This window comes from Lissotriton vulgaris, chromosome 5 (genome assembly GCF_964263255.1).
Source record: "Lissotriton vulgaris chromosome 5, aLisVul1.2, whole genome shotgun sequence".
Taxonomy (NCBI): Eukaryota; Metazoa; Chordata; class Amphibia; order Caudata; family Salamandridae; genus Lissotriton; species Lissotriton vulgaris.
The window spans coordinates 59,995,515-60,139,693 of record NC_141693.1 but is presented as its reverse complement, the minus strand read 5'-3'; the positions used below and the strand labels follow the sequence as shown (position 1 = coordinate 60,139,693).

At 46.6% G+C, this 144,179-nt stretch overlaps 1 protein-coding gene across 3 annotated transcripts; it reads left to right on the top strand.

Moving 5' to 3' along the window:
• The first annotated feature begins 44,931 nt into the window (after positions 1–44,931).
• On the top strand, positions 44,932–143,969 carry LOC147710155 (E3 ubiquitin-protein ligase TRIM39-like). Of its 3 annotated transcripts, XM_086920848.1 has the most exons (6): positions 44,932–45,348; positions 60,900–60,995; positions 98,444–98,674; positions 107,109–107,131; positions 129,473–129,525; positions 143,201–143,969. In XM_086920848.1, the coding sequence occupies exons 1-6, from the start codon at positions 44,932–44,934 to the stop codon at positions 143,716–143,718; spliced, it is 1,338 nt and encodes a 445-aa protein (XP_086776974.1). In that variant the 3' UTR covers positions 143,719–143,969. The 3 variants fall into 3 exon arrangements, with proteins under 3 accessions (XP_086776974.1, XP_086776976.1, XP_086776975.1); XM_086920850.1 differs by lacking the exon at positions 60,900–60,995; XM_086920849.1 differs by lacking the exons at positions 107,109–107,131; positions 129,473–129,525 and having other exon boundaries at positions 98,444–98,729; positions 143,201–143,718.
• The last annotated feature ends 210 nt before the right edge of the window (positions 143,970–144,179 follow it).

Here is a 144,179-nt window from a genome sequence, read left to right as displayed (position 1 = left end):
TCTACCATGATAGCAGCGTAAATGGCGAATCCTGTAATCCAGTTCTTTATAGACCACTCAACCCATGCTTTCTTCTGTTTGTACTCGCCTTCTTTACCAACTCTCGTCTTACCTGGAACAACCCCTGCATTGATGAGGTCGAATACGCCAATAAATTCGCCCTTTACTATCTTTTCTTTGATGTCAGAGGGTACATGCCAAGTTATCCCGGAAAATGGCGATAAGGTCATGGACGAGGAACCGTAAATTAAAGGGCTGTAAGCTAATGATGGCTGACTTATCTGCACCGGTCCTCCTTGAATCTGATCACCTGCTGGCCCTGACACATTTGCACCGTCATTTGTTGTTTGCACTTGTGGGGACAAGGTTAGTACGTTTGGGGGTGCACCCATTGCAATCGGCCCTACGAATCCAGGGTAGGCTGTAGAGAAAACCATTGCGCTGGCCGGACAATTACTAACAGCCTGCCCCTGTGAAGTTGACGCTAGCACGCCTGGGGATTGCGCTACCCCTCCCGACTGCACCCAAACTTGTGCTATTCCGCTACCCGGCTGAGCGACCACTGGGAGTAAGGATGTTTGCACCACGGGCACCTCCGCATTTGCGGCAGGCGCCACCCCCGATTGCGTAATATTCGTCTGATTGTGGCTTCCCCCACCTGCGCCTGCCTGAGGGATACTGTTTTCCTTCATAGAGTTCGGTATCAAGTCTATTGTTTCGAGCACCTCCTTCTCACCTGAGGCTGCTGAATGGGTCTCGACTGCCCCCGGCCGCTTCAAGGACTCTTTGAACCTTTCCGGTGTGCGTCGCGCTCGCTTGCCTCGTCCTCTCTTCTTAAGAATCTGCTTTTGCCCCTTCTCTCATAGCCTTTAAAGCCCAATCGACGCCTTTTCTTTTGTAAACTCAAGCAGCTCCGTCAACGCCTGGTAGTCGTCACCTTTGACCGTTGTCCCTTTGCCCTTTGTTGGCCTTTTCGGCGGCATTCTGCACTTAATAGAATAGAAAATATGTTAGACCTTCATTTTGACAAAAAACGCTTTCTGGTTATCCACCCATATATTACCTGGTCAAGAACCCATAATTTTTTATGATAACCATTCATCTACCAGCCTATGCTATGAAATGTTTGCAATCACGATGTATATTAGGATGTGCTTATAGGAATAGGTAACAGGGAGGCCATGCAACTCAACCCCTCCTTAAAATATCAATGTGTGTGTACTTTTATACCATTTCATATCTCCTTTACCATCTTTGCTACTCCAAATATTTGAATTAGTCTCAGAACTAAGAATAGGTGCACACTTTTGCAGCCATTATATGGTATTTTATCAAACACTAATTAATATGCTAGCAGATCAATCATAAGATTGCTACTTATGTTCATATACACGCTTGAAAAACGAAAAAGGGGGCCACACCTTTGGCACGATCGTCTGTGAGAAAGTCTTAATTCTTTCTTAAATCATGAGCACGTATTACGTTTCACAATACCAGATTCATGTTAAGAGACGTGACCCCGAGGCTCGAACCCTGGTCTCTGGCGCCAAAGTCGACAATCTAGCCGTCCGACCACATCCGCCCCACATTTCGCGCTAGCATATTTCTTTGTATAATCTCGAGAATCTGTCAGCTGTGCTCAACTGAGAAAAAATGCAGCGCCTCGCGATCGCGCACACAGAGAGTTCATAAGCCCCATTCAGCCAAGGCCCCGACACGTCTTTGAATCGCTCGCATCCGCCCCCATACACGGATCCGATTCCTTCGTGTCCTCGCCCGCCCGCCTGCACTCAGTTCGCTCTCCTTCCGAACACGCTCGCTGCAATCTTTTTACCGAGCCATTCGCAACGCATACTCAACCGCCACAAACAGTAACCGCACCAGGCATTACAAGGAGAGCTATATACACGCTTGCAAACATGCATAAAATTTGCGCACGCATCAAACGTACCCTTTCACAACTTAGGACACTGCGAGGCCCACTCACCTGCCACTGAAGCCGGATGGCTCGACTCTCCACACGCTCTGACTGCCGCGACACGATATCTTCGCGGCGACTTCTTCTGCGACGTCCGACCCCCGGGAGGTGAAGTGAACAAAAGAGGGGGCGTGTACTGAGGCGCTGGCTTTTCAAGCCTCGCGCCCTTGAACAGGTTCCGGGTCCCTCAGACCCCTCTCCTGACGCGCTTCCTGTTTACATGCCCTTATCCCTTCCGGGTAGGGTGACCCGGAAAAGGACCCCCTGTACTAACTGGGTGGCCCTTTGATTGCCACTAACGGAGCCACGCCCCTTATGTGGGGTGGCCCCTTGCAATTGTGGAGTTAGATCACCCTACAAGGATTCTGGCAGATTCACCCACCCTAGGTCCACGAGGATATGCAGTGCTAGGTAGGAGCACAAAATAGAATTGTATTTGCATGCAAACTTATAAATGCTGTAATAGTACAATACAATGGTTGAACTATATATCTTTCACCACTCGCAATGTTTCATTGATAGTTGATGCATACACGTTTTAAAAAAGAATCTCAATGCTTCAATAAATATTGAAATGCCAATTTGAGTATTTCTCGTGTTTTCCTTTGGGCATGCGTGAGCTACCAAACAAAAAGGTGCTAGGTCTGTTTCCACAATTTCCTTGGGGACTCAGGGTTCTCATGTACTGGGGTTGCACATTCCACCTGTCACCTGCTTGGGTTAGGGTACAGATGGTACACCGTGAGCTAGCCTGGACTAAGGACAACATATCCCGATGGTGTTCGTGGAATCAGTCTCACACAGTTTTAATGTTTATGATGCCCAACAAATGCACAGTAAGTAAAAACCATACGAAAGTTGTGTAACTCGCAAGAACCAAGATATTCTGCAAAACACAGCAACGTTTCATTCTAGTTGCCAAACCCAAAAACATCACCCTTTGTGAAAAGCAGATGTAGCTAGATGGATTGGTAAGTGTATCCAAACCTGCTACATTAAAGCCAAGAGAACCGTGCCAGATAGACCGGACCACATTCTAACTACAAAATAGAATCTGGTATGGCTTTCATGGGTAACATTCCTATAGCTGACATTTGCAAGACAGCTACGTAGTCCACTCCACATACATTCACTAAACACCATTGTGTGTATGTCTTAGCTCGCCAACAAACTAAAGCTGGTCAAACTGTCCTAAGGATGTTGTTTCAAGCATCTGTACCATTCACTGGCAGACCACCACTTAAGGGAGTACTGCTTTACAGTCTATACAGAGCAAACATTCACACATGCTAGTAACAGGCAGGATAATGTTACTTACCCAGTAAGCATCTGTTCTTGGCATGTAGAGCTGTAGATTCACATGCTTTGCATACTCCTGCCATCTAGTGTTGGGTCCGGATGTTTGCAAGTTGTTTTTCTTCGAAGACGTCTTTCCAGTCACAAGGTAGGGTACTCCTCCTTTTGGTGATAGGGGGCATGGGCATCGACTCCATTGTTAGATTGTTTTCCCGCAGAGGGTGAGAATGGAGTTATGAAAGGTAGAATAGAGATATTCATGCGTGTGTATATAAGAAAATAAGAGAACTTCAACAGGTATAGGCAGTGTTACCAGGAACGTGCGCGCCCACGTCTGATCCCCCGAGCGCGCAGTGCTGCGGGTGGAGCGCCCATCCACAGCACATCTCAGAAGAGCATTCGCGCCGCCGCTTTTAGAACAGCAGCAGCGCGAAAAATGTTAATTTCTGGCTTGATGTGGCTCCTGCACTTGCTGCTGTTTTTCCTTCTTAAAGGAGCGCAGCTGGGGGCTGTTTATGGACCATTGTGAAAATATTCCTGTTAATTGCAGCACTGTCATGCGCTGCAATTAACATAAATATTTTCACAATGGCCCACAATCAGCCCGCAGCCGCACTCCTTTAAGAGAAGAAATGCATCAAGTCCAAAAGCACGACGTGTGCTTTACACGTCATTCTTTTGGGCTTGATGCATGTCTTCTCTTAATGGAGCACGGCTGCGGGCTGATTGTGGGCCTTTGACCCTGCTTGCAGGCAGGTCGCCCCCACACCACCACTCGTCACCTGTTGACCCACTCGCTTTGCAGATTCCTGTGCCCTTCTGCCACCGTCTTCCCCCACCGCTCCCTACCCGGCCTTCCCGCGGCTGCCTCCCTGCAGCCCCTCCCCCAGCGCACCCACTGGACTCCCCACTCCCGTCTCCCAACTGCTCCTTCCTCCAAAGCCTCCTCATATGCAGGCCGAGAAGCGGGCAGGCGCAGCGGGCGCGCCACTGGCGTGCCAAAGGCACGCCTAAGTCAAGCCCGTCTGCGCCCGTCCGCGCCTGGACCGCACCCAGCACCAGAAACCCTAGACCCCGCGCACGCCACGACACCAGAATCCACTACGACGCCAGCACCCTCCACGCGCTCAATGCCAGCCAAAACCACACCTGCTTCCAGGCCACCCCGAAACGGACACACGGACCCTTCTCCTGCCACACCTGCAGCTTCACCTGCGACAGAACCACCAAACCTCCAAGGACTAGACCCAACCACCTCCGCTGCATACTCCTCAACACCCACTCCCCACGCAAACACGCCGTCGACCTCTGGGATCTGCTCGACAGATCCACCCCAGACGTGGCCTTCCTGACCAAGACATGGTGGAACGACTCATCGGCGCCCGACATCGCCATAGCCATCCCAGATGGCTACAAGATCACCCGCAGGGACCGCGCCAACGGAATCGGAGGAGGAATAGCCATCATCCACAAGTCAACTCTCAAAGTCACCACCCACGCAGATGACACCCTCAAAACCGTCGAACACCTGCACTTCCGGATACACACCGACCCCAACACCACCCTCAGAGGAACACTCATCTACAGACCCCCGGACTCCGGGCTCAGTTCAGCGACTCCATCGTCGACCTCGCCAGCACCCACGCGCTCGCCTCCACGGACTACATCCTCCACGGGGACCTGAACTTCCACCTCGAGACAACGATGCCAACTCCGTCACCCTGATCGACAACCTCGCCAACCTCGGCCTCAGACAACTCGTCACCACACCCACCCACACCGCCGGCCACACGCTTGACCCATCTTCTCCACAGGCTCCCACGTCGCCTTCAATCACACCACTAAACTCCACTGGACCGACCACCGCTGCATCCACTTCACCTTCAAGAAACCAACCACGCACCATCGCACCCAACAGCTGCCTCGCCGCTACTGGAGCAAAGTCACCGAAGACCAGCTGCTCACCTCCCTCGCCAAGAACCCACCCACCGACCCCACCAACTCTGACGCCGCAGCCCTCAACCTCAGACAGTCGATCGAATAACTGCGTCAACACCCTCGCCCCGCTCAAGAAACCCTCCAACAGCTACACCAGCAAAAGAGCCACAAGGTTCACCAACGAGCTCCAGGCCTCCAAACGTGCATGCCGAAAACTGGAGAAGACATGGCTCCACGAACGCACACCAGACAACCACGCAGCTCACAAGGACGCTACCCGCAGACATCACCACTTCATCAGATTAGCCAAGAGATCCTCCTTCAAAGACCGCATGGATAACAACGCACACAACAGCAAAGAGCTCTTCAGCATCGTAAATGAACTCTCCAAACTCAGCGCCAACGACATCCCGCCCTCACAAGAACTATGCGACTCACTAGCCATCTTCTTCCACCGCAAGATCACCGACATCCACGACAGCTTCAACACCACGACCGCCCCAACTACGCCAGACTCCACCTCCCCTGTGAACACCACCGCCTGACCTCCTGGTCCAACGTCAACGACGACGAGACACGCAAGGTCATGAACTCCATCCACTCAGGATCTCTGTCTGACCCGTGATCACACCACGTATTCAACCAAGCAGACGCAGCCATCGCACCCCAACTTCGGAAGGTCATCAACATCTCCTTCAAAACAGCGACATTCCCAGAAAGCTGGAAGCGCGCCGAAATCAACGCCCTCCTCAAGAAGCCCAAAGCAGACCCCAAGGAACTCAAGAACTTCCGGCCCATCTCCCTGCTCCCATTCCCGGCTAACGTCATCGAGAAAATTGGCAACATGCAACTGACCCGCCACCTGGAAGACAACAACATCTTGGACCCGTCCCAGTCCGGATTCAGACGTAACCACAGCACCGAGACCGCCCTCCTCGCCGCCACAGACGACATCAGGCGGCAACTAGACAATGGCGAAACATCAGCCCTCATCCTTCTGGACCGGTCAGCCTCCTTCGACACAGTCTGCCATCGCACTCTAAAGACACGACTCCTAGAAACCAGAATCCAAGAGAAGGCCCTTGACTGGACCACGTCCTTCCTCTCCGGCAGAACCCAGAGCGTCCGCCTCCCACCCTTCCGATCCGAAGCCACCGAGATCATCTGTGGAGTCCCCCAGGGCTCATCCTTCAGCCCGATGCTGTTCAACATCTACATGGCCCCCCTCGCACAAGTGGCCTGCCAGCACGACCTCAACATCATCTCCTATGCCGACGACACCCAGCTCATCCTCTCCCTCACCAAGGACCCACACACTGCCAAAACCAACCTCCACAAGGGAATGAAGGCAGTCGCCGACTTGATGAGGAGCAGCCGTCTGAAGCTGAACTCGGACAAGACGGAGGTCCTCATCCTCGGACCCACCCCCCCAGCCTTTGACGACTCCTGGTGGCCGACCACACTGGGAACAGCACCAACACCCACCGACCAACACGCAAACTAGGATTCATCCTCAACTCCTCCCTCTCCATGTCCAAGCAGGTCAACGCTGTCTCCTCCTCCTGCTACAACACCCTCGGCATGCTCCGCAGGATCTACAAGTGGATCCCGACCGAAACAAGAAGAACGGTGACACAGGCCCTCGTCTGCAGCAGACTGGACTAGGGCAACGCACTCTACGCAGGAATACCAGCCAAACACCTACGAAGACTACAACACATTCAAATCGCCTCCGCCCGACTGATCGCCAACGTCCCCCGCCGCAGCCACATCACCCCCCACCTGCGAGACCTACACTGGCTCCACGTCGACAAGAGGATCACCTTCAAACTCCTCACCCACGCACACAAAGCACTCCACAACACCGGACCAGCCTACCTGAACAGCAGACTCCGCTTCCACACCCCCACCCGCCAGCTCCGCTCCGCCAGCCTCGCCCTCGCCGCTGTCCTATGTATCCAACGAACGACCTCCGGCGGCAGATCCTTCTCCTACCTCGCCGCCAAGACCTGGAACACCCTCCCAACCCATATTCGGCAGACCCAAGACCTACTCACCTTCAGAAGACTCCTCAAGACCTGGCTTTTCGAGCTGTAGCAGCACCCCCCCCCCTCTCCCCCTCAGCGCCTTGGGACCCTCACGGATAAGTAGCGCGCTCTACAAGTACTTTGATTGATTGATTCATTCATTCATTGTGAGAATATTTATGTTAATTGCAGACACACCTTTTGTTAATAGAGCGCGGCAGATTGTGTGCTTTTAAAAAAGTTTTCATGTTAAATGCGGCCCAGTGCATTAGTATATCGGGCTCTGCAATTAACATGAAAACTTTCCAAAAGGCACGTAATCTGCCGCTCTCTATTAACAAAAGGCATGCAGCAAGCCTAAAAACATAACGTGTGCTTTTACAATCACTAATGTATGATTCTGAAAGCACACGTCCTGCTTCTGGACTTGCTGCATGCTTTTTGTCAATAGAGCGTGGCTGTGGGAAGATTGTGTACATTTTTTAAAGTATTCATGTTAATTGCTGCAATTAACATGTATACTTACAAAAAAACACACAATCTGTCCGCAGCCACGCTCTATTAACAAAAAGCATGCAGCAAGCCCAGGGCTTTAAGTGGGCTGGGTCCTGCTGATGCTGAGTTTTTAAGACAGGTCCCTATCAGGCTCTTCATTTTTGCCCTCACCCTTAGGGTAAACAAAATCTCAACTGCTGAAAGCCTTTGGTGTAACCTCAGAGGACTTTCTATAGTTTTTTCACAGTCTGATCATTTCAGAACTGATGCATTTTCAATATATTCAACGAAGCTGTAGCTGTTGCTTATTTATCCTATGCAACTAACAATCATTGACAAAGTCAATAGTCCTGGGTTGTTGAAGGTATAATGTTACTTATCTATACTGATACAATAAAGAGAGAACCCAAACCTTTGAGGCGGGTAATCTCAGGAACCACAGCACCAATCACAACACCCAATACAGCGTTGGAAAGGGCAGTTGCAGCAGAAGGACATAGGCTATGCAGACGCCCACCATATACATTTAAAAGGTAAAAGAACTGTGCCAGCAAAGTAGTCCCTTTTGGGCATGTCTGCGTTGTGCTGTGGGCGTGTGCTGGGGGTGTGACAAACCCTGGGGGCGTGTGGTACGTTCCGCCCTTCATGCCATGTCTCATATTGTGTGCTGTGGGCGTGTGCTGGGGGCGTGTGCGGGGCGCGGGATTACAGGAAGAAAAACCGATCGTTGTGCCCAATAAATCATTGTTTTTTCTTCCCAGGTTCTGTACATTCCAGCTCCGGGTGTCCACCCTGCTCCCTTTAAATACCCCTGCACCCCATAATCATAACCCACCCTTACTCCTTAAAATATCCCAACACCCTTAACCCCTTTGATGCTGATGACGAGCTCAACTCGTCATCAGCCACGGGGGGCGTGTGCGGATGACGAGCTGAGCTCGTCATCTAACGCGGCTTTTAGAAAAAAGCTGCGTAGCGCAAAAATAACCGCCTCAGCGATGCAGTTAAACACTAACCCATCTTAACCCTATAACTATACCCTGTACCCCAAAACCATCCCTAAACCGTATAAATACCACTGTACCCCAAAACCCAAACCTAGCCCTGAACCATAAAAATAACCCTGTACCCCAAAACCCAAACTTACCCCTGAACCCTAAAATACCCCTGTACCCCAAAACCCAAACCTAGCCCTGAACCCTAAAAATACCCCTGTACCGCAAAACCCAAACCTAGCCCTGAACCCTTAAAATACCCCTGTACCCCAAAACCCAAACCTACCCCTGAACCCTAAAAATACCCCTATACCCCAAAACCCAAACCTAGCCCTGAACCCTAAAAATACTCCTGTACCCCAAAACCCATAACTATCCCTAAAACCTTAAACTACCCCTGTACCCCATAACCCAAAACTATATCTAAACCCTTAAAATACCCAAACACCCCAAAACATATACCTCATTAAAAAAAAAAACATGCTTTTACCATTCATGCATTTACAACGAATTTCGTTGTAAATGTATGCGTGGTAAAGCATATAAAATGTAATGCCATGCGTTATAATGTCATTGCGGAGTCATGGTACTTTCGTAATGAAAGTATGCGGAGTGATGGTATGTGGAAAGAAAGTTGCGGAATAATGGGTGTTTACCCTCCCCCGGTAAGTATTGGTGGCACGGCAGCCCACATCTCCAGCAACATACTCATATTTTTTCACCACCGATTTGAAAAATGCACAGGTCTCTCTCATTGATGGCCAGCACCGACATACACTTTTAGACACACCTCCCGCCACAAGTTCTAGAATTGCGAACTTTAGAGCTGGGTAGCTACCTTTGAATCTCGGCATCAGCTCAACATCCTGTGATTCCAGGCAAATCGCTTTGTCTCCCTGTGCCTACCACAAATGAATGTGTTCTTCTGTAATGTAAATTGTGCTCATGCCGTGTTGTCGAGTTCGCGCTATATAATATTGCAAGGAAAAACAAAGTAGGGAAACTCGAGTTCACACACTACTGAACGCGCACTCTTAAGTGCATCTGCAAAAACAACAGTTGATGGACAGAATGCAGAACAATGTCATACATTCACCCCAGTACAGAGATCTGGGCCTAAATCCATTGTTTATTTGCACTTCACACCACCCCAGTTCAGACATGGCCATATGCAAATCAGCCTTGACCCTGTGCCTCATGGGAACAGTCCAGCCCGAACTGCCAAGCCATGTCTTTACTGGACCGGAATAAAGCATCCTAGGACCGGTTTCTAGCTATCAGCCGTCTTCAGCCAGGATAGCTTGACTCCAGTGGTGTGGAGAGCATGGGACTCACGTCTGAGCATACCCATCCCACTCGGGGTGACAAATGCAAAAACAACAGTTGATAGACAGAATGCAGAACAATGTCATACATTCACCCCAGTACAGAGATCTTGGTTCAGATGCTCCATCCATCACCACCCCCTTTTGTACCGCTTTGTTCGCCATAAGTTCGCAGGGTATGCTCAGATGTGAGTCCCTTGCTCACTTTGCCACTGGGTTCAAGCAAGCCTGGCTGAAGACGGCTGAAATGCCAGAAACCTGAAGCTTGTTTCCGGTCCAGGGAAGGCATGGCTTGGCAGTTTGGGCTGGACTGTTCCCATGAGGCAGAGGGTCAGACTGATTTGCATATAGCCATCTCTGAACTGGGGTGGCAGAGTGGGCTAAAGAACGGTGATGGATTAAACCCAGATCTGTTGACTGGGTGTGAGTGTTTGATTGGTTCAGATGCTCCGTCGATCACCACCCCCTTTTGTGCCGCTTTGTTCGCCATAAGTTGGCAGGGTATGCTCAGACGTGAGTCCCTTGCTCACTTTGCCACTGGATTCAAGCAAGCCTGGCTGAAGACGGCTGAAATGCCAGAAACCGGTCCTAGGAAGCTTGTTTCCGGTCCATGGAAGGCATGGCTTGGCAGTTTGGGCTGGACTGTTCCCATGAGGCACAGGGTCAGACTGATTTGCATATGGCCATGTCTGAACTGGGGTGGCAGAGTGGGCTAAAGAACGGTGATGTATTAAACCCAGATCTCTTCACTGGGTGTGAGTGTTTGATTGGTTCAGATGCTCCGTCCATCACCACCCCCTTTTGTACCTCTTAAGTGCATCAGCAGTGCACTGTGAATCAGAGCGTTTCACAGGCCTGTCACAGATAAGAAATGCTATCAAAACAAAATCCTACAAAACAATATACTACTGGCCGGCAGCAATTCATACCTGGACAACGTCGGGACAGGCTGCTAGTTGTATTATATATCTGGATGCAATAACAGAGGCAGCACAATAACGGTCGTGGGGCACACTATGCTAAGCACAGACTTTTAGCATATGTGTTTTACACCACGCCCTTAAGTACATCAGGTACGCCCCTTAGAGAGACCCCCCAGTTTTTTCATCCTATTTGAAGTCCTGAGCAGGCCTAAAAGCACCCTTATGTGCTTTTAGAATCACTAACATATATTAGTGACTCTGAATGCACACACAGTGGACTTCTATGTACATTCCCCCCTGCCTATCCAAGAAACCATCTACAGAGCGGATAAGTGAACTCATGATTATCAGTTTTAAAAGTGCAGTAACCCCCGCCTTGGTAGAGCCAGCTCTGTAATGCAGAGTCTTGCCCTGATGACCTTGAGTAATTCTTAAACAGATTATTGCAAATAGAAATCTACTTTCATTTATTTTTAATCTGGGTAATGTGTGAGATTGTATTATAGACATTTTGTGACAAATGTGCTTTTGTTTCATGCAACATCCATACAAAATGTTTATTTTAGATCCAAACAGGATCTTAGCTATGAGAAATGGTAGGATGTCACAGTGATTATTTGCAGTAGTATTAGTGGGTTTCTACTGTGTTGCAATATTGGAAAAATACATCACTATCCCTGAATATTAACTATAAACACATTTGGAATATGAACCAGTGTGTCTGTGCACTGTTTGTGATTTGGCCAAAAGGACACGCGAAAGCTGAAACTGGATCATAAATTCAAAGCTGGTCGGCACAGAGGCCCCCAAAATATGTTTGGCAGAGGGTGCTCAAAGTCCTTAAGATGTCCCTGCGCCGCCGCTGTGTAGTTAGTTAGGAAAGAAGAGGTTCACTGGCACTGTGGAATGAGGCCGGTTGCCCCGTTTTCCTAATATATATATATTAGTGTAGCTTTGTCGTGGTTGCAGATGCTCTGCACTGCACTTTCTCATTTCAAAAATGACACAACCATTGTATGCCAGTCACCAATACGAAGGCCACCCCCCTGGCTGAATTGGCCTTAGCAGGCATCAGGCGTTTTCCTGGAAGGTTGGGGGTCAGTTTTGGAGCAGTGGGGGCCAGTTGTGTTACTGGGGGTAGTTTTGCAGTGATGCTGCAATATGGGCCCTCAGTAACAAAAGCACCAGTGCTGGGGACCGGGTTTAAGCAGTAGTGCTTGACACTTGGCCCCCTCCCCAACCCACTGCACCTCGGGTGGGTAGGAGCCCGTGCGGCAAAATTGCCAGCGCTACTTTGGATTCCCAGTCCGGCCCTGCCCGCACCATCAAACAGGCCTCCTCCGTTCCAATACCTAGGTCATTTATGTGCACAAACAAGCAGGAACTCCAGTGCCAGAACCCCTGTCACTGCACCCACACGCACGGTTGGGTACTTGGCGCACATTACCGTGGCTGGTGCGCACAGAGACCTCACACTGCCGCACACAGAGGAAAAAAATTAGAGGGAACATTGGGTATAGGTACCCGGGGAGGCGGGTGGGTGCATGTGAATCTACAGCTCTACATGCCATGAACAGATGCTTACTGGGTAAGTAACATTATCCGTTTGAGGCATGTGAGCTGTAGATCACATGCTTTGCATAGACTAGAAAGCAGTAAACGCTCAAGGCGGTGGCTAACCTGTAGCTGTTGCAGTTGTCTGAAAGAGTGTTCTAAGTACTGCCTGGCCTACATTAGCTTGCTCTCTTGCTAACACATCTACACAATAGTGCTTGGTGAATGTGTGTGGTGTAGACCAAGTTGCAGGTTTACAGATGTCAACTATGGGGATGTTTCCTAAGAAAGCCATAGTAGCCCCTATTTTGTTATTGGAATGCGGTCTAAGGGGTATTATTAAAGTTCATTTTGCTTTCGCATAACATGTTTGAGTACATTTAACAATCCATCTAGCAATACCTGATTTGGATATAGGATTGCCTTTGCACGGTGGAGCAAAAGCAACAAAAAGTAGTTTTTTCTTACGAAATGGTTTAGATTTTTCTATGTAGTATAACAAAGCTCTTCTAACGTCCAAAGTGTGCAGAGCTCGTTCTGCCACTGAATCTGGTTGAGTGAAGATCACAGGTAATATCAACCGATTGATTGATGTGAAAGGCAGAAACTACTTTAGGTAGAAACTTAGGGTTAGTACGAAGGACTACTTTGTCCTTGTGAAGCTGAAGAAAAGCTTCTTCAATGGTTAGTGCCTGCAGCTCACCTACTCTGCATAGTGAAGTAATTGCAATAAGGAAAGCGATTTTCCATGAGAAATTGTAGTTCATATCTATGCATTGGTTCAAAAGGTGGACCCATTATTCGTGTAAGGAATATGTTAAGATTCCACACTGGGGCAGGCGGAAGTCTTCTTGGAATAACCTTTTTGAGTCCTTGCATAAATGCATTGATAACTGGTACTCTAAACAAAGACAAGTGCTGTCTATTTTGTAGTTACACAGCTATCGCAGCGAGATGTAAGCGAATAGATGTGGAAGCTAATTAAGACCGTGCACGTGTAATAAATAACAGATGATATGTTGCATGGAAGCATCCAAAGGATTGATATTGTTATTATTACAATATATAACAAATCATTTCCATTTCGCTGCATAACAAGCTCTTGTAGTAGGCCGTCTGGCCTCTTTAATAATGTTCACACAGTCTGGTGGAAGATTGAGATAACCAATCTCTATGACTTCAGGAGCCAGACAGCCAGGTCCAGTTCTTTGGGATCTGGGTGCCTGATTCCTCCAGGGCTCTGTGTGAGGAGACTGGATGTGAGATGCAGCTTTTGATGTAGAACTATTGACAGCTCCAGCAGGGTTGTGAACGAAGGTTGACAGGCCCATTTGGGAGCTACTAGGATTAGTGTGAGGGATGTTTGCCTGAGTTTCCGAACCACTAGTGATAGGAGTGGGAGAGGCGGAAAAGCATAGGCAAATATCCCTGACCAGTTCATCCATAGTGCATTGCGCCTTTGGAGAGCGGGTGTGGAAACCTAAAGGCGAACCTCGGGCATTTTGCGTTTTGCTGCATGGCAAAAAGAACTTGAGGGTGAAGTTCCCACTCATGGATTTGCTGCCTCTGGCTGCTGAGAAGGTCGGCAATCTGAGTGTTCACTCCTTGAAGGTGTTCTGCCAGGAGATACTTTTTGTGGTGTGTGGCCCATTTCCAAATGGCTTGAGCCAGGCGTGACAGTTGGAGAGAGTGTGTCCCCCCCTGTTTTTGTATATAGTACATAGCTGTAATGTTGTCGGTGTGGACTAGGACAGCTTTGTCTAGAAGGTGAACCTGAAAAGCTTTGAGAGCTAGAAACACTTCAAGAAGCTCTAGATGATTTATGTGGAGAGCCTTTTGCTGGTGACTCCACAAGCCTTGAATTGTGTGATTTTGTAGATGAGCTCCCCAACCCGTGAGCGGCGCGCCTGCTGTTAAAATACTGTCTGTGGAACAAGGTCTATGAAGGGCTGCGACTTTGATACATCTTGTGGGTTCCACCACTGCAGAAAGCAATGTGTGCGGCCGTTCACCAACACTATTCGGTTAAATGACCCTGCGACTGATTCCCCTGACTCGCTAAGCATTTGAAGCCTTGCATGGGGGACAATCATAATTCACGAGGCCATCATTCCCAGCAGTTGCATATACACTCGAGCTGGTAGTGAGTGAGTGGGCTGAAACTGAGCGATTAGAGCCTGAATATTGCGAATTCTGGCTGCCTTGGGAAAAGCCAAAGCTTTTTGGGTATCTAAAGTGGCTCCTGGATAGGTTTGTGTGTTGGAAGGTTGGAGATGAGACTTTAACACATTGACTGTAAACCCCAGTTGGTGCAGTAACTGTGAGGGTGTTGGAGACACTTGAGGTAACCATTGGCTTTGATGAGCCAATGGTCCAAGTACGGGAAGACATGAATGTGTTGTCTTCGCAGGTGAGCAGCGACTACTGTCAGGCATTTGATAAATACTCTGGGAGCAGTGTTGACTCCAAATGGAAGCACTTTGAACTGGTGATGCGCCCGCTATCACAAATCGGAGGTATTTGCGATGAGCGGGATGTATTGGAATGTGAAAATATGCGTCCTTTAAGTCTAGAGTAGACATAAAGTCGCCTTGCTGTAGAAGTGGGAGAACTTGTTGAAGTATCACCATGTGAAATTTATCTGATTGTATGTAATGAGTTAAGTCTCTGAGGTCTAAAATGGGTCTGAGAGAGCCGTCCTTTTTGGGTATTAGAAAGCACAGGGAGTATACGCCCGACGCTTGATATTGTAGTGGTACTGGCTGTATAGCTCCTTTTAAAAGAAGAGACTGAACATCTTGTTTGAGGAGGTGTAGATGGTCTGGTGACATTTTGTGTGAACGTGGGGGTATCTTTGGAGGATGGGCGGTAAGCTCCAGGCAATTACCAGATTGGATCATTCCTAGCATCCATTTGTCTGTGGTTTTGATTGCCAGACAGGGAGGAATTGTGAAAGACGTCCCCCGACAGGTGTTGAATGATCGGGGGAAGTATGGGCTAGTCACTGTTTATTATTTGAGGGAGGGGTGTGTGTTGTGGAACCTCTACCTTTGCCATTGTTGCCTCTGTACCCTCCTCTAAAGAAGCTTTTTGAGAAAGAGGACTGATTGTTGCCCGTATATGGATATTCTTGGACCCCCCACGATAGAAGGTGCGCCGAAAGGAACCAATTTGTAAGGGGACTGTAGGGCTCCCATAGACTTTGATGCGTCTGTGTCCTTTTTCATTTTCTCTAGGGACGTGTCTACCTCAGGACCAAAGAGATGGTGTTGTTCGAACGGTGTGTGGGGAATGGAAGCCTGGACTTCGGGTTTGAATCTAGAAATCCTTAACCAGGCATGCCTTCTTAGTAAAACACTGCAGCGTCAGCGGCATCTAAAGCACACCTAGTTGAAGAATTAGAGGTGAGCTTCACCTCTTGTATCAAGTCTTGATCTTTGAATTTATGCTCATTTGGCGGGAACTGGAGTAATTGCTCCATTCCTTCCCAATGCGCTCTATCGTACCTGGCTAAAAGGGCCTGGGTGTTAGTAATACACCAGAAATTTGCACCTTGGGAGACTACTCTTTTGCCAGAAGCGTCCATGAGTTTAGACTCTTTGTCTGGAGGGGGGCATCTCCTGACTTTTGTGAATTGGCCCGTTTATGGGCATTAGAAACCACTAGAGAGTCTAAAGTGCAGGTTTATATTTTGTATCTATCCTTGGGGGTGAGAATGCGTGCACAAACAGGGTCTTTAAATATGTCGTACACATGTCTTAATAGGCCTTTGAGCATAGGAAGTGTGTGATTCCTTTGTAATTGTACCCCATGGTATTCAGCAGTTCTACTTAACAGCTCTATATAAACTACATTGTCATCTGGTGGGGAAGGCTTAGTAGGGTAAAGGTCAGGATCATTATCTGTGGATGTGTCAGCATTATAATCCTCCCAAGGGTCTGTAGGTAACGGATCATTGTCCCCATCCCCATCATCTTGATCATCAGGTGTTTGTGGTTGTGGCAAATTAGCAGGTGAAATTAGTAAAGGCTGAGGATGTGGGGAAGGAGGTGATGGAGGGGGAGGAGGAGGGTCAGCTCCAACATGTTTCCTTTTCAAAGGAATACAATAAGTATCCTCCGACTCAGATTTCCGTTTATGTGAAAATTTGGTTGAGATATGTCTAGTTTTAGGGTTAATATAGAGTCTTTTTGTTTTGGGTCTGGTTTTGAAGTTGGGACGTCGAAACGGGGCTCCTGTGGTGGTAGCAGAGCATCTTTGTTTCGGTGCAGGGTTTTTCGGTGCTGGTGTCTTTGGTGCCAGAGATTTTGGATCTGAAGACTGTTTCGGTGTTGACGGAGTTGGATCTGAGACAGGTTTCAGTTTCAAACCCAAAGGTTTTGGCTCGGTGTCTGAGTGTGGCCGACTCGGTCCCAAGCCGGTAGGCTTTATTGTGTGTTCCGGTGCCGAGCGGAAGGCGAGGCATTGGAAACATTTTCTCGGTGTCGACCATGGCCCGAAGGCAGAGGTGGGACTGGAGCCTTTTTCTTGGGCTGAATAGAATTAGGACTTTGGGAAAAGGGAGGATCAGTACTCACGATATGCTGACCTTGCGGAATCGCTTTGTCCAATTTGGAGCCGGAATCTGAGAAGGATATAGGATCTTCCTCAGCCCCTAATGCATCACCGGTCTCTTGCTCGAAATCTTCTCCGAAGAGGTCAGGAATGGATCCAATGTTTTGGCTATGCGTGTCGCGACTTCGAGCCTGACGGTCGTAGAGTGTTTTCTTCGAGCGGAAAGATTTACTCGCGTCGCAGTCTTATTCATTGTGCTCCGGAGATAAGCACAAGTTGCACACTTCATGTGAGTCGGTGCGCAGAAACTTCGTGTGGCACTGAGGGCAGAATTTAAATGGAGTCTGTTCCATTGACTGTGAGGTGGACCCATGCGGGTAGGTCCGATGGCCTTTCACAAATTTCCCAATCGAAATAGAGGTTTTTAATGTATCCGACACAATATGCGAAATGGGATATGCTATCGAAAACAATACGGTTGAGGGTAAGTGGATTGCGCACCGAAGGTAACCCGAGAAACGGCTCTGACTGGAGCGCAGCAATTCACGTCTGATCCCGATGGTGAAAAAAAACAATCTTGCAATGGAGTCAATGCCCATGCGCACTATCACCGAAAGGAGAAGTCACCTACCTCGTGACTGGAAAGACTTCTTCGAAGAAAAACAGCTTGCAAACATCCGGACCCAACACTAGATGGCAGGAGTATGCAAAGCATGTGATCTACAGCTCACATGCCTCGAACATGTAACTTACTCTGTAAGCATCTGCTCATAGCATGTAGTGCTGTAGATTCAAATGTGCCCACCCTACTCCCCAGGAGCCAGTGGCTACTGCAGAATTAGCCTTCTTTATACATTTTCACCATGGTCATCAAAATGTCCTACACACTGCTCCATCAGTATGCTCACCAGCTAGAAGAAAACAATTTAACAATAGGACTGATGCACATGCACATTACAAACTAGGTCACCATAACACGTAACTTGACTTAAAAAAAAACAAGTAGCAAATGTCTGAGCCCAACACTAGATGGCAGGACTATGCAACTGTGTAAAAGTAAGGTGAGCAATCCATCGTATCCACTTCAGGACTATGCACAGCACATGTATCTACAGCCACATGTGCTACGAATATTAATTTCCTGATGTTTTTCACAGAGATGTTACATTTAACTGAAGGGCTTTTGCCACAATATTATTGTGAAAGATGAAGTAACACAGGTGATGCATAAGCTAAAGAATGTTCCATTCTCAATAAGATCACTGCATGAATAATTAAGTCGGAAAAACTAGGCATAATAGAACAGGTTGAGTCTGCCCAATGGGCGAGTCCCATTGTCCTGGTCAAGAAACCGAATGGAACGATCCCAGAGTGCATTAACCTAAGGGATAAATTAATACAGTAATTTGGGTGGCACAGCAACTGAACATCTGAGAAATGTTATTCACCATTGGAGAAGGGAGTGTGTTTACGATATTCGATTTGTCGGTAGCTTACCATCAGATCAAGTTGCATTCCTCACAGGCATGGCTTGGTACACTCTCAGAGCTTAGCCGAGGAATGTGTAGTATTCTTGCATGATGTTTTATTCCATATGTTTCTCTGTCCTAGCTGTTCTAGCTGCTCAGCCTGTGTGTGTGTCTTCTGTATGGAATGTCGGTGAGTGGACCTTGAGTAGAATGCCTGGGTGACTGGATGAGGAGTGACAGGTGGATGGGGCTGAGCAGCTAGCAGGCTGCTCCTGGTGGGGCTGTTATTTATCACCTACAGACTGCCCTACAGGACATATATACCTGTTAATGATGACCTACTGGTTTATAAGGACTTGCTTAAACTACCTGTGAATAAACCTACTTGGATTACAACTCACCAGCATGTCATCCTTTTTACATTAATTTTGCGACAAGTTGGAGACCTCCCCACGCTCTACAGTTGGTAATAATGCCTTCTACAACATGTTGGGAAAAAGCTACAACAGGGAGAAGACAGACACTAACTACAGGAACAAGATGTAAAAAGGAGGTGCAACAAGATGAAAGAAAGGAACTTAAAGAGTCACAAAAGGAGCACAAGAAACTGGTACAGCACACTCTGCAGCCCCACCAGTGTCAATCAGATCGGACAGCTCCAAACCAAGCGTGCTGTACCCTGTGGCAACAGCAACAAGATCAGCCTTTAAAGTAAAGTATGTCTCTACACCTATTTTATTGACGTTGCACGCATTGACAGACAAAGGGAACAGCTTCTCAACATGTGTGTGCTGGGAATGTGGTGTCTATGAGCTGATTTGTTTTTCTGCATTGGAGCTGAAATGGAGAGTTACCACGTAGAAAAGATTTTCATCTGGCATTTGTCTGTGCGCTACATGGAAGTACCTGTTAAATGTGCTTTTATGTCTCTGGAAAACTGCATCTAAAGCCAGGAAATGGACTTTTGGAATCTTTTTCACAGGCTACAGGGTGTGTTTCCTAGCTGTGCCTGGCTGATTGCAAGTTGGACTGAAGATTTTGAGGATTACATAAAGCTCTGGTGTGTTTTGGTGTTTAAATAAGACACATGAGGTGAAGAGTATCGGCGTTTCTGTGTATAAAAGGTCAGAGACTTGCTATTTAATGCGGATGCATCTGATTTAAAATCTAAACCGCCACTGTCTAATTTAATATTCATGGCACAAGACCAATTTATTTGGAAATGTCTGCTCTCTGGATGGTGATATTTTCAAACACTGTCACAGGGAGCCTCGCGCAGATTTTGCCCAGGGTCTGGGTCACAGTGCGGGTCTTTCACGGTGAACATTTCAAGCTCTTTTTGTCAACTTGGGAGTGTCTTTGATGAGTTGCCTTGGCACGTTTTGCCACATGGAGCTTGAAAAAAAAACCATTTACCCTGTGCCGGCGCATCTATTGGGACACAAGTGGTGAGACATTATTTGTCTGTTATTGTTGGGTGTTACTTGAGCCATGGTACTGGATGAGCCCACTATGTGTGTGTGAATACTTGTTGTCACTGTTAGTGGCATGAGTTGAGACCCATTGGGTGTTTAAAAGACCCCTCACACACCAACCTGGTTGATGTCATGCTTCATCATCGGGGTCCCAACCAGGTGGCCGAATGTGCTACGAAGCCTGATTACAGCGGAGCGGGTGTTGGTGCTTTAATGTGATGTGAAGTTCTACTGTTAAAAGATATCTCTGAGAATCCTTGCCTGGACTTTATTATTGGAGGCTCAGGATATGGATTAAAATCTGTGTATGCAACTAGTAAGGATTAATTACCTATCAGTTGGCTATGTGTGATGGTCTACATGTTTCAGCCCCTCTGCGTGGTTAAATGGGGCTTTTTTCAGGACCGGGCAAGTGAATAGTGTGTGGCGAAAGTGATTAAAGCCACGTGGTGAGAACAATGCGGTACCTACACACTCGCTAAGGTGTGTGGTTAAAAAAGTGAAAATAGTGTTGGCGTACTTACTGACACTTCAAAATGGCAAAAAAATTCAATGCCATTGTAGTTGCAGCATGAATCGGGGCTCGGGGGGAGAGGCTCGCCTGAGTCCAATTTGGAGATGATGAGTTCTCTGCCTGTTAACCTGCATCTGGTCCCCGTGGCTCGCATTGTTCTCAACACGTGGCTTTAATCACTTTCGCCACTCACTATTCACTATTTTGTGTTTTTTTTCCTTACAATAAAGTTAATAGGATGTAGGATGTTTCACCTGACTGGGAACGTCGCTTTGTGGACATCAGCTTCATTTCATTTCTTCATTTCTTCATGCCTGCTGGTGAATGGTCTTATGAGCAGCGGTATATTACAGGTACTTTCTCTTTTACTTGGTGCACAGTTGAGGAGCAGGTACTGGTTTTCTTTGGGACACACAGGGGTAAGTTTATGGGTACATTTCCCATTTACACAAGTTTGGTTTGTATGGGTTTTGTTCCACTACATCTGTTGCAAGGATACATTTTCCTTGCATGCGTAGGACACCTTGTGCCGCATGATCAATTTTATTGCAGGGGTGGGGTTCCGTGTGTGCGTAGGACACCTTGTGCCGCATGGTTTTTTTTGTTATTGCAGGGTTTTGTCCTTGGTTGCCTCCTCACAAGGAGAGCATATATATTAAAGGTTGTCCCTTATTAATGGTGGGGGCAGGATATTGGGTTTCAGTCCCTTTAGTCCACATGACATTTTGATTTATATTTATTTTCCGTATTTGAGGAGGGAGATGCGTATTGTATTCTGTATCCATCTTTCTTTCTTGTCTTTGTTTCTTTCCCTCTTGTGATGTGGTGTTCCCTTCATCCCTGGGTCTGGGCTTTTGACTCTGTTTTAAGAGTTAATTTCCACTTTATGATGTGGGTGTTTTTTCCTTCATCTTTGGGTTATGGACAATGTATTATTGCTGTATTTTTATGTTTATAGTTTAATGCAATTGTTTCGTTAATTCGTCTGTCCAATATGGAAGAGATATGTAGTATTCTTGCATGATGTTTTGTTCTATGTTCTAGCTGCTCAGCCTGTGTGTGTGTCTTCAGTATTGGAGGTTGGTGAGTGGACCTTGAGTGGAATGCCTGGGTGACTGGATGAGGAAGGACAGTTGGTGGATGGGGCTGAGCAGCTAGCAGGCTTCTCCTGGTGGGGTTGTTATTTATCACCTACAGACTGCCATACAGGACTTATATACCTGTTAATGATGACCTACCTGTTTATAAGGACTTACTTATACTACCTGTGAATAAACCTACTTGGATTACAACTCACCAGTGTGCCATCATTATTACAGAATGCAAGGGAAAAGATCTGGCATACCTGGACATGCAATGACAAGTGTCACCCAAAGGCAAGTGATGCCAGGCACCAGCAAGTGGTGACAACCACCGGCAAGGCACAACAAGCAGCAACACGCAGTAAAGAGCGACTGACTACAAGCGAGAGCAAGTAGGGACTAGTGACAAGCACTGGGAAACATTGACAAGCATTAAGCACTGACAAGGGACAACAAGCAACAGCAAGAAGTGAACAAGCAACGTTGAGGAGCGATGAGAGGCTAATGAGGTCAAGTGATGACGTGACAAGCATGGCGAAATGATGAAAAGTGACAGCCACTGTGATCTCGGGTGCACCCTAAGGTGCTGCGCAGCATCCCGCCCCTCTCGCTGCTCTTCATCGGCGTGATCACCTTCAACAACCTCTGCCTCATGCACCTGGGGGTCGCCTACTACACCGTGGGCCGCTGCCTCAGCACCGTCTTCAACGTCCGCCTGTCCCACCTGGTCTTCAAGCAGACCATGTCCGCCTACGTCAGAGGTCTTCAAACTTTTGGATGCCGAGACCCCCCTGTCAACATTTTCAAGCGTAAGGACCCCCTCCTGACAAATATTTCTATACCTCTTAGGTTATGAGGAAGGTGAGGACCAAATTATGCGACAAGCTTGACTAAATTGTGTGAGTAGAAAATGTAAATAATGTTCTGTGATGCTGCGTATTTTGGGGGAGCATTGCTTTATTATTTATAATTTTTTTAAACACAGTGATACTGAGGAAAGATTTCACCCCATCAGTACCAGTTTATAACCAAAATACAGCAATTAACATCAGAAAGATGTCTAGTCAACCTCTGTGAAGGGCCTCCCAATCCGCAGGAATACGCGCTGCCACATTAGAAGCTCACCTGGCCATGGCCAGGAGCAGCAAGGGTGAGTGCATGGTGATTGGTGTGAGTGCATGGTGATTGGTGTGAGTGCATGGTGATTGGTGTGAGTGCATTGTGATCAGTGTGCGTGCATTGTGATCAGTGTGCGTGCATTGTGATCAGTGTGCGTGCATTGTGATCAGTGTGAGTGAATTGTGATCAGTGTGAGTGCATTGTGATCGCTGGGAGTGCAGGGTGAACGTGAAAGTGAAGGCGAGAATGAGAAGTGAGTAGTCTGAAAGCAGGGTGCATTCCCAAAAACTTTAATTTTAGGGTTTCAGATATAGTTAAATTATTGCTATAATGGCATTAATCAGGGTTCGAGGGTGGAGGAAATAAATAATGTGCTGATCCTGCAACAAACTTCCAGTCTAATGATTAGGGTTACCAGCTCATTATTTTGATGGCCCAGAAATAAGCAGTCACCTACAGCTGTATTTTTTGCACTTATCTGTGAATACTTAGAACAGCAAATATAAATAGAAAGCACTTTTAATTGTGTTCTAGGGATGCCTTAATGATCCATGACTAATAATTAAAGAGAATAAAGACAGAAAAGTCACATACCTAATTAATACATACTTTTTATTTATAACTAAATTTAGTGTCAAGAGCAGGCCTCTGCAGGATCTTTAAACAACACATAGCAGGGATGTTTCTTTTGGCAACCCAACTTTATATTTATTTTCATTAAATGCATTCTCACACTACAGCAGTAAGTGTAAAAATACAAATGTAAGGAATAGGCAGAGTGGGGGCCCAGGGGGTACTGGAACCATAAAAAAACGAATCTTTGGTAATCGGTGAACAAAGGCATGTTAATATGCTAATGGTCTTCAAAGACCTGTGAAAACTCGGGCCGGAGATAAGACTCCAGACACTGCCCAGCCGGGGACCCAGGAGCGCGAGCTGCACTGCAGCAGCCCGGGCGGAGAGAAAGGAAGGGGAAGGAGGGGGGCTGAAGCCCTGGAGGCAGAAGTGACACTGTGAAGGCGCGACCCCCTGTGCATCGTTCCACGGCCCCCCTGGGGGTCGCGCCCCACAGTTTGAAGACCCCTGGCCTACGTGCTCCTGGCCTGCGGGGTTATTCTAGGTAAGTCCAGTGCTTTAAGTGAGGTGAAAAAAATGGGGGGGGCTCTCAAAGGGGCGTTGCCAATGTAATTAAGGGCATGGCTTAAACACACGTAAGCCAAAAATCTGTGCTCAGCATAGTTGTTCTTTGTTAATTTTATTTACTGTCCAAGAAATGCATGTCATGTTGTATTAATTATTAAAACAGATCGCTGTGGCTTTCTGTTGGGCTTTATCTCTCTAAAGTCTTGATGTCTCTTCTTGTCCATGTTTTGCATTAGCGATCACTGCTTTCTTAACAAGCATTGAAAATGTAATAGGTCTTGCCTTTGATTAAGTTAAAGCCATTTGCTTTGCTAATGGTATTGTATAGCAAAGCAAATGGCTTTAACTTTATGAAAAATTAGGATGGGTGTCCAGTACATGACAGTCAAGCGTCACGTCACTCTTTCGGGTGCTAAGATTCCGTTTAAAAACGAAAGAGTGAGAGACTGTGTGAGCAAATGTACCTTCTTTGTGTGTTTTTCATTCCGCAAGCATAGCTCTGCAGACACTGTCACACTGCTAGCCACTCACTACCTACCTGCGGGAGGTGTCCTAAAGCATGATACACAAGGGTCCGGCTGAAAACTGTGGCCCATGTACAAATTGAAAGGCACTGGGTGAGAGGTGGTACACCACTGGGCAAATGGTGCATGGAATGAGGCAGCGAGCGGTCACAGAGTGCTGAACCTGGACGCTCAAGAGGCACTGGCGGCGGCGCCTCCTCCTCCCGACTCTCTTTCACCAGCTTCAGTGGCGCAGCGAGGTCGCCCAAAGGCACAGAACATCAAAATGTGCAACAGAGATCCAGACATACTGACGGTGAACACACTCGCCAAAGCACACACACGCTTTCCAAAGCGTTTTAAACAAGCAATGAAGTGCGTGCGAACAAGCAACAGAGATGTGCGTGCATCAGCTACATTGCTTCATTCACCTAAAGGCACAATCTCTACTGAGTGTCGGAGCCAGGTCTCTGTGCTTTCCTGTTGGAAATGGCCCTTTTTGCAGGGTTATCCTCAAGCTTTTTGCTTCTTCCTCCTATTTTTCCCTGACCTGTTTGTGTTGGTTTTAGGACTCTGGGCACTTTACCACTGCTAATCAGTGCTAAAGTGCATATGGTCTATGAGTAAATTGTGTTATGGATTGGTGTTTCCATGATTGGATATTTGATTTACTTGTTAGTCCCTAGTAAAGAGCACTTTGGGCTAGATGTAGGTAAAATAAATTTACCGATTTTAAATTACCGAATTTTACCGATTCGGTAATTAAAAATCGGTAAATCTAAGCTGTGGACATGTAGGTATTCCAGATGTGCTGGAATACCGATTCGGAAGTATTCGGTATTTACCGATTTGGTAAATACCGAATCGGTAATGCCCATTCATTCCTATGGGCTTTGAAGCCCATAGGAATGAATGGGCATTACCGATTCAGTATTTACCGAATCGGTAAATACCGATTTTCACAAGGGTGCAGGGGGTGTCACTTTGACACCCTCTGGCACCCCCAAAACAGGCTCGGGTGCCATGTGGCAGGCATACATGCCCTAAGGGCAGGTCTGCCTGTCACATGGCATAGGTGTGCATGCACACATGTGCATGCACACTCGAATCGGTATTTTACCATCAAATTGGATTTGATGGTAAAATACCGATTCTGTAAGGCCTCTGGGACTCAGAAGAGTCCCACCTACATATGGGAGCCTCAGATTCGGTAAATTTACCGAATTTTTATTTTACCGATTCGGTAAAATTACCGATTCGGTAATTTTACCGAATCGGTAAAAAAATGCCCCCTACATACCTGTCACCCATTTACCGATCGGTAACGGCGAAAATCGGCCGTTACCGATCGGTAAATGGCCTGAAACGGCCACCTACATCTGGCCCTAGGTGTGCCAGGGCCTGTAAATCAATGCTACTAGTGGGCCTGCAGCACTGATTGTGCCACCCATGTGAGTAGCCTTAAAAAGGTAAATCAGACCTACCATTGCAGAGTCTGCACTTCCAAAAATAAAATGCAGCTATATGCGGGTTAAAGAAATAAAGTAATACAATGGTGAGCATGTTTGGAAACCGGAGCCTGTGTAAGGGGAGGGATGCATGGATTGGAGAGAGGCAGGCTGTACCGTGCAGAGTTTAGCAGCCATGTTGGGAAAGAGACTACCAAGAGATCTGTAGCACGAGCAGCGGGAGGAGCCGAGAGGTGGGGCACAAGCGTACACGAAGGAGGATGTGGTTTCAGATTTATCTTCTGCGAGGGAGGGCTATATTTTAATTGAAGCATTTGCTTTCGTGATGACCTCATGCCGTAGTGAGATGTGAGGAGAGAGACGTTTGAACAGGATTCCACTCGGGAAACAGTACCTCTTGTTTGCTTTCTGGTTAAACAGCAATACAAACTAGGTGAGAATAAAAATATTTGAATTTATTGCCCAGTCCGCACCTAACCGAAAAAAAAAACTGGGATCACGTCAAGGTGCGTGAACGCCATACACCCTTTCTTTCTCCAGATAAAGGGCCTCGTTCATGTGATGTCTCTCGACTGCTCCTCTGCAGCTTGCTGTCAGGAGAGGGAGCTAGCAGAAGAGCAGAGTGTGGGGAGATTTAAGGGTGCGGAGAGTCCAAGGTTACTGAAACATAAAAAATAAAAAAACATAAAACCAGGGGCGGCACCCGAACACATTAATTAAACAAGAAACGGCTCAGTGCCGCTCGATGTAAACAAGATGGGAAGAGAGAAGACAGGCAAAGGCAACATTTGCTTATATTTGCATCGCATTTTCACTTTAAGTGAAAGCGCGATGCAAAAATAAACATGCGGCTAACTTTGCCAAAGCAGAATGAGAAGAAAAAAGTGCGTACCGAGTAATAAAGTGGAGAGTGTCATGCTGCCAGTAAAGCATCCAGTTCAGGTTGACGTAAATAATTAATTTACTCTCTTAATTTCTATGCAGGTAAGTACTTAATCAATAATAACTCAAATCGGAAAGAAAGAACCAGAGTCCGTGGTGTTAGAGTTCTTAGGGGTTTTATTCCTCAAAAAGGAATGGTCAGGACCATAATATCATGTTCTTCCCACCGCAGGGGTGGAAGAAGGGATAGAGCGCTACATTTTATTGACAGTACATAGCTTATATACTTAATTCATGTCATAGGAAACAGTATAGTAGGCGTAACAGCTGAGAGAAGACAAGATAACAGTATACACGTGTTACTAGTACGTAATCAGAAGGCGTGGACTAGGCGTGAACTGGAGGTGTGTGCTAGAAACGTCACAGATGGGTGTCACAAAGGGGTGGCACTAACAGAAATGTTGCTATGTCAGCAGAAATCGGAAGCTTGGATGCGCGCGCAGCTGCATGACGTGTGATAGACGTGAAACTGGAGGGGTGCAGGGGACTTGACATTTACACTGACTGAAAGAGACAGAAGTCTGGCATGTCAGATCAACTTGTACTTCTATCATATCTGATATCCGATGTTTAGGGACCATATTATCTGGACGGAAAGGTCTCTAGGGCAGAAGCCATTCTATACTAACTGTGGATGCGTGTATAAGCGCCTAAGTGTCTGCATGAGAAGCGTGGGGCACGGGGCCTTCCATGGAAGCATGGTAACAGAAGCTATGAATTACTTGCACTGAGACAGGTCGGCCCTTTGGCTCTGCAGCTGGGGAGGATGTTTACTGAAACTAGTAGGCAAGAATGCATTTTCGAGGAGCGGAACAGATAACTCGAAGGTTATAGTCAGTCTTGGCAGAAAGCAGGCTGAGCTGAGCGCGAGGGGCCGCGCTGGAAGTAAGTCAGAGTTCACGGGTACAGAGGCAGCCTGGGCTGAGGCTGTCAGAGTCAGAAGCCAGAAAAGAGGCTCGATGGCAGAAATTCAGGGCCTACTTTGCCAGAGCAGGAAAACATGTAAAGTACACTACAAAAAGACGTTGGCATAGCATACTTAGGAACGGGTTATTTAATCCATTCAGGGTGGATCTGAAAGAGGACAAGTTAACGTTGGACGCAAATGTATTTGCGTCTTCATAACTGACACAGGAGGGAAGTTACATGCACTTTAAGCTGGTACATGGAGTCGGTGGGGCACGCGCTAGGGAACACAACTTGACCATAAAATTTATATTTCCTCATTCCCTCCTTGTTCCCTACGGACCCTTCATGATATATCGATCCTCATGAATCGATCAGTTTGTTCTTGTAACATCATTTGTTCTTCTTTCTTTCTTTTACGTTTTGAGAGAAAACTGGAATGTTCAATACAAGAGGTGGCACACAGTCTACAAATCGCTGGCCCGCACTGCAGGCACAGGCAGCAACTGAATACTAGGACTAGGCCAATGCCTAGGAAGGATAGGATCTTCCATCCCCAAGCGGTTAACGTTGTCCAGAACCAATCGGACCAAGTCCAGGTGCCTGGATTCTGATGTATCTGATTTGCAATTTTATGGAGACGTGTAATAGCTTGATATACAGATGGTGCGTTTTGTGGTATGAAAACACAGCAACTTGACCCGATGACCTTACAAGCTCCACCTCTATCTGCCAAGATGACGTCAATAACAAGACGATTCTGAAGGACAACAACCCGCATGGCGGACTGCTCTTCTGTTAAGTTACCTAGGGCGGAGGCAGTTTCATTCACTACTGCTTCAAGTGTTCTAGTTAATCTGCGTATTAATTTACTATTCTGAACAGGTCCCAAGAAGAAAAAGAATCCTTTATTAAAATCGGTGTACTGTTCCCATGCCGTTTCTGTGTAGTCGACAAGTGAGATATCTCTTCTGGGTCTATTCTTTACTAGATTTGTGTTTCTGTGGTAATCAGGAGGAGCTAGGAAAACAGGTGGCAGAAGGAATGCAATGTAACAGGTACCATCCCAATCTGGAGGTAGGCGTATGTATGCGGTATGACCACAAACAAAGTAAGAATGACGAATAGCTTTAAAGGACGATTTTCCATGATCACTGAATTCGATCACAGTAGTGCATTTACTATGACCTAAGTGTACTGAACCTTTCTTCCTGATACATAATTCGCCAGTGACTGGCAATACTGACATAGTGGGTATAACAGGTGCGGCTTCGGATTCAACAGTAAGAATCATAAGGCTAATTGTATAATTACCTAATCCATACACTTCATTTTCTAGATCAGTTCCTATTCTAGTGGGGAGTCCCTCCTTATCAGGGTAACAGACGTCGAGCAGGACCAAGTTCAGGTTTCCCCAAACCCAGCCCCCGTCGAAAACAGCAATATCAGGATCTAAGGAATTATTTTAAACCATGCACCGCAGGAGCCATTGTGAGTGAACGGGTACGGAAAGAGGGGCAGAGCTCCCTTGTAATTCTGGTAGGGAGGGAGTCGGCCACATATCCAGCAATCTGTAGCATTGTTAGTTTGATGGGAATGGTGTAGCATACTAATGAATGTGTTGTTGCGCAGCGCAAATCTGTAGGAGAGTTCATGAGGAGGCAACTCACTAAAAGTGTGTTCAGCAGATACATTGTAAACAGATTGTTCACGCTTGAAAATAGGACAATAGATAGGTAGAAGGATGCTAGCAACAATAATTAAAATACTCAGAATAAACATGATTAATAGTGTCACTATACAGTGACTACGAAGTGATTTATAATATGCATGTTTCTTAATTCGTCTCTCTCTCTCTCTATCTCGATCTAGGGGATACATGTCAGAAACTATTTAACCGATTCACCTAGGGGAGGACTTAAACAATTAAACTGTCTGACTTGCTAGATCGGAGTTTCGATCGGTACTCCTCTTGGGGAGTCTTTTCTTGTTCAGATACTGTAAAGTCTTTTGGCTCAACACAGTCTTTGGTGGGGGTGGACGAGTCTCGGTCTGGTTTCAGTTCATGGAATTTTTTCACATGACTCGTATGGACCCACCCCTTTCTCCCTTCGATCTTCACGGCGGTCCTTGTGGTGAGAAGGACGGTCTTCGGCGATTTCCAGCGGGGCTCCAGCGGGCTCTTCCTATCAAAGTTTCGCACCAATACTAGGTCCCCAGGACGGACATCATGTGGCTTTACATCAGTGTTGTCAGGGAAGGCTGCGGCAACCTGTGAACGACATGATTGGAGTGCAGACATCAAGGAGGCAAGGTAATCTGTCAACATATTGCAATCAACATCAGTAATTTTTTTCGGAATGGGCGTCCCCCACATATTCGGTGGTCTGCCAAAAACCACTTCGTACGGAGATAGCCCTGATCTCGAATGGGCAACCATTCTCATATAGAATAGTGCCACTGGCAGGGCGACTATCCAGTCGACCCCTTTCTCCTGACATATTTTTGCGAGGCAGATCTTTAGTGTCTGGTTATGCCTTTCTACAAGGCCTGCGGCTTCAGGATGTCGGACACAATGGAATTTCCACTGGTATCCTAGCAATAAAGAAACTTCTTTCATTAATGCGGATGAGAATGGCTGACCGTTATCTGAGTACACGACACGAGGCAAGCCGTACCGTGGGAAGAATTCACAAACCAACTGCCTGGCAGTGGTCGGAGCAGTGTAATCTGGGACTGGGTATGCTTCGGTCCAGCGGGACAGAGCACAAACAACTACGAGAACATATTTAAATCCTCGACAACGGTCCATCTGGATATAATCCATCTGGAGGACTTCAAAAGGGTGATCGGGAGGATGAAATCCACCTTGCTCTACAGGGACGCTTTTACCTGGATTGAACTGACAACAGATCATGCAAGTACGCACTTTCTGTTTTGCTGCTGCTCGTAAGTGTTTATTGTTCCAAAGATTTTGTAAACTGTCTAACATCGCTTTCTCTCCTAGATGTGCTGGACTATGTGCTGTATTAATCATGACTTGAACCATAGAGTCAGGGAGAAACCATGTAGATTTTCCCTTCGTCATCCAACCTTGATCTGTCTGGATCCCTCCTAGTTCAATCCATTTCTTTATTTCTTCTGGGGTAGCATGTGTCTGAATATCGATAACATCTAGTGTGGGATCTCTGACTGTCATACAATGTGTCGGTCCGGTTGTCTTTGTCATGTCAGTTGTCTGAGTGTGAGTCAATGCTGTATGTTTTGCTGTCTGGTCTGCCAGGTCGTTACCCTGGGAAACAGAATCTGTAACTTTAGTATGTGCTTTACACTTCATGACGGATATGCCTGAAGGCAGATGTATTGCTTCTAGCAGTGCTTGAATGAGGGGACCATGTTGGATCTTGGCACCGTGAGAGGTCAGAAAACCTCGTTCTTGCCATAACATACCGTAGTCGTGTACAACTCCGAACGCATAACGGGAATCAGTATATATGTTGACATTTCTGTTCTTGGCTAGAATACAGGCTCGGGTCAGAGCAATAAGCTCTGCCGCTTGAGCGGACAGTGTATCGATACGATGTGTTTCTTTAACTTCGGTTTCAGTGGTCACGGCATACGCGGCCACTAATTCTCCTGTATTTGTTCTCAGGCATGAACCGTCCACATAAAGTGTCAGGTCTGGATTTGTCAATGGAACATCTGTTAAGTCTCGTCGGGGCTTTGTTACTGCATTAATGATCTCTATGCAATCATGCAGGGCTGGATCTGTCATAATTGTAGGTAACAGTGTTGCGGGGTTCAGAATGCTGCAGCGCCTGATTTCTATGAGTGGCTGGAATAGCGTTAATTCGTAACCTGTCAGTCGTGCTATAGTCAAGTGCTGAGTCTGGGTTCTGTTTAACAGAACCTCTACAGCGTGTGGAACTTGTACTGTTAATTGATGGCCTAGAACAATTGAATCGCTCTGTCTTATTGCTAACGCGGTGGCTGCTACTGACTTTAAGCATGCAGGGAGTGCCTGGGCTACGGAATCCAATGTACTTGAAAAATAAGCGCAAGGCTTATGTGAACCTGCTTGATCTTGAGTGAGGACAGACAATGCTGTACCATCACGTTCTGTAACAAAAAGTGTAAACGGTTTGCTGTAACATGGTGTCGCTAAAACTGGTGCTTGGCATAATGCTTTCTTTAATTCCTCAAAGGCTTGTGTATGTTCCTGAGTCCAAGGGAGGGCAGTCGAAGTTGCTGCCTCCTGCGTCGTTAACTGGATGAGTGGTTTAGCTAGAAATGCATATTGAGGAATCCATTGTCTGCAGTACGAGGTGAGGCCTATGAAGGCCCGCACTTCCTTTTGTGTCTGGGGTCGTGGCATATTTATAATTAACTGAATGCGATCGGGAGTGAGCTGTCTCCCCACTTTGGACAGCAAGTGACCCAAGTACACAACTTGCTGAACACAGAATTGCAGCTTCGAAGGAGACACCTTGTGTCCTTTGTCTGCCAGAAAATGTAGAACTGTCAGTGATGCTTGTTCACATTCGGGCTCACTTCGTGCGGTGATCAGTAGATCATCGACGTATTGCAGTAAAGCTGTGTTAACTGGCATTTGAATACAATCTAGTTGCCTTTTCAGTGCTTGACTATAGATGCTGGGGCTTTCTGTGAATCCTTGAGGTGCGCGGGAAAATTTGAAACTTCGTCCATTTAAACTGAATCCGAAGAGATATTGGCTCTCCGGATCAATAGGTACACTGAAGAAAGCGTTCTTGAGATCAATTACAGTAAAGAACGTTGCTTCTGAATCAATAGCAGTCAATAGGGAAGAGATATCGGGGACCACAGGGTACTGTGGTACAATACATTTGTTCAATTCTCTTAAATCAATCACCAGCCGATATACTGGCGGTGCATTGGGGTCAGTACGTTTAAGAATCGGAATGATCGGTGAATTACAGATATTGGAGTCGGTCTCTACGACCACTCCTTGGGCAATGAGCTCCTCAATGATTCCCAGTAAAGCCACTACAGCATCGGGTGGTAACTTGTATTGTCTGATTCTCGGTAAAACAACACCTGCTTTGAGTGTAACGCGGTATGGGGTGATATGCATGCAACCTACATCTGTTGGGCCTTTGGCCCACAAGTGATCTGGCACATTTTTCAATCTAATATCAAACTCTCGCAGGACATAATGACCCTTGAAATCCCGCAGAAAGAGTCTAACTCCTTCCGGGGAACAGCATATTATAGCTCCTAGAGCCTTCAGAGTTTTTATTCCTAACAGGTTTTCTGGGCATGATTTCGTGAGCAACAAGTCTGTAATACGTGATAATGGACCCACAGCCAGGGGAACGGGTTGCGATACCTCATTTACAATAGGCTGTCCTGAAAAACCAAGGGAAACATTCTGTGAGCCTGAGAGGGGTGCCCCTGGGACTTCATCATGGCTGATCGTGGTGCGACTTGCCCCTGTATCAATTAAAAACTTTCTGTCTTTTCCCAAGACGTGACTGTGTACATAAGGACCTTCTTGATCTACAGGAATTTCAATAAGAGGCAAGCCACCTTCCCTCTCTAGGCTGTTTCATGTATATCGGGGGTAATCTGGATATGCAGACTGGGCATACTGGTACATCTGTTGTGAAACTTGCTGAGTCGCGGCAATGGGCTGTGGCTGTGGTACCGCTACTGTCTGTGTTGTGTGTGGTGGAGCATGCATAGGCTGTGTGTTCTGCATTGGCTGTTCGTTCTGTGAGGTCTGTTGATGCCCATGGTCATGTCTAGGCGGATGCGGTCTTTCTTTAGTTTTACCTGTTGCTATATTATGTTTCAGGACGGGGCATTCATGTACGTAATGACCTGGCTGCTTGCAATAATTGCATGTCCCTTTAACGGGAGCTGTAGTGTGACTTGTCTGGGTCCCACCCTTCCTTTGACCGTCGGCTGGGACCGTCTGAGCTACTAACATTTTCATCTTTGTGTCTTTCATGCATTTTTGTTCCTGATCTTGTTCTTCTCTAATTCTGTTCTGATGATATTGGAGCATCTGTAACATCTGGGATGGCGTATTTGCCTGCCAAGTACTTTCAACTTTGTACACTCTGTTTTTAACTAATGGTAGGGAGTTCTCGACTAGTTTTGATACAAAAAGGTGTGGATATGATTCGCTACTTGGTTTTAGGCCACTATTAATAATGAAACATTTCTCGAATCTTGAATAGAAGTCACTAGTATCTTCATCATGTTTCTGTTTACAGGACGAGATGGCGTCCCAATCTTCCTTTCTAGTTGTCAATAATCTTGGCAGGACCTGTACTATCAAACCGGGTAATGCTTTAGTCTTATCCCCAAGGCCTACCCCTGGGACACGTTTGCTTTCTTCGTCTTCTATTTCTGCCCATGCAATCTTTTTGTCCCCCACCTCCCATTCTTTTTCCTTTAATTTCTCGTAGATACCCGTGGGCAACAGCACCTTCAACATTTTCATGATATCCTCATACGTGTAATCCCCCATTAGTAACATGTCTTTAAGCTCTCTGTGAAAACCTGCAGGGTCTTTATCATGACACGGGACTAGTTTCTTCATTTCTAACAGTTCTAACTTAGTCAGTGGCGTGTGTACATATACACGTTTCAAGAGGTGATCCGCACCCATAACTGGGTGTACTTCTCGTAAGGGGTTCTGGCTTTCAATGCCACTCCCGCATTGCATGTGGTACATTTTCCTTTCTGGAGGCGGGGCGGGAACATACTCAGAGCTTACGAAATTGTTATATTTATGTCGTTGTTCTAGAATTATTTGTATTAACTTGGTACTGAAACCTCTCAATCTATCCATAAGTAGTGCTTCTAATGTTTCGTGTAAGGGACCTGGATCAGAATGTTGGTTTCTGTATTTCGTGAGGAGGTGCTGAATCATGTATACACCTGCTACTTTCTGTTCGTCTGGGGAAAGGTTCAGAAACGTCTGTGCTAAGGTGTCATCATTATATATGTCTGGATTTTCGGCCCATAATATGGCTGACCGGGCTAGTTCTTGTTCATCCATCGAATTGAGTACATGGTACCCCATTATTTCTCGTAGTCTTTTATCAGTCTCCTGGAACTGATGTTCAGAAGAATTCGGGTTTGTTAAAGCAGAGAGAAAAACTCTCTTGTTTTCTGGACGGATGCCCTTCCTAAGGTAAGTTCCCTTACCTACATACGCTATAGTATCTGTAGTCCTTTCTGGTTCTTCAAGTTCTTCTTCCTCCTCGGAGGAAGCTTTTTCTTTCTCTTTTTGGTGTACTGCTATCACTGCTTTTCTAATTTTCTTGTACATACTGGCTATGCAAGTCCCCTTGTCATGTTTTCCCTCAGCTATATTTTGACCCCACTTGTTCAGTGCATCTAATTCACTCTGATCTGTTCCAGGCCTGTCTCGTTCTCTTATTAGACAATTTATAAAAAATCGTAGTATCTGTGCTTGAACGTCAACTTTCTGTTTCTCCATGGCATCCTTGATACTGTCAGGGTCTTTCCCTGTCTGAACAAACTCATATATTCTATCTAGACGGTCCTTCATTCCTACATAGCACAGCAAGATATCAGTAGCAGATCTTAACCGTAGTGATGCCAATATCATTAGATCGTCTTTTCCGGGTACTGGATCATATCTGCAAACTGAAAGGTTTTCTTTTAATGCGTCAAGGCGGGGTGACCTGAACGTGAGAGGACTCTGCATATCCCTGAGATTGAATCTGTGTGTTAATGGCGGGGTCCGAAGACCCGCGGTCGCACCTCCTGCAGCGGAGGTTTGGGCATTATCTCCCTGTGGAGTCTGTATCTGAACTTGAATTTGTCGTTTAGTAGGATCAGGTAGACGTGGTTTCGGTAGGTCAATTTTGGGTGCGGGAAGTGGTGGGGCTGGCGGAACGGGGGAGGTCTGTCGCGGTACCGGCGGAACATGATCTGGGGGCGGGGTACCACCCCCGTCCCTGTCAGTAGGCAAGGCACGAACAGGCAGATTGGTGTAAGCCGGTGCTACATCCTCTAGATAAGAATTTAGGAATATGTCTTTAGTGGTCCTATGAGTTACTTTAGTTGGAACCAATGGCGGCGGTAAGTTTTTCGGTATTTCTGATAGGGCCTCAGGTGTACCCTCGGCCGCGAGATACATACCGTTTACGAGATTGTTTCGGGCACGGTCTATTTGTTCTGTTTTTACTCGGATCCCTTCAGTAACTAATTCGTTTCTTGGGCTTTTTCTGATTCTTTAAGTCTGTCTTCTCTACGGAGTGCTTTCTCAGCACGCTTATGTGATTCCTTACGCCAAAATTCTATGGCGTCTTTCTGAGATTGTCTAGCTTTCTTTTTCCATAATGCTTCTTCTACCTTCATGATGCACTCGGCATCCCATGTTCCGGTAGCAGGCCATCTGTGTCTTTCGTCTAGGTGTTTAGTATAGTCGGCCCATAAGTCTAGATACAATATGGCATCTATGCCATGTTTGTGATACATAAAGTTACCTGGAGTGTCCCTAGGGGGAATAGGAATTTCTTCCTCCAGTATCCCTTTCCTAGTTCCTATCTGCTTCAACTTGTTGAAAAACGGCATTTTGCTTACTTATTACTAAATGCTCAATCCTTACTACTTAATACTGGATACAGCTAGTTTTACAAGAAACACAATAATGCACATTAAAACGGTCACATTCATACCACGACATTAATCACATGAAAAGACATTTGAGACATAGATGACTACCCCCTATACTGGATGTACTGCTAAACAGTACAGATACACTGGTGTAACAGTGCAGAAATTCAGAATACTAGATATACTGCTAAACAGTACAGATACACTGCCTAGAAACAGTGCAGACCGGACTTGTGTACCCAAACCCGTCTAGATACGTCCCAGCAATGGTACTCACCGGGAAGCACGGAAACAGAAGGCCTCAGAAAACTCGACTGGACTCGACTCGACACTTCGGGAAACTTCGGAAAACTTCGGAAACCTGGTGGGCCTCTTGACACCTCGGACCTTGCTTCTTTCAGCTAGGCTCTGGTCGGGATCCTCCGCACTCCTCACCGCCTCGTCTGGGCACTGATCGCAGTCTTCGTCACCTCCGTGGGTCAGAGGGAGATGCAGGAAATCCTGCCGGTACGCGTAGTTTCCATCTAACTGATGGCAGGGGACAGATCTTGCAACGCACCAACCGGCGCGTGAGGTGGGGGAGGGGTCCCTGTTCGGGCGCCAAAATTACGTAAATAATTAATTTACTCTCTTAATTTCTATGCAGGTAAGTACTTAATCAATAATAACTCAAATCGGAAAGAAAGAACCAGAGTCCGTGGTGTTAGAGTTCTTAGGGGTTTTATTCCTCAAAAAGGAATGGTCAGGACCATAATATCATGTTCTTCCCACCGCAGGGGTGGAAGAAGGGATAGAGCGCTACATTTTATTGACAGTACATAGCTTATATACTTAATTCATGTCATAGGAAACAGTATAGTAGGCGTAACAGCTGAGAGAAGACAAGATAACAGTATACACCTGTTACTAGTACGTAATCAGAAGGCGTGGACTAGGCGTGAACTGGAGGTGTGTGCTAGAAACGTCACAGATGGGTGTCACAAAGGGGTGGCACTAACAGAAATGTTGCTATGTCAGCAGAAATCGGAAGCTTGGATGCGCGCGCAGCTGCATGACGTGTGATAGACGTGAAACTGGAGGGGTGCAGGGGACTTGACATTTACACTGACGGAAAGAGACAGAAGTCTGGCATGTCAGATCAACTTGTACTTCTATCATATCTGATATCCGATGTTTAGGGACCATATTATCTGGACGGAAAGGTCTCTAGGGCAGAAGCCATTCTATACTAACTGTGGATGCGTGTATAAGCGCCTAAGTGTCTGCATGAGAAGCGTGGGGCACGGGGCCTTCCATGGAAGCATGGTAACAGAAGCTATGAATTACTTGCACTGAGACAGGTCGGCCCTTTGGCTCTGCAGCTGGGGAGGATGTTTACTGAAACTAGTAGGCAAGAATGCATTTTCGAGGAGCGGAACAGATAACTCGAAGGTTATAGTCAGTCTTGGCAGAAAGCAGGCTGAGCTGAGCGCGAGGGGCCGCGCTGGAAGTAAGTCAGAGTTCACGGGTACAGAGGCAGCCTGGGCTGAGGCTGTCAGAGTCAGAAGCCAGAAAAGACGCTCGATGGCAGAAATTCAGGGCCTACTTTGCCAGAGCAGGAAAACATGTAAAGTACACTACAAAAAGACGTTGGCATAGCATACTTAGGAACGGGTTATTTAATCCATTCAGGGTGGATCTGAAAGAGGACAAGTTAACGTTGGACGCAAATGTATTTGCGTCTTCATAACTGACACAGGAGGGAAGTTACATGCACTTTAAGCTGGTACATGGAGTCGGTGGGGCACGCGCTAGGGAACACAACTTGACCATAAAATTTATATTTCCTCAGGTGGGCGGGGCTAAAACTGGACAGGATGGTAACTAGGGGGGACTAAAAAGCCTCACAAACAATGAGAAGCCAGGGATTAGCATGCGCGATGACGCTAGCAAATGGAAACAGGGGGCGGAGCCTACACTCCACTTCCAAAACTGTATCGATTACAAGAAGCCCTCGCATGGCGAGACAGCGCATGCGCGCTGCTAACGCCTGGCGAGACCTAAAAATGGGATCTTGGTAATTTTTCCCTAAACTTTAAAGAAACAATGTATGATGCGTGCCCCCATGCGAACTGTTCTGATGAATTCAGACAGCGTACGGTCCCGTTATACATCCTATCTTGGAGATGAAAAATACGTCTGGATCTTATATGAACAAAATGTATGGAGTAGTAGAGAGCTAAAGCTCTCATTGCCCAGATCCAAGAAGGAAAATAGAGAGCATGTATTTTTGCATCGTATTCTTCCACATCAAAAACTTTTGCAGTGCATTTTTTTTTACCTTCACTGAGCATACATAGTTCACCCGTTAAAAAATGTGCGTTTGCATTTAAGGGGTATAAGGGCGTGGGTCAGAATACTATTTACCGATAAAGGGATCTGTCCGCATGAAAAAATAATATTTGCTATGGGGTGAAAATTAGCAAGTGGAGTTGGTAATCTACTTCAAAGCTGGTAGGTTTGTGTGAGAAACTGACATTCTTGGCTGGGAAGAATCTAGAATTCCTTTTTAATGTATAAACCGCTATATTCTCCACCCTCTCCTCAGTTCAAACAGCTACACTCTTTTCAGCAACCAAATCAGGATCCCCTGACGATCCCTGCCCCCCCAAAATCCTTCAAAGCATTACTCATATTGTTAGCCCACTGCTAACTAACTTGTTTAATCTGACGCTACTACAAGGACATTTCCCATTTCGGTGGAAACAGGCCTGTATCCTGCCCCTCCTTAAAATGAATTTGGACATAACCAATCCTGCGAATTACCGCCCTATCGCAAGGCTTCCACTTGCTGCAAAAAATTATAGAGACATTATTAAATACTGAACTCTCTACTTTTATCACAGAGAACAACATCTTAGACCAAAGTCAATTTGGTTTCAGAACGGGTCACAGTACCGAGACGGCTCTAATAAAAACTACAGAGGAAATCTTTAAGGCATTAGATGGTGGAGGATCGGCTGCCCTCGTTTTGCTCAACCTGTCTGCGGTGTTTGCTACCGTGGACCATTCTCTTTTGGCCGAACGCCTAAAAACAATAGGGATAGGAGGAAAAGACCTTTCCATCCTGACTTCATTCCTTTCGGATAGAATTCAAACAGTGCATCTGGGCAATTTTAAGTCTGCGCCTTTTACACTGCCTTGCGGGGTGCCACAGGGGTCCTCCCTAAGCTTGACGCTTTTTAATATGTATTTCTCCGAATTGGCTCCCTTGATCAGAAGTTTTAATTTAGTACCTACTTCCTACGCTGACGATACGCAGTTGGTTATCTCAGCAGTTGACTAAACTTCATGACTGAATGGTCACCCTGTGCAACTGGATTGGCAGGCATTGCCTGAAGTTGAATTCAAACAAAACTGAGGTGGTGTGGTTTGGTAACTTCAAACCTCAGTGGTCGCCAGTTTGGTGGCCAGACACCCTAGGCTCTCCTCCCACGCCAGTAGCTAAAGCAAAGAATCTGGGGTTTATCATAGATACAAAATCTTGAGTCCCAGTTCACCAAGGTAGTGTCCTCTTCTTTTCTTACTATTATAATCTTACGCAAGATACTACCTTTTATCCCCTTAAATACCAGAAAAAGTGTACTGACCCCCTGGTGTTATCCAAATTGGACTACTGTAACGGGTTGTATCCGAATTTACAATCCAATTTACTCAGAAGGTTGCAGGCAGTACAAAATGCCGCGGCTAGACTGGTCTTGGATATCCCCAAACACCTGTCTATCAGAGCAGGGATTACATTGACTACCAGTTGGTCAGCGAGTCAAATTCAAGGCTCTTTGTATTGCTCATAAGGCCTTGCCCAAAGAAGGACCACAATTTCCCTGGAACCTTCTTAGTTGGTACTCTCCAAATAGACTACTTCGCTCTGCTAATGCCCACCTGATGTCCACCCCAGAGTTAAAAGGGCAAACTGGGGGGAAGGAGTTTCAGCTACAATGCAATAAAGGAATGGAACTCCCTTCCGCTCCCCCTTAGGAAGACTTCCTCCCTACTTGAGTTCAGGAAACTGCTCAAGACATGGCTTTTTAGAAATGAGCGTTGCCTGACTCAGCATGGTAGACCGTGAGCGCCTAGACACCTGCGGGTATTAGTACGCACTACAAACTGTTATAACATATGTCTTGAGTTTTTCCACATTTGTGTCTGTCCCAGCTCATGTTGGATTCTGTTTTTACTTTTGTCCCCATCATCTATAACGTGTGTCAGATTTATGCGTTGAATCTATTTTCTGTGAAAAATGTTATTACCTCTTCTATCCCTCCGCTACCATTTTCAATAAAAATAACTGACTAATAAATCCACCACTGAAATTACTTTCATATTTCACTATACTAATTCAACACTAATCCTTATAGGTTCCGGAGCAGAATGCTACTCGCCAAAAAAGTGCTTCAACACCCCATAAGGAGTAACAGGCACTATATAAATACAAACCTTTTCCCTTTTCTATCCCTCCGCTATCCTTCTGAATCCAAATAACAGACTAACCTATCCACCACACAAATGACTGTCATATTTCACTATACTAATTCAACACTAATCCTTTATGGGTTCCGGATTAGTGTGTTACTCGCCGAAAAAGCAGTTTGACGCCTCGTCAGAGGTAGTAAGCGCTATATAAATGCAATTACAATACAATAAGCACCAGGAAGTGCCACCCGCCCGATTACACTGATTAATGCTGACCTAAACATCTTCTCTAAAACATTAGCGAACAGACTTGCTAGGGTAATAGAGCAATTAGTAAGCATTAATCAGCATGGCTTTATTCCACACAGAGGAACTACACTCCATGTTAGAAAAATGATCACGCTATTTGACGTAAAAGGGGCGGAGGAGAAACCTATGGCAGCTATGTTACTAGATGCTGAAAAGGCCTTCGACCGCGTGGCGTGGGAATTTCTGTGGGCAGTGTTAAGGAAAGGGAGAATCGGAGAAGGATTTATAAAATCGATACAATCATTGTATGTAGGACCAACGGCATGTGTAAGGGTGAATGCAAGCTGCACTACCCCATTTAGAATTACACGGGGCACACCACAAGTCCGTGCTCACCACTGTTCTTTGCACTTTACATAGACCCATTAATTAAGAAATTGGAGCTAAATGATGGAATTAGGCCGCTAGACACTAAGAAAGGGTTGACTAAGGTACTAGCATACGCAGATGATATCGCGATTATCACACCCTCACCATCAGAGGCCATCAGTAAAATAGAACAGGAGGCGGAGAAATTTGGGCGGGTCGCAGGGTATGCACTAAATAAAACTAAGACACAAATTATAAAGAACGTATACGCAACTTGCACAGATTCACGGGTGGTGGCTGAGGGGGTTTATTTAGGAATAACAATCACTGCTGACCTGGGCAATCTAGTGGACTTAAACACTTCTCCTATCATCGCGAAAGCGAAGAAGGATTTGGATAGGGTACATAATCTGCACATGTCTATAGTTGGCAGGGTAAATTATATCAAAATGAATCTCCTCCCGAAATTTTTATATATATTTAGAACTATACCTCTATTTTTTAGCCCACTTTTGTTCGGTAGAATAGAGCTCATAATAAACCGGTTTATTTGGTCACAGGGTAAAACAAGAAGGGCACTAAAATTTATGGCATTACCAAGAGAGGGGGGGGGTGGGCACTACCGGATCTGAGACTCTATTACTGGGCAGCAGTGTTGCAGCAAATAACGGGCCTTATTGGCGGGGCCGAGATGGAAGCAGAATTCTATACCGGCTCGTTAGAGATTTTCGGTTTGATTTTAGATGAGGAGGCACAGAATGTGTTCCTGAGATATACTGAACCGAGTTACTTCAAGAGGACCAGATTCAAGACCCTGGAGGCAGCCTATAAGGTGTGGAAGGCGTTTAAAAAGAGCTTTGGACTGGGTAGATACCATGCATATACTAGGTTAGGGAACGACCCCACATTATCCCCACAGATCTTTGCTGATACTGTTTTCAAGGAATGGGGATGGTTAGGAGTGAAAAGAATGGGGGATTTGATAGGCCCACTAAGAGTGCGCCAATTCTTAGAGATACAGAGAAAATTTGGGGTCAGTACAAGGACGTTTTTTCAGTATTTACAGATAAGAAGCTTATTGGCTGGAAAGAGAGGAGGACCTCTAGGATTTGGAGACAATACAATATTACAAGTAATAGAAGGGGGACACGGCTGCACGATAAAAAGGTTCTATGCCGAACTTATAGCACATAGGGGAGATGACTTGGGTAAATTTGAAGCAAAATGGATGGATGCGCTAATGATCACGGAGGGGATCTTTGAGAAGTCATTGCAGATGGGACAGGAGGTTCTCCGCTCTTCTTCATTGCAAGCCCAGCACTATAAGACCTTGTACAAGCTATACTATACCCCAGCCGGAATTGCACAGTGGGGGGGCACACAAGGGATAACATGCCCAAGATGCGACAGCCAGGAGGCAGACATAGCTCACATGTTTGGCGAATGCCCCAACCTGGTTCCTCTGATAAAAGAAATAGAAGGGTTTTTAGATAGATCACTGAATTGTAAGTTAACGATGACACCCGAAGTAATATTAATGGGATTGGACGGGACTGGAGAGCAATCACAGTTGGAGAACTTTCTGTTTGTAGCCATGGCAGTATTTCGTCTATGCATAGCTTCAGCATGGCGAGACAAGCTCCCCCCCACTATGCAGCTATGGTTGGCCAGGCTTTTAAATATATATACACAACATGGAAAAAGCGCTATACGCCAGAAAAGGGAAGAAGGGAAGATCCCTTGGTCTGCAGATCTGGAAACCAATAACAGATTGGAAGAATAGGGTGGCAGGAAACATAGAACTTCCATAGGGTCTCAAGCCGGTTGTATAATGTAAATCAGGAATATTATTCAAGCTGTATGCATGGGGTTATGTTTAGATTTTCGCCCTTCAAGGGGTTTCTACCAGCTGTTTTTAATGACGCTCTAGCTTACCCAGTATAATTTGCCAGGCTGAATTATTGTAACTTGAGATATAGTAATGTCGTGGAAAAAACGAAACTTGATTGTATTTTTTTGCTTTTTTTCATGTCCTGTGCGGGGGGGGGTGGGGGGGGAGGAGTTAGGGGAATAAACGTTGTAAAATGTTTTTGAATAAAAATATTAAAACAGGAAGTGCCAACGAGAACCAACAATAAAGGCAAGCAAGGACACGCAATACCAAGAAGCATAAAGCGACAACAAGCAACAACAAGCCATGAGGAACAACAACAAGAGACGGCAACAAGTGATGATGTGATGATAAGTGACAAACATTTGAAATTGAAAAGTACCAACAAATGGCAACAACCACTGACCAGAGAAAAAGAAAAACAAGCATTTGCAATGCAATAGGTTTTGCATTTACGCAAGTTTAAGCTATTGGCATTGTAAATGACAATGCCTATTATTTTTGTTTTTTAAAACATAAATTTAAAGTTTTCTCAATTACCATGCAAATAGTTTAAAATTGCGTAAATGTGCAAATGCTTGTCTGACGAAGGTTGTAGTGAGGTGTTTAACTGCACTAATGAGATCAAACCTCTGCTCAGACCATGATTGTGTTAGATAAAAGTGCACGATATTGAAATAATGCGGTCAGAGATTGTTGTTACGCCGCATAATTTGCCTCATCTCGATGTATAATTTACTCAACCCTGCGGCAGAAATTGCTCCTCCGATAGCGCGTGATGCCAGTGACCTGATTATGAATTATTACAGGTGAAGGATTGAGAAAGCAGTTATATTTCAGCCTTTGGAACATTAAGTGAAACAGCAAATGCAGGAAGAAATGGTTTCAGAATTATTTTCGAGCTGTCAATAAAGTTCTAAAATAAATATTATAACAAACAGACGCAGAAAGTATTGCCACGTTAAAAATAACACGGAGGATTTTATACAAATCCATGTTTAGGAGACCGCTCCTGGCACTTACAGAATCTGGGAATAAAACCAAAATTGCTGGTATTTTAACTGAGAAAGGAGGGAAACCTCGAGTCAGAGCACAGACAGCAGAGGAGTCAGTTCACTGCTCTGGGACTGCAACATGGACCCGGAAATCCCAGCGCAGCCAGAGAGGGACAGACGCACAGACACACCCACTGCACTCAGAGAGGGACAGACGCACAGACACACCCACACCCACTGCACACAGAGAGGGGCAGACGCACAGACACACCCACTGCACACAGAGAGGGACAGACACACAGACACACCCACACCCACTGCACACAGAGAGGGGCAGACGCACAGACACACCCACTGCACACAGAGAGGGACAGACGCACAGACACACCCACTGCACACAGAGAGGGACAGACGCACAGACACACCCACTGCACACAGAGAGGGACAGACACACAGACACACCCACTGCACACAGAGAGGGGGAGACGCACAGACACACCCACTGCACGCAGAGAGGGACAGACGCACAGACACACCCACTGCACGCAGAGAGGGACAGACGCACAGACACACCCACTTCAAAAAGAGAGAAACTGAAACTTACCTTCACTTCACGCATTTCTGCATCATGGCGGCAGCAGCTCAGCTCGGGAGCCTCCAGGAAGAGGCCACGTGTTCTATCTGTCTGGAATATTTTTCTGATCCGGTGATGATTATTGATTGTGGACACAACTTCTGCCGCTCCTGCATCACCCAGAGCTGGGAGGGAAGAGATGGAAACTTCCCCTGTCCACAGTGCAGGGAAACATCTTCTGGGAAAAACCTCCGACCCAACAGACAACTGGGGAACATGGTGGAAATGTTAAAACAGCTTCATCTGCCCCCCGTGAAGCCCCCGGAGGAGAATCTATGCGAGAAACATAACCAGGCACAGCTGCTGTTCTGTGCAGAGGATCAGAGGATGATATGCTGGGTCTGCCGGGAGTCCAAGGAGCATAAAGCTCACTCAGCAAGTCCTATAGAGGAGGCTGCAGAGGAGCACAAGGTACGTCTGTGGGTGTTCAGGGATCACAAAGTCGCTTGGTGAGCCACACCAAGGGGTAGTCGAGGAGCACAAGCTGAGTGTGAGAGTGTCCAGAGATCCCGAGTCACTCTTTGCATAGGCTGGCTAGATTGCTCCATGTCACTGGGACAACACATTTCCATTCCTGGATTTTGCTTTTACATATCATGTCAAATCAAGTCAAATGAACCAAGACTACACTTCCCAGAATGCACTGAAATGCTAAATCAAAATCCTAGAAATGAAAAAGTTGTGTCCCGGGGGCATGGAGTCATCTGGTCTCCCTCCCTGTTTATGCCATAGAGGAGGCTGCAGAAGAGAAGAGGGTGTGTCTGTGGGTGTTTATGGATCATAATGCACCCGTGGGCCCCAAAGGAGGTCTGTGCAAGGAGTGTATGTGGGTGTTCATGATTCACAGGTGAAGACAGTGTAAGTTCTACTGAGGAAGAAGCTGCAGAGGAGCACAACGCGCGTCTGTGGACGATCACGATTCACAAGTGAATGAACTTATTAAGTCTTTAAGAGGATACCATGTATATTTAGGGGTGTTAAGTGTCCCTAGAGAAGGCTGCTGAAAAATCCAAGGTATGTTTGTTCGTCTTTAGGGATCGTGAGTGAATCCGCTCCATGAGGGCTTTATAGGAACCTGTAAAAGAGCGCTGGGATCAGCGCTCTGACAGACACACTGTGAGCCACAGAGGCGGCTGCAGAGGATCAGAAGGGGTGTGTGTGTGTGTGTGTTTTGGGACCTTGCACTATACTTAAAGGACTCAGTGTAGCACAGCACTGCAGTGTGAGTTGTCAGTGTCAGAAGACTTGATGAGACAACACAGGGTGTGACACAAGGACTCACATGGACATCAAACAGCAGAACCGCTGTAGCAATGCATTGTGACGCGCACAGGCTCACCAGGGCTTCAGCGCAGATGACTCCCCGGCAGTGCCGGGTTCATCAGACACACAGGGGAGTGTAGGGTCCAGGCGCTAGACTTGCATCGTCATTGAACACAGAGTGAAGATCTCCTGTAGCTTTGGCTGCTTGAAGCCCGCTGGCTTTGGGGACCCTCACAGGATGAATGACCGTCGGGGGAGGGGGGGCTGCGATCACAGGCTCCCGGTCTGGGGGAGCTCAGAGTCTTCGACCTCCTCCCCTCAAGGTGCTGAGCACTGGACTGGGCTCCGGGTGATCGAGACAAGCCCCCCCATAAAGAGCTTCATAAAGAGCTCCATAAAGTTAAAAGGGGACAGTTTCTATCCTGTCCTAGGATAGTTCAATCCAATCCAACTGTCCAGCCAGATTCATAATTAGCCCCAGACCTTTGGAGGGAACCAGTGAACTTGAGAGTGAACCACACACAGTCCCTCCCACCATCGGGATAGATATTCAAAGCAAGCATTGCACTTGGCCTTAAAAGCATTCTAATGGAGGGGGGGGGGGGGGGGGGGGGCAGTGGGGGGTGTGAGGAGCAGGGGATGGCGGGGAGGCTACAGAGAGAAGGGGGCTGTAGGCACAGACTACAACCAAGACTCTGATTCACCCTACAACAGAAAGCGTTTGTTATATATTGAGATTACTTCCCTTTCATTGCGCTCTCGTGCTTGCCAGCACGTGAGTTCTCTTCCATGATTCTGGAACTGAGTTCTTCAGTCGTGAGGATTCCTTGCACGTCAGATTGGATGTTGGCTTCCTCACGACTGGATGGCTCTGGCTGTGGGTGTTTGAAATCGGAATAAGCTTAAATAAAACACAAGCTTTAACCTACGCAAGTTTCCTGCATATGTTTCCTCATAACATATTTGGCGACGATCGGGATTTGCTACACCCACGCCAGCTCACCTGAAATCGACCACTTCGCCTTGTGCCTCCTCGGCTGAGCCTGCCTCCAGTCCGCCTCTCTCCACACCAGGTCGTATACTTCTGGACAATTTCCCTGTCCATTTCCTGGCTCCCGACGCAAAGTTTATCAATTTCATCGCCTTTTCCATTGGCGCTACGTTTCTTTGGCAGTTACCGCCTCGCGCTTGGTCATGCGCGCAGCATTCTGATTTCCTGCTCGCGCTATCTCACGCGCGCCACGCCTCAATTGCGGAACAAGCTCCACTGCCTCTAGAAATCAACGTTTCACCGTCTCCTTGACAACGACGCCGGCGGCCATTTCCAGCTGCCTTTCAAGCCTTCTGCCCTTCGCGCTGTGCTTTTCACGCACCGCGCTGCCTTCCACACGCTCTTTATCAGCGTTTTCCTCGCTTCCTTCACATTTTCAAATCTTTTCACAGCGATAGGCACGCTCATTGCCTACCATGTCTATTTGACTTCATTTTTCACGTTTTGGAGTCAATCACAGCGATAGGCACGCTTTACTGCCTTCCATATTCACGTGATTTTTCATTCATTGCACAAGTATTCATTTTCTCAATCACAGCGATAGGCACGCTTTACTGCCTACCATATTCACGTGATTTTTCATTTGTTTCACAAATTTTCAAGCATCCTCAGCCATAGGCACGCTTAATTGTCTACCATGTTTATTGACTTTTTCATGTCTCATTTTAAGTCATCAGCGATAGGCACGCGTACTGCCTATCACTTATTTACCTCTCATTTTTACAACAGTGTTTAACATTTTCCTTTCATTTTACCAATACAATGGCTTCTTCTCAACAGTTTCAGACACCAGCTCCTTTCCTACAAACTCCTGGCAAACCTACTCTTGCTTGGCGCAATTGGTTAAAAGGTTTTGAAAACTATTTAATAGCCATTGATGCCACCAAGTATGATCCTCCTCGCAAAGTTGCCATTCTCTATGGTTGTCTGGGAGTTGCTGCTCAACAAGTTTTTGAAAATCTACCCCTTATTGCTTCTCCCGCTGGTGAATCCGGTGACAACTGGGACGTTTTCCAAGAAGCCATTGCTCGTCTCAATAAACAATATGACGATGAACCTAGTATTGTACTAGAACGCCATAATTTTTTCAAACGAAGACAAAGTGTTGATGAATCCGTAGAGGACTACATTGCTCAACTTAGAATCTTAGCTTCTACCTGTGACTTTGGTGCTAGCACAGATGCCTCTATTAGAGATCAATTTATATTTGCTTGTTGTTCAAAAAAAATCCAGGAGCGTCTTTTAAGTTGCAAAAATCCTTCTTTAACTGAAACAATTGATATTGCCAAGGGGATTGAGCGTGCAACTTATTCTTCTAAGATTTTACAAGAAAGCATTACTCAGCCTTCTGTTCATTTAGTTGAACAATCCTCTGGGTTCACTTCCATTGACCTTGTTAACAGTTCATCAAGACAACCAAATAGAAAACCTCTCATTTGCTACAGATGCGGATCTAGGAATCATCTTGGCAATTCTCCTACGTGTCCTGCCTCTGGCAAAAAGTGCTCCTCCTGCAAGAAAATTGGTCATTTTCCTTCTGTCTGCAGGGGTCGCAAGAGATTCTCTAGAGTCAACAATATTGAGATTCAAGACAATGTAGACTCTTGTTCCTCCAGACTCAATGATGTCATGTTGTCGATCGAATGTGATTCCCTTGAGTTTACCAAAATTAAGAGCCCTTTGTGTGAATTGTTGGTCGGTACAATTACTATCCAGGTTAAAGCTGATTCTGGTTCTCCCATCACCATTTTGTCTGACCTCACATTTTATGCAAATTGGCCTAAAGTCGTTCTTTCCAAATCTGACCTTCACCTCAAAGCATTTGGCGAAAAAGACATTGATATGTTGGGTTTCTTTTTTTCCAACATTGCTTGCCTAGGCAGATATACCTTCACTAAAGTTTACGTTGCCCTTAAGGGCAGGGATGTTGTAGGTTGGTTTGACCTAGCCAGAATGGGCTTGATCCTTATACCTGGTTCTGACCAACCCATTGCCTTAGGCGACATCCCTCATGACTATTATACTAGTCATGACTCTGGGAACTTCGATGTTTCTGATCTCTCATTTCCCATAATCAAAATAGACTCCTTGCTGAGTTCTTTCCCAAACTTGTTTAAAAACAAGGTTGGCACCGTACTCGGTTTTAAACATGACATTCGACTTAAACCCAATGCTCAGCCTGTTGTCCACAAAGTTCCTCCTCTTCCCTTGAGCGCTAGAGATGAACTTAAAGGCGTCCTTAAAAATCTTTGTGATGAAGGAATCATTGCCCCCTGTGATTCATCTGCATGGGTTTCCCCCATTGTCCTAGTTCGCAAGAAAACTGGAGAGGTCAGGTTGTGTGCCGACTTACGCTCCCTTAACAATAATATCATTGTTGATTGTCACCCCCTTCCCAAAACTCACGACCTATTAGCCAATCTGGGTGGGGCTAAATTCTTTTCCCTCCTTGATCTTAGGTCTGCCTATCACCAAATTCCCTTGTCCCTCAGGTCTCAAGAGTTAACCACCTTTATTACTCCCTTTGGTGCTTTCAAGTACCTCAGACTTCCCTTTGGCTTGGCCTCTGCAGCCAGCATTTTCCAAAAGCTTATGGACAACCTTTTTCAAGACATTCCTGGTGTACAAGCGTACCAAGACGACATCTTGGTCTATGCTAGCGACTCTGTTCAACACAATCGCACTCTCAATACCGTGTTACAAGTCCTAGAAAAAGCTGGCATGACCGTTAGACATGATAAGTGTAAATTTGGTGTCCAAGAACTCGATTACTTGGGTCATTCCCTTTCTCCAAATGGTATCAAACCCAAATTCTCCTTAATTAAAGCCATTCGTGATGCTAAACCCCCCAAGGATCGTGATGCTCTTCGCTCCTTCCTTGGTTTGTCGGAATACTACGCAAGGTTCGTTCATGGCTACGCACAAATTGTTGAACCTTTAAGATCACTCTTAAGGAAAGGTGTAAAATTTGTTTGGTCCCAAGACTTGCAAAAAGTTTTTGACCAAGTCAAAAGGATCATCGAAGACTCACCTGCTTTGAATCCCTTCTGTGACGGCTCTATGTGCTTCATCACTGTAGACGCCAGTCTTACCGGTTTGGGCGCTGTCCTGGGTCAGTGGGTTGAGGGCAAAGAACACACGGTTGCCTTTGCATCCAGAACCCTCCTTCCTGCTGAAACCAGGTACAGCACAATTGAAAGAGAAGCCCTGGCTTGCGTCTGGGCTATTCAAAAGTTCAAATCCTACATTTGGGGTCGCGAATTCGAAATTTACACAGACCACAAGCCACTTATGCATATGCTCTCTGACAGTACCTCCAATAGGGCTTCCGCTAGACTTGTTCGTCTCCTTTCTAAGCTTCACGAATTTCACTTTGTCATCAAACACATTCCCGGAGGTAAAAATTTCAGGGCCGATTGCCTATCTAGAATGTCCCTAACTGATGATTCAATTGTAAATGATGATATTGAGTGTGTTGTTGCCACCATTGATGCAGTTGCCGAGTGTCAACCCATTTCCGAAGCAGAATGGAATACAGCTTATGCCAATGATCTTGTTCTCTGTAAAGTTAAGGATTTCATTGTCGGCAAATGGCCTGAACGTAGAACCTTATCCACTGATCTCAGAGGTTTTGCTAATGTTTCAGAAGAGCTTTCCCTCGTCAATGAAATGGTCATGCGCAATGATCTTTTTGTTCCCCCTCAATCTGTTCGTGATCATATCATTCGCTCTGCTCATCAGGGTCACCATGGCATCTTTAAAACCTGTCAACGCATCAAACAATTTTACTGGTGGCCCTCTATGGACTCTCACATTAGGAAGATGATTGACAATTGCACCCAATGCATTCTTTCTGACAAACATTGGAAAACCCTTTCCACACCTTTATGTCCTGTCTCTCTACCGGCCGGCCCGTGGGACAAAGTGGCTTTGGACTTTTCTGGTCCCTTTGATATTTTACCCTCTGAACACAAGATTCTCATACTCCTGGTTGATTATTACTCCAAATGGCTCTATTATTCTTTTTGCAATTCTGCTTCTACCGACAATGCCATTAATTTTTTACAGTCTGTTTTTGACATTGAAGGTTTTCCCAAGTCCATCGTTACTGACAATGGAACTCATTTTGTCTCCCAAAAGATGTGCTCCTTTCTCAAACGTAACGATATTTTTCATCACAAAGTTGCTTTATACTCTCCCTCTTCAAATGGCCTTGTTGAGAGATGCAATCGCATCATTAAAGAGGGTGTTCAAACCGCCATTTCTTCCCGCCTTGACCCTTTACCCTTTGTTCATGACAAAGTGTGGGCCTACAATACTTCCCCACATTCGACCACCGGGGTCTCACCCTTCAGCTTACTCAGAAAAAGGAAAGTTCATTCTGTTCTCAATCTCACTTGGTTGCATAAGAATGTTGGTTTATCTGATTCCTCCTTTTCTGTTCAAGATCGTGTATCTGCTAAACAATTGTATATGAAGTCACGTTTTGATCAAGGTAAACATTCTGTTGATCAGCCTTTACAAAAAGGAGATATGGTTCTTATCAAGAATCCCAAAAGAGTTTCTAAAGGGTTATCTAAGTTTTCTTCTCCAAATTTGGTCACACAAGTTGGTAAGACATCAGCCCTTCTTGATGACAGCGGATGGTGGAACAAGCGAGCTCTTGTCAAGATCTCTCCACTCCAAGCCCATGTCATCAAGGAACATGCCACTTCAGATTCTGAGCATTGTGATTGGTTTGACTTTCTCTGCCCCCAACCACATTCCTACGAACCAGTTCCCGTAATTCCTACGTCCTCAACGGACACCGCTCCTGCTCTCTCTTCCCTTTCCCCTGAAGCTCTCCCCTCCACATCCGCTTTGTCAACATCCTCTGTTTCCGAGGAGATTTCCCTTCCACATGATTCGACTACTCTAGAAACCTCTGAAGTGGCAACAAAAAGGGCTTTTCGTTTGAAACAACTATCCTGCAGGTTGAGAGATTATGTTTTAGAATGATATCACTTAACCCTGTACTTGCTTACATTAATTTTTGTTTTTCTTCTTGTTAAGTTCTTCTATGCTTGCTTTGTTTCCCTTCTTAGTGGGGAAGATGTTATATATTGAGATTACTTCCCTTTCATTGTGCTCTCGTGCTTGCCAGCACGAGAGTTCTCTTCCATGATTCTGGAACTGAGTTCTTCAGTCGTGAGGATTCCTTGCACGTCAGATTGGACGTTGGCTTCCTCACGACTGGATGGCTCTGGCTGTGGGTGTTTGAAATCGGAATAAGCTTAAATAAAACACAAGCTTTAACCTACGCAAGTTTCCTGCATATGTTTCCTCATAACAGCGTTTCACTCACATTGAGGCCCCCGTCACCTCACATGTCCACAATCATTGCATCCTAAAGTCCTGGGCCTGAAGGTACCTGAGCCTGACAGCACTATGAGGCCCTGCCCATGGTAACACAGCGCTGTACACATCTGTGTCACAACATGTATGCTGCACATGTCATACAGTCTTATGGAGCCCAGAGATGACAAACTACACAGTCAGAAGGCAGAATCAGTAGGCACTCTCCTCTCTGAGTTTGAGAAAACACAAGCCTTTAGTAGTGTCATGGGAGGGGGGTCCACTCAAGTTAAAAGCAGGACCCTTCTGGGTGGACCTCAGCCCCGTACTCTGCTGGAGGGAGCTCGTGGTCCGGCTCTCCTGCACGAGGAGATATCCCGGGCCAGGATAGTAAAATAGAAGCAGTTTGTCACATGGACACTGCGCCAGAACCTTTGACCCCTGTTCACGCTCTCAATCTGACTGCTGCCATCCTTCATGCTTGGGGTCGATGCCTGCTCTCCTGGCTGCCTGTTCTTTGTTGCTCAGCATGTAGCCTGCTCTCTCACTAATGTGTTTAATCCATCGTTATTTTGCTCACCAAGCCACCCCAGTTCAGACATGGCCATATGCAAATCAGTCTTGACCCTGTGCCTCATGGGAACAGTCCAGACCGAACTGCCAAGCCATGATTTCCCTGAACCGGAATCAAGCATCCTAGGACCGGTTTCTGGCTATCAGCTGTCTTCAGCCAGGATAGCTTGACTCCAGTGGCGTAGTGAGCACGGGACCCACATCTGGGCATACCCTTCCCACATAGGGTGAACAGCAAAACACACAAGATGATGGACGGAATGTTGCACAATGGCAAAACAATCACCCCCAGTCACAGATCTGTGGTTTAATCCATTGTTAATTTTGCTCCCCAAGCCACCCCAGTTCAGACATGGCCATATGCAAATCAGTCTTGACCCGGTGCCTCATGGGAACAGTCCAGACCGAACTGCCAAGCCATGACTTCCCTGGACTGGAATCAAGCATCCTAGGACCGGTTTCTGGCTATCAGCTGTCTTCAGCCAGGATAGCTTGACTCCAGTGGCGTAGTGAGCACGGGACCCACGTCTGGGCATACCCTTCCCACATAGGGTGAACAGCAAAACACACAAGATGATGGACGGAATGTTGCACAATGGCAAAACAATCACCCCCAGTCACAGATCTGTGGTTTAATCCATTGTTAATTTTGCTCCCCAAGCCACCCCAGTTCAGACATGGCCATATGCAAATCAGTCTTGACCCTGTGCCTCATGGGAACAGTCCAGACCGAACTGCCAAGCCATGACTTCCCTGGACTGGAATCAAGCATCCTAGGACCGGTTTCTGGCTATCAGCCGTCTTCAGCCAGGATAGCTTGACTCCAGTGGCGTAGTGAGCACGGGACCCACGTCTGGGCATACCCTTCCCACATAGGGTGAACAGCAAAACACACAAGACGATGGACGGAATGTTGCACAATGGCAAAACATTCACCCCAGTCACAGATCTGGGTTTAATCCATCGTTATTTTGCTCACCAAGCCACCCCAGTTCAGACATGGCCATATGCAAATCAGTCTTGACCCGGTGCCTCATGGGAACAGTCCAGACCGAACTGCCAAGCCATGACTTCCCTGGACCGGAGTCAAGCATCCTAGGACCGGTTTCTGGCTATCAGCCGTCTACACCTATCAAGATTCATCCAACGGCTGGACATGCTCCTTTATCCACAGAACAGGGAACCTATGATCTAGCAACAAACTCCTCTGGTAGGGAGGCAGTTAGTCCACATGACCCCAGCCAAAAAGCAGAAGGCAGGACAACAATGTCTTACCTCAATACACAAGAATGGGAAGACATGATAGCAACTTACACATCTGACCACAAGGAGCCCTATGTCCATGATCCACCTTCGGCAGCTAAAAACACAAACACGTCCGTTAAACCCTCCAAGGAGAATGAGCGACGGAAAGAACAAAACACCGGAACTTGGAATTCACTGCTAAATACAATTCAGCTAGCAGTAGATGCCCTGCAATACCAATCTTACAAAATGGAGCTTCAACTCACTCTTCTCAACACACTGGCAGTTTTTACAGCCGGCATAGACGATAAGCTAGGCAACCTAAACAACTTAATAGTGAGAGCACAAACAAACACCTACCCGAGCTGCAATTGCAGCCAGGCACTAGACAAAGTAGCCACATTGCCCTCAATGCTAACCGACCTAATAGGAGACATAAGGAAACTACACAAAGGAAACGCAACTATAGAAATGGGCCTTATTATACCTGAAGGAGTCATTAGGCGTGAAGCATCCAGAACCATAGCAGAGCCAAATGTTCTACACGCTCCCGCAAACGAAGAAACAACTCCGGCGGGACAGGAGCTCCCAAAAAAACCCAACGCCAAACAACGGCGCCAACAAAAAAAGAAAAGGGCGGAAGCAAAAACCTGAAACGTCTACATCTAAATACTTCCCCATCTTCTTCGCTTCAAAGGAGAAATCTTCTCCTAACACAAATAACACTCATTCCACAGAGGGCGAAGATCACTCGCCCCTTAGCTCAACCCACCAGCATCACAAAACAAACTGTAGCCTGCCAAACCAAGAAGAGCAATGGTCCCAAGGATCACCGGCAAAAGATCAACTGGAACAATTAGATGCACATAGAGCTTTGGTAGCAAAGACCAAACAGCCTACACAGTCGATCTGTGTAAAGAACAAGATAGCGAGGGTCTCCGATGGTCAAGTGGGAGATCCAACATCGCAAAGCAAGGAGCCCCCTCCTCAAAGGGAAAGGGAAATATTCAAAGCCACCACCAATCAAGATACAACATCATCACTTATAAGCAACTATCCATTAAGAACAGATACCGAGGAGGGGGACAGGAAAGGTTTGATTGGCTTAACGCTAAGCAAAATCCATGAAGCCCAACTTAGAGATACACTAGTTACGACCACTCATTCGGATCCAACCCAATTTGAGCATCCCCAAGAAAAATTGTCTCTTGAAATACGACCAACATGAAAAAAAACACTCCCCTTTGAAGCAACAACACACATCGCCAATCAGCCAGGCGAAGAAACGACCCCGGCATTCTACGAAGCTCCCCTAGGCTACGGTTCATCAGCTCAAGCATATCACACAATAAAAAAACACCAGAAGGAAGGAAGCATCAAACAAACAACAGAGATGCTCATCTTTCTTCCGGAATACACGTCGCAAGGGCAGCATGACACGCTGAACCGCGGCAACATTCCTAAACTAATGGAATACATTCCCAGTCTGGAGGGAATAAGAACCAATGACTTAATCTCAGTCGAATTTCTGCCCGCCACAAATCCAAATAGCCCGGAGGCGACTAAGACCACATGGTCCTCTAGTAAGGTTGCAGATTTAATTGTAGCAGAAGCGGAGCAATTTAAGTCTTGGGGCATCAACTTAGCTCCTTTAGTAAAACCAGCTTATCCCTTATCTCTTCAGAGGAGGACAAGTTCAGAATCTGAGGCAAAACAGACAATCACCTTCAGTGTTCTTAGAGGTGCCTTGGTAAGCTCCCCTAAAAAAAAGAGAACAGGCCCTGGCAGCGACCGGAAGATAGGCCGAGGGTGGCAGCTGGCTTCGAATTAGCACACACAAGTGGGCAATGCCTGTGCCAATGGTCCATCAGATTTGCACTCTTACCACAAGTCCTTGAGAGGAAGCCCGCCAACCAAAACACACGCAATCCCCGGGGAAGGATAGAAGCTAGCACAAAGGGGGCTTCACACCAAAACCGAGCATTAACAAGAGAAATACTGTCCTGAACAATCTTTACACGTCCAGAAGAGGCCTGATGCCACCAACAAATAAGAGACGACATAAAGGGCAGGGCGCCATCCATAGGCATCTGCTCTTGGAATATAAATGGCCTAACCTCAAAAATGTATGACCCGGATTTTCAAAAGTACATCTCTTCATTTGACATAGTAATGCTGCAAGAAACCTGGCTAACATCTACACAACATATTACGGGTTTTACTTGCTTTTCAACAGCAGCAGTTAGAACCAACAGATTTGGTCACCAGTCAGCAGGTCTGGCTACATACATATCCACCACAACATTATCATCAGCAGTTCTTATAAACTCTTCCACATCCACAACTCTATCAGTAAAGATAAAACTACAGCTCGGCAACAAAGAAGAAGAGAGATGCCTGGTCAACGCATACGTCCATCCTAAACACAGAGTCAGAGACTCGAATGCAATTTCCAACCAACTTGCGGAGTACGGCTCTCAGATGGATAAGCCACTCTTCGTACTGTCAGGGGACTTTAACCAAAATTTTCTCGGCTCATTAGCAGAAGAGGAGGCCCTTGCTCTAAATATAATCTATACCATACCATCACTAAGCTCCTTGTCACACAGGAGAAAGCATCTAAATATTGCCTTACTTAAAGATTTAGAACATCGAAACCTTTGGGCATTAAATGGCAGATTTGCTACCGACTCTCCTCCAGTAGAAACATTCTACTCACAAACAGCCAGCTCCATCCTGGACTATACTTTTGCCAGCTTGGCATTATTTCCCCACATTCTGCGATTCAGAATGGGGGATAAGGGTGAAAGCGACCACCGCCCCCTGGAATGCCATCTAACAGCAAATTCACCCATTTGCACTTATGCCTGATAAAACGAGGGGGGCGATCTATTCTATAAATCAAAAAAGGATCAAATGTACGCCGACCAATCTAACAACTTTGGCTGAAACTGCCCTCCAACTATATAACATACACAAACCAAATGTGGCCGGGCACATCCCCCACTGGGAGCATTATACTGGATCCCTGTTAAGACAACTGGCAATCAAGTCCACTCCAAAAAGTAACCCCCACAAAGAGGGCAGCAAAACCAACTTAAAAAGAGGACCGAGAGCACAACTAAGGCTACACAAAAGACTAGTTAACTTGACCTTACGGAAGTTAAGATCATCCCCCGATAATGCACACCATCGCACAGCGCTGAAGAAACAGAGAGCTGAGCTCAAATACATAAAGTGGAACATAAAAAAAGATGCTGAAAATGAAACGTGGGCAAAATTACTACATGACACCAAAAGCAGTAACAGCGCACGCTTTTGGCAATCAGTTAATAGGACGCTGCGTCCACAGCACAAAGACCTAGGCTCGCACATCGTGGAACGGTCATGGATCAACTATCTTTCCAGCCAATTGAATGCCTATCCGGAACATGCTGGAGCACAAAAAAACCAACAATACAGAGTCTATTTCTATATCGTCCTTGTCGGGGCCCCTGACCAAGAGAGAGCAAGACCTACCTGAAATCATCACGGATACAACAGCCCCTCAGCAAACAATATTAATAACAAAACAGATTCGCAAGGGCAGGAAAGAAGGTGCTCCAGGACCTAACTGTATAACATCAGCTCCATTTAAGGTAAAGAACATAGAATGGGCCACTATTATGCAACTGTTATTCTCGGAAGTCAGACTCTTAAACAAAATCCCAGAATCCTGGAGAGGGTCGACGATTGTCCCCATACACAAAAAAGGCGACAAAATGGACCCGAATAACTATCATCTAGTAGCCCTCATTGATAATGAGGCAAAATACTTCGCGGGAACCATTCTAGAGGAGATTGTGTCATGGGCGGATTCAAAACAGATAATACCATTGAACCAGACCGGTTTCCGGAAAAATACTGGAACAGCTACAAACATTCTGGCTATCTCTCTAATGATTGATGCAGCAAAAACAAAAAAACTGCTGCTGCACATGTGCTACATTGATTTTAGTGCGGCGTTTGATAGCATCGAGAGAGGCAGACTCTGGGGGAAACTGGCATAATGGGCAATACCGCAGTCAACTCTAAGTATGCTGAAGCTTCTCCACTCTAATACCTGGGTGCAGGTGAAGCTAGGCGGCGGCCCGCATCTGTCATCTAAAGTTCGCACCACCAAAGGCCTCAAGCAAGGGTGCGTGCTCGCCCCAATATTGTTCAATCTGTACATGGCGGATTTATCAGGCGTACTAAACACATGCAACTCCCACTCCCCGAGGTTGGGAGGGAAATCTCTGAGTAACTTCTTGTATGCAGATGACGTTGTGCTACTTAGCCATACCTACATCGGCCTCCAGCAGCTTCTGAACCAAATGCACATTTATGCCACGGAAAACAAACTAAAAATAAATCTGAGCAAAACACGCACCATGTCGATAAACGCACATAAAAAGCTTCAGAAGTCTTGGGTCCTAGGCGGCCAATAAATAGAGCCAGCATCCGTCTATAAATATCTAGGTGTCATCTTCGACAGAGAGGGTTCATTTGTACTGCAAAAACTGGAAGCAAAAAGGAGAGGGTCTTGCATTGCCGCCACATAAAAAAGTATAGCCAACCAACTGACGGGACCAATTCTGACTCCTTATCTGAAAGTTATTCAGGCTAAGTTACTCCCTTCTATCTGCTATGGCAGCGAGGCATTACGCGGGAGAGACTCCAAGAACCTGGACACAATCCAGACAAAAGCCTACAGAACAATGTTTTCACTACCGTCTTATTCATGAAAAAGTATCGTACCCAGGCAAAAGACAAGTGTACTGACAAGGTTCAAGCAGTGGCAAATTAGTAGAGAATGATAATAAAAATCAAGCACAAAAATAGCATTTAAAGGTTTAATTTGATTAAAATTGATAAAAATAGTCATAGGGATAATCAATGACAGATAGAAATAACAAATAATGATAAAAAATGCATCCATTAGAGAATCAGTAAATATGCATTGTTATATGTACAGATGTTCCCAATGATCTGAAGGGGAGATGGTTTTCGTTTACGCGTTTCAACACCTAAGTGTCTTCCTCAGGACGCTACCATCTTGTAGCATATGTGATTACTGTTGAGTGTTGATAAAGTAGCCGTGTAGTTATCAATCCGATCAGAGTCTTTGCGTCATCTGTTTCTATCTGTGGGTTACTGGATATCAATTTGTAGATCAGACAATTGTAGTAGCATATGTTGTATCAGGTAGGATAACAAAAAAAAAAAAAACTACAGTCTTACACATAGCCTGCCCAACTCAGGCTGGAATTTGGGTTACAAAAACAAGTTCTTGCTAGACAGGGAGCTTATATTATCTGCTGCCACAAACTTCGCTCTGCCACTACCAACACTCTAAATTCGTTGCTATGGCAAGATATTCAAAGCAGGGATGTATCTCAGGCAAGATCTTATCCGAAGGCAGCGCTGGGGGCCACTAGCCTATCTACGATCTGGGACATGCAACTCGGGCATAATCCGTTCAATAAATTGGTCTGGAAAACCGTCAAATCTCTTTCTCTACTAGAGGATAAAGAAACATTTGCCAAAAGAAACCATGCATGGATGACATTAAATTCGTACAAATCCCTGGCACCACAATCATATTTCAGCCAGGGCAATCCTAAGGCCACAAAACTGAAGTTCTTGAAACATAGATTAGGGGTCTTGCCTACTAGAGAGCATTTCCCACCATGGCTTAGGAGCAACGGCCAGGAAGCTTGCCCCTTTTGTAACACAGAGAAGAGTGACATACTTCATATGACCTGTCTTTGCATAGAGTTTTGGCCGGCCCGACAACAGCTCTTAAAGGACCAGTTCAAGCAGATAGGAACTCGCACCAGAAGGCAAGCGGTGCTCGCTTGCCTGAATCCTGCAACTACGAAACTGAACTGTAGATACGTAAAGTTCCTTGCAATGATCGAGCAAAAACTGTTAAAAAAAAACACCTCGACCATTGACATAGGCAATATATAGGCGCATATCAGGACTTAAGGGAATATGTTGCCCTGCCTTAAGATAAACGCTCCTGTACATTAGGCTGGGCTTTACTGTATGTGTTTTAATGATGATAATAATGAACAAAATTATTAAAGTAATTTTAAACCTTTTTCTGTAAAACGTTTTGCACTGGTTTTAATTAACTATGCATAATAAACTTACCACTTACCACTACCATGCTTTAGGCATAAAGTGTGCACAATGTCAAGTAGCAGTAGGTGCCAGTGATGACGCTTGTTTCCATGGACCAGGGATTCTGATCCTTCTGCCAAGAACCGGTACAAAAAAGGGACATAATTGTCTGTGATACTTGAGACTGGTGCTCACAATCCTGATATGTGTGACTGGTACTTACAATACTAATGTATGACTGGCAAGTACAGTCTGGGCACGTGTGGCAGGCAAGGTAGTTACTTTTTTGTAATTAAGACCACACTCGACAGATCTACACTTATTTCATGCTCTCTCATCCCTACAGGTGAAACTTCAAGAGTGGCTGCTTGTCCTGAAGAAAGAGGAGGTATATTTTCTGGAGTCCAAACTCAAGGAAGAGGAACTATATAAAACCATGAGGGTGAGTGGCTGCAGTGAGTGCTGTGTCTCCGTATATGTCTGTGCCCATGTCTTTGTGTGGCCTCTTAAAGTTCAAGACACACAGAGGCGAATGAGTCGCACTACAGACTGGGTCATGGTCCCCACCAAATAAATATACTGACGGGAGTCATTGCACCTGGATATTGGGGCTGAAATCAGCCAAGGGTAAGTCCTAAAAAAAATAACCTCAAGTATTACTCTTCTGACCTTAAGGTAGTACTTACATACTCACATATGCATGGTGTGTGTTCGAGTATATGTGCAGTGGTGTGGCATTATCTGGCTGTGAGTACGTACCAGCATGTGTGTGTGCATATGTGTGTGTGTGTGTGTGTGTGTGTCTGCGTGTGTGTGTGTGTGTGTGTGTGTGTGTGTGCATGTTAACGCTTAGGTGTACATGTCTAAGTATGTGTTCATGTATGGATGGTCCTGGAGTTCTATTTGGGAGTACATGGATGTCTGCTTGTCACTATATCTGTTTTTTTCGGCATGGATTAGTGCTTGTGTGTGTCTGCATATTCATATATAGATTTTGAGCCCCCCAGTATACAAATACACATCCTTATCTATATGCATGCGTGTTTTAGGGTTGTGTATGCTTTAGTCTGGATTTATTGGCTTGGAGTTAGTACCTACATAAGTGAATGCCTGCCTATGGGTTTGTATATCACAAGGTCTGGTGGCTTTTGTGAGTGTGCAAATACATGTGTGCATCTGTGAGTTTGTTACGTGCATGCATACGTCTGGAGTTATGCGTCCGTGATATTTTATATGCATCTGTGTGTGAATATGTATGTATGAATGTGTGTCTATGAGTCTGTGCATACATGGACTGAAGATATCCATTTGTACATTTGTACAAGGTTTGTGTGTGTGTCTGCAAATTAATGTGTGCGTCTGTATGAGTGTGTACTTCTGTGGATGTGTGCATGCATGGATCTGGAGTTATCTTTCCATCCATCAGACTGAGCAAGCCTGGTGTAAGCCCCTTCCTAAACCAAGGTTTTAGCAATGTAATCATGCTATGGTATTGTATATACATCATCAAACCACAGAACATCCAACAGAGTTCATCAAAGTGATGAAGCGAGCATGGAAGCTCCAACATTGTGTAGATGAGTTTTAGCCCACGAATAGTTCATCTAAACCGAATGCCCTCTAATCTTTACACGTTTCAGGACATGTACATTCCTTTCTTCAGGACATACGCATTTCAAATTCTACGCATTTCAAATTCTACGCATTTCAAATTCTACGCATTTCAAATTCTAGAAATTACTTGGGCACAGCTGAGAATCCCCCACTGACCTTGGGCATTCTGTGTTCTGCTCAAGCCTCGTCCCAAGGTTTCCCTGGAACAGTCTCATTAATCATCATAACCAGTGCACATTTTTTTGTTTTAATATTATTTATTGGTTTATCGGAGGTTTGTACATAGATCCTTGACAATAGTGAGTTTACATAATATCTTTCATACAGGTATACATAGAACATTGATGGGGTACAAGGATATAATACCAGCCTTACACATCCTATAGAATTGTGGTTCGTAGTCAATGTCCCAGCGGGAACTCAGGATCAAATTAATTGTGCAAATATATCACCATGAGCACTGTTAACATTAACAAGTCAAAAATTCTTTATTTCGGCTATTTCCGGCCATAAAAGAGTGCAGAATAATGCATAGTAAAAAGGAGATAAATTGTATAATCATAAAAGGACACCATAGAATTCATTATACACAAAATAAGCGTAATTTGCAAATAAAAACGAGCATCCAATTATTTAAAACTTTAGCATTCAATATTAATTAATTGGCGCCTCTTGGACCATATAGCTAACAAATACTTAGAAAGTGCAAATACAATTATGCTTGATGTGTCGGTTTTTAAAATTCTAAAAGCATACAGACAGTTTTTAAAACCTAGATTTCTACATAGCGGTACCAGCCAACACTTCCTGGATTTAGTGTAGGCTGGACAGAAGAAGAGCACATGAAGCTCGTCCTCTATGTCACAGCTACATCCTGGACAGGATTTGTTGGTGGAGGCTGCTAGTAAAAGCTTTCAGTGGGAAGGTACCGTTTCTCCATTGGATAAAAAGCTTTCTTGCTAAAATCGGGAAGACAACGTCCATAAAATCCTCAAACAAATAAGAATTTTTGAAGGCTAAAAACAAATTAGTCAATGTGCCCAAATTGGAGGCACAGACAATGGAGTTAAATTTTTTCTCCTTGAAAATCCTAGTAAGGGACTTACGCGATACCTCGAGGCAGCCCCTTTCCGGATCGTCCCACATGTCCGGCAGACCCAAAACTTAGAAACATCACGCTTTATAAACGCCAGCCATGGAATTTTGCCTGCGCAATTAAAGCTTAATAACTGATTTAACTCTTCCCTGTAATTTAGCAGGTTTGTAGTTGCCCATATCCTATGCAAAAACCTGAGCAGCTTAAGTGCTAGCTCATCTTCTATGGGTGTCAGTCCCAAGTCTAGCCTTAGGGAGAGAAACGGGGTGCTTAGGTGGAGTGTCAGCAGCCATCTTATGAACCTTGTTTCTATCTTTGCAATGTCTGCCCCGCCAGAGTGACCCCACAACTCTCCACCAAAAAGAGCTGCAGCCCTTGCTTGTGTCTTGTAAATCTCCATGGCTGGGCTCACTGGCTTAAATGTCGATGTATTTGAGACTTTAGAAATACCACCCGCCAACTGTGACAATTTCAATTGGGATTTCACCTGTTGGGGTCCCCAAGAGAGATTTTCATGAAGTGTTACCCCCAGATATTGAAATGTTGTGACCATTTCCAACCTCACGGTGCCCAGGATCGGATTAGGTTGTGTAGATACCGGGGGGTTAAATATCATGAATTTTGTTTTTTCTACATGTATCTCGAGACCACGGGATCGACAAAAGTCCCCAAAACCATTCAATATCCGTTGGAACCCCATCTGGGATTTGGAGAGCAGGAGGGTATCGTCGGCAAACATGATCGCTGGAACCCTCCTGCCTGCCAACCTTGGTGCATCGTTATTGGGGACGTTATCCAAGTGGGAAATTACACCATTAACGTAGAGGCAAAACAGGGTCGGTGCCAAAACACAACCCTGTCTCACCCCTCTGGCAACTGGGAACCTAGGAGACAATGCCCCATTCCTCCCGCATCTAACCTGGGCAAAGTTCCCCTGGTGTAGTCTCACCAGCAAATTCAATATCTGAGACGGTACACCCAAGTCCTGGAGGACACCCCACAATTTCCCCCGTGGCACTAAATCAAACGCAGACCGGAGGTCCACAAACACCATGTAGAGGCTGCCACCCTCAATCTTTGCCGTTTTCCAATACAGGAACATTAACAAAAACTGTCCGTAATTTACCATTCATATTTGACGATTATCTATCTCGTGCCCAGGTCTGATCATGATCGGGTGTGTATGCGTACCTAGCCACGTGAGGTTTAGGTTATGTCTGCAGTGTGTGCGCCACAGTGTGCGACCTCATGAGTTGGGCATGGAGATTCCTATTACCACACATGTGCTGCACATCCACCGTACCTACATGCACTGGGCATGCACATGGAAGGTTAGTGCAAGGGTCTGGGGCTCACACCAAAGCAGTACAGTAGACTGTACTACTTTGCTACTAGCAAAGCTGTTTCTTGGGGACATTACCTTGCTCCTTGTTCCGGGTGCCCTTCCAAACCACTGTTGCAGGTCCGCTGGTCCCCCTCCCGCTGCCGCAAGCCCTACCAACGCGGAGCGGCCAGCAAGGAGCGGGAGGACCTCAAGTTCCAGGTGTCTCTGCGGCGGAAGCCGCCACTGCCGCATTCCGCCCTCATCGCGCCCGGAGGCGCATAAATTACAGCGGAAACCCGGCGGAGTGGGAGCTACTAGCAAAACTGTTTCTTGGGGACATTACCTTGCTCCTTGTTCCGGGTGCCCTTCCAAACCACTGTTGCAGGTCCGCTGGCCCCCTCCCACCGCCGCAAGCCCTACCAATGCGGAGCGGCCAGTGAGGAGCAGGGGGACCACAAGTCCCAGGTGTCTCTTCGGCGGAAGCCGCCACCGCCCGCATCCCGCCCTCATCGCGCTCAGAAGCGCATAAATTACAGCGAAGCCCCCAACCGTTGGAAAGTGTAAGTGTTTTCCCCTTTCCCTATCCCTCCCGATAGTTTATGTAGATCAACTTACATCTAATAGGAGTGCGGTATCTACCGATTTTAATGTTTTGTCCTGGAACATAGCAGGCCTTGAGCCAAGGTTAGAAGATCCAGAGTGGCTTAGTCTTCAACAGGACATTGTAATGTTTCAGGAGACCTGGGCCACCAAGGAGCTTTACCTTAATGGGTTTCATTGTTTTAATTCCCCGGCTGTTAAATCAAGCTCGGGCCGCCCATCGGGGGGACTCTCTATTTGGATCAGTATCGCTGCTGGTGGGAGTTTTAAGTAGATCGTCCCAGATAATTCACATTTGCCAGCCTTATTTGTTTTTAAAGGAAAGTCTCTTTTTTCCGGATCAATTTTTATAATAACGATTTTATTACGATTCCAAATAGGAATTTTATTGCTTTATTTACATTTATCACCAAACTAGAAATTAAGTAAGACTATGAGAAAGCTGGTGGCATTTTGTTGGTTGGGGACTTTAATGCTAGGCTCAATAATGCCCCTTTACATATTAAGAGTAACGAGCAAGGCATCTCCTATCAAAGGGGTCTCGAGCTGCGTTCTTTTTTGAGTTCCCATAACCTGGAAAATGCCCTGGATACTGCTGCGAAATTTTTATCGAATGTCCAGTTTGTGCCAACTTTTAGAGGTAGGGGGTGCTCCTCAACTATAGATTATTTCTTTATTTCAGCCCGCCTTGCTGATCGCCTAATTGAGGGCACTGTTATTCCAATGAGCCAGGGCGACCACAACCCCATCAAGGTCACCATGAGACTGGAATCACGACCGGTCTAGAAAGGGAGTGTGGCGCAAGGAACCTATTGCCCTCAACTGATAATCTTAGACTCAGATGGCGGGGTAATAATATAAAGGAGGTGTTTGGTGTCCTAGTAAGAGACAACTTATGCCTCTTCAATTCATGCCTGTCTGATACGGCCCCTCATCCTAAGGCTGTATGTGATTTTGTTAAGATTTGTTCAGCCTCTAAGTCCTTATTATCAGCACCACAAAGGGAAATTAGATCAGACCCAAGATGGTTTAACTCTGAGTGCTCAGCAGCAAACAAAGAATTACGCAGGGCATGGTCTTCTAAACCCATCTGCCTTATTGGTGTGAGAGAAGCAAGAAAAAGGTACAAGACAATAATTAACAAAAGGAAAAACGACATCCTTGAAGACCGCTGGGATGTATTAGCTAGAGCAGCTGACCTAAGAAAGGGTGTCGACTTCTGGTCTGCTGTTAAGGAACTACGAAGCTCAAGTCAATTCCTGACCCCGATCAGTTGTACCATTACAGGTGAAGCATGGGTGGACCATTTCGCTACCCTCTATGCTCCACCAATTTCCGGGTCAGTTCCAGTGTTCTTCTCCAAACCACCGAGGGTCGATGTAACTTTAGCAGAGGTAGAAGATGGCATTACTCAGAGTGCAGGGAACAAAGCACCGGGCTCTGATGGCCTACCAATTGATATTATCAAATTCAATTTGGAAATTTGGGCACCACTCCTCTTAAACAATCTTACGTTCGCTCCCCTTCCTCCCACCTGGTCATCAAGTATTATTGTTCCCATTTTTAAGAAAGGAGACTGCTCCCAACCGAGCTATTACAGACTTATCTCCCTCATCGATAATACCCTAAAAATTATTGGTAGGATTTTATATAATAAGATTTGAAGCTGGTCTGAGGACAATGGTATTTTGGAACGCTGTCAATTAGGTTTCCGTAATAAAGTAGGAACCATTGAACTGTGTCTCAACCTAAACCTTATTCTAGGCAAATACAATATTGCACGTAAATCAGCACTTTATCTTGCTTTTATGGACCTGTCCTCTGCCTTCGATCTTGTGAATAGATCGAAGCTCTGGACAGCCCTTTTAAATTATGGTCTGGACGAATCTCTTGTGCACTTTTTAGCTTATTTGCACAAAGATCTTAATGCCTGTGTGAGGATTGGCCAGGGGGGTGAAGTAACTAAAGCTATAAAGGTCCACAGGGGGGTAAGACAGGGCTGCGTGCTGGCCCCCCTTCTTTTTATCATCTATATTAACGGCCTGCACAAAACCTTAATTGGAATTACACATGACACTCCCAAAATAATGGGTAAACCCCTACCTGTTTTATTATATGCGGATGACGCAGTGATTATGGGCCGCACCCCGAATGCTCTACGTGCCCTGGTCAAGGGGTTCGCTAACCATATGGAGTCCCTTGATTTAAAAACTAATTTTAACAAATCTTTCATTATGTCCTGTGGCCCTAAAAAACGACAGCTGGGCTGCATTTCTGTGGGCACTGATAAGCTGTGGTCTACTAATAGCTAATTGCTGCGAACAACTCCTGGATGATCATATTGCATATGCCAAGAGTAGGTTCTCAAAGGCCATTAATTCCATCCTCAACTTACCGCGCCCAAAATATACAGGTTCGCTAGTGGCAACTTTAAAGATTTACAAAGCCCAATGTATTCCAGTTGCCACATATGGAGCAGAGGTTTGGGGCTTCGCTAAGAGCCTCCCTATACGATATGAGGAGAACAGGTTTCTTAGAAAGACACTTTGTGTTCCTATTTCTACCCCCCAATATGTCTGCCATGAAGAATTGGGCGTGAATTTTATTGAAGACTTTGTTCGTGCACGCCCAGCCCTCTTCTGGCTCTCTATTTGGAAGAACCATGCGGCACTACTCACAAAAGATATCATCACTGATTGTATGAATTGTGATAAGTGCATGGATATTCCCTGGCTCTCGGAAGTGTATAAAAGCCTTAGTAGTATTAATCAAGGGAGTATTTTTAATAATTTTTCTGTTAATGTTCTCCCACCTAAAAATGATTTGCGAAATTCTTTGTACACACTTTATGCTAGGGAAACATATCACAGGGAATCTTTAAAGAAAACCGTTTCCTCTTATTTGTCTTATGCTTTTTTGATCCCACCACTGCCCTGATATTTGACACTTCCGATGAGCCACTGGGAGCGTGGCTTATTATTCCGCTTTAGGGCGGGCCCTATTAAATTTGCACTTTGTTTCCCCCTTGGCCATCATAATGACTTTGACTCCCTGTCTTGCCCGTGTGATGGCATGAGTGAACAATCCGTCCTGCATTTTTTATTCTTTTGTAAATTTTATATGAAATATATTAATCGGTTTTTAACTCCTTATTTTAGAAAATGTAAACCCATTAGCTTGGAAAATGCTTATCTGATGATATTAACTCTGTATGAGGATGAAATTATCTTTCGCACCAGCACTTTTTTGTGTATAGCTGTTCGAGCAAGACAGTCGATGTTTGATCCATAATTCTGGCTTTTTGTTCCTGTATCATGGTGATCTTTTTATTATTAGGGTGTTTTTAATGTATTGTGTCTTGTTTTTTTTTTTAATGTATTGTACTTTTGTGTATACTTGAATATCCGAATAAAGTTTGACTTGACTGTACTCTCATCGGACACAGCAAAGAGGTCAGGTCATAACTAATGTTCCACCAAACCTGGTACGCTGCCACCACCACTTTAGCTGGCTAACTCAGGGCATGGAAAGTAGTGTCATCTCGGTTATGAGGGGACGCTTGGCACGCCTTTCCAGGTCACCAAACAGGTACTGTTCTGGGCTTCAGGGAGCTATAACATTACAGTTTTGCACAACACAAGAACACATTCCTTATTAGCACTGGTGATACAAGGACACAACCCTCTACCAAGGAGAAAGCTAAGAAGTGCAACCCTCTGCCAGGACTAGTGACACAGCACTACCAGGACTGGTGTCATATCACAGGAGCACAACCCTCTACCTGTATACTAGTGACACATACAGAAGCACAACCCCCTACCAGCAGTGGAGACATACCCAACTCCACAAAATGTCTAACACCAGTCATTTTTGGTATACAGAGACACGGAATACTTCTAGGTGGCGTCAGAGATCAAATTTATTAGCTGCAGCTAGTAGCAGAAATCCCAGCAATACAACACGGTGTACAACTCAAGAAACTGCTCAATTTTACTAAGGCGAGACATCCCTATTTATACACAAAAAGGTACATTTAAAATGCACGCCCCTGCACCAAAATTCAACCAATAGAAAATACATGACATCACACAGCATGATACAGTAAAGCTCATTTTACAGTGTCCCAACCCACAAGTTAATATTTAGGCATATCTAAATAATAATCTGGAAGGCCCGCACAAACCCTTAATTGAAAGCGTAACCCATGAAATGAAGAAATAGTCAAGAAAAGTAGTTTCAGATAATGTGCAGGATAACAGAGACGTAAAGAAACTTAAAAGTTAACAAATGTCTTGAATAGTGATTGGAAAAGCAAATAACGATCTTGCAGGGAAATTGGTTTGGCAGGGTCAATTCCAGGTTAAAGGCCAGCTTCTGAAATTAACTCCAGTGCACGAAGAAATCCTTGGTTAATGTGTATGATTCACAATAGGTCAGACTGCTTTGCTCACAGACTAACTTCTGAGGCCTACATAAAAAGTAACACCAGATGGCAGTCACGATACATGGCAAAAACCCATGTTTCAGGATGTCAAGCTATCCACGTCGTCCCTTACCTTGCTTGCACAGATGCCCTCTAGGATGACGCAGATGATTCCGCAGAGACGCAAGGGACCAACTTCCCTGATTACTAACTAAAACTTACTGGTTCTAAGATCACAGCAAGAATTTAACTAGAAATTAGGGAGGAGGGCCGGTACTGGACGTCGTAGTGAAGAACCTTGATTCTTGCTGTCGACCTGCGAGGCAACAAGTACAAAGACTTTACTATTTGGGTCCAATAGATTCCTCCTAATCTACTCTAGATCTTTTAACTATCTAGTCAAGACTCCAAAGGCTCAGACTGAAAGTTTAGATGTTCCCCTACCTGCGATCAGTAAGATATTGGCCTTCGTCCAGTATTTCTTTATAGGAGGAGAAGGTGATAGGAGAGGAAGATGAAGTCGTCTTCTAGGATAAATGGTCAGCTTGTGGGCTTGAATGCTCAAGTTGAGTTAGGCTGGAAATTAAAGAAGACGGATTACTTTTACATTCATTAAAAGACCTTCGCAAAACCTTCCTAACCAATCTATCACTTACTTGCAATTAACTTCTTGTTTCCTAGACTTGGGGTTCTGGTAATTTTTCCTCTAAATTCGGGAAAGATAAGCTGAGACCAAAAAGATACACAATTCCCTATTCATAACAAGGATTGCCAAAAGTCACAATCAAAATATTGCTCAAAACGTTACACACATAAAATCCTAAATAAAGTTCTTCATTAGAAACCTGAGATACAAAAAATCGGAAATGTCCAAAGTCTTTCCTTGCATTTTCTTCAGTGAATCAAAGTTCCAAAAATTATTGTTGACCTTTCTTGCGAAGGGCGCCTTTTAATAAAATGAAAGTACTTAGCTTTCTGCTTCTTAGCCTTCTCGGGTCATCAACGTGGTTGCAGAGGAAGAATCGCCATGATGAGGAGCATTGAAGAAGTCCTGCCGAGTTGAGAAGCCTTCAGGTAGGTTCCAAGTCCTAACGCGAGCTTCTCCGATGGAAGTCTGAAGGCAAAGCGCCTTCCACACAGGATGTGCGCGAGAAAGAAGTTCCCCGATCCCTTCTGAAGCGCACCAAAAGGCGCGTGCGAGGGATGAGGGGAGAGCGCTTCCCTGAGTGAAGGCTTGGTTTTCCGATAGCGCTCAAAGCGAAGGCTTGGTTTCTTATAAAGCTGGTTTCAAATCCTGTAATACAACACAGAAACCTGCACAAAGCATTTTTAAGATGACAACAACAAGTTACAATAACGCTAGTTCCAAATCCTAAAACACACAAAAAGGAAATACAAGACCTGTATTAAGCATGAAATACTGTACACTCAAACACACTGATTTGAAGCGTGCGGGCGCACGGGACAGGGGTGGGTTTACAAAAGGGAAATACTGCATATTCCTAAAGGGGATATGTAGCCTTTAAGGAAGGGCTGGTGTGGATTCATGACACAGGAAAGAAAGTCTTAAGAAAAGAAACCATTTAGATATTGTTTAAGATAAGATATGTGCAAGGAAAACTAAAGGTTAACGAGGTCCTGAACAATGATTGAAAAACTCAGACAACGATCAGCTAGTGAAACAGGTTTTGCAAAAGGTCAGTTTCAGGTGAAAAGGGTTACTCTCTCTCTGCAGTTCATTCAGAGTCAGAGAAACCCAAATTAATATATGCACGAACTCAGAAGGCAAGGCCACTTGTTCGTTGGGCCTACTTCACTGGCCTACGTGCGGGCAAGACTAAAATGCAGTCAGGTTTGAGAATTACAGAACCACAGACCCTCCTTTTGCCATTACGTAGGCAATAACCTAAACTCATGTCAATCTGAATCTAGGTCTATATCTATTCTCATCAGGTCATCAAGGTGTTGCTGTAACATCATCTTATTAGCCTTCACTTCTCTCGGGACTGGTCTTCTCACACAAATCATAGCACAAAGACTACAAATGGCGGGACCACACTGGATGCATAAACAACACGAGAAAAGGATAGCTAACGCCATACCAAGGAACGTCAGAATCTTCCATCCCCATTTGGACTCCCATAACCATCCCATCAACGACCAGTCTCCTTCGTCCACATGAATAGACTCAGAGATCTTATGTAGTCTAGAGATGGCTTGGTACACTGTCGGGGCATTATCCATACTAATATAATAAAGAGAGAGCCCTAACCTTTGAGGCGGGTAATCTCAGGAACCCCAGCACCAATCACAACACCCAATACAGCGTTGGAAAGGGCAGTTGCAGCAGAAGCACATAGGCTATTCAGACGCCCACCATATACATTTAAAAGGTAAAAGAACCGTGCCAGCAAAACAGTCCCCTGTGGGCGTGTCTGCGTTGTGCTGTGGGCGTGTGCTGTGGGCGTGACAAACGCTGGGGGCGTGTGGACGTTCAGCCCTTCATGCCATGTCTCATATCATGTGCTGTGGGCGTGTGTTGGGGGCGTGGGCGTGTGCGGGGCGCGGGATTACGGGAAAAAAAGCGAGCGTTGTGCCCAATATTTCATTGTTTTTTCTTCCCAGGTTCTGTACATTCCAGCTCCGGGTGTCCACCCTACTCCCTTTAAATACCCCTGCACCCCATAATCATAACCCACCCTTACTCCTTAAAATACCCCAACACCCTTAAACACTAACCCATCTTAAGCCTATAAATATACCCTGTACCCCAAAACCCAAACCTATCCCTAAACCCTAAAAATACCCCTGTACCCCAAAACACAAACCTAGCCCTGAACCCTATAAATACCCCTGTACCTCAAAACCCAAACCTACCCCTGAACTCTAAAAATACCCCTGTACCCCAAAACCCAAACCTAGCCCTGAACCGTAAAAATACCCCTGTACCCCAAAACCCAAACCTACCCCTGAACCCTAAAATACCCCTGTACCCAAAACCCAAACCTAGCCCTGAACCCTTAAAATACCCCTGTACCCCAAAACCCAAACCTACCCCTGAACCCTAAAAAAACCCTGTACCCCAAAACCCAAACCTAGCCCTGAACCATAAAAATAACCCTGTACCCCAAAACCCTAACCTACCCCTGAACCCTAAAATACCCCTGTACCCCCAAACCTAGCTCTGAACCCTAAAAACACCCCTGTACCCCAAAACCCAAACCTAGCCCTGAACCCTTAAAATACCCCTGAACCCTAAAAATACCCCTGTACCCCAAAACCCAAACCTAGCCCTGAACCCTAAAAATACCCCTGTACCCCAAAACCCATACCTATCCCTAAACCCTAAAACTAACCCTGTAACCCATAACCCAAAACTATATCTGAACCCTTAAAATACCCAAACACCCCAAAACATATACCTCAGTACCTCAAAACATATACCCATACTTACCTTATCCAAACATTAAAAAAAACATGCTTTTACCATTCATGCATTTACAACGAATTTCGTTGTAAATGTATGCGTGGTAAAAAGATATAAAATGTAATGCCATGCTTTATAATGGCATTGCGGAGTCATATTACTTTCGTAATGAAAGTGTGCGGAGTGATGGTATGCGGAAAGAAAGTTGCGGAATAATGGGTGTTTACCCTCCCCCGGTAAGTACATTTGTGGCACGGCGGCCCACATCTCCAGCAACATACTCATACTTTTTCACCACCGATTTGAAAAATGCACATGTCTCTCTCAATGATGGCCAGCACCGACATACACTTTTAGACGCACCTCCTGCCACAAGTTCTAGAATTGCAAACTTTAGAGCTGGGGAGCTACGTTTGAATCTTGGCATCAGCTCAACATCCTGTGATTCCAGGCAAATCACTTTGTCTCCCCGCGCCTACCACAAATTAATGTGTTCTTCTGTAATGTAAATTGTGCTCATACAGTTTGCGCTATATAATATTGCAAGGAAAAATAAAGTAGGGAAACTCGAGTTCACACACTCTTGAACGCGCACTCTTAAGTGCATCAGCAGTGCACTGTGAATCGGAGCGTTTCACAGGTCTGTCACAGATAAGAAATGCTATCAAAACGAAATCCTACAAAACAATATACTACTGGCCGGCAGCAATTCATACCCGGACAACGTCGGGACGGGCTGCTAGTCTGGTATACAAACGCAGCAACTAGATCGAATCATTTTGCATACCCCACCCCTATCTGCAAGTATAATATCTAAAACAAAACGGTCTGTAATGTCATAAGACGATCCGCTTGAAGTTCAGCTGTAATATTGCTAAGGGCACCTGCAGTCTCATTTATAGTGGCCTCAACCACTCTCGTAAGCTGACTAATATTCCTACTATTAGCCATAGGACCCCAAAAGGGTAGGAAACCCTTAAAGAAGTCTCCAGCTTCTTGTGCGACAGTATCTTTCACATCGATTACACCTCTACCATATCTTGTCTTATGGTAATCAAAAACAGCAGTGTATGTAGGGGGAAGCAAAAATGCCACATAACATGTGCTAGAAAAATCAGATGGCAACCATGTGTATGCTCTATCGTGACAAACAAAATACGTGCCTTTAGCTGGCACGAACGGAGGAGATTTCTGGGACGTATAAACGTATGTGTGAACACACACACTCTTACCAAGCTGAGCCCTCGGATTCTGACCATTACCTTGCAAACAAAGATGACCTTGGTGGGGTACAATCCAAATAGTAGGAGACCTTCGCTGCCTTTCTTTCTCCGTCAAGCTAGCACTATATGTCGTCTTATTCCAACCGACGTATGCTCGTACCTCATCTCTAGGGATAGCGTTATACGCATCTATATCTCTAATCATATCAACTATTCCCTGTATCAAGGCATTCTTACTTGCATTGTCTTTGACGGAACGATCAGGAGAGGCTTCATTCGCATAGATAAACATTGATTGGAGTGCCCAAACTGACCCGTTAGGTGAAAAAGGCAAAACCAAATATGGCATTCCCTTATCTGTAGTATGTGGCATAAGACCACACACCCAACAATTCGTGGTATTTATGACTAGCTGATGCTGATGCAACATCTGTATAAACGAATTGTTCACAAATTCTGATCTTCGTGTCTGTTCATGTTCAGGTAACGTATGAAACTCGTGGAGAAACAGTAGAAAAAGAAAGAGTAGGTTGAGAAGTTGGTGCTGACGTCAATTGTGTAGAAGAAACAAACCAGAATATAATAGCTAATAGAATACATAAAAGTATTAAAATAGATAAATCTATACCACACTTAGAGAACAACATTCTATAATATCGGTTTTTCATCTCTTGCTTTTTATCGTCATTCCTCAATACAATCTCCATTTTCTAATGTCGCTCACGCAATCTTGACAAAGTACTTCAGCTGTGATTATTAGCAGGTCATAGGGACACTGCAAGTCCTGCAGACCTACTGCCACTACTCAGGTCACAAACTGAACCGTTGGTACTCCTACGTGACCCTGCAACTGGCAAATGGTAACCAATCAAAAATTTAACAGAAAACCATAATACAATTTCAGAAAAAAGCAAGAGAAAAAGAAAAACAAAAGTCAAATGCAAAATACTTGAAGAAATTGTCTCTTTTTGGTCTTAGTGTGGAAAAAAAAATAATGTTCAAAGTCCCTTTATTTATTCCGAGATCGGAGGTTGTAACGTGATTTAGTCGGCACAGTTTGGTCCGTAAACAAAAGTTCAGGTTCGGTAGTGTCCAGTCTCAACTGTGGAGGAACAGCTTCTTGCAGCACATTGTCATCCTCGCGTTCTGACCGTGTCCATGTCAAATGAGCATCACTAAAAGGCACGAATGTGGGGACTCGCTCGCAATCTGTATCAGCTATACCATCCCTCACCCACTGATCATACGGTAACGGCAAAGGAACTTTTTTCGTATGGGTGGCATGCACCCAGTTTTTCTTGCCAGCTACTCTAACAGCAGTTCGAGTGACCAGAAGAACTAAGTAGGGATCAGTCCATCTCGGTTCCAAATTCTTGGATCGCTGGAAGTTCTTGATGAGGACGTATTGACCAGGTTGAATTGAATGTCCTGGATCTGTAGTAGCTGTCGGCAAACTGTCATAGACCTGTTGGTGGAGAACACGTAATTTAGCAGTCAAGTCATGTAAGTAATCCACCAACATAGGGTACTCAATACTGCTGTATTCTTTAGGACAAGGCACACCCCAAATATTCGCAGGACGACCAAACACGATTTCATACGGACTAAGTCCCATTCGAGAATGCACAGTCGTCCTTGTTGACAAAAGAGCCAACGGCAAGGCATCCGGCCATGTAAGACCAGTGCTCGCTTGTACCTTAGCTAATTTCAGCTTCAAGGTACCCTTGTAACGGGGTGATTCACTGCATGGAACTTCTGATTTATTCCCAATCCAGCACACACTTTCTTCATGATTTGACCCACAAATTCACTCCCATTGTCCGACCATACAATTCTCGGCAAACCATACCTAGGGAAGTACTCTCTCAACAAAACCTTGGCTGTAGACAAGGCAGTATTATCCTTTAGGGGGTAGGCCTCTATCCACCTGGAAAAGGCACAAACAACCACAAGGACATACTTCAAATTGTTGCATCTCTCCATATGTATATAATCTAGCTGTATCACCTCAAACGGATACGTCGGAGGAGCAAAATGACCAGCTGGAGTTGGAGTTCCCTTACCAGGATTATATTTCAAACAAATCATACAATGTTTCACCACATTCTCTGCACATTTCGGAATTCCAGCATTCTGCCAAACTGGAGCCAACAACTTGCATATTCCCTTTGAACTTATGTGAGCCATTCCATGAGCCATTGTAACCACTGGGAGCACATACGCATCTGGCAACAGCCATCGCTGGTGTTCTGACAACTCAACCCAACAACCTGTCGAATCCAACATACCCGTAGTTTCTCTCCAAACACTCACTTCTTTCTCAGTCGCTTCAGCCTGAATCATTTTCACACTTTCTATTGTGTCTTCACACATTCCACCAGCCATAACCCAATTAGCTGGGCCTGCAACATACATACGGCTCATAATGTCTTTCGCCGTTCCCTTCGCAACTTCATCCACAAACGCATTCCCTCGACCAACATCGTCCACAACTTTCTTATGCACACTACACTTCATATTTGCAATCTGCTTTGGGAGTGTGAGAGATTCCAAAAGTTCATTCACCAACTGCCCATGCTGTATTTTGGTTCCGTGCAAAGTAAGGAACCCACGCTCTTTCCACAAACGTCCAAAACTATGGGCAACTCCAAACGCGTACTGGCTGTCGGTGTAAACATTCACTCGCTTTCCTTCTGACAACACGCACGCTCTTGTCATTGCAATCAATTCTGCTGCTTGCGCAGAATTCTGTGGTATGCGTGCTGTCTCAACAACTGTATGTAGAGTTGTAATGGCATACGCTGCAGTTGTTTCACCATTCAGAAGCTTAAAACACGAACCATCTACCCATAGGGTACCATCAACATTCGCAAAGGGAGGTCAACTCTAGCTTTCGTTTCTTCCTCTGTACGAAGAAAACAATCATGCTGTTCTTGAGGATCCGTCTCTGTAGAGATCGGTAACAACGTAGCTGGATTCAGCACATTACATCTTTTAATGTGCACATGACTAGCCAACAATGTCAACTCGTAACCTGACAGACGTGCACTAGTAAGGTGCTGTGTCTTAGGCCTGTTTAATAAGGTATCCACTGCATGTGGGACCTTCACAATCAACGTGTTGTCCAATACCAAACCAGCAGACTGTCGGATAGAAACAGCCGCTGCAGCTGTAGCTCTCAAACAACTCGGCAACGCCTTAGCAACTGGGTCTAACGTAGAGGAGAAATACGCACATGGACGCTGCTTGTCCCCAGATGGTTGTGTCAACACTGACAACGCACAACCTTCTCTCTCGTGCACGTACAACGTGAAAGGCTTACTATAGTCTGGAGTACCTAACACAGGAGCCGAACACAATGCATTGCGTAGTTCAGAAAAACTTTTCTGACATTCGTCAGACCAAGGTAGAGGATGCGGAGTATCTTTCAGAGTCAATGCTAACAGAGGTATCGCCAACAGTGAAAAATTGGGGATCCACTGTCTACAATACGATGTAATACCTAAAAAGGCACGCACTTCTCTCTGTGTGGATGGTACATTGAATTGCACAATTGCTTGAATTCGTTCTGGGGTCAATCTCCTTCCCTCCTTCGACAAGAGATGACCTAAGTAGGTCACTTCTTGGCGACAATATTGCAACTTTGAAGGTGACACTTTATGATGAAGGTCAGACAAATACCGCAATAAAGAAAGAGTAGCCTCTTTACAAATCTTTTCATCATCAGCAGTAATCAACAAATCATCGACGTACTGAATAAGAGTAGCACAAACAGGTAATACAAAACCGTCAAGCTGAGTTTTCAACGCCTTACTATAGATGGAGGGACTTTCACAATAACCTTGGGGAGCTCTCTTAAACCGGAAGCTTCGGCCTCCTAATGAGAAGCCAAAAATATCCCTACTCTCCTCAGCAATAGGAATACTGAAGAAAGCATTCTTCAAATCGATGACAGAAAACCAAGCTGCCGAAGCAGGAATCAAAGTCAACAAAGCAGTGATATCAGGTACCACAGGAAACTGTGACACGACAATCTTATTTACCTCTCGAAGGTCGATCACAAACCGGTACACAGGTGGCTGAGAAGCATCAGTACGTTTAAGGATAGGCAAAACAGGACTGTTACAAACATTACCTCTCGTTTCCTCAACTACATCCTTCTCAACCAGATTATAAACAATCGCTGAAAGAGCTCTCTCACCATCACTCGAGATCTTGTATTGGGGAATACGAGGTAGCCTAGCATTTGACTTAAGCGTGACAACATAAGGTGGAATCTTCAAAAGACCAACATCATTTGGACCTGTAGCCCAAAGTGTATCAGGAAGCAAACACATTCCAGTGGCAAACAATCCTTAGACAAATACATTGGAGAAATCACTTTCTTACCGAGGGTAAGTTGTACTCCTGAAGGAGAACAATGTAATGTTGCATACAATCTTTTCAGCAAGTCCAAACCCAACAGATTCTCACCACAACCAGTCGTTAAAATATGTGGAGCTTCCAATTCACAAGGGCCAATCGAAAGGGACAAAGGACAAGAAACCGGATTACGAACTGGGGAGCCTGAAAATCCTACTGAAACATTGGTCAAGCCAGACAAAGGTGCGCCAGGAAGTTTAGAGTGCATAATAGAACTCTTCATCGCACCAGTATCCAAAAGAAAAGGTTCTACCACACCTGATGTAACCACTTCAACATAAGGTCCACTCTGGTCTACTGGAACTGACACTACTCCCTCACTTTGTCCTTGGCTGTCCTAGTTATTATTATAACCAGAACTCTCACCTTCGACATAAAAATTGTGAGAAGTTGGCCTGATATGCAGTGCTCACTATTCTAGTGATCACTATGTATCAGTCCAAACAACCCTCATTCATGATTGGTTGTAAGTCAACCTTATGGACCAGCTATCCTAGTAGCGTGGATACGAGCAGTCTAAGGCTAAAGACTCTTGAGGCGTGTTAAGCCAGCTGTTATACCATCACATATACCCCTTGAACACCAAGTGAAAGGACACCACACAAGTGTTATGAAAATAAACAGTTATTTATTTAGATCACAACAGCCCTGTACTCTTTATGAGGACAGGGTACTAAGCACACAACAAAACTCTTACGAAAATACTTAAGTTAGCACAGTATACACAAATGCCCGAGGGGCACGAAAAACCATATACACTAAAAGTGGAATGCAAAATTACTAGCAGGTAAGTACAGTACTAATAGGCTTTGGAATCGCTAGGACTTGACTATAGAATCTTTAGATTACTTCTAGGAGACCTAGGGGACTCGGGTGCAGAGTGTGCACTCTCACGCGGGATGCGGGACAAAGTCTATGGTAGCTAGTAAAGACAAAGTTAGTGTTCTCGGGCGAACCCGACCTGGTAGGGAGAAAACGGAAGTGGATCCTGACCCTTGGATAGTGAGGCTATGCTGGGGCACCGAAATGCCGAAGTTACCTAGCCCAGGGGCTGCAGCTGCATAGGTCTCAAAAGACGTCGGGAAACCTCGTTGACGAACCAGGAGCCTGAAGAAAAGATGCTGGCAGGCGACCAGTGAAGAGAGTTCGGAGTGATCCAAGCCTGGATCTTGAAGATGGAAGACACCTGAAAGCAGAGGGGACCAAGTTCGTGACTACTAGCCAGTAGTCAGGTGGCACCAGGAGGGCACCGGATGGTAGTCACCTCGGCTAGGTGAGTGGGCGACGCTGGGCTCTGCAGATCTCACGGACCAGGAGGCGTTGTCGGCGACCAGGATGGAGGAGCGAGCTGTCCCACGATGTATGCCGGGTCTGGTGGCTCAGTGGACTAATGCGTCCATTGCAGGGGCCTGTGTTCGACCTCATGGTCACAGGTTCAAATCCCGGCGGGTCCACTCAGCCTTTCATCCATCTGAGGTCGATAAAATGAGTACCATTGAGTTGGGTAACAATGAACATCTGTTATTCAGCGCCAAGAGACCTCTGGGTGAACGTGCGCTTTACAAATACACATGTTATGTTATGTTATGTTATGAAGCTGTCGGCGTCGCTGGACCCAGGATTGGGCAACAAAGCCTTGGCTAATTCAAGCCCACGCGGTGGACCTAAAATGGCGTCTGGAGTGGGCCAGGAGGGTCCGGGGTGCTCCTCTCTTGGAAGGGAGCAAGGGCCAGTCTGGAGCAACCAGACCAGCAGTCGTGATGTCGTCGGGCATCGTTCAGAAGGCCACAAGCCAGCGGGCTAGTAGCCAAACAACGCGGTGAGCAGCAAAAAGCAGAAGGGCCCCACGCAGATCGTGGAGATGCTGGGAGGCTGAACTTCGGTGCTGGAGCTGCTCAGGGTCGGGGCTTTTCGGACCCCAAAGCACTCACCAGAGGATACCTCGGCGGTCGTGCTGGAAAGAAGTCGTGCAGTCTTGAAGATGGCCGGTCCCTCGAGGTCTCGTCGCACCCACAGTTCTCAGCTTGGCTGTAGAGGTGGGTAGAGGTCAGAGATGCCAGGGAAGCCAGTTCTCGTCGAGCTGGGCAGTCGGATTCCGGAGGAAGGACTTGCAGCAGACCGCAGTGTTCTTGATGGTGCCCGCTTGATGCAGGGTGACTACTCCTTAGTCACAAGGGAGAATCTTGAAGAAGAAATCTTAAAGTCCTTTCGTAGAAAGTCGTGTCTTGATTCCAAAGATGATCTAATTTGGAAGGGTCCCCACTCCTGCCTTTATCCTAAAGAAAGGGGTGGGTACGGGGCTAGGTCCTGCCCTAGGGGTGGGACCAGGAAGGGGGGTGGTTACACCCCTCTCCCATGTCGGACCTCCCCAGGCCAGGGGCTGGTGTGCCCCTGGAACTGGTTCTGGCCGGCCTATGCGTAGTGAGCACCGGGGTGCCACTCAGCAGTGACCTTCCTGTAAAGCCCTGCCTACCCAGGATACACAAAACCCTGTCTGGGATGGTGCTAACACCGCCCCGGACAGGAAACCCTTTGTCCAAGCTCTCCTCGCTGGAAGGACTCCCAGCAGCAGGAGGTCAGACTCGTGTCTGTGGTGGCAGCATCCATTTTGTGGAGCTGAGGCTTCAGTTAACTTTAACCGGGGTTCACAGTTACTACCATGTCGTGTCCCTCTAGAAGGGTGGAATGCTAACCCCGTCGCCAGAGTTGGCGAGGGGTTAGTATTCCAATTCGTATGACACCTTACTCGACATGTTTTGATAAAGCGATACCAGAGTTGGCATATAACCGCGAGGAGTATAATGCACTTAAGAGTATATGGTACGCGTTATCATGGAACAGCAATTTGGACTTGGTTCCGCAAGCTGCAGACAGGCTCAGCTCATGCCAGAGCACCATCTCACACGATTCCAAGCACTCTGCCTTCAGGATTGTTAAGGCCTGCCATAGGAGTGACTGATAGGAATCTGCGTGTCCATTTTAGGGTTAGATATAGGTATACTATATCTACAGCAAAGGGTGATTACACCACCTTGCCCCAGCTGTCGTGGAGCCAGTTGTGTCAGATTTAGATGGCCATCCAGGGGTGGCATAATACATGCTTCAGCCCCTGGTAGGCCCTGGGTACACCTATGCCCTGAGTTACAGGGTCTGATAAGGTGGCCCAGTACCAATTAGATATGTACCTAGGGTACATGGAATCCATTTTACAGAGAGAGCAATGGGCCTGGGGTCCTGAATAGCAGGGCCCCAGGTTAACTAAGTCAGAAAACCAGCAAAACACCAGGAAAAAAGTTGGGGGTAACCATAGTCTGGTATCTACCTTCCTACAGTAATCCTCAACATAATACTGGGCAGACTGACCACTTGGAACATTCTGTCTGTCAAAATAATTTGAAGAATTCTGTAGGGAAGAAGAACGCTCATTCTGGGGAAACACACCACGTCCCCTACCCCTAGGAGCTTGCTGAAAACTACCACGACCTCTCTGACCAGATACACCATTTGCACGCTGTAACAAAGCCGGGCAACTATTCTTGTAATGACCTTCCTCTCTGCAATAAGCACACTGATTAGGGCCAGGAAAGAATCGCTGAACATAAGGCTCGGGCTTCTGTAACAATCTCTGAAATTGTGGAGGTTGCTGAAACTGAGGCTGATTCTGACGAGGCGGATAAGCTTGCTGCAAAAGAACTTTCGTTTTTAACTCTTTCGTTTTCTTCTCCACTTTATTCTTCTCATCTTTATCCCTATTCTCGTAATATTGTGCAGTAGCCAATATCTGGGCCGACGAAGAGACAGCCCATGAACTCTCAGAGTCCTTTAACTTATTAGAAAGTTCGGGAAGCAAATTAAAGACAAATTTATCCACATGTATCACCTAATGCAGCAGCATGATTCTCATGACGAATCTTCGCCCACAAGGGTTGAGGGACTACATTACCCATCAACATATCGATGTCAGCTAAATTCATAATACACGCTTCAACTGTCTGGGACAACTCCTTGTAATAACCAGCAGGATTCTTACTAGGGTCAGGTAAGGTCTGCTTTAGAGCCAAGACCTCTGCTCTCTTCCAAGGGACATGTACCCATACTCGCTGAAAATGAGCCGTAGCGGCCTGAATACCCTGATTTACATTAGCCTGAACTGCTTCTTTCCATACCGGAGGAACTTCTCTCATAGGGTACTGTTTCACTTTCCTCCTAACAGAGGAATCGGGTTCATACAATGTCTGAGGCGGAAGTCTAGATCTGAAAGCAAGTATTGTCTCTACGGCATCTGTAACATCCGATTCCACTATCATCCCTTTGGCAAAATCTGACTGAATATCGAGCACATCCTGCGGAATCGGACCCAACCCATTATCTTCCCATTCCTGACGCAGAAAAGTACACATTACATCAAAAACATACCTTTGCTTAGGCGGTTCCCACTGAAAGAAAACATCCATAACTGCTGGCAAATTATACCTCGGAGCATTTAAAATCCACCTACGAGCCAACAAATCCAACACTGTCCCTTCTTCAGAACTAGGAAGCTGACTACGACTCTGCTTACGTTCCGAAACAGGGGTCATATTCAGTGACCCAAACAATGGTGACAATAAATTAGAAACAGTTTCTGTCATTCGTTTTCGAACAAAAGGAGAAGAAGTCGACATAAGAACATGAGAATAAGTATTCTGAGACAAGGAAGGTGTAGGAACAAGAACAGTAGAAATCGAAATTGCAGAAGCAGAAGGCAAAGGAGTTTGAGGCAAAGCTGATAGCAAGGCTGGCGACCCTAGAATGGGTTGCGCAGGAGAAGGCAAAACCATCTGTGGAGCACCGGGTGGCTGAACAACAGCAGGAGGTTGAACAACAAAGAGTGGAACAACTGGGGGTAATAGAGGCGCAGTAGCACCCTGCACATAAGGAGGAGGCAATCTCAGTAAATGAGAGATCAAAGGATCTTTTTCAGGGTCTTCCATCACTTTCGGAGGAGAAGACGGCAAGGCCGGATAACATTTATCTATGGCCATGCAACGCTGTCTATCTAAGACTTCACTCGCACGCTCTTCTCCATCTTCCTTAAACTGTCTAGCAGCTTGTAGTACTGACATATTTTTATCTTTCCTATCTCTCTTTGCTTGCTTAATTTCTCTCTGTTTGGCTTCCTTACGCCAAAGGCGGAAAGAGTCAAACATTGCCAGCCAGGCTTTCTTCTTAAATAGCTTAACTTCTAGATTGTCTAAAATCTCTGTTTCAAAACTACCATGTGGGGGCCATTGCAAAACACCATCCTTTTTAGTGTAGCGGACCCATACTTCATTATAAGTAATAGGGTCCACTCCGTGTTTTGAGTAAAGTTCATAAGTCGGAGTTCCAACCGGAGGTATCGGACATGAATCCTCCAATCGGGAATCCCTGTTACTACCACAAACAAACCAATTACCAAATTTACCAAGACCAGGCATCTTGCTCACTAGTCTGGTTTCAAACTTCAAAGGAAATCAAAAAATGATACACTCATAAATATACAAGCCCTTCGGCTTTGGGTACTGCAGCAACTAAATCAAAACCAAGGAACCAGACAAAGTCGTGGGAGCGACCCACTTATACTTAACTAAATATCTGTCACGCCACCAGAAGACCGTCTATCGTCTCGCTTTACAAACATCAATCGGAGGGTCCAAGACAAGGCGACAGTCAGGGCAGCAGTACTTCGTAGCCGTTGGAAAGCGGGAAGCCTCGCAGAAAAGTCCTTTGGTCCACGTCGACATGCAGGGGTCAATGAAGTGAGGGCCCTCCTCCAGAATTTCCTCACATGGCTCCTCGCAATCTTCGGGCTTGGACCAGTACCACTGAAGTCGGCCCGCGTTGGCCGCGCCAACTGAAGAACCGGGTTTTCAAGTACCCAGCGGCGTCAGGGACACGCCGAAAAGTCCTCTAGGTTCCCTTGCCTTGGTATACAGAGACACGGAATACTTCTAGGTGGCGTCAGAGATCAAATTTATTAGCTGCAGCTAGTAGCAGAAATCCCAGCAATACAACACGGTGTACAACTCAAGAAACTGCTCAATTTTACTAAGGCGAGACATCCCTATTTATACACAAAAAGGTACATTTAAAATGCACGCCCCTGCACCAAAATTCAACCAATAGAAAATACATGACATCACACAGCATCATACAGTAAAGCTCATTTTACAGTGTCCCAACGCACAAGTTAATATTTAGGCATATCTAAATAATAATCTGGAAGGCCCGCACAAACCCTTAATTGAAAGCGTAACCCATGAAATGAAGAAATAGTCAAGAAAAGTAGTTTCAGATAATGTGCAGGATAACAGAGACGTAAAGAAACTTAAAAGTTAACAAATGTCTTGAATAGTGATTGGAAAAGCAAATAACGATCTTGCAGGGAAATTGGCTTGGCAAGGTCAATTCCAGGTTAAAGGCCAGCTTCTGAAATTAACTCCAGTGCACGAAGAAATCCTTGGTTAATGTGTATGATTCACAATAGGTCAGACTGCTTTGCTCACAAACTAACTTCTGAGGCCTACATAAAAAGTAACACCAGATGGCAGTCACGACACATGGCAAAAACCCATGTTTCAGGAAAGAAAGTCTTAAGAAAAGAAACCATTTAGATATTGTTTAAGATAAGATATGTGCAAGGAAAACTAAAGGTTAACGAGGTCCTGAACAATGATTGAAAAACTCAGACAACGATCAGCTAGTGAAACAGGTTTTGCAAAAGGTCAGTTTCAGGTGAAAAGGGTTACTCTCTCTCTGCAGTTCATTCAGAGTCCGAGAAACCCAAATTAATATATGCACGAACTCAGAAGGCAAGGCCACTTGTTCGTTGGGCCTACTTCACTGGCCTACGTGAGGGCAAGACTAAAATGCAGTCAGGTTTGAGAATTACAGAACCACACACTGCTGAAACCCTCCTATTCCTACTGGGACGAGGCGTGCCTCGCCTGATAAAACACAGGCTCCTGCACTAAGCTACAGTGTGACATACCTCACCTGATAACACACAGGCTCCTGCTCTAAGCCACAGTGTGACATACCTCACTGATAACACACAGGCTCCTGCTCTAAGGTACAGTGTGACATACCTCATCTGATAACACACCAGGACCTGCTCTGAGCCATAGTGTGACGAACCTCACCTGATAACACACAGGCTCCTGCTCTAAGCCACAGTGTGACTTACCTTACCTGATAACACATAGGCTCCTGCTGTCGTAAATATTTAATTTACCGTCTTAATGTCTATGCAGGTAAGTACTTAATCAATAATAACTCAATCGGAAAGAAAAAACAGAGTCCGTGGTGTTAGAGTTCTTAGGGGTTTTATTCCTTAAAAAGGAATGGTCAAGACCTGGATATCATGTTCCTGCAACCTCGAGGGTTCAGGAAGGGGATAGAGCAATATTTTATTGACAATACATAGCTTATATACTTAAGTTACATTATAGAAACCAATACAGTAGGCGTAACAGCTGAGAGAAGACAAGATAACAGCATTCACGTGGTAGTGATACGTAATCAGAAGGCGTGAACTAGAGGTGTGTGCTAGAAACGTCACAGATAGGTGTCATAAGTGGGTGGCACAAAGCAGAAATCTTGTAATGTCAGCAGAAATCTGAGGCCTGGATGCGCGCGCAGCTGCATGACGTGTGATTGACGTGAAACCAGAGGGTGCAGGGGGACTTGACATTTACACTGGCGGAAAGAGACAGAAGTCTGGCATGTCAGATCAACTCGTACTTCTATCATATCTGATATCTGATGTTTGGGAACCATATTATCTGAACGGAAAAGGTCTCTGGGGCAGAAGCTATTCTATACTGACTGTGAGTGCGTGTATAAGCGCCTAAGTGTCTGCATGAGAAGCGTGGGGGCATGGGCCTTCCATGGGAGCATGGTAACAGAGGCTATGAATTACTTGCACGGAGACAGTGAGGCCGGCCCTTCTGCTCTACAGCTGGGGTGATGTTTACTTAAACTAGTAGGCAGGAATGCATTTTCGAGGAGCGGAACAGATAATTCGAAGGTTGTAGTCAGTCTTGGCAGGCAGCAGGCTGAGCTAAACGCGGGGAGCCGCGCAGAAAGTAAGTCAGAGTTCACGGGTACAGAGACAGCCTGGGCTGAGGCTTTCAGAGTCAGAAGCCAGAAAAGGGCTCGATGGCAGAAATTCAGGGCCTACTTTGCCAGAGCTGAAAAACGTGTAAAGTACACTTCAAAAAGACGTTGGCATGGCATACTTAGGAACGGACTATTCAACCCATTCAGGGTGGGTCTGAAAGAGGACATGTTAACGTTGGACGCAAATGTATTTGCGTCTTCATAGCTGGCACAGGAGGGAAGTTACATGCACTTTAAGCTGGTACATGGAGACGGTGGGGTACACGATAGGGAACATAACTTGACCAAAAATGTATATTTCCACATTCCCTCCTTGTTCCCTACGGACCCTTCATGATATATCGATCCTCATGAATCGATCAGTTTGTTCTTGTAACATCATTTGCTCTTCTTTCTTTCTTTGACGTTGTGAGAGAAAACTGGAATGTTCAATGCATGATGTGGCACACAGTCCACAAATCGCTGGCCCACACTGTAGGCACAGGCAGCAACTGAATACTAGGACTAGGCCAATGCCTAGGAAGGATAGAATCTTCCATCCCCAAGCTGTTAACGTTGTCCAGAACCAACCGGACCAAGTCCAGGTGCCTGGATTCTGATGTATCAGATTTGCAATTTTATGAAGACGTGTAATAGCTTTGTATACGGATGGCGCGTTTTCTGGAATGATAAACACACCAACTTGACCCGATGACCTTACAGGCTCCACCTCTATCTGCCAAGATGACGTCAATAACAAGACGATTCTGAAGGACAACAACCCGCATGGCGGACTGCTCTTCGGGTAAGTTACCTAGGGCGGAGGCAGTTTCATTCACTACTGCTTCAAGTGTTCTAGTTAATCTGCGTATTAATTTACTATTTTGGACGGGGCCTAAAAAGAAAAAGAATCCTTTATTAAAATCGGTGTATTGTTCCCATGCCGTTTCTGTGTAGTCGACAAGCGGGAGATCTCTTCGGAGTCTATTCTTTACTAGATTTGTATTTCTGTGATAATCAGGAGGGGCTAGAAAAACAGGTGGCAGAAGGAATGCAATGTAACAGGTACCATCCCAATCTGGAGGTAAGCGTATGTATGCGGTATGACCACAAACAAAATAGGAATGACGGGTAGCTCTAAAGGACGATTTACCTTGATCACTGAATTCGACCACAGTAGTACATTTACTATGACCTAAGTGTACTGAACCTTTCTTATTGACACATAATTCACCAGTGACTGGTAATACTGACATAGCAGGGAGAACTGGTGCAGCTTCGGATTCAACAGTAAGAATCATAAGGTTAATTGTGTAATTACCTAATCCATATACTTCATTTTCTAGATCAGTTCCTATTCTAGTGGGGAGTCCCTTCTTATCAGGGTAACAGACATTAAGCAGAACTAAGTTCAAGTTTCCCCAAACCCAGCTCCCTTTGAAAACAGCAATATCAGAATCTAAGGAATTAATTATTTTAAACCATGCACCACAGGAGCCATTGTGAGTGAACGGGTACGGAAAGAGGGGCAGAGCTCCCTTGTATTTCTGGTAGGGAGGGAGTCGGCCACATATCCAGCAGTTTGTAGCATTATTAGTCTGATGGGAATGATGTAACATACTAATGAATGTGTTGTTGCGCAGCGCGAGTCTGTAAGAAAGTTCATGTGGAGGTAACTCACTAAAAGAATGTTCAGCAGAAACATTGTAAGCAGATTGTTCACGCTTGAAAATAGGGTAATAGATAGGAAGCAGTATACTTGCAACAATAATCAGAAGACTTAGAAAAAACATAATTAATAATGTCACTATACAGTGACTACGCAGTGATTTGCAATATGTACGTTTCTTGAGTTGTCTCTCTCTCTCTCTATCTCTATCTCGATCTAGGGGATACATGTCAGAAACTATTTAACCGATTCACCTAGGGGAGGACTTAAACAATTAAACTGTCTGACTTGCTAGATCGGAGTTTTAATTTATACTCCTCTTGGGGAGTTTTCTCTCGTTCGGAAACTTTAAAGTCACTAGGCTCAAAACAGTCTTTGGTGGGGGTGGACGAGTCTGGGTCTGGTTTCAGTTCGTTGCACTGTTTAATATGACTCGTGTGTATCCACCCCTTTCTGCCTTCCACTTTCACTGCTGTCCTCGTAGTAAGAAGGACGGTCTTCGGCTCTTTCCAGCGGGGCTCCAGCGGACTTTTCCTGTCGAAGTTCCTAATCAGGACCAGGTCCCCAGGACGGACATCATGTGGCTTTACATCAGTGTTGTCAGGGAAGGCTGCAGCAACCTGTGAACGACATGATTGGAGTGCAGACATCAAGGAGGCAAGGTAATCTGTCAACATGTTACAATCAACATCAGTAATTTTCTTAGGAATGGGCGTCCCCCACATATTCGGTGGTCTGCCAAAAACCACTTCATACGGGGATAGTCCTGATCTCGAGTGGGCGACCATCCTCATATAGAACAATGCAACTGGCAGGGCGACTATCCAGTCGACCCCTTTTTCTTGACATATTTTAGCAAGGCGGGTCTTCAGTGTCTGATTATGCCTCTCTACGAGGCCTGCGGCTTCGGGATGTCGGACACAATGGAATTTCCACTGATATCCTAGCAGCAAGGAAACTTGTTTCATTAATTCGGATGAGAATGGCTGTCCGTTATCTGAGTACACGACACGAGGCAAGCCGTACCGTGGGAAGAATTCTCGAACCAGCTGCCTGGCAGTGGTCGGAGCAGTGTAATCTGGGACTGGATATGCTTCGGTCCAACGGGAAAGTGCACAAACAATTACGAGGACATATTTGAATCCTCGACAACGGTCCATCTGGATATAATCCATCTGGAGGACTTCAAAAGGGTGATCGGGAGGATGAAATCCACCTTGCTCTACAGGGACGCTTTTACCTGGATTGAACTGAAAACAGATCATGCAAGTACGCACTTTCTGTTTTGCTGCTGCTCGTAAGTGTTTATTGCTCCAAAGATTTTGTAAACTGTCTAACATCGCTTTCTCTCCTAGATGTGCTGGACTATGTGCTGTATTGATTATGACTTGAACCATAGAGTCAGGGAGAAACCATGTAGATTTTCCCTTCGTCATCCAACCTTGATCTGTCTGGATCCCTCCTAGTTCAGTCCATTTCTTTATTTCATCTGGGGTAGCATGTGTCTGAATATCGATTACATCTAGTGCGGGATCCCTGACTGTCATACAATTTGTCGGTACTATTGTCTTTGTCACGTCAGTTGTCTGAGTGTGAGTCAATGCTGTATGTTTTGCTGTCTGGTCTGCCAGGTCGTTACCCTGGGAAACAGAATCTGTAACTTTAGTATGTGCTTTACACTTCATGACGGATATGCCTGAAGGCAGATGTATTGCTTCTAACAGTGCTTGAATGAGGGGACCATGTTGAATCTTGGCACCATGAGAGGTCAAGAAACCTCTTTCTTGCCATAAGATTCCGAAGTCGTGTACAACTCCGAACGCATAACGGGAATCAGTGTATATGTTAACATTTCTGTTCTTGGCTAGTATACAGGCTCGGGTCAGAGCAATAAGCTCTGCCGCTTGAGCGGACAGTGTGTCGATACGATGTGTTTCTTTAACTTCGGTTTCAGTGGTCACTGCATACGCGGCCACTAATTCTCCTGTACTTGTTCTCATACATGAACCATCCACATAAAGTGTCAGGTCCGGATTTGTCAGTGGAACATCTGTTAAGTCTCGTCGAGGTTTTGTTACTGCATTAATGATCTCTATACAATCATGCGGGGCTGGATCTGTCATAATTGAAGGTAACAATGTTGCGGGGTTCAGAATGCTGCAGCGTATGATTTCTATGTGTGGCTGGAATAGCGTTAATTCATAACCTGTCAGTCGTGCTATAGTTAAGTGCTGAGTCTGGGTTCTGTTTAAAAGAACCTCTACAGAATGTGGAACTTGTACTGTTAATTGATGGCCTAAAACAATTGAATCGCTCTGTCTGATTGCTAATGCTGTTGCTGCTACTGACTTTAAGCACGCAGGGAGTGCCTGGGCTACTGAATCCAATGTACTTGAAAAATAAGCGCAAGGCTTATGTGAACCTGCTTGGTCTTGAGTGAGGACAGACAATGCTGTACCATCACGTTCTGTAACAAAAAGTGTAAACGGTTTACTGTAACATGGTGTCGCTAAAACTGGTGCTTGGCATAAAGCTTTCTTTAATTTTTCAAAGGCTTGTGTGTGTTCCTGAGTCCAAGGAAGGACAGTCGAAGTCGCTGCCTCCTGTGTTGTTAACTGAATTAGTGGTTTAGCTAGAAATGCATATTGAGGAATCCATTGTCTGCAGTACGAGGTGAGGCCTATAAAGGCCCGCACTTCCTTTTGTGTCTGGGGTTGTGGCATATTTACAATCAACTGAATGCGATCGGGAGTGAGCTGTCTCCCCACTTTGGACAGCAAGTGACCCAAGTACACAACTTGCTGAACACAGAATTGTAGCTTCGAAGGAGACACCTTGTGTCCCTTGTCGGCCAGAAAATGTAAAACTGTCAGTGATGCTTGTTCACATTCGGGCTCACTTCGTGCGGTGATCAGCAGATCATCGACGTATTGCAGTAAAGCTGTGTTAACTGGCATTTGAATACAATCTAGTTGTCTTTTCAGTGCTTGGCTATAGATGCTGGGGCTTTCTGTGAATCCTTGAGGTGCGCGGGAAAATTTGAAACTTCGTCCATTTAAACTGAATCAGAGGTATTGGCTCTCTGGATCAATAGGCACACTAAAGAAGGCGTTCTTGAGGTCAATTACAGTAAAGAACGTTGCTTCTGAATCAATAGCAGTCAATAGGGAAGAGATATCGGGGACCACAGGGTACTGTGGTACAATGCATTTATTCAGTTCTCGCAGATCAATCACCAGCCGATATACTGGCGGTGCATTGGGGTCAGTATGTTTAAGAATCGGAATGATGGGTGAATTACAGATATTGGAGTCGGTCTCTACGACCACTCCTTGGGCAATGAGCTCTTCAATGATTTCCAGTAAAGCCACTACAGCATCAGGTGGTAACTTGTATTGTCTGATTCGAGGTAAAACAACTCCTGGCTTGAGTGTAACACGGTATGGTGTGATATGCATACAACCTACATCAGTTGGGCCTTTTGCCCACAAGTGATCTGGTACATTTTTCAATCTGACATCAAACTCTCGTAATACATAATGACCCTTGAAATCCCGCAGAAAGAGTCTAACTCCCTCCGGGGAACAACATATTATGGCTCCCAGAGCCTTCAATGTCTTTATTCCTAACAGATTTTCTGGACATGATTTCGTAAGTAACAAGTCTGTAACGCGTGATAACGGACCCACAGCCAGGGGGGCGGGTTCCGATACCTCATTTACAATGGGCTGTCCTGAAAAACCAAGGGAAACATTCTGTGAGCCTGAGAGGGGTGACCCTGGGACTTCGTCATGGCTTATTGTGGTGCGGCTTGCCCCTGTGTCAATTAAAAACTTTCTGTCTTTTCCCAATACTTGACTGTGTACATAAGGACCTTCTTGATCTACAGGAATTTCAATAAGAGGCAAGCCCAACTCCCTCTCTAGGCTGTTTCATGCGTATCGTTGGTAATCGGGGTAAGGGGACTGGGCATACTGGTACATCTGTTGGGATACTTGTTGAGTCGCGGCAATGGGCTGTGGCTGTGATACCGCTACTGTCTGTGCTGTATGAGATGAAGCATGCATAGGCTGCGTATTCTGCATGGGCTGTACATTCTGTGAGGTCTGTTGCTGGGCCTGGTCTTGTCTCGGTGGATGCGGTCTCTCTTTAGTTTTACCTGTTGCTATGTTATGTTTCAGAACTGGACATTCATGTACGTAGTGACCTGGCTGCTTGCAATAGTTGCATGTCCCTTTAACGGGAGCTGCGGTGTGACCTGTCTGGGTCGTACCCTTTCTTTGGCCGTCGGCTGGAACTGATTGGGCTACTAACATTTTCATTTTCGTGTCTTTCATACGTTTCTGTTCATGATCTTGTTCTTCTCTAATTCTGTTCTGATGGTATTGTAACATTTGTAACATCTGTGATGGCGTATTTGCTTGCCATGTACTCTCAACCTTGTATACACGGTTTTTAACTGCTAACAGGGAATTCTCTACTAACTTTGATACAAAAAGATGCGGGTACGACTCGCTACTTGGTTTAAGACCACTATTAATAATAAAACATTTCTCGAATCTTCAATAGAAGTCACTAGTATCTTCATCTGGCTTCTGTTTACATGCTGAGATTGCGTCCCAGTCTTCCTTTCTAGTTGTCAATAATCTTGGCAGAACCTGTACTATCAAACCTGGTAATGCTTTAGTTTTCTCCCCAAGGCCTACCCCTGGGATACGTTTGTTCTCTTCGTCTTCTATTTCTGCCCATACAATCTTTTTCTCTCCCACCTCCCATTCCTTTTCCTTCAGTTTCTCGTAGATGCCCGTGGGCAGCAGTACCTTCAACATTTTCATGATATCTTCATATGTGTAATCCCCCATCAGTAACATATCTTTAAGTTCTCTGTGAAAACCTGCAGGGTCTTTATCATGACAGGGTACTAGTTTCTTCATTTCTAACAGTTCTAACTTAGTCAGAGCCGTGTGTACATACACACGTTTCAAGGTATGATCGTCACCCATGACTGGATGTACTTCTCGTAAGGGGTTCTGACTTTCAATGCCATGCAGACGTTCCATATGATACATTTTTCTTTCTGGTGGCGGAGCGGGAACATATTCGGAGCTTACGAAAGTGTTATATCTATGTCGTTGTTCTAGAATTATTTGTATTAACTTGGTACTTAGACCTCTCCATCTATCCATGAGTAGTGCTTCTAATGTATCGTGTAAGGGACCTGGATCAGAATGTTGGTTTCTGTATAACGTGAGGAGGTGCTGAATCATGTATACACCTGCTAATTTCTGCTCGTCTGGGGAAAGGTTCAGGAATGTCTGCGCTACGGTGTCATCATTGTATATGTCCGCATTGTCAGCCCATAATACTGCTGACCGGGCTAGTTCTTGTTCATCCATAGAATTGAGTACATGGTACCCTATTCGGTCTCGAAGCCTTTTATCAGTCTCCTGGAACTGATGTTCAGGAGAATTCGGTTTTGTTAAGCCAGAGAGAAAAACTCTCTTGCTTTCTGGACGAATGCCTTTCCTAAGGTAAGTTCCCTTACCAACATACGCTAGGAAGCCTTTTCTTTCTCTTTTTCGTGTATTTCTATCACTGCTTTTCTTATTCTCTTGTACATACTGGCTATGCAAGTCCCCTTATCATGTTTTCCTTCGGATATATTTTGGCCCCACTTGTTGAGTGCATCTAATTCATCCTGTTCTGTTTCAGGCCTATCTCGTTCTCTTATTAGGCAATTTATAAAAAAACGTAGTATATATGCTTGAGTGTCAACTTTCTGATGCTCCATGGCATCCTTAATACTTTCAGGGTCTTTCCCAGTCTGAACAAAGTGATATATTCTATCTAGGTGCTCTTTCATTCCTGCAAATAACAGCAGGTAATCGGCAGCATATCGTAACCGTAGTGATGCCATCATCATTCTATCGTCCTTGCCGGGTACTGGATCATATCTGCAAACTGCAAGTGGTTCTTTGAGTAGGTCGAGACGGGGTGATTTGAACGTGAAAGGACTCTGCATATCCCTAAGGTGTAATCTGTGTGTTAATGGCGGGGTCCGAAGACCCCCTATCGCACCTCCTGAAGCGGAAGCTTGGACATTATTTCTCTGTGGAGTCTGTATCTGTACTTGAATTTGTCTTTTAGTAGGGTCAGGTAGAAGCGGTTTCGGTAGATCAACTTTAGGTGCGGGAAGTGGTGGAGGTGGAGGAATGATGGGCTGTCGAACGGGGAAACCTGGTTGCAGTTGTGGCGGGTTGCCACCTCCGTCACCGTCAGTAGGCGGGACGCGGACAGGCAGATTGGTGTAAGCGGGTGCTACATCCTCTAGATAGGAATTCAGGAATATGTCTTTAGTGGTCCTGTGAGTTACTTTAGTTGGAACCAATGGTGGCGGCAGATTTTTCGGTATTTCTGAAGTGGCCTCAGGCGAACCTTCGGCCACAAGATACATGCCATTTACGAGATTGTTTCGTGCGCGGTCTATTTGCTCTGATTTTACTCGGATCCCTTCAGTAACTAATTCGTTTTCTTGGGCTTTATCTGATTCTTTAAGTCTGTCTTCTCTACGTAGTGCTTTTTCAGCACGCTTATGTGATTCCTTACGCCAAAACTCTATGGCGTCCTTCTGAGATTGTCTGGCTTTCTTTTTCCATAGTGCTTCCTCTACCTTCATGATGCACTCGGCATCCCATGTTCCGGTAACAGGCCATCTGTGTCTCTCGTCTAGATGCTTAGTATAATCGGCCCATAAATCTAGATACAATATGGCATCTAAGCCATGCTTGTGGTACATAAAATTTCCAGGAGTGTCCCTAGGGGGGATAGGAATTTCTTCCTCTAGTATCCCTTTCCTAGTTCCTATCTGCTTTAATTTGTTGAAAAACGGCATCTTGTTTACTTAATACTGAATGCTCAATCCTTGCTACTTAATACTGAATACAGCTAGTTACACAAGAACACAATAATGCACATTAAAAACAGTCACACTCATACCACGACATTAATCACATGAAAAGACATTTGAGACATATATGACTACCCCCTATACCGGATGTACTGCTAAACAGCACAGATACACTGTCAGAGACAATGCAAAAACTTGAATAACTGATGTACTGCTAAACAGTACAGATACACTGTCTAAAACAGTGCAGACCGGACTTGTGTACCCAAACCCGTCTAGATACGTCCCAGCAATGGTACTCACCGGGAAGCACGGAAAACAGAAGGCCTCGGAAAACTCGATTGGACTGGACCGGACTCGACTCGACTCGACACGTGAATACTTCGGAAACTGGTGGGCCTCCTGACACCTCGGACCTTGCTTCTTTCGGCTAGGCTCTGGTCGGGATCCTCCGCACTCCTCACCGCCTCGTCTGGGTGCTGATTGCAGTCTTCGTCACCTCCGTGGGCCAGAGGGAGATACAGGAAATCCTGCCGGTACGCGTAGTTTCCGTCTAACTGATGGCAGGGGACAGAGCTTGCAACGCACCAACCGGCGCGTGGGGTGGGGGAGGGTCCCTGTTCGGGCGCCAAAATGTCGTAAATATTTAATTTACCGTCTTAATTTCTATGCAGGTAAGTACTTAATCAATAATAACTCAATCGGAAAGAAAAAACAGAGTCCGTGGTTTTAGAGTTCTTAGGGGTTTTATTCCTTAAAAAGGAATGGTCAAGACCTGGATATCATGTTCCTGCAACCTCGAGGGTTCAGGAAGGGGATAGAGCAATATTTTATTGACAATACATAGCTTATATACTTAAGTTACATTATAGAAACCAATACAGTAGGCGTAACAGCTGAGAGAAGACAAGATAACAGCATTCACGTGGTAGTGATATGTAATCAGAAGGCGTGAACTAGAGGTGTGTGCTAGAAACGTCACAGATAGGTGTCATAAGTGGGTGGCACAAAGCAGAAATCTTGTAATGTCAGCAGAAATCTGAGGCCTGGATGCGCGCGCATCTGCATGACGTGTGATTGACGTGAAACCAGAGGGTGCAGGGGGACTTGACATTTACACTGGCGGAAAGAGACAGAAGTCTGGCATGTCAGATCAACTCGTACTTCTATCATATCTGATATCTGATGTTTGGGAACCATATTATCTGAACGGAAAAGGTCTCTGGGGCAGAAGCTATTCTATACTGACTGTGAGTGCGTGTATAAGCGCCTAAGTGTCTGCATGAGAAGCGTGGGGGCATGGGCCTTCCATGGGAGCATGGTAACAGAGGCTATGAATTACTTGCACGGAGACAGTGAGGCCGGCCCTTCTGCTCTACAGCTGGGGTGATGTTTACTTAAACTAGTAGGCAGGAATGCATTTTCGAGGAGCGGAACAGATAATTCGAAGGTTGTAGTCAGTCTTGGCAGGCAGCAGGCTGAGCTAAACGCGGGGAGCCGCGCAGAAAGTAAGTCAGAGTTCACGGGTACAGAGACAGCCTGGGCTGAGGCTTTCAGAGTCAGAAGCCAGAAAAGGGCTCGATGGCAGAAATTCAGGGCCTACTTTGCCAGAGCTGAAAAACGTGTAAAGTACACTTCAAAAAGACGTTGGCATGGCATACTTAGGAACGGACTATTCAACCCATTCAGGGTGGGTCTGAAAGAGGACATGTTAACGTTGGACGCAAATGTATTTGCGTCTTCATAGCTGGCACAGGAGGGAAGTTACATGCACTTTAAGCTGGTACATGGAGACGGTGGGGTACACGATAGGGAACATAACTTGACCAAAAATTTATATTTCCACACTGCTCTGAGCCACAGTGTGACGTACCTCACCTGATAACCAACAGGCTTCCTCTCTGAGCCACAGTGTGACGTACCTCACCTGATAACACACAGGCTCCCGCTCTAAGGTACAGTGTGACATACCTCATCTGATAACACACCAGGACCTGCTCTGAGCCATAGTGTGACGAACCTCACCTGATAACACACAGGCTCCTGCTCTAAGCCACAGTGTGACTTACCTCACCTGATAACACATAGGCTCCTGCTCTAAGCCACAGTGTGACACACCTCAACTGTTAACTCACGGCCTCATATCTTAGGATAGGACAAGATGTCTAACCAATCTCCTCACTCATCTTTTACAGAAATGCCTGAATTACCTTCAGAAACATTGATTTATCTGGTAATTCTGCATTTTGTAACAAAAAGCACATACATTATTTATGATTTTGAACGTGAAATTCCCACATCACTGATTCCCCTTCACTCTGAATGAGGGCCATTGTAGTACACCCCCTCAGCGCCTCCTTCTGGGCAAACACATCCATTGTGCTGGCAGGACAGGGGCAGCCTGCACTCCCCAAATCTTATGTCTTCCATCCAAATGGGCTGAAACTTCCTGGCCCCCCTTCTTTTACATCATCTTTTGACTTCAGCCGGTCTCTGGGTCTTTGACTGTCTTGGGCTGTGGTGGGTTCTCTTCCTTGCACTCGCTCCATGGATCGAGCGTCCCTGCCCCCAGTGGGTTCTCTTCCATGCACTCGCTCTATGGATCGAGCGTCCCTGCCCCCAGTGGGTTCTCTTCCATGCACTCGCTCCATGGATCGAGCATCTGTGCCTGCAGTTGGTTCTCTCCCTTGCACTGGCTCCATGGATCGAGCGTCCCTGCCTGCAGTGGGTTCTCATCCTTGCACTGGCTCCATGGATCGAGCGTCCCTGCCTGCAGTGGGTTTTCTTCCTTGCCCTCTCTCTGTGGATCAGGCTTCTCTGCAGCTTCACATATTCTGACCTCTCTACAGTTTGTGGAGTGTCTGAGGGAAGGAGTAGGGCAGGAGTGTGTGAAGGACGTAAGACGGTAGAAGGGAAGGTAGTAAGAGGCTGCAGTTCAGAAATTAGGAAAAGCACATTTTTGAAGGAACTATCAACCACACTACCCTCCCTCTGAACTTCGACTCTAAGGATGGCTTGTAGAAAGCTTTTTAATATCTAAACAGCTTTTCTTTGCTTCTGACAGAACAAGCTAAGAGCTGAGAAGAATAAAATTGAATCGGAGTTTGAAAAGCTGCGGCAGCTTCTGAAAGAAAATGAGCAAGCACTGCACAGAAGACTGGAGGAGATGGAGAAGAAAATTACCATGATAGAAAATGCAAATATCACCAAACTGTCCAATCAAATCACCTCTCTCAAGGCCCTGATAACAGAGATAGAAAAGAAGTCTGAGGCACCGGCATGGGAACTCCTGAAGGTGAGATACTGTTTGGGAAATAAGACAGAAGAAGGAAGTGACATATTCATGTTTTGTGTGCATTATTAAATGTCTGAGTTGAACACATATGATCTCCTGGCTGGGTCAATACACAGCGACCCCACGCACTCTACAGACATGGATAATTTACATTGTCCCACTTGATGCTTTGAGCCCAAGTCAATATACAAACTGTGAAATGTACAGTGACTGTTTACAGTGTGATATACAAGTTAATAACCCATCTATTTACAAATTATTTATGTATTTTATCTATTGGGAGAATGCAACACACCAAGCAATTCCAGTGACAGTAAATAATATATGAAGACCAAGGAGCAAAATGTGTTAAAAGTTAGATAGAAATGGAAAGCTTAATGAGTGACAACACCCGAGAGAATTGGAAAGAAACCAAATTCCTCCTTTTCTAAGAAGTTTGAAAACATTTCTGTTCTAATTTTGTTACTTTTCTCCTGATGCTGGTGGGCACTTGGGTTCGTGTGCTCTGAACCTCTTGTTAGGGTGAACAGCTATATAACTAGGAATCTGGAATAGGTAATGGCAGCTCACAGTTTTTTTTGTCACCCCAGATAAAGATAGAGATTGCCACAGAAAACTCTTTAGTTTGAAGAATAGTGACAATTTAATATGACGGGTAACCCTTGGTTATATTAAAGGGTGTGCAAAATGAATGTCCACAAATTGCTGCCCGGCAGCAAAAGAAATTGGATTTATGACTGTGTTTTCCTGACACCCTGAACGGCAACCAAATTCCTTACCAATATGGTTTAGGGTGGGATTAGAGGTATAAACCTCCTTATTGTGATCATACGCTGTCACTTTAACAGTGATGTTCTGTTCAAATAGGTTGAATAGTTTACAGCCAAGAAGCTTCCCGAGAAGTAGCTCCATGTAAAGGGCACTAGATAATGGTGTCAGAGAAAATACAGGATATCCCTCAGAGGGTGAAAGATTGCATCCTTTCGAGGATGACAGAGAGCATCCCTCAGAGGGTGACAGAGAGCATCCCTCAGAGGGTGACAGAGAGCATCCCTCAGAGGGTGACAGAGAGCATCCCTCTCTGGTTCCACTGCCAGTACTGAAACAGTCTGAGTTGAAGTTGTTGATAATGACCATGACATGTCAATGTTGGTAGAAACGTGTAATTTACCAGTTATTCTAAACACATGTTTAAATGCCATTTCTGCTTCTAGGAAAATGATAGATAGTAAACCCATGTTTCTCCGGGTGACCAATTTGGGAATCAAGCCCACCACCACCACTGCAGATAAAGTTTGGCGTACAGTTTTGCGCCAGTGTTGAGAAATGAAATGGGAGCAGTAAGACCCACAGTCCAGGGGAGGCTCATCCTTCTTACAACAGAGGACCACTCTTGCCTCCTGCTAGAATGATGGACCCGGACCCGTTGATATGACCTCGCAACTCATTCTAGGATGATCTCCCGTGACCTTTTGGAGTATCCTCTCTTGTAATAACAGGAAGGTGACTCCTGACCTGTTGATAAACCATTTTTTGTCATCAAGGACGATGACCCATGACCTGTCGATGACTTTCAAAGGGTCCTATACATTTGGTTTATCTGATAAGAGTGGCCCTCTGCTTGCTACCACCCACCAAGGCAGTCACTCTACTGACTTATAATTTCAATAGACCCGGCTTCTCCAATGAGTAGCCTGTGAGCTACTGGTGTCTCTCCAGATACCTGCAAGTAACTCTTGTGTATAGCCCAGCCTACTAAATTAGACATTTTCCATGGTTGAATTAATATATGTTCACTAAAATTCTTAGGCGTGTATTAAAGATGAATATGTATTTAGTTTCAGAACTCATGAACTGATCTTTTGAGGAAAAATTGATTTCTAAAATCTATTTAGAGGTGTTATTTGAGTGTTAATTCCTGCGGCTTTGAAGAGACGTATTAATATTATTACCATGGGCTGGGGGCATTGCACCTATGGCTGTCATGTATTACTCATGCAGCTTTGGAGAGACGTATTATTAATATTATTACCATAGGCCAGGGGCATTGCACCTATGGCTCTCATGTATTACTCATGCAGCTTCGGAGAGACGTATTAATATTATTACCATGGTCCGGGGGCATTGCACCTATGGCTGTCATGTATTACTCATGTAGCTTTGGAGAGACGTATTATTAATATTATTACCATGTGCCAGGGGCATTGCACCTATGGATGTCATGTATTACTCATGCAGCTTTGGAGAGACGTAGTATTAATATTATTACCATGTGCCGGGGGCATTGCACCTATGGCTCTCATGTATTACTCATGCAGCTTCGGAGAGACGTATTAATATTATTACCATGGTCCGGGGGCATTGCACCTATGGCTGTCCTGTATTACTCATGCAGCTTCGGAGAGACGTATTAATATTATTACCATGGTCCTGGGGCATTGCACCTATGGCTGTCATGTATTACTCATGCGCCTCTGGCCTGGTCGCCCCCTCTGCCTACCTGCTGCCCGCTGCCTACCTGTTTTCTCTGCCGCTGCCCCAGACGCCGCAGGGCCGCCCTCCAAGCCTCTGCCTCCTGTTTTTCCCGCCGCTGCCCCAGCCGCCGCAGGGCCGCTCTCCAAGCCTCTGCCTTCGGTTTTCCCGCCGCTGCCCCAGCCGCCGCAGGGCCGCCCACCAAGCCCGACTTCATTTTTCCCGCCGCTGCCAGCCCGCGGCCCCGCCCCCCCGCCAGCCGATTGGTCGGCCCGCTCCCGCCTCCCCGCAGACCCTCCCTACCGGCTCCCTTCTTAAGGGGACCCAGACCCTTCCAAGGGAGCGACCACTGCGCCTCTGGCCTGGTCGCCCCCTCTGCCTACCTGCTGCCCGCTGCCTACCTGTTTTCTCTGCCGCTGCCCCAGACGCCGCAGGGCCGCCCTCCAAGCCTCTGCCTCCTGTTTTTCCCGCCGCTGCCCCAGCCGACGCAGGGCCGCCCTCCAAGCCTCTGCCTCCGGTTTTCCCGCCGCTGCCCCAGCCGCCGCAGGGCCGCCCACCAAGCCCGACTTCATTTTTCCCGCCGCTGCCAGCCCGCGGCCCCGCCCCCCCGCCAGCCGATTGGTCGGCCCGCTCCCGCCTCCCCGCAGACCCTCCCTACCGGCTCCCTTCTTATGACGCCCCCGGAGCGACCGCGCAGCGGACGCGCGCAGCGGGAGCACCGATTGAGCGCCGAAGGTGCGCCAAAGGTAAGCCCGTCTGCGCCTGGCCCGCGCCCAGTGCCAGGACCCCTGGGTCCCGCAGACACCAGCCCACCCGCCGGACCTACGACGCCGCCACCCTCAACGCACTCAACACCGGCCGAATCCCGGGATGCTACCGAGCCACCCCGAGACGAACCCACGGACCCTTCAGCTGCCACGCCTGCAAGTTCACCTGCATCCGGACCTGTCCCGCACCAACACCCACCAAGCCGAACACCAGCAGCAACCACCTGAAGTGCATCCTCCTCAACACCCGCTCCGTCCACGGACACGCCATCGAACTCTGGAACCTCCTCGACACCACAGCCCCTGACGTCGCCTTCCTCACGGAAACCTGGATGAACGACTCCTCAGCGCCCGCCATCGCCATCCCAGAGGGTTACAAGAACACCCGAAGAGACCGCGACAACCAGACTGGAGGAGGCCTCGCCATCATCTACAGGGACACCATCCGCATCAAGACCAACATCGACGACACCCTGACAACCGCCGAACACCTGCACTTCCAGATCCACACGGACCCCAAAACCACCCTCAGAGGCACCCTGATCTACCGAGCCCCGGGACCAAGCACACAATTCAGCGAGGACATCGCCGACTTCATCAGCCCGCATGCCCTCCCCTCCGCCGACTACATCCTCCTGGGGGACATCAACTTCCACCTGGAGAACAACAACGACCGCAACACCATCACCTTGCTCGACAACCTCGCCAACCTCGGTCTCAAGCAGCTGGTGTCCACCCCCACCCACCTCGCCGGACACACACTCGACGCCGTCTTCTCATCCAGCAAAGACCTCACCTTCAGCCACACCACCGGACTCCACTGGACGGACCACAGCTGCGTCCACTTCACCTTCAAAAGAACGACGATCCACCACCACCAGCAACAGGTTGCTCGAAGAAGCTGGAACAAGGTCACAGCCGACCAGCTCGCCGCTTCCCTGAGCCAGCACCCTCCCGCCAGCTCAGCGAACCCCAGCCAGGCCGCCGACAACCTCACGAAGTAGATCAGCAACTGCGCGGACGAACTCGCCCCACTGAGGACCCCGCCCAGCAGACCCGGCAGCAAGAAGGCCCCATGGTTCACCGACGAACTCATGAGCTCCAAGAAGAACTGCCGAGCCCTCGAGAAAGCCTGGAGAAGGGAACCAACTCCGGACAACATGACCACCCTCAAGCTTGCCACCCGGAAGCACCACCAACTGATCCGCGCCACCAAGAAAACTGCATTCAAGGACCGGCTGGACAACAACGCACACAACTGCAAGGAACTCTTCAACATCGTGAAAGAGCTCTCCAACCCCAACGCCGGAAACAACGACATCACCCCATCGCAAGACCTCTGCAACTCCCTCGCCTCCTACTTCCACAACAAGATCGCGGACATACACAACAGCTTCAGCACTCAACCGACGCACGCCACGACCGAACCACCGCCCCCCACCACCACCCTCCGCGCCTGGACTCCGATCAGCACCAAAGACACCGTCCGCATGATGAACTCCATCCACTCCGGATCTCCAACCGACCCCTGCCCTCACCACGTCTTCAACAAGGCCGATGCTGTCATCGCACCCCACCTGCGGGACATCATCAACACCTCCTTCGACACCGCCACCTTCTCGGAGAGCTGGAAGCACGCCGAACTCAGCGCCCTGCTCAAGAAACCTACAGCGGACCCCACCGAACTCAAGAATTACCGCCCCATCTCGCTCCTCCCGTTTCCAGCCAAAGTCATCGAGAAGACCGCCAACAAACAGCTGGCCGCCTTCCTCGAGACGAATGGATCCCTCGACCCCTCACAGTCTGGCTTCCGAGCCAACCACAGCACCGAGACCGCCCTCATCGCTGCCACCGATGACATCCGAGCCCTGATGGACAACGGAGAAACAGCGGCCCTCATCCTCCTAGACCTCTCCGCGGCATTCGACACTGTCTGCCACCGCACCCTAGTGCAGCGCCTCAGCAACGTCGGAATCCATGAGAAGGCACTGGAATGGATCATCTCCTTCCTCGATGGAAGAACACAGAGAGTCCGTCTACCACCGTACAAGTCAGAGGCCACCGAAGTCATCTGCGGTGTCCCTCAAGGATCCTCGCTGAGCCCCACCCTCTTCAACGTCTACATGAGCCCCCTCGCGGCCATCGCACGCCAACACAACCTCAACACCATCTCCTACGCTGACGACACCCAGCTGATTCTCTCCCTCACCAACGACCCCGCCACCGCCAGAGCCAACCTTCACGAAGGGATGAAAGATGTAGCCGAGTGGATGACAACCAGCCGCCTGAAACTGAACTCGGACAAGACGGAAGTCCTCATCCTGGGCTCCTCGCCCTCCGCCTGGGACGACTCCTGGTGGCCCCCAGCCCTGGGCACCGCACCCAAGCCGACGGACCACGCACGCAACCTGGGCTTCATCCTGTACTCCTCCCTCTCCATGACCAGACAAGTCAACGCCGTCTCCGCGTCCTGTTTTAACATCCTGCGCATGCTACGGAAGATCTTCCGGTGGATCCCCACTGAGACCAGGAAGACGGTCACCCAGGCCCTCGTCACCAGCCGACTGGACTACGGCAACGCCCTCTACGCCGGAACCACCGCCAAGCTCCAGACGAGACTCCAGCGGATCCAGAACGCCTCAGCCAGACTCATCCTCGACATCCCCCGACGCAGCCACATCTCCGGACATCTAAGAGACCTGCACTGGCTCCCTGTCAACAAGAGAATCACCTTCCGTCTCCTCACCCACGCACACAAAGCCCTACACGACCAAGGCCCGAGCTACCTCAACAACCGCCTCAACTTCTACGCTCCCAAACGCCACCTCCGATCGACCAACCACGCCCTCGCTGCCGTACCCCGCATCCGAAGAGCGACAACAGGAGGAAGGTCCTTCTCCTACCTGGCCGCCAAGACCTGGAACTCCCTCCCGTCCGACCTGCGCCTGACCCAAGACCACCTCTCCTTCAGGAAGAAGCTCAAGACCTGGCTGTTCGAGCAGTAGCAGCACCCCCCGCCCCCCAAGCGCCTTGAGACCCTCCGGGTAAGTAGTGCGCTCTACAAATGTCTTTGATTGATTGATTGATGCAGCTTTGGAGAGACGTATTATTAATATTATTTCCATGTGCCGGGGGCATTGCACCTATGGATGTCATGTATTACTCATGCAGCTTTGGAGAGACGTATTATTAATATTATTACCATGTGCCGGGGGCATTGCACCTATGGATGTCATGTATTACTCATGCAGCTTTGGAGAGACGTATTCTTAATATTATTACCATGGGCCGGGGGAGTTGCACCCGTGGCTGTCATGTATTACTCATGCAGCTTTGGAGAGACGTGTTATTATTATTATTACCATGGGCCGGGGGCATTGCACCCGTGGCTGTCATGTATTACTCATGCAGCTTTGGAGAGACGCATTATTAATACTATTACCATTGGCCGGGAGCATTGCACCTGTGGCCGTCATGTATTACTCATGCAGAGGCATTTCAAATTGCTGGTAATCGTGCACAGGACGACCACTACTGTAATCTTGTCTGACGTGGTCACTATTACAACACAAATGATAGTATCTCCGGTGCTTTGCTTTGATCATAAGTGGCTCTTATTACAGAAAAGGTTGAAGACCCCAGGAATAGACAATACACAGATGTGGGGAGCAATACCTTCAAAGATGGTAGAATTTCAGAGAAATATGTAAATAGAAACAATATATCAAAAATTCAATGTTTACTAGAAAGAAGTTTTTCTTTGACACATTCTGAATCATATTGAACGTAAAACACCATTTACATCATTGATGGTCATGAATTACTAAAGTAGTCCCATGTTCAGCTCTTCCTAAAAGCTCTGATGTCACAGAGTATTATCACAAATGCTGGTCCTCTGAGAGTGGTCATCAAGGCGCAGTCAATTGCTGTGAATCAATAAACCACTACAACGCACACAGGTTTCACAGTTGTAAAATATTGATCTGAAAGTGCTTCACAATTATTTCTTTAATAGTTTATATTCTCTCTCAGAGTTATTTTGTATTTCTGATGAGGACACTTTCCATTCGCCAGCTTTGAACCTGGCGTCACCCTCTAAACAGTGCGTTTGAGTCCTTATACTGACATGAACTTTAGCCACGCCGCATGAGGGTCATAGACTACTTGTCCTAAAAAGTCCAATATTCCAAATCCTTTGCTCTTGCCTGGTTCTACTTTAAACTTTAATAGAGAGTTTCCCTTCTCAGCCTCTTCACTCTAACAGCTCACCCCATTCTGGGATGAATTAATCCAGTAACTGGCGGGAGCTTCACACAAGCAGATCCTTAAAAAATCCATAACTGCACAAGAGGCGGTCACATGTCTTTGTTCTTCATGGGCAGCTGTGATCTCGTTTCCTAGATGGCTTCCACCTACATGCACTCCTCTAGTGCTCCTTCTGGCTGTACCTCCTCCTGCAGGGCACTCTTCTACTCCTTAGGCTCTTAACTACTCCTTCATGGCACTCTTTTAGTAATGCTTCTGTTTGTACCTTACTCTTCTGAAGAACACTCTTCTAGTCTCCCTGTTGTTCATACCTCCTCCTGCAACGCTCGTTACCTGTAATGCTATTAGTATAATAAAACATGGCACACCAGGATCTACAACAAGGACTTTTGGAAGATTATTCACTGTTAATGTAATAAAAAAGTGGCAGAAAACGGAGGCGGAGCACAACTCTCATAAGGGCGAGCTGCCTCTGTCTTCTTGGCACTGATTTTACTACCTTTGTATCCAGGAGTCGCACAAGCAGTGCCATGGGTCACAAGGGGCAATCCAGGAGTCGTAGCTGCGACCCCTGGCAAGTCGTAAATAATGCTCATGCACGTGACCCTGTTTAGAACATCATACAATGTGTTAAATGACTCCATTCAGAATATCAGAATGTGCTGTGTTTTGTGACTCCCTTCAGAATGATACTTTGCTGTGTCATTACCATTCAGAATATCAGTTTCTGCTACGTCATTTGACGTCATTCTGAATGTCACATTCTGCGCTTGGTCATGCGATGCCACAGAATGTGCCGTGTCATGTGACCCCAGCGACTGTTTTCAAAACGTAGATAGATCAAAGTGTTTCACTCCTAAAAATACTGCCATAACTTCAACATCTTCTCTGGCAACTGATTTCACTGTGTTTGTTTCTCTGTTTTGCAGGATGTCGGAAGCACCCTAAGCAGGTAAGGCTGGTTTATTATCCTCCCCTCAGCGTGTAAGGAGCAGGTCTCACTGCTGCGGTGTGTAAATGCCACTACTAAGCTCACACAAAGTGCTAGGAAACTTTCAGATCCTCATAAAATCACTTTGTATACTCAACAAAACTCTTAAGTACTCGGAAAATACCTTTGATTCCTCTGAAAACTTAAGTCCTCTGAAAACTCCCTTGTGTCATCAGGAAATGCTCTTAAATGTTCCTATATCCTTGTAAGTCATCAGAAAACTCATTTGAATATTGAAATAATTGCTACAGAAATGAGCTGCTGTCCTCACAAAACCTATTTGTATCTATAAAACCTACCTGAAGTCCTTAGAAGAGTTCCCTGTATACACAGAAAACTAATGCACATTCTGGAAACTTCCCCTTCGGTTTCTTCAATTAGGAGTTGTGGAAAAACGAATTCAAAGTTTCCGAACTACGATGCCAGTCTTCAAAACATCCCTTCTCTGCTTCCAAACAGCATTGAAATGTAATTAAAGCCATGTTCAGGCCTTATTCTTTAGTAAATTCTCCATCTTTGGGCATGTTTGCGTAATGTTTCCTTGCTGCTGTGTTACTCAATGTCCCCTTTGCGTAGTGTCCACGCTTATTCACATTCTTAAGTGGTCTCCGTTCACCCTTGGAATATCATGGTACGCCCGTTAGCGTGTATGGTTAGTGTATGGTTCGCTACATCTATTCGCCCACGTCGCAACCAGGCGAATCCTCAGGGTCACTGCCCTCTATCTGTTGCAGCTCATTTAAGAGGTTGTCCCAACATGCTGCTATGGGTTCTCAATGCAGTTCTAACGTTTCTTCACGCTTGATGGAGATGCTTTCTGCCCGGGCCCATGCTAACAATGAGTGACGCCATGCCCGAATATGTGGTGGGTCCACCACTTTCCACCATCTAGTTAGGAGCCTTTTAGCTACTATGATCCCCAAGTCTTGGTACCTAAACCCTACTTTGGTGGCAGGCGTCCTCCTGAATTGATACAGGAGGTATACAAAAGGTAGTGCTCGACCTGTGCATGTGTGTAATATCCTGGTTATCGTATTCCAGTACACTCCTATTCGGGGGCAGCTCCATAACATGTGTACTAGTTCAGCTCCTGGGGGTGTTGTTTTTGTTTGTTGGGGTTGGTAGGATTCCTCAGGGCGCTTGCTGTGATCCATTTAGTGAAGTTGTCCACTGCTTGTTCCGTGTCCTTGTGGAGGTGGGTAGGTGAAAGTTGAGGGTGTTGATCCAGCGTTGTTCTGATGCTTTGGACCGGCTGCGACATGTTTCGCTGGCAGTGGAGGTGGGGGTTTTGAGGGGCTCTGAGATGAAGTGGACGCAGTGGTGGTCGGTCCAGGTGAGCTGTTCAGTGTGGGTGTAAAGATAGGGTCAAGCGTGTCTCCTGTGATGTGAGTGTGGTTGGTGACTAATTGCTCAAGTTTGAGGTTGGCCATACTTTCTGGGATGTCAGCCGTGTTGGTGTCATCAATGTTTTCAAGGAGAAAGTTGAGGTCCCCTAGGAAGATAGTTTCACCTCAATAGTGATAGGAGCGATGAAGTTGGAGAAGGGGTTGCAGAAGGGAGGGCGGAGTCCCGGGGGGTCTGTAGGTGAGGGTTTCTCCATTCGTGGGTTTGCTGTTCGTTTGGAGTTGGAAGTTGAGGTGCCTCATGAAGGGGGTGGTGTTGTCTGTTGTGGTTGCACATTTGAGAGTCTCTTTGTAGATTATGGCTGTGATGGTGCTGTTTCTATTGGTCCGGTCTCGGTGCGTGATCTTGCATCCGTCCGGTATGGCTGTGGCTATACTAGGTGCTGATGCGGGGTTCAGCCAGGTCTCTGTGATGAAGATGGTGTCTGGGGTGGTGATGGTTTTCCAGATTTCTGGGGCGTCTTTTCCAAGAGAGCGTGCGTTGTTCAGCAGGCAGTTGATCTCTCTGAAGGGGTTGGCCACAGCCCTGCTGTTGAGTGAGTGACTTTTTGTGGCTGATGAACGTGTGTCAGTTGTTTCTCTTGTGATGCAGGTAAATCGGCAGTTCCGGCAGGAGAAAGGGCCATCTGTGGTCCTGGGTGAGGCCTGGGTGCAGCAGTTGTTCTGGCATCCGAAGTCCAGGGCTCTAAGTTCGTCTGATGTGAAGCACAGGCAATCCGTGGTGGGTGGAGACCTAGAGTCCATGCACGGCATACCCACTGTGAGCGTCTGCTGCGTTGGTGCGCTGTGGTATCCATGCCAGAGGACTGGGTTACTGGCAGGAGGGTGCCCATAGGGGGAGACAGCAGGCACGACGGGGAGCGACGCGTGAGGCGAGGTGTAGGGAGCCGCAGGGCTGCAGGCAGCTGAAGGGAAGTCCCAGCAGAGCCGGCGGGCAAGGGATAGGTTGGGCAGGCAGGGAGAAAGGGATGGGGAAGAAGCCAGACTGCAAGGTCAAGTGCAGCCGGCCCAGGCTACCAGGGTGAAGAAGGGTGCAGCTGGACAGTAACTACTGGGAGTCTGGTGCAGGTTGGGCTGAGGGGAGAGCGCCGGGCACGGTGTCAGGGGGGACAAAGCCACAGAACACTGTAACTGAAACTGTGGGCGTAAGAGGGGTAGCCCAGCCTCCTCCTGTTTCTGACAGGCATAGACGAGCTCACCCTTTGCCTAGGCTTTGCTCGGGCACCGCCCGCACAGCTCCCGCAAGGCGGGAGCGGCAGAAGGAATTAATCTGCTGCGAGGTGCGAAAAAGGGCCAGGCCCGCCTCCTGGAGGTTGCTGGGAACTTTAGTTCCCTGAGGCTGATGGCGCCGCTGGCTCCCGAGTGGAGCTCGGAGAGTCGTGAGGTAGGAGTCCCGGGCCTGGAGAAGCAGTTGAGGGAGCGGCAGTCTGCAGATACTGCGGTGCCCCATCCTTGGTCTGTTGAAACTCTATCTACCCTCTATGACCATTGCTTGACATCAGTCTTTGTAAGTGCCTGGGTTAGATCCGTAAAGGCTACCAAGTTCTTTGTGAACTTACCACAGTATGTCATCATGCCCAGGAAACGTCCTACTCCTGTCATGAAAGCTGGTGTGAGTGCAGATTTCTTGTCTTTGACTTTGCTGGGATTCGGAGTCACCATTTCCGCTGAAAATCTCTGTCTCGGGAAACTGATGTGTTGCTTTAGAAAGTCACACTTGCAGGGTTTAGCCTGAGGCCGCTTGAAGGCACTGTAGGACTTTTAGGACACAATAATGACTGTCACATTGTGTGCCTACACCAAGATGTCATCACTGATGTTAATTATTCCAGTCAATCCATATAGAACTTCTGGGATGGTGTTCTCAAAAACATCAGCGACACTGAAGTTTAATCTTGTGTATAGTCTCAGACCTAGGTGTGAGGAGAAGGACCTGATATATCAAAAAGTGGGGTCGAGCATCAGCAGGTGATAGCCTGACTTATTATCTGTTTTGGAGAACAAGCTAGCTCCTTTGACCTCATTTATTAGTCTATCCTCTGTAGGCGTGATATGTTGTTGTTTTTGGCATGCCTGATTTAGGAGGTGCATGGCCACACACAGCCACACCTCTCCTGGCTGTTTGGGCTTCTGGGTGACAACAGTTGTGGAAACCCAGGGAGTGGACCCATAATCTCGCTCGATGATGTCAGCCTCTTCCAGCCTTCATAGCTCCTCTTCCAGCCTTCATAGCTCCTCTTCCACTTCTGCCTGGAGATGAATCGCCCCTCATTGATGTCAATAGCTTGATCGATCTGCAGATGCACAGTCTTTCCTTTCAAACACCCAATGCCATGAAACAGGCTGTTGCTTTCCAGGAGAAGATTGTCCAGCTCAGCAGTGGAGGCAAAGTGGATCAGCTGAAGACTTGTGGCTGCCTGGTGCTTAGGAGCATTCCTGCACTCTTTGGTAATGAGCACCTCTGCCCTGACTGCTTGTTTCTCATGAGCGAGTTCCACTTTGAAGACTCCTGTTAAGGGTAGTGGGTTTGGATGTATTTATCTTCTTTGTTTGATTATGGATTGAGCTCTCATCAGTTAACATGCACACACTCGCCAGGTCTTTTAACCAGGCATAAAACTCATCCATTGATCCATCAAGTTTTTATCTCCTTTGACAGAGTATGAAATCTTCACAAGTAGGGTGTACCAGGGGTGCAAAATATATGCACTCACCATGGAGTGTGAAGCAGACTGGACCGAAAAGGGTGTGTGAGAATCTGGAGCTCTCTCTTCCTCTCCTCCAAAACACCATTGATTGCAAAGTACATTTATGTTCTGTCCAGGCACACCTTCCATGTAGGTGCCTGTGGAGAGGATGACCAAGAGATCACGAATGGACTGATGGCGAGGATGGAAGACATCTTGGGTGGTCTTGATGTGTGCACGCAGAGTGGAGCAGGCGGGTAGTCAGTCACACCTTGAGGCTGGTGCCTACGGTGGCGATACTGGAGGGAGAACGGTAAACAACCTTTACAACGCAACTTATACCACACAGTGCCTTTACAACGCGGTATTTACAACACAAACCATTACAACGCATTGCGCTGGGGGGCGCTCTAGGATAGGGAATAAGTTTCATTTACTATCCAACACCTTCCCTAGTGTCCACGGGGACTGGTGTTGGAATAGTAAATTAAACTTTTCACTATCCAGCACCCCAAAGCGCTATGCGTTGTAATGGATTGCGATGTAAAAACCTTGTTGTAAAGGCATGCGTGGTAAAAGCATGCGTTGTAATGTCATACATCCAGGGAGAACACATCTGCAGCAGCCAGGAGTGGTGACCTGTGTTGCAGTGATATCAAGAGCTGAGGCAGTTGGGGTTTGCATGAATAAAAAAAAAAAAGCTTCCAAAATGTAAATTACCCTTCTTTCCAAAAAGATGGGGATGCTTTAGTCCACAAGGGAAAACCAAATAGGATGATGGACGGAGTGTTGAACATTGCAAGCACTCACCCCCAGTCAACTGATCTGGGTTTAATCCATCATCATTCTTTAGCTCACTCCGCCACCCCAGTTCGACATGGCCATATGCAAATCAGTCTGACCCTGTGCCTCATGGGAACAGTCCAGCCTGAACTGCCAAGCCATGCCTTCCCTGGACCGGAAACAAGCATCCTGGGACCAGTTTCTGGCTAATCAGCCGTCATCAGCCAGGCTAGCTTGAAGCCAGTGGGGAGGCAGGGAAGCTACGAAGATGGCTGAAATATATAGATGCAATGGGATGAAAGACGAAAATTCTATTTAAAAGTGTTGCACTACTGTGGGATTTAGTTGTGCTCTTTGGTACCAGTTATGGGAGAGGCCGGGGGTGCAGTTCGTTGGGTAGTCACAGTTCCTGTACTTGTTTCATGTTGTGGTGGGGTGATGGGCACTCTGCAGAGTTTGGTGGCAGGCAGTTTTGAGTTTGCTGTGCAGGGAGGCGGGATGGAGGGTTTCAACATTTGGGGCTGAAGGGAGGGAAGGGAATGGGTTGTGTTGAATTTAATGTTATTTCTCTTGATGATGTGCTCCACACATATTGTAACATAGAGACTACACTTTATGTATATACGGACAGGCCCGGCCCCGCATGGCTACAGACAACACTAGGCCCCTGGAATGATGATGCGAGCAGTCTCTGATATCTGCATCCTATCCTGGAATGTGAAAGGATTGGGAGACAGAATCAAGCGGGGTAGTGCTACAATATGTTAAACATTTACAAAAAAGGGTGGTGAGGGACAGAGTCTCTGAATTAAGCAGAAAGCTCTCACCCAGTCAAAAGATCAGGGCTAGATCCAACACCGTTTTTTAGCTCACTGCACCATCCCAGTTTCAGACCCTGACTGTATGCAAATTAGTCTGTTCCTGTCCCAGTGCATGATGGGAACAGTGAGATAAATAACGGTGATGGATCAAGCCCTGATCTTTGGACTGGGTAAGAGTGGTCTGCTCAATTCAGACACTCTGTTCATCACCACCCCCTTTTGTAAATCGACAATATGTTAAACGGCATTCACCTGATGGTGGTCCTCCTACAGGAGATACATCTGATAGGTAACACTTGCAAAGCTCTAGACGGCAGGGGTCACAAGTTGGTGATATATGCAGGTTTGACAACAAGCTCTAGAGCAGTAGGCATTCTATTAAAAAATAATTGCAGTTGACAGTGAAGCAATCCCCTACAACCCCCTATATAGATGCACAGCCCTCTCTGGGATATGGGAGGGGGAACCGATAAATGTCCTATCAGTGTATAACCATCTGTCCTTACACAGCAGCACTCTTCTGGACTTGGGTGAACTCCTATTAGGGGTGACTTTAATATGACCATGCGTGATTCACTTGACTGTCAACCCCCACGCCACGTGACCACTTCCCACACACATTTGATGGCCTTCTTTACAGCAATGGGGTTGGTAGATGTATGGCAAACATACAATCCCATCACTCAGAATTTTACATTTCCCTCGGAGGCTCATTGGGCGTCTCTCCCGTATTTCCCTCCTACTCACTTTGGCCCACCACATCTCGTGATTCCGAGAGATGCACTATTTGGCTAGGGGGATATCTGACCGCTCCCCCAATTGGGATATATCTGGCATTGCTAAATGGAGCAAACACAAGGAGATGATAGACGGAGCGCTGAAACATTTCAGACACTCACCCCCAGTCACAGATCTGGGCTGAATCCATCATCATTCTTTAGCTCACTTCGCCACCTCGGTTCAGACCCAGTTATATGAAAGTCAGTCTTGACCCTGTGCCTCATGGGAACAGTCCAGCCCGAATTGCCAAGTCAGGTCTTCCCTGAACCGGAATCAAGCATCCTGGGACCGGTTTCTGGGTAACACCCTTCATCAGTCAGGCTAGTTTGAATTCAGTGGCAAAGTGAGCAAGGGACCCACGTCTGGGAAAAGGCGATTCGATGGGTTACCGGGATCTCTCAGGGCACCAGGGTGTTTCTTACAGATCCCCAAGATATTGCGAATGCCTTCTCAGATTACTACAAGCACCTATACTCCCCAGTCGGGGCTACTAATATGTGACATTCCCATGACTTTCTTGGCATTTACGACTTCCTACACTCCCTACTGAAGACAGAGCCTTCATGGAAAGTGATCCTACAGAGGACACAATTGCCCAAGCGATTCGCAATATCGCATCAGGGAAAGCAATGTGTCATAACGTGCTCCCGATCTAGTTATACAAGATTACTATGACTCTTATTGCACCGCAATTACTTTAAATGTACTTGGGGAGTCGGGAAAAGGGGGTGCTCTCCAGAGACCAAAGGCTTGCTTCCATTGTGGTCCTTCATAAGGAGGGTAGGCCAGCTGAGGACTGCTCCTCCTGCAGACCCATTTCCCTCCTCAACGCTGAGATCAAAATTTTGGTGAAACAATTAGCCCATAGATGAATACAAATTATTACCAAATTGGTGCATCCACACCAGTCCTGTTTCACGCCATGTAGAAACGCGACCTTCAATCTGCGATGTCTCCACGGAATGTCGGGGCTCGCCCTTTCTACACAAGAAGACGCAACTATTATGTCCCTTAATGCTCGTATGGCATTCGACACAGTGGAATGGCTATACCTTTTTGCTGTGCTGGAACGGATGAGCTTCGACCCCAAGTTCTTGTCCTGGGTACGATTATTATACGAACAACATAAGGTAGCACAGGGTCAAAACAAGGGGAGGGGGGACTAAGTACAACCCTGAACGGTGATTAGAAAGAATTACTGAAGTGTATAGAGTGGAAAGAAACCTGGGACCACCAGTCTCATTACGAGAAAGTTCCCATCAGTCACCACTCGGTTCCGCCCTTCATCATCTGGGATCTTTCACCTTCAGAGACCGGAGATAGGACCCACAGTGGACTGGTCAGGTGTTGGGAACCTAATCTCAACTGTGGGGTCCAGAATGAGGGAAACCCTTCAGAAGGTGGTGACTAAAAGCAGTGCTAAAATAAGTGAGGTGCAATGTGCAAAAGTGATATGAATAAAAATTAGGTAGAGAAGTGAAAAATAATTTTTAATAAGGAATCACTTCACTCCTAAAGTTAAAAAAGAGTGCGTGGTGGTTTAAACAAATAACCACTGTTGGAAAAAGAAGGTCGACATGTTTCTGCAGACTAACCGGATCAATAAAGTATCCAGCTGCTTCTTCAGGACCAAGACGCTACTGCTTAAGAAATTGGAAATAAACAAATATCACCTGAAATCCAGTGATATAATTCTTCTCCTGGACAGAGCGGTGCCCCAATTTACCTGCGCTGTGTGCCAGGTGAGGTGGGATTTCTTCCTCCTGCCCAATTGCCAGGAGAAGAATTATATCACCGGATTTCAGGTGATATTTGTTTATTTCCAATTTCTTAAGCAGTAGCGTCTTGGTCCTGAAGAAGCAGCTGGATACTTTATTGATCCTGTTAGTCTGCAGAAACATGTCGACCTTCTTTTTCCAACAGTGGTTATTTGTTTAAACCACCACGCACTCTTTTTTAACTTTAGGAGTGAAGTGATTCCTTATTAAAAATTCTTTTTCACTTCTCTACCTAATTTTTATTCATATCACTTTTGCACATTGCACCTCACTTATTTTAGCACTGTTTTTAGTCACCACCTTCTGAAGGGTTCCCCTCATTCTGGACCCCACAGTTGAGATTAGGTTCCCAACACCTGACCAGTCCACTGTGGGTCCTATCTCCGGTCTCTGAAGGTGAAGGATCCCAGATGATGAAGGGCGGAACCGAGTGGTGACTGATGGGAACTTTCTAGTAATGAGACTGGTGGTCCCAGGTTTCTTTCCACTCTAGACACTTCAGTAATTCTTTCTAGTCACCGTTCAGGGTTGTACTTAGTCCCCCCTCCCCTTGTTTTGACCCCGTGCTACCTTATGTTGTTCTAACAGTTTCTAGGGATAGTAGCATTTAGGGGTCGGTAAACCATCCCTACAGACCCTCTCCCTCCTTGTTTATTGATTATTACGATTATTATACACCAATTCCCTGGCCTGGGTAGTCATTAATGCGAAAACCTCTAGATAATTCCCCTTGAGGTGTGAGACCACAACAGGGTTGCCCTCTTTCACCTCTCTTGTTTGCCCTAGCTCTAGAACCACTGACGACCTGTGAATTCTCTGACCCTTTGATACGTGGCCTACACTGGATGGAGGAGTGGGAATACATAATTTCTCTGTACGCTGACAATATATTATTGTATATAGCAGCTCCCGCAGCTCCCTGAGTCGTATACTGGAAATATTCACAACCTTCGGTAGATACTTGGGATACACCATTAAGTGGTCTAAATGGACGCTATTTGTTCTTTGTGGGTACTCTTCGTGACAAGATAGGGGATGTGTAGCAAGGGTAGTTTCTGATGGCTTCCGATATTTGGTATCTATGTCACCACCGATCCCGACTCATTCTATGACAATAATCTCCAGGGTCCCCTACAGAATCTCAGGAGAGACGTTTGCCACTGGAGGGCCCTGCCCTTGTCCCTTCTTGGACCAGCTGCTTTGTCCAAGATGATGGCACTGCAGCGGTTTCTTTACTTGTGCAAAATGCACCATTCTCAGTCCCCGATACCTACTTCTGGACTATAGAGACTGAATTAAGGACCTTGTTGTGGGAAGGGGTGCCCCTCATATAGCCCTCAGAAAAATGACACATGACTCGTATGACGGTGGTATTACGTTGCCCGACATCCTCAGATATTACCAGGCAGCACAGCTCACCACTGTTAACCAATGGGCACATCGGCCTGCAGCCAATACGGCGTTTCATATGGACTGTTATGTGTTACGGCCACTTGAATACACACGATCACTGTCACCTCCCCATGTTATATGATCCTCACAGGACCCACAGCTCTTCCGGTCCAACTGTGGCACACAACTCTTAAAACACTGGACTGGGAGGGTAGGATCACCCAGTCAACACCCCTATGGGACTCAGGAATACTGGGCACATTAGGCCGAAGACCCGGCTTTGAAAAATGGGACCTGATAGGTTTCTCCAGGGAGGGAGATCTATGGAGGGGTGGAACAGTTTTGCCGTTTCCTGATTTACAGCATGAATATTACCTCGTCGACCCAGAAACCTTCTGATACCTTCATGTCCACCACACTTTATGGCAGCCACGTATATATACCCATCAGTAGGCTAATTCCTTATTTGGATGTAACCAATACGAGTAGGTTTGAGTGAGAATAGTTCTTTTTATTTGTCACATGATTTGAGTCCATTTCACTAATTATAATTTTTTCATAGAAAACGTTGTAAAAGAAAGAGAACAGCTGACGCTCACAACCCTTTCTCTACTTGTCCTTTTGAATCTGAAAAAGTCCAGGGCTTTGAGCAAAATTCCTCCATTACATAGGGATTCATTTCCAGATTCAGGATCTCTGGCCCTAAACTTTAATGGCAGCGGTCCCTAAAGGGGAGGTCCAACTGAAGCATCCCTGTTAGAAAACAGAATATTAGATGACTACATGGTATGCAAAGCAATCTCCTTCACGTATAAAAACCTTATTAACAGTGCATCCGGCACATTGCTTCAGCTCCAGCAACGTTGGGTACTGACATAGGAGACATGGAGGATGAGGACTGGCAGATAGCCCTAGCCTCTCCCAAAGAGATGGCGATCAGATCACGATTTCGTCTGGTGCAACTCAAGATACCACACAGGGCCTATGTCTTTTGCAATACATTGGTCAAAATGGGAAGGAGCCCTGAATCAGCTTGCGTGCGGGGGTGTGGGGGAGAAGGCACCTCTTACCATATACTCTGGCACTGTTCAGCAATACAGACTTATTGGACATCAGTGGTGGCCTGTATAAACAGTGTCAGAGGCGGGGGCTCGTCTCCCTCGGCGAAGTGCTGCCTCCTGAATGTGTGGGAGGCCACGGATCTGGGCCGCATGGAGCAAATATGAGTCACTTTAGGCCTCATGGTCCCCAAAAGGAACATGGCAAGATTGGGGGAGCAGAATCACCACCACAGCTCAAGGATTGGAGGCGTGATATGGACCGATGATGGTGGCGGAGAAGGTGATCTATGGGGGTCGCGGTTGCCCCCGTAAGTGGGAAAAGAGTTGGGGGTCACTGGAATGACCTTCTGCTCTGCTTCAGGAATGAGGTCCTCTTTAATGGCCTTGGGCGGGAATGTAGTCACAGATGTGTGTAGTGATGTAGACTTATGATAACGTCGAGTTCCAACTTGTGTGAAGTGGGGGATCTATTATGTATCTCTACAAAGCCTGATGATATTGATTGGATTTTCCTGTCGTCTTATATTCAATAAAAATGTGATTAAAAAAGTCTACACTCTGTAAGCCTGTACCATGTCAGGAGCCAGGCTTCGTATTACAAGAGTCTCCATTGTAACGCTATACCATCTCAGTAGCCAGGCATCTTATTACATGAGTCTACACTCTGTAAGCCTCTAAAATGTCAGGATCCAGGCATTGTATTACTGGTCTGCACTTTGTACACCTTTCCCATGGCAGGAGCCAGGCGACATATTACAAGAGTCTACAGCCTGTGCCATGTCGGGATTCGGCATCGTATTACAGGGGCCTAAACTCTGTACGCCTATACCATGTTGTGGTCCAGACGTTGTCGTACAGGAGTCTACAATCTGTGAGCCTGTAACTTGTCAGAAACCAGGCATCCTATTACAAGGGTCTAGACTGTGTTCGCATTTACCATGTAAGCATCTATGCATCGTAATACAGGGGTGTACGCTCTGTAAGGTTACACCATGTCAGGAGCCAGGTGTCATATTACAGGACACTATACTTTGTAAGGATACATCATGTCATCAGCTAGGCATCATATTACAAGAGTCTGCGCTCTGTAAGGCTATACCATATCAGGATCCCTGCGTTGTATCACAAGAGCGCACAGTCTATAATGCCTACAGGACAACAACAGGTTCTTGCAGGTCCAGGCAGGTCAAGTTGGTACTGGTCAGCAGGGCAATTGCAGGGAGGTCTCTAGAAGCTTGTGGTGTCAATGTCGCTCACACAGGAGGTCAGTCGACTAACCCCTAGAGTCACTCTGGGTAGCCTGTGACCTAGGCAAGCAGGTCCAACCCTCCCTCTTCAGACAGCAATGCAGTCCTTCCAGCAGCATGGCAGTCCTTCCAGCAGCAGGGCAGTCCTTCCAGTAGCGGCTCAGTCCTTCCAGCAGCAGGACAGTCCTTCCAGCAGCAGGGCAGTCCTTCCAGCAGCAGGGCAGTCCTTCCAGCAGTAGGGCAGTCCTTTCAGCAGCAAGGCAGTCCTTCCAGCAGCAGGGCAGTCCTTCCAGCAGCATGGCAGTCCTTCCAGCAGCATGGCAGTCCTTCCAGCAGCATGGCAGTCCTTCCAGCAGCAGGGCAGTCCTTGCAGCAGCAGGGCAGTCCTTGCAGCAGCAGGGCAGTCCTTGCAGCAGGCATTCCTTCCAGCAGCAGGGCAGTCCTTGCAGCAGCAGGGCAGTCCTTGCAGCAGCAGGGCAGTCCTTCCAGCAGCAGGGCAGTCCTTCCAGCAGCATCAGGCAGTCCTTCCAGCAGCATCAGGTAGTACTTCCAGCAGCAGGGCAGTCCTTCCAGAAGCGGGGCAGTCCTTCCAGCAGCATGGCAGTCCTTCCAGCAGCATGGCAGTCCTTCCAGCAGCATGGCATTCCTTCTAGCAGCATGGCATTCCTTCCAGCAGCAGGGCAGTCCTTGCAGCAGCAGGGCAGTCCTTGCAGCAGCAGGGCAGTCCTTGCAGCAGCAGGGCAGTCCTTGCAGCAGCAGGGCAGTCCTTCCCGCAGCAGGGCAGTCCTTGCAGCAGAAGGGCAGTCCTTCCAGCAGCAGGGCAGTCCTTCCAGCAGCAGGGCAGTCCTTTCAGCAGCAGGGCAGTCCTTCCAGCAGCGGGGCAGTCCTTCCAGCAGCGGGGCAGTCCTTCCAGCAGGACAGAGCAGTCCTTCCAGCAGCAGGACAGTCCTTCCAGCAGCAGGGCGGTCCTTCCAGCAGCAGGGCGGTCCTTTCAGCAGCAGGGCAGTCCTTCCAGCAGCGGGGCAGTCCTTCCAGCAGGGCAGGGCAGTCCTCCCAGCAGCAGGGCGGTCCTTCCAGCAGCAGGGCAGTCCTTCCAGCAGCAGGGCAGTCCTTCCAGAGGCGGAGCAGACCTTCCAGCAGCAGGGCAGTCCTTCCAGCAGCAGGGCAGTCCTTCCAGCAGCAGGGCAGTGCATCCAGCAGCAGGGCAGTCCTTCCAGCAGCAGGGCAGTCATTCCCGCAGCAGGGCAGTCCTTCCAGCAGCACAGCAGTCCTTCCAGCAGCGGGGCAGTCCTTCCCGCAACAGGGCAGTCCTTCCAGCAGCGGGGCAGTCCTTCCAGCAGCGGGGCAGTCCTTCCAGCAGCAGGGCGGTCCTTCCCGCAGCAGGGCGGTCCTTTCGGCAGCAGGGCAGTCCTTCCAGCAGCGGGGCAGTCCTTCCAGCAGGGCAGGGCAGTCCTTCCAGCAGCAGGACAGTCCTTCCAGCAGCACGGCGGTCCTTCCAGCAGCAGGGCGGTCCTTCCCGCAGCAGGGCGGTCCTTCCAGCAGCAGGGCAGTCCTTCCAGCAGCAGGGCAGTCCTTCCAGAGGCGGAGCAGACCTTCCAGCAGCAGGGCAGTGCATCCAGCAGCAGGGCAGTGCATCCAGCAGCAGGGCAGTCATTCCTGCAGCAGGGCAGTCCTTCCAGCAGCGGGGCAGTCCTTCCAGCAGCAGGGCGGTCCTTCCCGCAGCAGGGCAGTCCTTCCCGCAGCAGGGCGGTCCTTCCCGCAGCAGGGCAGTCTTTCCAGCAGCAGGGCGGTCCTTCCAGCAGCAGGGCAGTCCTTCCAGCAGCAGGGCAGTCCTTCCAGAGGCGAGCAGTTCTCCCAGCAGCGAGGCAGTCCTTCCAGCAGCAGGGCAGTCCTTCGAGCAGCTGGGCAGTCCTTTCAGCAGCGGGGCAGTCCTTCCAGCAGCAGGGCAGTCCTTCCAGCAGCAGGGCAGTCCCTCCAGCAGCAGGGCAGTCCTTCCAGCAGCAGGGCAGTCCCTCCAGCAGCAGGGCAGTCCCTCCAGCAGCAGGGCAGTCCTTCCAGCAGCAGGGCAGTCCTTCCAGCAGCAGTTCAGTCCTTCCAGCAGCAGGGCAGTCCTTCCAGCAGCAGGGCAGTCCCTCCAGCAGCAGGGCAGTCCTTCCAGCAGCAGGGCAGTCCTTCCAGCAGCAGGGCAGTCCTTCCAGCAGCACGGCAGTCCTTCCAGCAGCACGGCAGTCCTTCCAGCAGCAGGGCAGTCCTTCCAGCAGCAGGGCAGTCCTTCCAGCAGCAGGGCAGTCCTCCCAGCAGCAGGGCAGTCCTCCCAGCAGCAGGGCAGTCCTTGCAGCAGCACGGCAGTCCTTCTTCTGAATCTTCCACATGTCCAGGAGTGTTCTGATGGAATGTTCTGAAGGTCCTCATTTCATACTGGTGCCAGCTTTTTGTGGGGAAATTCCCCAACCAACCCCAAAACTGGTTCTGGTCAGTTCTTCCCAATCCCCTGGTCTTGTTTCTAAACTGTCCAGGGTTACAAGGCAAGACCAGGCCTGATGTCAGTTTCCTTGTGTGAATCTTTAGAAGTGTAATTAGGGTGGGGTCCAGCTTCTCCCCAGCCATTCTTTCAGGAAGGCCCTTACCCCTCACATCCTTTGCTCAGTGTCTGGAAGGGTGTAAACCAACGCCAATATGTTTTTAAGGGAGAATCAGTCGGAGCTGGGAGGCTTTGACTGCAGAATTCATTGCAGCCCACATTTGACCCATCAAAGGTCATCTGATGGATGCATTTTAGGTGTAAATAACCCCAGACTGGGATTGAATAAAGGGATTTGGATGCACATCCTTGTGCACGTGGGGGCTTCCAGAGCACAGTGGGTTCTTATTTAACACATCTCGTTCTCACAACCGTATTGCACTGTGTACTACTGCGTAAGCGTTGTTTTCTGCTTTTCTACTGTTAATAGTGCATCTGCTCGATCCGTCTAAGGCCGCCGGCCATTTTGTTATTGTTGTTGTTGTGTCGCCCTGCCCTGGTCTCTACCCCGCTCCCGCCTTCCCAGCTGACCCTCCCTCCCACTAATACTACCTACGCAGCTCTAACTCTAATGCGCTGTGACCGTCCTGCTCCCTGCAGACACGGTCGCTCCCCCACGCTGCTCCCTCACCTGCCTCGCCTCAGTGACTGGTATCGTAGCTCATCTCCGCTGCCTGCTCTGAGTGATATTGACGAATCTCATTGCTGCCTTACATTGCATTACCATCGCCGTATTGCGCTGTGTACTACCGCTTAAGCATTGTTTTCTGCTTTTCTACTGTTAATAGTACATCTGCTCGATCCGTCTAAGGCCGCCGGCCATTTTGTTATTGTTGTTGTTGTGTCGCCCTGCCCTGGTCTCCACCCCGCTCCCGCCTTCCCAGCTGACCCTCCCTCCCACTAATACTACCTACACAGCTCTAACTCTAACGCGCTGTGACCGTCCTGCTCCCTGCAGACACGGTCGCTCCCCCACGCTGCTCCCTGACCTGCCTCGCCTCAGTGACTGGTATCGTAGCTCATCTCCGCTGCCTGCTCTGAGTGATATTGACGAATCTCATTGCTGCCTTACATTGCATTACCATCGCCGTATTGCGCTGTGTACTACCGCTCAAGCATTGTTTTCTGCTTTTCTACTGTTAATAGTACATCTGCTCGATCCGTCTAAGGCCGCCAGCCATTTTGTTGTTGTTGTTGTTGTGTCCCCCTGCCCTGGTCTCCACCCCGCTCCCGCCTTCCCAGCTGGCCCTCCCTCGCCCCTCCCCTTCCACTATCCATATATGACAGACATATTTGCGCGCAGCGGACGCGCCCCAGTCGCGCCGAAGGTGCGCCAAAGGTAAGCCCGTCTATGCCCGTCTGCGCCTGGCCCGCGCCCAGCACCAGACCCCCTGGTCCCCACCGCTCCCATCCCACTCGACTCACATATGATGCCGCTACTCTCCTCACTCTCGACCCCGGACGTACACCACTATGCTGCAAAGCTACTCCAGGACTTACTCACGGCCCATTCGCCTGCCTCCACTGCAAGTTCAACTGCCTCAGGACCCTCACCAAACCCTCTTCCTCCAATCACAGCACCGACTCTAACCGCCTAAAGTGCATCCTGCTCAACACCCGCTCGGTCCACAGACACGCTACCGAACTCTGGGACCTACTCGACACTGCGTCACCTGACATCGCCTTCCTTACTGAAACATGGATGAGCACATCATCAGCCCCCGACATCGCCAAAGCCATACCGGACAATTACAAGATTATCCGTAAAGACCGCTCCAATCAAACAGGAGGAGGCATCGCCATCATCCATAAGAACACCATCAAAATCACAGCCAGCTCCGACGACAATCTTGCAACCGCCGCACATCTCCACTTTCAGATCCACACCGACCCCAGGACCACACTTAGAGGCACCCTCATCTACAGGCCCCCAGGTACCCGCACTCAATTCAACAATGACATCACGGACTTCATCAGCCCACACGCCCTCGCCTCCGAGAACTACATTCTTCTAGGAGACCTCAACTTCCACCTTGAAAACAAACACGACAGTAACACCACCACCCTTCTGGACAACCTGGCCAATCTCGGACTCAAACAACTTGTTGACACCCCCACCCACACAGCCAGACACACGCTCGACCCTATCTTCACCTCTAGCAAGCACATCTCCTTCGATCGCACTACAGCCTTCCACTGGACGGACCACAGCTGTCTTCACTTCAGCTACAAAACCACCCTGACCCACAACCGTCCACAACCTATTCCTCGGAGAAACTGGAACAAAATCACCTCCGACCAGCTCCTCACATCACTCAACCAAACCCCCCCCACCCTCTCTTGGACCCAAACCAAGCGGCCACCAACCTCAGACAATGGATTACCCACAGTGCTGACGAATTAGCACCCCTGAAAAAGCACCAGATGATATCAGCCAGCAAAAAGGCCCCCTGGTTCAATGACGAACTTAAAAAATCCAAGAAGCTATGCCGCACCCTGGAGAAGAAATGGAGAAAAAACCCAACCTCCGACAACATGGCCACCCTCAAGACAGCCACCCGCAAACACCACCAACTGATTCGATCCGCCAAGAAATCAGCACTCAAGGATCGTCTTGACAACAACTCTCATAACAGCAAGGAACTCTTCAACATCGTCAAAGAATTCACCAACCCCACCGCAGCTTCTAACGACATCACTCCCTCCCAAGACCTCTGCGACGCGTTATCCTCCTTCTTCTACAACAAAATTGCCGACATCCACAACAGCTTTGAGATTACTCCCAGCGATCAACCCTCCCCACCCCCCTCAGATCCTACTCCGCCAACTAACAACCTCAACGGCTGGAACCCAATCACCACTGAAGACACCATTCGCCTCATGAACTCAATCCACTCTGGCTCGCCCACCGATCCCTGCGCCCACCACATCTTCAACAAAGCTGACTCCATCATCGCACCCCATCTCCGTGATGTCATCAACTGCTCGTTCAACTCTGCCACCTTTCCAGAAAGCTGGAAACACGCCGAACACAGCGCCCTTCTGAAGAAACCCACAGCAGACCCCTCTGAACTTAAAAACTACCGACCCATATCCCTCCTCCCATTCCCGGCCAAAGTCATCGAGAAAGCCATCAACAGCCAGCACGCCGCCTTCCTTGAATCCAACAACTCCCTTGATCCATCTCAATCCGGGTTTGAGCCAAACATAGCACCGAAACTGCCCTCATTGCAGGGACCGACGATATCCGAACACTCCTGGACAACGGAGAAACTGTGGCCCTCATCCTACTCGACCTATCCGCCGCTTTCGACACAGTCTGCCACAGCACCCTTATACATCGCCTCAGCAACATCGGCATACAAGGAAAGGCCTTGGACTGGATCATCTCATTCCTCGCCGGGAGAACTCAAAGAGTCCGACTTCCCCCATTCTACTCAGAGGCCACCGAAGTCATCTGCATATTTACAACAAGGGGTGGTGAAGGACAGAGTCTCTGAATTAAGCAGAAAGCTCTCACCCAGTCAAGAGATCAGGGCTAGATCCAACACCGTTTTTTAGCTCACTGCACCATCCCAGTGGCTGTATGCAAATTAGTCTGTTCCTGTCCCAGTGCATGATGGGAACAGGGCAAACCAAACTACAAAAGCCAATTCTTACACTGGGAAGGAAACAAGCTCCCGGGGACCGGTTTCTGGCATTACAGCCGTCTTCGGCCCGGTTTGCTTGAATCCTGATGGTGCAATGAGCAAGGGTCTCACATCTGAGAATACCCTTCCACGCTTAGGGTGGACAAAAATATTTACAACAAGGGGTGGTGAGGGACAGAGTCTCTGAATTAAGCAGAAAGCTCTCACCCAGTCAAGAGATCAGGGCTAGATCCAACACCGTTTTTTAGCTCACTGCACCATCCCAGTTTCAGAACCTGGCTGTATGCAAATTAGTCTGTTCCTGTCCCAGTGCATGATGGGAACAGGGCAAACCAAACTACAAAAGCCAATTCTTACACTGGGAAGGAAACAAGCTCCCGGGGACCGGTTTCTGGCATTACAGCCGTCTTCGGCCCGGTTTGCTTGAATCCTGATGGTGCAATGAGCAAGGGTCTCACATCTGAGAATACCCTTCCACGCTTAGGGTGGACAAAAATATTTACAACAAGGGGTGGTGAGGGACAGAGTCTCTGAATTAAGCAGAAAGCTCTCACCCAGTCAAGAGATCAGGGCTAGATCCAACACCGTTTTTTAGCTCACTGCACCATCCCAGTTTCAGAACCTGGCTGTATGCAAATTAGTCTGTTCCTGTCCCAGTGCATGATGGGAACAGGGCAAACCAAACTACAAAAGCCAATTCTTACACTGGGAAGGAAACAAGCTCCCGGGGACCGGTTTCTGGCTCACTGCACCATCAGGATTCAAGCAAGCCGGGCCGAAGACGGCTGAAATGCCAGAAACCGGTCCCCGGTAGCTTGTCTCCTTTCTGGTGAAGAATTGGCTTGGTAGTTTAGTCTGCCCTGTTCCCATGATGCACTGGGCCAGGGACAGACTGATTTGCATATAGCCAGGTTCTGAGCTGGGATGGTGCAGTGAGATAAATAACGGTGATGGATCAAGCCCTGATCTTTGGACTGGGTAAGAGTGGTCTGCTTAATTCAGACACTCTGTTCATCACCACCCCCTTTTCTGAATCGTTTTTGGCCACTATAGGTGTGGCAGGGTATACTCAGACATGAGTCCCTTTCTCACTGCACCATCAGGATTCAAGCAAGCCGGGCCGAAGACGGCTGAAATGCCAGAAACCGGTCCCCGGTAGCTTGTCTCCTTTCTGGTGAAGAATTGGCTTGGTAGTTTAGTCTGCCCTGTTCCCATGATGCACTGGGCCAGGGACAGACTGATTTGCATATAGCCAGGTTCTGAGCTGGGATGGTGCAGTGAGATAAATAACGGTGATGGATCAAGCCCTGATCTTTGGACTGGGTAAGAGTGGTCTGCTTAATTCAGACACTCTGTTCATCACCACCCCCTTTTCTGAACCGAAGTCATCTGCGGCGTACCTCAAGGATCCTCACTCAGTCCCACCCTCTTCAACGTCTACATGAGTCCTCTCGCCTCCATTGCGCGTCAACACAACCTCAACATCATCTCTTACGCCGACGACACCCAGTTAATCCTTTCCCTCACCAAAGACCCCAACACAGCCAAAACCAACCTTCACGAAGGCATGAAAGAAGTAGCCGAATGGATGAAACATAGCCGCCTTAAACTCAACTCTGACAAAACAGAGGTGCTCATCCTGGGATCTTCCCCCTCAGCTTGGGACGACTCTTGGTGGCCTTCCGCTCTGGGCATAGCACCCACACCCACAGACCATGCACGTAACCTTGGCTTCATCCTAGACTCCTCTCTCTCGATGTCCAGACAAATCAACGCCGTCTCGTCCTCCTGCTTCAACGTACTTCGCATTCTCAAAAAGATGTTCCGCTGGATCCCCCTCAAGATAAGGAAGACTGTCACCCACGCACTGGTCACGAGTCGACTGGATTATGGTAACACACTATACGCCGGAATCACAGCAAAATTACAGAAAAAAACTCCAGCGCATACAAAACGCGTCAGCGAGACTCATATTAGACATCCCTCGCCAAGATCACATCACCGGACATCTAAAAAACCTCCACTGGTTGCCCGTCAACAAAATAATTACTTTCCGCTTTCTCACCCACGCACACAAGGCCCTCTACAATCTAGGACCCGAATGCCTCAACACTCGACTGTCCTTCTACAAACCCACCTGCCAACTAAGATCGTCCAATCAAGCCCTCGCTGCAATCCTGCGCATCCGGAAATCCACCATGGGTGGCAGATCCTTCTCCTTCCTGGCTGCCAAGACCTGGAACTCACTCCCCACCCACCTCCGCCTTACTCAGAACCACATCTCCTTCAGAAAAGAACTTAAAACCTGGCTATTCGACAAACAATGAACCCCTTCCCCTAGCGCCTTGAGACCCTCTGGGTGAGTAGTGCGCTATACAAATGCACGAACTTGAACTTGAACTACACACAAAGAAGGAGCCAAGATGGTAATATTATATATCAATAATTAAATGAATGCCCATTCCGACCCTATGGATCCCCCATAGGATAAATCACAGATAGATCCTATGGATGCCACAGACCAGTTCAGCCAAAGATGAAGGAAGAATACTAAAAAGTAACAGTGCCTCGAGGTCACAACGTATAGTGACATGACATCTCCTCTCTCCAGAGATAGTATAATGCGCTAATACCATTAAAAGTTCTAGAACAGGGAAGACGGGGTCTACAGTGGCAGGGATTGTGTGTTTATTGATCCAAGGTTCTAGAGCAGCGATGAAGGGGTTTAAAGTTGTAGGTTTTGCGTGCTAACCCCACCAAGGTTCTAGAGCAGTGATGATGGTGAATAAAGTTGCATGGATTATGTGCCTGTCTCCCTCTGTAGAGAGGGTATGTGGGCAGAGAACTGTGGGCAGAGATCTCTGGGCAGAGATCTCCCAAAGTACTGCAGCTTTTGAACATTCATCATTGCTGATAACAATATTTCCATTACCCACTGTGTGCAGCGTAACGACCTGAGGATGAAAGGGTGAGTTTGCCTTGCTGGATTTCACAGATATGACTTACAGGTCAGACAGATGCTGGCAGTGAGCACTTACCTCACTGAGCCATCTAGTAAACTTGAGGATATATTTTTAGAGGAGTCTGTGCTCTAAAGTTCTAGATCAGCAATGATGGAGTTTGCAGTAACAGAGGGTGTGTGCTAATCCTGCCAAGGTAGTAGAGGAATGGCTTATATATTCTTGTCCTCAAATCACCATCCAGCTAAGTAAGCTGTTAGCCAAGATGCCTCCATCCGGAGCGTCCAGCGATCGTGCATGCTGAATATTTCTTATAGTTTTGCCTTTCTGTACTGGTCTCTTTACCAGTCCATTGCCTAAGCATTAAAAATGTATAAACTCTGAATATTAGTGACCATTCACCTTTTCCTACCCATCACGAGCACACCCATTCTTCTCCCGTTCCTTGAGCAACCTTTGTACCTTCCTTTTGTCTAAATTTGTCTAAATTAACTTTTGATCTGGTTCAAGTATATAAAATTAAATATACTAGACTTAAACAATTCTTTGGCGCTTTTGTGTTTTACATTGACTGTACGTTTTGAAAAATGCTATCTTAGATAGCAGGGTATGTTGTTGTGTTCATTGTTGGTATGTCTTACCGGTGTTTGACTTAATTAAGCAACACACACATGATAAATTATAAATTACTCTTCTCTAAAGCAGTCGCGGACCACTTTTTCATTACCTGATTGGCTATATGCTCCTAACTAATGGGGCATCTGAATTTATGGTGTTTTCAGAGCACACGTAACCCCTCCAGCCATGCGTGCATTATTGGGGCCAATCTCCGGCTGTGTGTACTTTATATACACAAGACTCCACCAGAAGCAGATTTAACAGGTTATTCAGCCCCCCCCCCTCTCACTGAGCTGACCACCGCTCATAGACGACCCAATCTGAGGCACTCCGTGGACTCACATGAAGCACACTGGTCTCACTGAGCTATCTGCCTTAGAACACCCACATCCTGGCATAAGATGTTAAAGGTGCTTTTGGATATAGTTAGAGCTTTGTCTGTTGTGTATGAACAGTAACTCACCCTGAGCACTAGTCCGCAGGCGCTGCTCCTAATACAGAATCTTATTTCAAATACAGGTCTTATGTGATGTTCATCCTTTGTTCCTGTAGCTGTCATTGCTCTTTAATACAAAGATGATGTGTGTGTCATTTATTACAGGTGTAATAATGTGAAGATTCAATACCCAGAGATGGTGGTGAAGAGTTATAAAGGTAAATATCATTGTGACGATTAGCTCTGTATGTTACGGTTCATGAAAATTATGTGGTATGGTATGGTTTTGTGTGGTATGGTATAGAAGGTTATGTTCGTATGGTATGGGATAGGATGGGATGAGATTGTGCATGGTATGGTATTGTATGATTTGGAACGTTACGAGTGGATGGGATGGTGTGGTGTGCTATGGGTTCGTATCATGGTGTAATATGGTATTATGGGATGGTGTGGTGTTGATTGGTGTGGTGTGCTATGGAATGGTATGGCATGGAATGTTATGGTGGTATGGTATGGGGTAGGAAGGGATTAGATGCGATTGGATGGTGTGGATTGGAGTTTTATGGAATGGTATGTTATGGTGGTATGGTATGGAACGTTATGATGGGATGGTGTGATGTGATATGGGGTGGGATCATAGTATAATATGGATGGCATGGAATTGCACCTCAGAATTTGGCATGTACTGCATAACACATTCTGTATTCCAGAGTTCTAGCTCCAACAGTGACCTAACACATGCTTCTACAATGACCCAGCGCATGCATCTACACTGACCCAGCGCATGCACCTATACTGACCCACACTTGCACCTATACTGACCCAGCGCATACACCCACACTGACCTAGCTCATATACCTACACTGTCGTAGTTCATGCACTTACCCTGAGCTACCCCATGCACCTACACTGACCTAGCTCATACTTCTACTCTGATCTAACATATGCACCTATAGTGACGTAGTGTATGAACCTACACTGACCTAGCACATGCACCCACGCTGGCCTAGCGCATGCACCTACACTAACCTAGCGCATATATCTACACTGATGTAGTGCATCCATCTACAATGAAGTGTAGTATATGACTGGAACTGTATACCTTGGAGTAGATTTGTCATTCTGTACCATCAAATGCAGTGTACTGACTGGTACTGTATACCTTCGAGTAGCTCTCTTGCTCTGTATCATCTAATATAGAGTATTAACTAGTACAGTATGTCTTGGATAAATCCTGTTTTCTGTACAACCTAATGCAGTGTACTGGCTATTACATTATAGCTTGGAATAGCTCTGTAGCTGTGTACCATCTAATGCAGTGTACTGACTAGTACTATACTCCTTGGAGTGGCTTTCTCACTCTTCAACGTCTAATGCAGTGTACTGAGTAGTACTGTATACCTTGGAGTAGTTTGCCATCTTATGCGGATTACTAGCTTCTACTCTATGCCTTTGGGGTAGCTCTGTCACTCTTCACCATCTAATGCAGTGTTCTGACTAGTACTGTATACCTTCTAGTAGCTCTCCTTCCCTGCAGCATCCATTGCGGTGCACTGTTTACTACTATATACCTTTGAAGTAGCTTTGTCACTCTGTGCCATCTAATAAAGTGTACTGACTAGTACAGATCACCTTCTAGCACCTCTGAGATGCACCCCAGCTGCAGAACATTCGCCCCAAGATTTCTCATCCTTTTCTACCTGAAGGACAGCTGTCGAAGCCTGATTTATTTTTGAGAAGCAGCTTCACCACTTGTGAGCCTTTTCTTTCCTCCTAGTTCTTGCTTCTGCTCTAACTTTGCTGCTTTGACTCTTATTTTCAAGTAGTGGGGAAACTTCCAGTAGTAAGGTTGGATCTAATTGTAATAAGGGTTTGCTTATCATGTCACTATTTATTCGACTGGTGTCCTTTTTGATCACTGTGAGTATCTGCCGCCTGAATTCGGTCAAGCTCCTCTCCCAGCGTGTTAACTGATTCTGTTCTGTTAGCGGCTATTTTTTAGGTCTCGCCTCGGCAGCTCGCATGCGCTGCCCTAGGAGGGCCTTTAACCATCGGTCTTCACTTTTCAAGCGCTGCACTCATGCTTGTGGCGGCATCCACCTTGCGGGATCGAGCAGCGACGTGCCACAAGCACAAGTGCAGTGCTTGAAAAGTGAAGAATGCGTGCACAACTCCCGGGCTTGTTCTGTTAGTTGCTTTCTCTATAAGCAGAGAAAAGTGTGTGAATAGATTTACCACAAGGCAGCGTGAGCAAGCGGAGAGCGGCTTGGAAACATGAGGCGGCATACCCAATCACCTCCAGCCTCTGACGGCGTGTTGCTGGGCAACCGAGTACACCGCCTGCACTCCCAGGTGAAACATTTGCACCCTTGCTTGTGTTGTGTGTGAGCATCCGAAGAGTAGTGGTACTGTCCCACAGCATCTTGACCTAGTATACAATGGAGTTGTACTACTTTGGCAGAGTTTGGGACTATTTTGGAATTTATTTATGAGCGCTTTTCACAAGCGCAACTGTTTATCGTAAAGTCACTTTTCACAACCACTACTGTGCGTCCGCCCACTTTTTGTGCATGCCGCTCTGCACCTTTCCTCCCTCATCTTGTGCTACGTGTCCCTTCGTCTAATTACCGCCCCCGCTTTTTGCTCCTCTTATGTTGTTCATCCCTTCTGCCATTAGCGTACCTTCCCCTTTCCTGTGGCCGTAGCGGATCTGCCAAACAGGCTTGGTCAGGGATGCATTTTCAAGTTGAATACAATATACACGTTCCTCATACCCCGCAGACGCACCAACCAAGATACGAGATATCCATTAACTTGATTAGGATTCTCTAATTGTGACTGATTGGCACATGCAGCGGTAGTGCTGTGGACTTCAGGCAATATTTATATATGTGATTTTCTTTTTGCTTGTGTCACGGTGCAAGGAATTAAACTGTTATTACGTCCATGTACCAGACCGAGGTCAAGACAAAGAGTCACTGTACGTGATGCACAGCTTCTTGTTTATTGTCTCCGTTTCTGGGACACTTTGGCATCAAAGTCGGGAGCTTCTTGACAGGATGGTTGTTCTGAATGGACAGATGACGTGGTACTCCCTTAAGTGCAGAAGTCACTTTGCAGCAATGTCCACAGCTTTATTAGTTGCCAAGATAGACTGATTCATTTTACCCCACACAAGTGACCCCTGAGTGCCTGCGAATGTTGGTTTAGGGATCATAATGAAAGACTTTTTCACAAGGGGTAAAGGTTCGAATCCCTGCAGTCCATTCTGTTGATCAATAGCTTTGATTGCAACGATTTGACTAGCAGGCATTGGCACCTTTTCAAGTTATGCAAGCTCATACTGACCTGTTGCTGTGCACAGATTCGGCTATGGGCAGAATCATAGACATCAATACACCAAAATGGACGGTGTACCGGAAGTGACATCACACATCCTTTGACCTTAATGACATCACATATGGGGACGCATATGACTACTACTGACTCCAAGGCATGGTGAATAGTGACACGGCACATGGTCCTCCATGCTAATTCAGCATCATGTCAAGGGAAACAGTGATGTGGCAGTCTCCAGCTGTGATAATTAAGAACACGAAAATGGTGAAAGGACAAAAAAAAACACAGAGTACTCTTTCAAGGAACTTGGTTCCTTTGTTCATGCAGTACATAATGCAGGAAGTTGACATGCAGCCCATCTCTTTGTGTGGGTGTGCAACTCTGATCATGCCAATGTCCACAATTCTTCATTCTTCAGGAAGTGGCTTAGTCAAACGAAGGTGTACTCCAGCCTTCCTGCTCCATGGAAGTATAGGTGATTTCACACAAGATGCAAACACTTGGCGTTCCATTGGTTTCTGGAGGGAGGGAGAATGAGAGATAGGAGAGCAGTAGAGGAAACAGGTAGGAAAAGGACGGATATCAGTTCTGACGACTAGTAAACCCTGCTGATAACTGTAGGGTCTAAATAAATACAGGACTCCTTCCAACGTGGGTGTGCTCCTCCCATCATTTAATTAAGATCTACTCACATATACATGTGGTACTAGTTAGGCAAGCCATGTAAACGACATGGATTTACACAGGAAAAGCTGGTAATCGTTCTCTGCATGGTTTGATCGGCTGCTACTAGTCGTTGTCTTGGCCGATTCATGGGACTGGTCGTCGTTTTGAGTGTATCTCTACCACACATCAGTGAGACACCTTCCGAATCATGTACAGCACCCATCAGGAGACTTGTTACCCGGATCTCTTGCACAAGAAAACGCGTGGAGTCGGTCACTTGAAAGAGAGATCTACTGAGCGGTGACCCTTGGCCCAGAGCCCTGCTCAAGGCCTCGCGCAAGGTCACAGATGATCTTAATGGTGATATTACATCACTATCAACATTTTTGATGATATCACTAAAATCATGTTTGCTGACAGTGGGAATATTGCTGTTTAATTGAGTGACCATTGCAGGGACATCTACATGTTGTGGTAGCGCAACCTTCTCGCTCATTTTAATGTCTGATTATGTGCATTGGTGGAGTTTCAAAGACATCAAGCATTATCTTTAATCAGTCAGGATATTGGTTATGAGTGACTTTTATTGAAGAGTGCAAAACAGACTTTTTTGATAAGGCTTTATTGTTAACTGCAGCAATACAATGTTTTGATTGTTTTCCATGCTGCCTTAAACACTGATCTTGGGATTAAACAGGGCATTTTCTAGTCAGCCTAAGACTTGCTACAGATCGTGTTTTCACACAACTGTCCCATGTTTAACAACACTGAAGGGAACATTTTCTGTTGAGGTACAGTTTTTACTGTTCATCACTGTATTTGTGTTTGAAAGAAAAGATATTAAAATAAAAGTAAATATCCCATCATTCAACACAAAATACCATTCCACATAATTACGCTCATAACACACAATCTCACTCCACATAGTTCCAGTACACTCAACACCACATAATAACCGCATAATTCCACTGCACAAATCCACTCGACACAATTCCGCAACTAAAATTTACAAACCAACCCACATAATTCCACTCCACAACACATGCATACACACACATAAAATGTGTTTTACACAGGTAAAGTACATTGCCATTTACAATGCCACTAGCTCTAACCCAAACAAATGTGAGACCTTTTGCATTTCCAATGCTTGTATTTGATTTTCCCTGTAGGATGAATGAATGAATATACAGCTACATAACAAGAGCAGCTTTGTTTTTATTCGATCGTTAATGCTCATAATATTTGTGCAAAAATGAACCCCTTTGCGGTCGATGCAAAAACAAATTCAGTTTGGGATGGATCCCTAAAGACATTTACTAATTCAGTGACAGCACGGCTTGTAATGCGGGTTTACCCATCGTGAATTTAAAGGCCCAAACAACAATCTTTTTTATTTTAATATCTCTATCGGTATTTCATATAAATAATATAATGGCAGTGACACGGTGTCACACAAGGCCCTTTTCTGTTTCTCGATAGCGCATGGTATATTCTCCTAATGGGACCTTCTTTGTTATTCACATGTAAGGGACTTAAAGCTTGAGTATATCATCACTGCCATTTGCTTTCACGCACACAAAGCACTCCACAACGCCTGACCAGCCTACCTCAACAGCAGACTCAGCTTCTACACCCCCACCCGCCAGCTCAGTTCCGCCAGCCTCGCCCTCGCCGCTATCCCCCGCATCCAACGAATGATCTCCGGCGGCAGATTCTTCTCCTACCTCGCCGCCAAGACCTGCAACACCCTCCCTACCCACATACGGCAGACCCAAAACCTACTCGCCTTCAGAAGACTCCTCAAGACCTGGCTCTTCGAGCAGGAGGAGCCCCCCTCCCCCTCAGCGCCTTGAGACTCTCACAGGTAAGTAGCGAGCTCTACAAGTACTCTGATTGATTTCAAGGTGCCCCAGCACTGACAAAAGTGCACATAATCCGGAAACATCCCACAAGGTTCGTGTTCATGGTAGACATGTGTTGCAGCATTTTTTATGTCATTTCTTTTTTAATACAGGTGTTCAATTATACATAATATAATACTAATTATATATAAGCTAACAGAAATGGCAATAGCGCTCGCTAAACACTTATAAGGTCCCAAAGGTGAGACCTATTAGCTATTCAAATGGTTGTTTTTAAAATTGGGTAGACTTGACCAGACTGACTAGCATGCGATCCACTCTTTTCCGAAATGTGACTTTTTGTAATGTGCTTTCCTAAGCCTCTTACGCTGTCTTTTAGTTGGTTGTGTGATGTCTTCAAGTGGGTCGCACCTTAATAAAGTATGGGTAATATGGGATACTGGTTCTCCCAGATCTATACTAGTTTTGTGAGGTGGACAAAGCAGAGAGACACCACAGCTTTCAGTTCTTCTGTGGCACCTGCTAGTTAACGACCTTTCGGCTCCACCTCACTGCTGTTCCGAAATTACTTCACTCAGCTCCACTGTAACCTTTCCTAATTGTGTTGTTTTTTTGGCAAATAACTTCATTTTTTGAAGCACAATTGTCAGAATTGGTTGGTGGGGTAATGTCCACTGTTTTTGGAGTTTCTTTAACTGCAGCTTAATGTCGTCCAAAACAGAGTCTACAAATCTTGGGAGCGATGCCAGTTTATCTAAAACTGGACTGCAGACACAAGCAGGAACATATTGTGTGTCAACTTGTGCCCTCTGGAATATAGAGAGCTTTTGTATTGAATAAGTCCACCTAGATGTCTGACTTACTAGACTGGTACGGTAAGGCTTCAATGACAGTTTGAAATGAACTAAGCAAAATATCCCACGTATTGTTGTCGTTTCCTCATCGACAAGGGGAGTGGCGGTCCAGCACTTCAGCTTGTAGGGAGATGTCTGGAGACAGTGATAAGGGGGTGGGGGGGGGGGGGGCAGTCAGAGGTATTCCTTCTCCCTGTATCAACACAGGCTTTGCCTGTGGCTCCACCTGTGAGTGGAAAGGTCTCATCCAATTGAGTCTTCCTCCAGAACTCGAATGGAATTCGACAGCCCTATTAGAGAAATACCATTGGTAATTTACTGCTTTGTTCCCTGGACAGGATCCTTGCCGTCCAAGCCTGAAAGTTGAGACTTAAAGCTGTTATCGTTGGAATTAAATGGTTGGTGCACCTCAACTATCACTTGCCTAACCTTGCCCTTTGTCAGGACAGTGTTTGGCTCTATTACACATTCAGCCGCCAGTGACCATTGGAATTAAGAACCAGTCGCTCAGGAACTTTATCCGGCTCAGACTGCAAAATCCCTGAGTCATTCTGACTTCAATGAGCTGAACACCTGAGTTTACCTCCTCTCCATGGCTCGGAAGCTCCTTTTCGCCCAGTCCTCCCACTGGAAGGCAGGTTTTTTTGTTTTAATTTCTGTGGAGGTAACAGATTTTAAAGATATCTTCAGAGTTTTGGGTGTTATTTCGGAAAAACCCGGTTAAAATGCACGTAGCAGGCTTGTAATCCACTTGCCTCGTTGTGATATGTAAGTAAAGCAGTCACTGGATTCTTTAAAAAAAAAACAAATTTCGTCTCGACTTCCCCCTGTACTATTTGGCTGGTAGTTGGAAACTCTGCTATAATTGAAGGAAATCCCCTTCTTGTTCAATCAATCAATCAATCGATCAATCAAATAAACTTTATTCGGTTTCACAAAAGTAAACCATAAAAGTTACCCCCTTCTTGTTTTGTTGTAGCCTCTGCTTGCGTGGGTTTCATTTTTTTTTAATATCAACCGATTGGAACACTTTTGTCTACTCCGAGCAGTTATTGGCCTGTTCTTTCTGAGCTCATAGTGGGCCTATCAATCTCGCTATACTGAGTATCTAAATTGACGCAGTAAATATAATAGCCGTTGTGTGGTGAGTACCTTCACGGGTTTTCCACTTTATGCGCTGTGTTTTCCACTTTATGCGCTGTCAGGGACTTAAAGATTACACTGCGCACCCCACGTAACCACACAATGGTTACTTCAACACGCAAAGTCAGACACAAGTCTTTGCCCCAGCAAGGCTATTAGTGGGAGGGTTTTTTTTTCACTGGACCACTGGCGTGTTGTACGGTCACCTACAGGTGCGGACATCCGAAGGAGCATGCAGCACCGGCCTTGTGCCAGCCGCTCCTGCGCCTCTCGGAGAGTATCACAACCAGTGGCTTAACGAAAGTTGAGGGTACCTCCCTGCAATTTACATGGAGGGGACACATTCCACATTTAATCCGGAGCTCTCAGACCTGAGTACTGTGCTGAGGGGCCCCCTGCAGCCCAGGTTCCCCCTGCACCACAGGGGCTGCGTAGGCCTTTGTTATGCCACTGCCTGCAACCACCTGCCTACCTGGGTTTTTAAGTATAATGTCCAGCTCTAGTTGCTTCCAGTGTCACTTACTTCTTGTTGCCCCTGTGTCCTCGCCGGTTCACCAGCCACACTTCTTGAAATATCCTGAATACCCCAGTTGCAAAGGGGCTGATGCTGAGCGGAGCGAGCCTGAGCGTGGTAAATGTCCCACACAGGGCCACACTACCGCTATGTCGTTTACATGGCTGCTATTATACCTTCTTAGGTCGAGCCTAGAGGCAGTGCGCATACGAGACTACTGTAGTAGAGTATGACAGAGAAGCAGCGTCCCACTCTCCACCGATATTTTTCATTGGCTTGTGTCATTGTCTTTCCTAAATGCTGCCTTCAGATTCATTAATAGGCTTGTTTGTCCCTCCTTGGTACAGCTTTGTCTTCATTTGTAACCTCCCATGGGTACTGGCCCCTTTACTTCGGTTGTTACATGGAACCTGTTATTTTGTCTGTAAGCACTATATACTTAACTGAGTTTCTCTTACTGCAGGCTGAAAATGCGCTGCTTCAGCTGAAACCACTTGTATTTTTTTAATTTACATTATGTGCACTTTGTGATCTGGTTGGTATATGTTCTGTGCAGTAGGCAGATTAGCCCTCTGCGCTACCTTTCCATGAGTCAAAACTTCCACTTGACAAAACTCCATCTCTCTCTAGTACATTAATCACCGGAGTTATCATGTCATTTTTATTGTTGCCTAAAATTGCTGGAGGCCAGGAAGGAGGCAGCAAGTGCTTTTAGAAACATAATATATTTGCAAGCATGTCACCCCACCCGAAGACAGCTCCCGATGCGAACACACAGCCCAAGAGCCACCTTGCTCAAGGGTCCTGTGACCTCGGTGACTGTCGCGCTAGTGTGTGCTGCTCCATAGGCATGCCTGCAAGACTGGCGGTGAACTTCAGTATGGATTGTGGATGACAGGCCTTTAAGGTTAAGCCACATTTGCCACTGTTAGGGTCCACATGCTGGTGCTAAGACACCAGGGCTTCTAAGTTCTAGCGAGGCAATGTGCTTCCTCAGGAGAGTGGTCTAGTGGACTGGTCATGAAGGCTGAACCTGGTTCCCCAGTTCCAAATTCATCTGCTCTGACCATAGTGCCACATCATCTCTTCCACTGAACACCATACCGCCCCATTGAGAGAAATGTGCGCTGCCTTCAGCTACAACCCAATTGTGCCCCGCTATAAACTTCTGGATGTGAGACAAATAAATTACGCATTAGACAAGAGTAATATGCTGCCTAAGAAAAAAAGTAACAAAATCATGGACAAAGCAAAGACTCATAGGTAATGCAAGTTTAAGTAAAGCATGTGAAATGTAAGTATGAATAACATGGTTACCTTACCGCTTTTACATTAATTATTCAGAAATCAGTGAGTGCTTTTCCCAGTGGCAAAGCAGAAGTGGACACTGTCCTGGTCTTTTCTGGGCAAGAAGGAAGAGACAGAGTCCTTTTTCTTCTCTACCCGCCCCGCCCCGCCCCGCCCCGAACTGCCATGACTGCCGATCCGGATCTGTGTGCTTGGCTATTTCTGCCATCCTGTGACGCATGTTTAAAATAAAAAACAGGGTAACGGAACCTTTCAAATTAAAGAAGTAGAGGCAGCCGTGCCCTGCCAATCCCTATGTGTGGTGCTTATAGGAAGCAAGTAGACTACTTCAAGGGTTAATACTCGTCTTGCTACTAGAATGGCTGAGCTAGAGTGCATGAGGTGAATCAACATGAACAGACAGAGTCTCTACAAAAAAGAAAAGGAATAGGATGAACATAGTTTGTTTGCCAGTGAGGGGAGAAAACCCCGGCAGAGCTTCATTTTCATTCTATTGCTGAAAGATGTTTAATTCCCTTCTCTGTGCAGCATGCAGAGTATTTTAATAAAAGCTCTACTTTTTACTCTTGGGGTCATGAATCACGAACACTTAGAATTACCAATCCCATTCCCTTTCCCTGGAAACCTATTTCTTGACCCCTGAACTGATGTGCTCTCAACAGCAGCAACCGTGTGACAAAGCAGTAAGACTGCAGGGCGCCCATCCTTGTGGAGAAGGTGGTAGCTGAGGTAAGGGTTGGGTAATGACCGGAATCTCCCAAAGTCCACTTTTTTCCCAAAATCATTTGTTTTTTTAGAGGTAAAGCAAGGTTTATTGACGGTGAGTCTAGTTAAACAACGATGATTGGAAAAGTGTGGCAAAGCAGAATATTTCCAAAGCAAAGTGTTTTGAAGTATATAAGCGATTATTGCTTTAAACCCAGATCATACAAACAGAATGTCTGAAAATAAGTTTTATAAGCTGTTTTTTAAAAACGCCTCCTACCTCTGCTGGTCGCACTTAAACACTTGTGACGACAATCAAGTCTCGGGATCAAGTGACAAGACCAATACTGTGCCTTCGGTTCATGAAAGTACACATGTTCGAAGGGCACGTCAGGGGCTGAGAAGTTGACTGTTTTGTCAACAATCTCTGTCCAGGCAGATTCGGGGGCTTAGGAGGGAATGGGTCCAGCAGGCTGTAAACTATAACATCCTGCGCAAGAGGCTCAGGTAATGTGACTTCTCTGCTGGAGAGTGCGGAGAGGCAAAATCAAGCCGCCACCTGCCGGTGTGTCCAATCTTCGAAGCATGTGTGTGCTTCTGGTCACCACAAGGGTAGTGTGATTGTGGGAAAACAGCAGGCAAGACCCGCTCCATGGATCACCCACGTGTTTGCTGGTACCCCCAGAGTAGACTCGCAGGAAGGCTGATTGGGGCACGGCTAATTGATCTGTTAATTTCTGGCCTGCCTGCTCAGTGCTGTTCATGAATATTCTATCTCTGATGCATAGCATTTCAAATTTGAAGGCCCAGTTGCATGCTCATATATGTTAGACAATATTAGTGTGCTGGTACTGCCTTCTTAGCAGTATGCCTCAATTACAGTATTGTCAGGGGGGGCACTGGAATACGTGACTAATGCATTTTAATTTGGTGATGCGGACACTGGCATTAAAATGCGTTAGTTGAAAGCTTGATGCGGCCCTACCCTAACCCACCCCTGAAACTGCGAAAAGTAAAATTATAAGAACAACTTTATTATAATTGTATTTTTCCTACATTTGTTAAAGTTTTCATGTTAATCGCAGCGCCCATCATTAACTGAAATGAACATGAAAACTTGAACAAATGCACACAATCACCCCGCAGCCCAGCTCAATTAACCACATGCGTGCGAGCGGAATTCCGCTCGCACGCTCAGATTTTCGAAATCGCACTTTACGTGACGAGCTGGGCTCGTCATCAGCGTGCGAGGAGGCTACGCCATGACGAGCCCAGCTCGTCATCGGCCCCGAAGGGGTTAAGAAAAGATATGCAGCAACATAGCTGCCAAGTTTTCAAATTGCTATGTGGGACTGTTTCAAACAGGCCTTAACACCGTTCACGTGGATTTGTATGGGAGGAAATGCACCGTCTTTTCGCTTTTTTAAGCAAAAGTTTGGAGTGATATTTGGCGCTATACCCACACGCGTGGTCTCGTTACTGGCGCACATTGCCTTAGTTGCAGCGCACAAAGACCTTACACTACCGCACACAGAGGAAAAAATTAGAGGGAACATTGGTTATGACTAGTACTGTATTTCTTCTAGTAGCTCTCTTCCTCTATACCATGTAATATAGAGTACTGACTAGTACACTACTCTTCTTGTATCTGTTACTGTGTGGTAGTGTGGTGTAGTATGTGCTGCGAGTTGCAGTGTAGTGTGTAGTAGACTGCCTTGTCTATGTAGTGCAGTGTGATGTTCAGTGTAGTGTGTGCTCTAGATGAATGTGCGCTTTAGTGTAGTGAGCGGTCTAGTGCTGCGCGCTTTAGTGTAAACAACAGTTACAACGCAGGATCCTTTACAACAACTGCCTTTACAACGCATGACATTACATAGCAGATACTATTACAACGCATGCCATTACTACGTAAGTATAGGTAAGTTTATCTTTTTTTTTAACTTTAATTTAATTTGGGTACAGGGGTATTTTTAGGGTTCAGGGCTAGGTTTGGGTTTTGGGGTACCGGGGTATTTTTAGGTTTCAGGGATAGGTTTGGGTTTTGGGGTACAGGGGTATTTTTAGGTTTCAGGGCTAGATTTGGGTTTTGGGGTACAGGGGTATTTTTAGGGTTCAGGGCTAGGTTTGGGTTTTGGGGTACAGGGGTATTTTTAGGTTTCAGGGCTAAGTTTGGGTTTTGGGGTACAGGGGTATTTTTAGGTTTCAGGGATAGGTTTGGGTTTTGGGGTACAGGGGTATTTTTAGGTTTCAGGGCTAGGTTTGGGTTTTGGGGTACAGGGGTATTTTTAGGTTTCAGGGATAGGTTTGGGTTTTGGGGTACAGGGGTATTTTTAGGGTTCAGGGCTAGGTTTGGGTTTTGGGGTACAGGGGTATTTTTAGGTTTCAGGAATAGGTTTGGGTTTTGGGGTACAGGGGTATTTTTAGGGTTCAGGGCTAGGTTTGGGTTTTGGGGTACAGGGGTAATTTTAGGTTTCAGGGATAGGTTTGGGTTTTGGGGTACAGGGGTATTTTTAGGTTTCAGGGCTAGGTTTGGGTTTTGGGGTACAGGGGTATTTTTAGGGTTCAGGGCTAGGTTTGGGTTTTGGGGTACAGTGGTATTTTTAGGGTTCAGGGCTATGTTTGGGTTTTGGGGTACAGGGGTATTTTTAGGTTTCAGAGATAGGTTTGGGTTTTGGGGTACAGGGGTATTTTTAGGTTTCAGGGCTAGGTTTGGGTTTTGGGGTACAGGGGTATTTTAAGGGTTCCGTTTTTTTAATATTACTTTTACTTAATTACTTAAATAAATTTAATAAAATAAATTAATTAAATTAATGACATTAATATTACTTACAATTTTTAAAAAAATGATATACTTACCTATACTTACGTTGTAATGGCATGCGTTGTAATAGCATCTGCTATGTAATGACATGCGTTGTAAAGGCAGTCGTTGTAAAGGATCCTGTGTTGTAAAATTCGCGTTGTAATGGTATGCGTTGTAAAAGTTCGCGTTTTAACGTCATACATCCGAGCAGTCTAGTGCTGCATGCTTTATTGTAGTGAGCAGTCTAGTGCTGATCGCTTTAGTGTAGTGAGCGGTCTAGCGCTGAGTGCTTTAGTGTAGTGAGCGGTCTAGCGCTGCGCGCTTTAGTGTAGTGAGCAGTCTAGTGCCACGTGCTTTAGTGTAGTGAGCAGTCTAGTGCCACGTGCTTTAGTGTAGTGAGCAGTCTAGTGCTGCACACTTTAGTGTAGTCAGCGGTCTAGTGCCGCTCGCTTTAGTGTAGTGATCAGTTTAGCTCTGCATGCTTTAGTGTAGTGAGCAGTCTAGCTCTGCGTGCTTTAGTGTAGTGAGCAGTCTCATACCTCGCACTTTAGTGTAGTGAGCAGTCTAGTGCTGCGCTCTCTAGCGCTGTGTGCTCCTTCCAGATGTGGTGTAAATTAATCATATGTACAACAGAAGCAGTAATTACAGCCTTTCTTTGTGTCATTATATCTCTAATTCGGAATCTCTTCTCTGCAGTGATGGTGACTCTGGATCCTGACACTGCTCATCCTGAGCTCCTCCTGTCTGAGGGGGGGAGACGTGTGAGATGGATGGACACAGCACAGACCCTGCCAGACACCCCCAAGAGATTCACCTCCTTCTGGCCCTGTGTGCTGGGGAGCGAGGGGTTCACCTCTGGCAGACATTACTGGGAGGTGCAGCCGCTGCAGGAGGGGGGAGGGTGGGAGGTGGGGGTCGCAGCAGAGTCTGTGAACAGGAAGGGAGCGATCACATGGTCCCCTGAGGGGGGAGTGTGGGCTGTGCACAGGGGGTGGGAGGGTCAGTACACAGCTCTCACCTCCCCTAGGACCCCTCTGTTCCCTCGTGAGAAGCCCCAGAAGCTGGGGGTGTATCTGGACTACGAGGGGGGGCGGCTGTCCCTGTACAATGCTGACTCTATGGAGCTTCTCTTCTCCTTCCCGCAGGCCCCCTTCACACAGAGGCTCTTCCCGTACTTCTATCTCTATGGAGGAGCGGAGCTGAGGCTGGTGTGAGAGTGACCCCCCCCCCCCCCCCCCCCAACTGTCATCTACAGTTCAAAGAATCTTCAAACACCAACATTCCAAAGAATCATCTTCACAAGGACCCTCCCACATGTTACCATGACAACCAGAAGCCTCACGTGAAACTGACTGCTACGTATCTTTTTTTCCTTGTACAATTTTAAAACAAGGGCAGGAAATGTTTGCTGTGTGAATTATGCACCAGACATCATGTAACATATGATAAAGTCTCTTTAAACTTCAAAAATGTGTTTTTCTTTGGCATGCAGAGCTTTGACATTAATATGCAGATTATAGCGCTGCGCTGAGAAGTACTTATTGAAAGTGATTGTTTTTAAACATGGCCTTGAAACCAGTCCTGCCCCGCCCAACAACCGGGATATTATTAAATACCTCAGACGCAAGACAGTTGTCACGTGAACCCTGTATGTAACCCAGATTCAGGGCGGCTT

Excerpts from the sequence above, each read along its gene's own strand:
- LOC147710155 (XM_086920848.1), top strand. The coding sequence starts at position 44,932 with ATGGCGGCAGCAGCTCAGCTCGGGAGCCTCCAGGAAGAGGCCACGTGT. Across the intron at positions 60,996-98,443 it reads AACTATATAAAACCATGAGG|AACAAGCTAAGAGCTGAGAA; the intron begins GTGAGTGGCTGC and ends TGCTTCTGACAG. Across the intron at positions 98,675-107,108 it reads CGGCATGGGAACTCCTGAAG|GATGTCGGAAGCACCCTAAG; the intron begins GTGAGATACTGT and ends TCTGTTTTGCAG.